Source organism: Thunnus thynnus, chromosome 1, assembly GCF_963924715.1.
Source record: "Thunnus thynnus chromosome 1, fThuThy2.1, whole genome shotgun sequence".
In the NCBI taxonomy this organism is placed as follows: domain Eukaryota; kingdom Metazoa; phylum Chordata; class Actinopteri; order Scombriformes; family Scombridae; genus Thunnus; species Thunnus thynnus.
This window is the reverse complement of record NC_089517.1, coordinates 31,249,424-31,382,029: the sequence shown is the minus strand read 5'-3', so window position 1 is coordinate 31,382,029 and position 132,606 is coordinate 31,249,424. Positions and strand designations below refer to the sequence as shown.

The following is a 132,606-nucleotide window of genomic DNA, read 5'->3' as shown; positions in this document are numbered from 1 at the left end:
AGGTCAAATGCCTGGGTATAAACAGCTGGAGGGATAATTGTAGGACCGCAGGCTGTAAGGGGGGGCCTGTCTGGGCTCGTACCCACCACCAAGGAGATGTGCTAAATCCAGAGTGTGTTCAGTCTGAGAAATAACACACAGTGTGTTTGATGTGCCGTGGTTGGGTTCACACTGTTCTTTTGCTGTGTTTGATGCTTTGATCCAGTTCTCAGTAAACTCTGCTGTGCTTTTGTGTTTGTGTGTGTGTGAGAGAGAAAGTGTGTGTATCACGGCTATGTGTGTGTCTTGTATAGATAAATTGATGTATAGTTTGGCACATTATATCGATCGCTTGTTGTGATTTTATGTCTGTGTGTGAGTGCATTATAGTGCATTATATATAATTTTTCCATATCTGTGTGTATCCCAAGACTTACATCTGTGTGTGTGCGTGCGTGTGTGTGTGTGTGTGTGTTTGTGTGTGTGTGTGTGTGTGTGTGTGTGTTACTTGACAGGCTTCTCACCTAACAGCTCCGCCCCCTGCCGTGTGGTCACTGCTCACAGTACAGTGGTTGCCAGGGCAACCAGGATCAGGAAAAACAACATGAAACAATTTAAGAACCATGTCAGTGAAAGAAAGGCAAGAGAGTGAAAGAGATTATCTCATTTCCTTCACCACTTGTCATGCAACTGGAGCCTTTCCTCTCAGCCTGTAGGGGACAGCAAAGATGAGGTCAACAGAGTGCACGTCGAAGCAAAAAGTTCACATACCACCAGCGACAATAGATCTGTCACCTCCAGCCTAATAAGATCTGCAGTAAGAGCAACAATCCTGTTTCCAGTAAGGCTGTCACTTATGCTTTGCTCTCCTCAAAGACAATTTTAATACCTTACATTTACAACTTATTTCATAATTAATACCATTTTATAAAAGTGTGTGATTAATTGAAATCATGCATTTTCTTAGTAATTACAAAACAAACAAATAAATCGTTGATATTGTTATTTGACAAATTAATAGTGACACGGTTATATATTTTGGCAACTAAGATAAGACTTTTCTAACATCAGGTTTTCTAAAAATATATATTGTATCTCTTTTTAACAAACCTCATACAATCTTATCTTGGAATATCTATGACATAACACATTTTACAAGTATTTTCATCCAGGCACTTGGGACACCAGACTCCACTGATGTTGTACTGTGAGGAGAGTTGTGTAACGATTTGCTGGCAACTTGAGATGAGAATACAGATACAACAGATAAAATTTGGCCAGATGTTTCCTAGTATGACAGGAATTTCCGTACTGGCACAGCGTGGCCATCCATAAATACACCTCATGCACGACAGGGCTGTCACTTCAAACAGTCTGGGTGTGTGTGTTGTTTATGTGTGTGGAGGAGGTTATGAGAGTGAGTGGGTGTGCCTGTGTGCATGTGTGTATAACAAAAGCATGTATGTATGTGTTTTCGGGATGCAAATGTGTGTAATTAAGAGCATAATTAGATAAATGAAGGCAGTTATTTTGTGCTCTTCTGTTGATCTGCATTTGGATTTTTTTTTTTTTTTTGGCCACCTTCACAGAAAGGTCAGAGGTCAGAGTCAGAAATGGTACATTACTCAGTGTCAAAGACAATGCAACACATTGGTAAGAGTCTCCAACTCACTTGGCACCACCTGCTATTAAAGGACCATACCAGTGTTTTTATATAGTTTAGATAATGTATTATGAATTATGTATACCAGTCTTTTTTTTTTTTATTAATTTCATACTTTCCAGGAAATAATTTACTTATGCTATTACAGTACAGTGTAAAAAACGACATCCAGGGGTCAGAAACTTGCGTAAAAGGTTACGATAGATAATCCATCATAGTAAAAGTTTCTAAAGTTAACTTTTCAAATCAGCCCAACTTTCAGCTTTATTATAACACAGTGATTACTTGTCTCAAGCTTCTGCAAGTTAATTTTCCTACCTTCCACTCCCAGCCTCAAAGGTAAGAAAAATGCATTTAAAAATGAGTGAGGTTGCCAACAACAAACCACAACGTCTCCGTGTCCTCAAGCCAGGAGCCTCTGTTGCACGTCATTCCCCAATTCTCTCTGTCCTCATTGGTTATCGAATAGAGGCATCAAAATGCCCTCCAAATGATTATGTATTTAAAAAAGGAATCTTAAAAATGTGATATGCTTTGTTAAATGTTAACGGCAATTTAAACTGTGTGTAATTTGTAGTAAGTGTGCTAAAAATTGCACACACTAATATATCTAAACTACACATTAAATAATTGTCAGCAGACAACCACACTTATGATGATAGTGATGACTAGTGAAGTTGCTAAAAAAAACCAGCACATTGGCATCTTTCTTGAAGCCTGCAGAGGCCGTGTATCACTAAGGGGATCAGAGGCCAAGGTGCAGCCGGAACCATCACCCACTGCAAACAACCAGAGTTTGTTTTCTTCATCAAGTTCATTTCAACTGGGACATATTGTTTAATATGTGACCTCTGAGTTTAAAAATCTAGCCATCTTTCCAGATGCTCCTAACTAATCCAAACACAAATTTCAGTTTGGTCCTCCATCTGCATCATCAGCCTCTTGCTGACCACAGCTCTTATTTCCACCAAGGAAATGTTAGAAATCTAAATCTTCACAATCAGGGACTTTCACGGTAATATTTGTACGCGGGCTTCCTGAAACCTCCTTGAACTTCTTGTTTTATTTTTGTCATGCAACAATATAGAAACTGACTTCATCCCATGAGAGGGAACCATTGAGCTACATTGTACTTTTACACCACAGTTTTTTGTTGTAGGGGAAATAGTACAGCTCATCCATCCTGAAAGCAGCACAAATATGTTTCCTTCACAAATATACAAAAATAGTTTTCAAAATGAAGGAAGTCTTCAGCGGCAGGATAACAAAGTTGCAAATTTATCACTCATCTCTTCTATGCAACCTGTAAAGACACCATGTAGTGACTGAAAGAAGAGTACTTAATGTGATAAGGAGAAACTGTTCTCATCTTTCTAAGAAACACACTTATGGGAATATTAGATTTTTTGCCTCTATCACTCTTCTAGAGCCCTCTGGTATAATGAGCATGGGATGCAAACCTTAAAGCTGAGTGATTAATATTTTTTTTATTAACAATGGATCAAATGACTGTGTAATGTGAGAGGGGTCACTCATAGTATCAAATCAACACAGAATAATCACCTCATTCTGCAGCACCCCACAGCACTACAGAGCATTTTAGCACCTTTCAGCTCATTGTTTTGCTTTGATTTAGTCTCACATGAAAGCCATAGTAGGCAGCTGTTATTTGGAAACTCCAAACAAATTTTATGATGTTTGCTATAAAAAACTTTATAAGGTGAGAATATGTTAATGTTGGGGTTACAGTTTGATCTGCTACCACAAGTGCCCACAAAAAATTCACTACTCCTGCTTTATTTCTCTGCTTGTAATCAACAAATTCAAAAAGTTGCTTTTGTTGTCACTTGAAGTTTCTGCTTGACAGCGGGTTGATTTTGAATGGAAAACATGAGAGAAAGTGTTCCTTACCTTCATGTCAGGGGTCACTTGTAGTTGTGACAGGCAGTTACCTACAGTTGTTACAGGATTGAGTTGTGCTTTTAATATGGATTATGTGATGTGAAATTTTTGACCTACAAAAATGTAATGTTGCTCAATCACAACACCGGTTGGAACAGCTTCAGTCAGAGCCCATGAATAAAACCTACAGGCACAGATAATTGGGATAGTTCAATGTGACACAGAAATCTTACAGTTTATATAACCAGATTTAATGTGTCAGCAAAAGAGCGAGGAAGCTGCATGGCCTGGCAGCTGAACCGCTGCACTTGTTGATAAATATTTAGGTGTTTCCAGGGATCCGTGGCCATTGCAGGCGTTGGGTAAATCACAGGTGTCCATCATCACAGGGGTATGCAGCTACGTGCAAGAAGAAGAGGGAGCACGCACGCATATAGACAGGTCTTACTATCTAACATGCAGCCAGACACGCACACACAATCTCCCGCACGAAACACAAGCATGCCACAGAACACCTGACAGGTGCAGGCGTGGTCTGCTGCGAGACACGCTATCTTGACACGCTAACTCATTCTTAAATCTGAGTTACGTGCCTGGGGCTGAGTACTAAGCACCCGAGTTTACTCTCTGAAGCCTGTTCCTCTTCCAGTTCTTGTGTCTGGGCACACCCTCTTCCGATTGTACGCCGACTAGAGCTGCTAAGAGGCCTGAGAATCGGAGCTTGTCTGATGAGTAATGGACTTATTAGTTGTGTCAAAAGCATGCCACCAATCCCATGATCAGTATGTATTATCTGTTGTCCTGCAGGTGTCTGTTTAAGAAGACACAGCAAGAGGCTCTTTCAGAAGCACTGATCCCTCAGTTAAAATCTGACATTACAGCAGTGGCTGATCTGACATTTTTTTGTCCACTGTAATTGGTTCTAGTGTGTTTGGAAATTTGTTTCCTTGCAGATCCCTAAGGCACGCATGCAAGCTCACTGAAGCGCAGTGTTGGCAACCAATGAATGCTTAGAACACACAGAATGGTTTAATTTAAAGTTTATATAACCATGACTGCAATAGCACCAGATTTCGATATTTTCTCACAGTTATAAAAGCATGATTTATTTACCATGTGAATTTGACATGCATGATTTGATTCTCCACAGTACTGCCTCTTGACAGACTTAACATAGATACAATATCACATCTGTCAAGAATGCATATCAAGGGGTTGCCAAACGCTTTTTCTTAGCTTCACAGGAAAGTTGCACTTGATTGGCATTGTTATGGAAGAATTGGATAGAAAAACCTGAGAGGGCGGATTAATAGCAACACGCTGTGTAAACTCCCCTGGCCCGAGGCACTTGGTCTCTATACACCTTGGCTTCCTCTGTCATTTACAAGCTGTTCGCATGCACACAGCAGAGCCAAGAGTGTGAAAAACCGGATGAGCAAGTCTACGGCTCTCTTGTCATTTGGGGAAAAAAAGAGTGTTGCCTCTGGTTGCAGCGTTGCCTTGCGTGAGGACAACAGCTTCATCTTCCTACAGACCTCCTGACCTGGTCTGTGGCACTGGCATTTTTAAAACTTGCTTTTTTTGTTTTTACATGCTTAGAGGCATACACATTCTCAATTAAAAGCATATACAGTATGTATGCCAATGACTCACTGTGTGGAGCATCCTACCATGAGAGACACAGTGGTTAGTAACCTAAGGAACAAAACATCCAACTCTGGCAGTGTTCATTGATGTAGCACCCCAACTTAGCCAATTGTCTCATTAAAACCAGTACATAACTTTAATCTATAGGCTCCGATGGCCTAACAGAGTGTGTTGAAATAAGTTATCTAGAAAGGCCCTGTGTTTACAAAGTGTTGCAGTAAATGATCCAAAAAGTAGGCTCCTTTACCAGAAAAAACTTTGAACTCATGTCAGTGTCCTTAAAGCTGCACTAATCAATATTTCTATATTAACAATGAAAAAAATGAAAAAAATGAAAGCATGTAATGTGAAAGGTTGTCACTAGTAGTGACAAACCCACCAAGAATTATCACCTGATTCTGGAGTTCCCTTCAGCTTTACAGAGCCTGTTTCAGCTTGTTGTTTTGGTTTTACGGCCCACAATTTTAGTGTTTTGATTTGCTCTCATTGCTCTAATTAACCTCGTTTCCAACAGCAGCAGGCAGCTGTTTTCACAGAGACAGCTCTGATAAATCCAATGCATGCTACCTGCTTAGCTCAGACAAACAGCAGACTAGTTAGCTGGTGAGCATACTGCAGTGAAGTGTTTAGCAGCTAAGAGTCAGTGGAGAGGAAAACAGAGCCACTGTTTGCTAATATGTAAGCCACATAAATGCTATAAGGTGATTTTACAGTATGTTGTATTAACAGTTCGTTATGCTGTCCCCTTGTGGACAAAAACCTCTGTTAATACAAGTTTAACTTTCAACTTAAGGTGACGTATATAAGGAGCCGTTAGTGGAAAAGTTAAAAAGTGGAAGATAAGATTAAGACCAATGCTGAATATAGAGCCAAATGAAATGCAGTTCCTGTTAAGATAAAGTGCAGGTGGTGCAAATCTTTCAATGGCCACAGGAAGAGAGTCTAAAGTGCCTTGTTTTATTTTGACAATCCTGTCGTGGCAGCCTGAAGGAAGGAGGTCAAACTACTTATGAAGTGGGTGGTAGGGACAGTCTAGAATCAGATGAGCCTTATTGATAAACCTTTTACAAAAAAATGTCTTGAAGTTGGGCTTGCTGCACCCCGATCACCATGCTGGCCACCTTGACCAGCTTAGCCGACCTATTTTTATTTACCAAGCTGAAGCACCCAAACCAAACAGTATGTAAGAAAAGATCCAATAAAACACTGATCAAATAAATCATAAGAACGCCGCACCCCTTCAAAGAATTCATTCAAATTCAAAGAAAAACCGCTGCTGGACCTTTTCACAGACAACATTGGTATTTGACTCAAAACAAAGCTTGCGTGTCAAAGTATTTGCACTCAGGAACAGTATCAATGTCTGTATCACGAATGGTTGTGTAACTAATACTGGGCTGTGTTCTTCTAAAATCAATGATTATGTCTTGGGTTTTTGGTACATTTAATGAGGTAATTATAACTGAGGTTCAGGAACAAGACCCCACTTTGCTCTCACTAATTCAATCACCCTTGCATACATATACAGGCATGTCTAACCCCTTTTTCTCTTGTTTGTCTCAGCTTTTATGCCCCCTCACCCCCCCTATCCCCATCCCATCATACAAGACCTTGACCAACCATCAGTTTCCGTTCATCCCCTGGCAATCGACCCCCTTCATCCCTCTCTTGACCCCCAATCATCCCACCATCCAAGACCCTAATCCAATTCTTCCCGAATCTTCTTGCCAATCCCAAATAAACTATTTTTTATACTGTACAAATGGTGTAGTCTTTGTTAATGAATCCTTGGAATGAACTTGTTATACCAAGACACAAAATCATCAACAAGTGGCCCATGTTCACAGTTTCACAATATCACCAGTGTTTATCTGCATATGATGAACACTGATTGACCCCCTTTACACCTTGCATTAAAATGCATTTTTGGTGATCAGATTGCAATTAGATAGTGCTTGACCACATGAAAGTACAGGTGTAAATGTAGCAAAGACACATTGAGGACAGACTGTGATCTGATCAGCCAAACTACCAGGTGGTCAGTTATGCACTGTGACCTCACTGAACAAAAGTGTAAATGCAATTGCCTTGTCAATCCACATACAACAACTATGTGGTACTTTTTCATGCATGACTTTTATGGAGGGAGTCAAAACAAGACCAAGTGTAGGCCCACTTCGAAAAACAGACAAAATTCCATACTATAGTGCAGCTTCACGGATGGCTACCATTATTTTTGTTGTTGTTGTTGTTGTTGTTGTTGTTGTTGTTTTGGACCCACGCAAACAAGAGGAGGAAATGATGTTAGGTTTTTTGAGCTGGATCTCAATCGGATCTCAGTGTAGACACTGGACTCACATATTAATACCAGGTGTAAATGTAATCAGGTTAAATCATATCTAAATACAATCTGGATATGAGACACATTTTTATGCAAGGTGTAAAGGGACTAATTCATGTCTGGGAATTGACTGTTCTCACAGCAGCCTTTCCAACCTTTTTGCAAAATGTCACACTGTAAATCATTTCCCCGTCAGTAACATAATAAGAGCATTTTACTTGTTTCATGATTAAAGAAAGTAATAATAATAAATCTCTAATGACGTGTGTGCCTCGTCCTCACATTCTTCAAAACAAATGCAAGTTGTAACATCTCCTGTCAACAGAGTTCGGATTTGCGATGGCAATTAATCTCTTACGTCCGCTTTCCAGTTGCTTGTTTTGTGAAACTGAGGACTTGTTGGTATTTTGGGGCCAAACCGCAGCGGTGATGGCACGCCGACTAACCACTAAATCATCAAATGGCACTCATGTGGTTAAAAGATCTGTTTAGGACACCTGGAGCGTTCAGGTTTAACCCTCATGTTTGTGTAATCTCAGAACACACATCATCACGTCACATACATCACTTTGATTGTCAGGGCTGGTACATGCACAGTCACTGATCCTGCTGACACTCGGGCAGAGAAATGGACACACACACATGCACACATACAGACACACATAGCTCAGCATCACAAACTGCTGTTTTTGGCCCAGGCGCAATGGGTTTTCTGGCATGATAATGGTATCTATAATAGTGGAATTTCCAAGTGGCCTGCTTTGGAAAACAGACTGATAATTCAATTAGAGCTTGGCAACCAATGTGCAGACATCAGTAGCATTACAAAATGACTCCCACCATAACAAAGGTCTTGCTTAGACAGCAGCTGCCTGGAACTGGTCGGGAGAGCGGCGTGGAGACTGGAGTCCAGTGTCCAGCGGCAGTCACAGTTTAACACGCAACTGCTGGCCTGGACACCAGGATTGTGTACACTGAATATTCTCTCTCTCAGTTGCTTTATCTCTTGTATTGTTATGTTTTTTCTTTTTCTCTCATCACCCCTGTCTCTCTTACATGCACTACATACCACTGAGCTTTTCTCAACGCATTAGTGTTATGAGTGTTAAATGTTTGTTTGGTCACCGGCACAATTATTAAAGAACACTACAAGAATTATGTGAAAAAGGATGATATCAATTTGACAGCTGCAAAATGGGGCTAGGCAGAGTGGACATGCAGTTTTAGTCAATTATTTTAACAGTGATCCATTTACTGCATCTACATACAGATACCACCTCCAGTTTTATCTGAATACAAATTAGTTTTCTGTCTCAACGTATATAATTCCCTTTTATACAGCCTGTTCAAGGCAGGAATGTTGCGCTGTTATTCTGCCTCACCATTCTGTATAAAAGGTACGAACATGTAATAGGGGGACATTGTTGTTCTGCCATTAAGCCGGCAGCAGAGGTAGTCACATTGCCGAATTGACATCTGTGTAAAAGGGGGAGCTGATGATGACACTGTATTTGGTGACCCATCAGATTCTGTGACCTGCAGTGTTGGTTAGGTTTAGGCATGAGGAGTGAGATGGTTGGGGTTAGGGTAAGAATATCAGGGGCACAGAATCTGATGGGTCACCAAATATGGTGTAACACCAGCATGGTGGGACAGTCAACACTAGACGCCGACACTGTTGTGTTACTCGTCATGCCTCTGATTCCAGGACGCCGGCATGCTATCTAAAATCACACACAGGGGTGGCATTATGCCGGCTTTGTTTGGTTCAGTGTAAAAAAGCAAAGCTGGTGTAATGAGGGGTCTTCTTTACAGCAATATGCGGGATCTCTGTTTAAAATGGGCTATAGAAAATATGTTACTTTGAACAACCCAACCTGCCACTGTCTTGCCTCAACACTGCCTCTAAAAATTCCCTAATGATATCCAGTTACATGTCAGGCACAGTGAAATGGTTATCAACACCACTACTTACTCTTTATATCTATAAATCTGTTTATTGTATTTATTTCACAATCCCTGACTTGGAAGAAAACCAAATATTTAAAAACCAACTCAGCTTTCCCCATGACCGGCTAATCAAACTGCAAAATGGATGTTTAGATTTGGTTCAGCGGCAGTCTATACAGATGTGGTTTTGACAGGAATATACAGGTGCAGAATGAGCATCCTGTTTTTTCAAGACTTTTTAAGTGATTTCTTATTGTTGTTGTTGTTGTCTTTCACAAATTTACGCACGTGACACATGATGTTAAACTGAAAGTTTTCACGGCACAAGGACTCAACACCTACCACAAACTGTTTAACACCTTAATATCTCTGAAACGGCAAGGACCCAAAAAGACTGAGAGAGCACTAGAAACACACCAGCAGCTGTCTGTGAACACCAGACTAAAACCAGTCACAGCATCCACTGGGGAAGGGGTCAAAGTCATCCAGCAGGAGTCGGTGGATGCCCAGAGAAAGAGCAAGGACGAACTATAACATCTGATACCAGAGATCATGCTTGAAAGGAGACAGGGGTAAAATATCATCCATATAAACACATCTTATTATGTGACTGAAGACCAAGATAGTTCTTAAAACTTCCTATGAGTTAATGTTTTTCATTATGTGTGTCTATAAAAGAAAACTTTCATAGACTTTTTATTCTTAAACATCAATCTTACTTTGAGTAACTCCTACTCCTACATTCGCTCAGGATAGCTTACATATTGGATTATTTAAAACATTATTTTGGCATATGTCCTCTGTTAGTTACCCCACATGAAAAGCAATGAATTACAGCCATATTTTATCTAACCATACAAATTTGTAATTTCTGTCAATTTTCATTTCCTTCAGTCATGCGAGAGGAAAACATCGCTGTCATTATGTTCAGATGAAAATGTCATAATCTTCTTTATGTGAGTGTAGCGTGTGTGTGCTGGTATGTACAGTATGCATGCGTGTTAATGTGTGCGTGTGTTCACCAGGTGTGTAAACTAAAGGTGGAACACGGCTTGTCTGGGTGGGGAATTAGGCAGAAAACTTTCCTGTTATAAAAATGTTTGACAGACAGTTGAAAGGAGTTTTGATTTACAGCCCATCTTGGAAATCAGGCAACATCAACTGGCTGTGGTTTGATCGTGTCTCTTTGATGTATTGCTCCTGGGGGCACAATGGCATTTCCACAGCAGTTTGATTTAGAAAACATCTGAATCATGAAACTAAATCAAGTGAATGAAAGAAAATCAATCCTGCCAGTCTGTTGGATGGTAATGGTTTTGCTAAAGCACCAACACAATCTTTCTTTGGATTTGCACACAAGCACGCAAAAGAACACAGATCATACAGTTCCTATCCTGTTGATAAAAACAACAACGCACTGCCTGCCGGGTCATGAAAGGTTGTTAATATAACAAGAGTGTGTAATTAAACCTGGCACTGCGTTCAGTGGTATTTATGTTTTGTGCTCAACCCTCAGTTACCGTAATATAGGTTACTTTTGTCATTGTGTACACATTTCTGTGTTGCATAACAATGAATCATACACTCTCATACACTCCTGTCGGCTCATACAGCTTTCTAAAGGGTGATGGCTATACTGACTTCTCTGGGAAGAAGCTATGGACGGCGGATATATTGTGCATATATTTGTGTAATCTGTATTTGTAAAATAAGGTCATTTTCACCATTGAAACATTCATGGGGGACCAAACATCTCAACTGAAAACCAGGATAATACGAATCTTAATATTGTTTCTAATATTAATACTGTTGTGGAGGTGTGTGTGTTCTTCAGCTTTCCTCAGACACTCTGGAGGCAGTGTTTTTGGGAAGTGAGTCTCATTGAAGGATCAACCAAGGCAAATAAGTCCCAAGTGAGCAACCAGACATGGTGTTTCACGAATCCTAGTCCTATGTAGTCCTATAAGAGCCCGCAATGACCGTTTTGCCTGCCTGATCTGAACAAAACTGGTGAGCTGTCACTGCATGATCGTGCCCATGGATTGTCCATAACAAACACCATCATCAAGGCTCGGTTCACCAAAGCATATTTTCATGCAAAGAGCTGTCATTAAAAAGTGGTTGGTGTTTTTTATGGTGCCAACCCAAAGAAACAGCTGGTGCACGCCAGCAGTGATGGAGGCTGTCAAACATAAGACGCAAATCCTCTGTTTTTGGTTGGCAGAGAACAGAGAAGTACTGACAAGTCAAAGGGGACTGATGGATTTGCATATTATTAGGCTGTCATGACTAACACACGCTGTAGATGTGATGGAACAGTGGCCTTGGCTTAGCAAAGATCGGTGGTTTTCCCCATTTTCATAAAAAGGTAGTTGAGGATGTTCTTAAACTATCATGGAAACATGGAAAACCTATGTCATGGTCCTGAGAAGAAGACTGCTAATTGTTGACACTCATATTCGGGGAGAACAAATTGTTTCTGGTGCACAAAAGTGGACCAGATTTACAGATAACTAAGGAGTCATGTGTTTCATGTGCATTTCCTGCACATTGTAACTTTAAGTTATGTTTACATTCTTGGCAATAAGTCAGGCATGTGGAAGATGGGCACTGGATTTTGACAAGCGTGTCACCTCTCCTGTTTGTGATATTCATGGAAAGGATATCAAGACACAGCAGAGGTATGGAGACTAACCTGTCCAGATCATGGACTGTATATAAAGATGGACGTAACAAGGTGTGACATCACCCATTGGTTTGCATTGGAGCCGGTTCTGAAGCCCAGAGTTGCCGCTTATAATCGTAGGCATCTTTTCTGGTTGGAGCAGGACCTTACAAAGAGGACAGGGTGTTGCCTTTCAGACTGAAGCAAATGCTAGCTTACTGGGAACACCAACTAGTGCACACCTGGGCTAAAGTTAGCTACTTTAACTAAATTGTGCTAACAGGCAGCCATCATAATCAAGTAACATTAAACTCATAGATTGCGTGACAGCATCCTGTGAGGGTCTTGTTAACCACAAACACAGTAGAACTGCCTGTGAAAAATCACAGTTTATTCTTTAAACAGAAGCTCTGAAAGTCCGAGACAGTCCACAGGGGGAGTGGAGCAGTGGGGAGAGCAGCAGAAGAGCAAACTGTCAATCAACACCCACACAGCAGACATCAAAGCTACTATAAGCTTTCAAGTCTTATTAACGGAGCAATCATTTCCAAAATGACCACCAGCACACTTATTTGATGATCTGAATTTAGAGATCGAGATCATAATGACTTGTGGAAAATCATTTGCTTTGACTCTAGTGTTTCTAGAGAGAAGTTGGCGCTTTTTGAATGGAAGTCAATTGGTGTCAGGGATTGGAGCCAGCATCTTGCAACTGTCAGTGGCATTGCACTTTAAAGTAATTCTGCACTGGCTTATACATAGACAAGCTGCATAGCAAAAACAGAGCAGCAGCAGTGTCACTCCTCCATCTACAGAGGATGCATTCAGGCACAGTATTGCGTGTAGGCCACCTGTCTTTTGGAAATTACGTGCAATTACGTGCAATTACATGAAATGCGAGTCATTATGCAGTCTGTGTTGACTGAACACAATAAAGGATCAAGTGACAAAAGCATGAAGAACAGTAACAGTAATAATATGGATAAGATAAGGTACTAAGCTGTGTGGTATGTTTGAATTAAGAGCACATGAGATGAATGAAAACTTGAAACTGTTGAACCTAATTTTTGTAAACCTGTATTTCTGACCAGTTATTCTGTCTGTAGATATTGTTCACTGCATCATTCCTAAGAAGATATTTATCACAGCAAAGAACTCAGACAAACTGAGGTATGATACACTACTGCTAAACAGCTCTCATGCTTGTACTGTCAGAGGCTGTTACTGCCAATGAGAACAGCCTGTTTTAAACAGCCTGTTTGAAACGTCTTGAATGACAGACAGAGATAACTCTTTGTCAAGCAGCTGTTGTCATTCACAAAAAGTTTTCATTCATTCTTCTGTGCCTGGGAGTGTCTCCAAGATTGTTAATGTGGAGCCCCGAGCTCAGTGACACTGATTTGGAGAAAAACAAGGATATCTTCAAAACTAACATTACACTGTGGATCCTTCTGTTCAATATCTTACATAACAATGACATCTTTAAATCAAGATGACGCACGGAGATAACGTCATGCGCGTTTCTCCAAGTCTATCTTTGGCATTTGTGTAAGTCAAATCAAATCATGCACATCATTGTGCTGTATTAAAATACTTTTTTGCATTAATGCACCCATCACTGCGTCTATTCACAGAAAATATCTCCCTAACATGAAAGCACTGCAAGTCTGGAGCATTTATGCTGATTGCTCGAAAGCATACGTATGAGTCATAGCCATAAACAGTCAGGCTGTGGGAACTGGAATGCAAAGTGGCATACCTGCACATTTACTCAGTGGCCTTTGTTAACAAACAAGAAACATAGGCGTATGCTTAGCAAAGACATTGTTGGTGCCACACCTATGCATGACCATCTTTCCTCTGTCCTGTCCTCCCTTTCTTTACTGCCCTCTTTATACACACTATGCATGGATTAACGTGCACACTGTGCCTTCTGTGTATTTTTGCACTGCAATCACAAATGTAATATGGGTTTAAGGATAACTCATTTACAGATGTCTAAGCCTATCTTTAAATACTATATTATATTAGAAGCTTACATTATTTATATTATTGTAATATGTTGTCAGGATTCAAACTTGACAGAGCACCCTAGCTGAATGGTTACTGTGCATGCCACATATTCACAACATCCCTGGTTCAGGGGAACTAGCTTTAACCCCAGTTTATCACAACTTGGGTTTTTTGCTTATGATAACACTGCTCAACAAAGTAATTGCTGACATCTGGAAACATGCGGAACTACAGTTATCTTTTAAAGAAATTGTTTGACATTTTGGGAAAGTTATTTGCTAGCCAACTGTTAGATGAGAAGATTGGTTATACTCTCATGTCTGCCCGTCAGCCGCTAGTTCTGCTCCCAAAATGTTGACTGGCTGGAAAATACAGAGTTGTGCCCTCATACTTTAAAGTAATCTCACAGTGCCTGGTGAAATAACCACTGTGGAATCAACAATACTATGAATCTTGCAACTTATGACACCTTTACTGTAATTCACACACTTTTGTATGATGCCTCAGTCTGTTGCATCAACCTATAGGCTAGTTTGACGTGGTGTACCATTGTAGGTTACACAACGGGCCAAGGGTTGTGTTACTGTGTACTGGTAGAGGGTGCAATCATCGTCCCTCACCCTCTAAGCATGTTAAGTCAAATTTAGAGGGTGGATCATGTGTGAAATAAAATGATAGTCGACTTGTGTTCGGTATGTTCCTGCGATCACACCCAGCTGAGATCCTGATCTAATGACTGAAGTGCAGTCACATCTTCCTCAGATGAAACTGCCCTCCAGTCAGCAGTGATGTCAGGGGTCCAATGTAAGTAGTTAATAAATATGCAGTCTGGTAGTGTAATATTGTACAAAACTTGGTGATGGCATGTCCCCAAAATAGTGACTTATCAAATGAAAATAGTGAGATACATAAAAGCAATACTCCTTCTATTGGCTGACTGTGCAAATTTTCAGTGGAGCAAAGACTTCAACTTAAGTAAACACAGTGACTAGTGCTAATGTCTTATCAACTTATCTTACTATCTACAACAGCTATAGTATCCACCTTTTCTGCTGACGTCAGTACTGGGTCAGCTGCTTACTTAACAACAAAAAGACAAGAGTTTATATGAGACATTACATGATATACGGCAGCTGATGCTTAAACCAATTGACTCATGAAATAAAATGATTGATATCACTGGGAAGCATCTGCTGATTGAACAGACAGTCTATTAATGATCTTTGGAACAAAATAAGTACCACTGTTAGTAACATGCTATGATTTCCAAACAATGTTAAGGCAACAGGGAAACTTTTGACACACTCGGAGTATTTGGACTGATCTCAGATAATCAATAAGCAGAACCCATAAACATCAAAGACACTCAGTCCGACAATAAAAAGCTGCAGTACAATCCCCTGAGGCCAAGCAGTTACGTATTAGGCCGTTTTTGTTTTTTTGGTTTTTTTTTTTATGTGGAACTGCTACTGTTATGATTGCTCATAAATTACATTTGAAAGCTAAGAACTGGCTTGAGATCAAATCAGAATAATTTCTCACCTGACAGGCAGGGTAATGGGCTGTTGGCAGATCTATTTGTAACTTCATTTGATGTGGCACTGGAGGGCAGACTGTGTGAACACTGGGTCCTGTCACTACATGTGACATGACATCAGTAGAATTTCGTTGTGAGATTTTTTTCTTCCCCAACGAAAACTATATTATCAAATGTAACAGTCTCCCGATTTCCATCTCAATCATCAGCTCTCAGTGTTTTTTATTAAGCATGCTCGATTGAACGCAGGCAGCTGGCAGAGTGTGGACGGACAATAGGAGCAGATAGTGCTGTGTTTCTGTAAAGGAGGAGTGGAAAAGGAGACAAAGAGAAGAGAGACAAATTTTTGTTGTGGTGTTTACGAGATGCTCAAATCCCAGAGATGGGTGGATGACAAACAGTGCTGCCCTGCAGGGATCAGAATTTATTTAAGTCAGGTTACCATTGTTTATTGCCATTGGCAATAAACAACCAGATTCTTCTCTCTGTCATTTTCACACACGCTCATGTCTCCATTTTACACGCATCCATACCTCCATGCATACCTGCAACAGGCACACACACCGACAAGCATTGCGACATATTGTATAAGCCAGGTGTGGCAATACTTCAGCGGTTTGTGTCGTGTCTCTTTAACATTCCTGTATCACGACCACCATCTTTAATCTCCTGCTGTGTGAGGGCCTGTGAGTTAACAAGCTGTTGGATTACTGCCTTTACTTATCACACATGCCAGCACGGCACACAGCAGCCGGCACTGTTAACTCGATTCTTCACTTTTTATCTGCCTCTGCCTGGATTATAATAGTATAACAGCACACAAATGCATGTTGTTTTTTTCACTTTTTCCTTCATGTTCTGTGCCAGTAAACTTCATATGTCATCACTGCAGGTAGCTAAAAATAAGCTGTGAAGCTGCACAAATACACATATGAATGTTACTGTTTGCCCTCTCTCTCACACACACACACACACACACACAAATCCACATACATGCACGCATAGGCATACATGCATACACACACACACACACACACACACACACACACACACACACACGCCTAGTGGCCAGATGTGTCAACCCTCATACATTTCTCTTTATCTGCCTCCTTGTCACTCACTGTGTTGCATAAAAGAACAGGTTGAGACACAGTGGGATCAGGTACTGGAGTGCTTCACAATGCACATGATTAAATCTATTCCCGCTGGTACAAAAGAAGGGCCAGTGGCTGTGTAATTTACACCACTGTCCAGCGGCTAAGTCAGCACCAACAGCCACGATGTCGTCATCCTGCCTCTGTTCTCCCACTGCGTGTAATGAATCCAATGTGTCTGAGCCTTGGCATGCACAAATGATTAACTGGTGGCAAAGAGAACTGATTAAGGAGATAAAGCTTGGCACACAACAGCCTCAGTGCTACACGTGTACCTGCATAACCAGAGCTTCCTCACGCGAGGGAACTATTCATTCTGTTTTGATTCTAACACCCGCTATACCTGAGTTTCTTGAATGCAGACAAGAGAAAAGGTGTATATGTCTGTAATCATTTCTAAATTTGCATGTTGAGTCCTTCAGTTTTGTTTGTTCAGCCACAACTTAATGACAGTACAGAAGAGCAGGACCATAATCTCTAGCAATTAAGGGAAATGATTCTGTTTTTGTTAGATGTTTGAAGGAAATTTTAAACAGTGAAAGAGACTGAAAGGTGAAGAAAGTTTTGTGAAGAAAGTAGTAAAAGCAAAACTATATATATTTATATGCTATAAAGCACAATATATGTGTGAGGACATACAGTATGTACAAAGACAAAAATAGTCTTGTGAATCAAGGGACAGAGCACAAGACAAGTGTGCTACGTGCAGTGTTTTGGCTGCATGGTGCACCTGTGGGCCACGTGGAAACGAGGTGAGCTGGGGAAGAATCCATTATCATACATTATTAGTAGATATCTCAGTGGTTTGTCCATGGCTGGTAATAATCATCCCTTTAAAAAGTTGCACTCTATGGAATAGTAGTAGTTTGATAAGAAAAAGAAAAACTCAGAGGAAATAATTTTTTTTATTATTGTCATGCAAAGCTGTAAGTGTCCATAATCAGCAGTGCAAACATGATAGTGGTAATAAAAGCTTGGTGGTGGTTGAGCAACATTTAATCAATGTAACCACAATAGATCTGCCGTTCATAATTACAAGGCTGTCAGTAGCGACTGCATTTGGAATGATGTGGCTCTACCAACTATAGTGACAAAAACAGAACACAGGTGTGCCATGTGCCGTGATATGCTCCGCAGATAGTGTAAGTGCAGAAGCTCTTGATACCAAAATAGTGGAAAGAAGGTGGCTAGATTGCCATTAACAGACCCCCTATACTACATTCTCCCAACGACATATGTTCAAACAACCAAATACCAAAAGGGTACAATGTAGAAAAAACATCCCTGCACCTCAAGAAAAACCACATGGCCTGCACAAATCTGCACCTTGTACAAATGAACAACCTTACCGGAGTGTTGCCACTGCTTTTGACTGTGTCTGTGACTGTCACCACCTGACCTGTTCAGCTTGATAAGATACCTTTCAGAAAAAGGACATGGAAGTGGACAAGAGGGTGTACAACACGGCCAAGCAGCTAGTGCTCTGCCCGTACAGCTCTGATACTAAAGGGACAAATGTCTTTGAGCTCTTAGTGTATACATTAAATGCAAGAGGTGCTGGTACTTGCACTTTTTCTTATTCAGGCCCCAATCTTGTTTACATGTGATTTTCCTCTCTCTCTCTGTCTCTCTCTCTCTCTCTCTCACACACACATCCAAAGCCAAGTAAGTAACTGAGTGGGACATCCTGTCTCAGGATGGTTATTGTTGCGCTTTAACCTCTTTAATTTGATTAGTCAACAGCACCCTGGGGAGCAGCCTGCCGCAGCTTCCTAAAGACATGCTGCTCACTGCCTATGGAACTAACTACAACACACACTTCAGCAGAAACTTCCCTCAAAACATGGAGATGGTCATTGAGCATTTTTATGTGGATTATAAGTAATCTGGTTATTCATCTCCCTGTAAAGGCTACATGATTCTAACAGTATGCAGGTTTCTCATCATCAATGTCAGTGTTTCTGACTCTGCCGCATCCGACCAGTCTCTGTCATTTCTGTCCTCAGCTTAGGTTCTGGCTGTCTGGACACTGCTGTGTGTACTGCACTGCAGGATTCCTTCTTCATTTGATTACCGGTAAAGAGCAACAAGTGATACGATCTGTCCTCTGCATTGTTGTGTGGGTTTCACTTTTTATTTCAGTGGAAGCAGAGTGGAGGTTCCTAGAACAACTTTACCTACTTCCAAGGTGCACAGAGAAGGGAGAAAAGTCTAAAGAGGTCAAAACTCCAGCAACACTTGTAGAATATAAAACAACTCAGTTTGACATGCTGAAATGTGTTGGTCTAACATTATAGTTGTTTTATACACTACAAGTGTTCCTGGACTTTTATTTCAGCCTACAGATCATCACTGTCGTTTATCACCATATTTTTGTTTTACTGACTGAACTGCTACGGCATGACAACGGCACACAGTGATCAGAGACCTGGATAAACATGCAGCAGTGTCCTGATTTCTATCAGAGTACTATAGCTAGCATATTTGGATTTCTCAAAATTTGTTAAAAATGTAGTCACAGTAGTTCTATTTTTATATTTTTAATCCATGACCCTGAAAGTCTGTGTGCACAACACTGTCCTTTAGTTTGGGTTCTGGCTAAATGTGAGTATAGACAAGCTTAGTGTGTGTCTTTCAGAACATTTCCTTTTACTTTTTTGACTGTCTTCATGTTTTTTTCTGTAGATCATTCTCACATAGAGTGAAAAGAGATGACCCTCTCTTGTCTAACTTGTCAGGGACAGATGCATTATGAGACACACTCAAACTGTCATGCTGTTAAAGTTCAAATATGGAGGTGGTCCATAAATGTATAACATTTTTTTTCTGCCTTTTTCTTTTCTTTTTTTTTTTTTTTTTTTACACAACCTAGCGTGCTGTCTAAAAAAACGGCTGATGATTGTTTTGATAGAAAAGGGTGACCGATACCTCCCTCAGCTCTTTCTGTACACAACCTCCCGACCCTTGGCTCTGTCCGAGCAAACACAGTCTGCACGCAATGCACAATGATTAACCCGTAGATCCTCTATTGAGGGAGAGATCACTCAGCAGCCAAAAAAGCTGGCACAGTTTCATGTCAACAAAATGCAACATGCACAGAGCTGCTATCTCACTTTTGTTCTTTTTTCTGCCATGTAAACATTTGCACTGAACTCTCAGCAGTCTTTCTGAGTCAATGTTACTGTGTATTTGTGCATATTGTTGTCTCTCTCAGTGGAAAATACCAGTTTAATGTTCTCTCACATGGAAACATAAGCATAGATTTTTCAGGGAAAATAGGATCGTAGGAATAGGATATATGTTGCCATTGCAGCTTTACATGACAATAGTACAACTTTGTTGATGGTAGAAACAATTTAAATGTTAATGTTACCCAACTATCAAACTTGTATTTCTGCATCTACTGTACAAACCAGAATGCAACTCTACAAAGGAAATCAGAGAGTTATGTGCTGACTTGAATGTTTTGCTTTATCAGTGTTGGGGAACAACTTGTTACATGTAACGACGTTACATAATTAAATGACAAAATAAATGTAACTGTAATCCGTTACAGTTACTGAAAAAAAATGTGTAATTAAATTAGAGTTTCTAATCAAACTGTTTGTGATTACAAAGGGGTCACATCCGAATAAATTTTTTTCTGTAAAAAGCTTATCTGTAGAATATAACATTCATTCTGTCGCTTATCTTTTCGCCGTGCAGGAATGCTTGCTTCTGGCAAATTTCCGGACAACAAGCAACCTGAGTCTGCAATGCTTGTGACCAGCCAACCACATCAAGGTGGGTGGCCGTGTCGTCACACAAGAACGCCTTTCAGTGCTGGAAACAAGGTTAACAGAGAGGTTTACACTGCCGGGTTTACATTTTTTAGGACTTTTCAGCTTTATTGCCCAATTTAAAATATTTGAAGTCATCAAAAAGTAATCAAATGTAATAAGTTTCTTCACACAGTTACCTCCACTACTTTACATTACTTTGATGAAGTAATAGTTACAATAATTAAAATAGTTACTTATTACATTTTTAACAGGGTAACTAGTAATCTGTAACCTATTACATTTCAAAAGTAACTGTTCCAACACTGTTTATTATATATATGCTCTTTTCATTTATGATCTCATTGGCCAAATTAAACACCCAAATCTAGTTTAAGATTTTTCTACTTTGTACAGAAAATGTGCATGTGAATGTTATGTTTTGGTTCTGTGTTCCAGCACCAGCAAAATTTTTGTCTAGAATATTTATGACTTCTTTTTTTTTTTTTTGTGATTTATGAAAATACAAATTATGAATACAATGAAAATGATGAATCTACCATCTGTGGATTTAAATTATTTTAGTTAGAGTATCTTTCACTTCATATTAGCTTGCCAACAGTTACAGTATTTGTCTTATTTGCTTTTCATTTAAGTTAAGATCACGCCACATGTTTGAGTGCAAATGAAGCACATTTGTAACTAGTGTACGTTGGTTGCACTGGTTAAAATGGAAACATCAAACCGTGGATGAAACACGTCAGGTGTACACAGGGTGTCACTCTGGATGTGAGGATCCTTAAATCATTGCTTTTACCAGAATGATTACGCCAATAGCTGAAATTGTAAATTTGAAAGTCTTCTGTCTGATACCACTTACAGTACATCTTCAAGTAATAAAAGCAAATTTGTTCCAACATAACATTACTCTAATGGAGATTATCTACAGCAGTTATTTGAGCTAAATGTCCCACTGATGCTAAGTCACTGTGAGCAATTACCCTGGTCCATTCCTTATGGTTCCTGGAAACTGAAGCAGAGTGAGACCTCTATGCTGAAGTCAGTCTCTGTGGATTAACCCATAGATGATAGGCTGGTTGACAGCCGTTGGTTTGCACTGCAGAGAGAATGAAGGTTGTGGTTGGGGCAATGTGTGTGTGTATGTGTGTGTGTGTGTGTTTAGGGGGCAGAAGAGGTTAATTTGTGTCATGCATGAATTGTTTTGCGTGCCAAGCTTATCCATATCTTATTTCCGCATAGAAAGAAAAAGGATTGGCTACTAAAACAAATTCCACAGCAAAACTATACACTAGTATTTATATATCCTATAGAAGATAGAGAATAGATGGGGCATTAATGAGGCAACAGGAGAGTGACTGAACTTCGCTCCACTCACCGCATTGCAAGAATATTATGGGAGTAGTAAATCTACATGGTACATATAGAGTACATATAGAGAGCTTGAGAACACATTTCAAACAATATTTTGAATATTATTAGTTTGCATATGCTGGTAATATTCATCAAGATCATTTTACAAGATACTAGATTATGTTTTAGATATGAATGCAACTAGCCTGTTGTCAACAAAAGGGACTAAACTTCCAGAGTACATATGAGTTTTTTGTTAACATCTGTGTAGAACTACTTAATCAAAATGTTTTCACATTTTGAATCATATTTTTAAAGTTGCATTAATCAATGTTTGGCCACTAGAGGGCAGAAGAATGAAATGTGCTGACAGAGGCCTGACGTATTTTCGCCTTTAAGTTGTTATGGCTAATGTTAGCGAACGCTTGCTGCTGAAACGTCCAGCAGACACAGACCATTCATTTGGAGCCACCTGATGAATGTAAGCCCAGTATTCATTCCCCTTTTACCTATTGTTTGGCGTGAAAAACCTCTGAAAAAAACGTTGGTTCTTTAGTTTGCTTGCAGTTCTACTTTTCTTCACCAGCTAACTTTGGTTGCCAACTTACAATAGATTTCCTAAAAACAGCTGTCTAAACAGCGGATGTATAAAACCAGAAGACTGAGCTAAAAGAAAATGTTGAGCTGCCGAGATGATGTTTGCCTGTTGGTTTGTCACTGTAGAGTAGAGCAACACTACAGTCATTTGATTCAATGATAATATAGAAATATTGATTAATGAAGCTTCAAACATTTTCCTTGGAGACAAGAGAAAAGGATTTTTTTTTTTTACCATGGCGCCAGCATGTGGCCTTGGCCAGACAGTTAATTAGGGTCATGACCCCAATTCACTCACTCACTCACTCACTGAGTAGTATAGCTGGATGCTGTGTGATGCTGCCTGCAAGCAGCATATGTCAAACTGCAAAACTTTCGCTACGCACAGACTCACTGTCAGAGGCCAGTGTTTCAATAAGATATAAGGGTCCAAAATTAGGAACACGTTTTCTCATTTGGTCAATAATACATCTTCCTGTAAGTCCCAGAGAACCTGTTTAAATCAGACCTTAACTTCTATTTTACAAAATGTTGTTTAAGCGTCTTTTGAGCTGTTTCACGAGCTTTTCAATGTTATCATCATCATGATTTTAACCTGTGAAAGTAAATAAACCTCAAACTATCACTAGAAAAGACTTTTACTTTATCCTAATCATATTATTGGAGATACAATTGGAGACATACAAATTACAGTGATTTTAAGGCTTTGTTTGCACATTTATTTTTACATGCAGATGACATAATGTAATGTAGAGAAGCAGAAAAACAACTTGTATATGGATATATATGGACATCCATGAAAAAATCCTAGCCTATATATTAACTAGTTATAGCCTGTATAGTTATAGACATTTACTTTGATCAAATATCACCTCATACAGTTAAATTAGTTTAGCAGAAATATTTGTTTGGTTCATATTTAATAATATCTATGTTATATATATATATATATATATATATATATATATATATATGTGTGTGTGTGTGTGTGTGTGTGTGTGTGTGTGTGTGTGTGTGTGTGTGTGTGTGAACTTGCAAGTTCATAGACGTTCATGTTCTGATTAATAACTTTTTTTATGATTTCTGTCATTTTTCATTTTGATTCCATTATGTCTCGAAAATGATTTAAATTCTTAATAATATTCAATGATTTACTGGCCTGTGTCATCGAGCATTTATTATTGATAAGAAAAATCTTTTTGTAAAACTATTTCCATCCATTGGGATGTTTTTTTCTTAACCATATCACTCATCTGCATTCTTCACACCGAGCTGAAAATGAGCCAAAGATTCACACACACACACACACACACACACACGCACACACGCACGCAGGTCTGACTGGGTTTCGTGCTTTTTTTTCCTTCAGTGTGGGTCATGACTCTCCTCAGACACGCATCTTAAGGGGTTTCCCTTTATGATCTCGCACTCCTTGGCCTTGCCTATTTACGCTCAGTCATGACACCTTCGTGCTCCGCTAGTGAGGGAGAGGTGACAGAAAGATGGATGACCGAGATATTTCCGCACGCAACTATTGTTACTGCCGCGGAGCGCAAATACTGGCTTGCAAAAGGACAGAGGGGGGGTTGTGGGGGCGCGAGGGAGTGAGGGAGGGAGGGAGGGGACGCCATTAGCTCAGTTACTAATCTGGTATTCACGCCTGCTCAGGAAGGGAAGGTGATCCAGTACCCCCCACCCTCCGACCCACACACACACACACACACACACACACACACACACACTCATACATATTATGTGAATAGTATTTTCCCTCTCGTGTTTGAGTTCATGGTTGCGTGTGAAAGACATATCAGCAGCGGCTGTTCAGCTGGTTTTGGTGCTTACGTGGTGACCCACACTGACCTTGTTATCTATCGACTGTCTCCTCTGTTTTGACCTGTAGTAAAGTGATGCGAGATCTGTTTGACTCTGTACTAAATAGTGCAATCACCTGTCACACCAGTGTGGGCCCTTTTGATAAACCGCCGTCTTTTTATGTCTTATTTATCACCAGATCAATGAAAAGGTGTTAAAAGTCGTAGAGGTAGATACTCAAGTTCCATTTTGAGGTACTTTTATATTTATTTTATACTTCTACTCCACAAGAATCCAGAGGAAAATTCTGTAATTTATAATCTACTATGTATCTGACAGCTAAAGTTACCGCTCTGCAAATTAAGATTTTAGATACAAAACACATGATGAGTTTATAAATTATGATTCATTGTTATAGATTAAACAGCTCAACAGTGTATGCATTGAGTACTTTTACTTTTGATACTTTAAGTAGGCTACATTTGGCTTATAATACTTGCATACTTTTACTGAAGTGACATTTTAAACACAGGACTCATATTGGATAATTTTTACATTGTAGTTTTTTTAGTTTTACATACATGATCTGCCTACAACATTCACCCCTGTTAAAAGGAAAGATCACTTCCATTTACATTTTGAATGTGTTCCTCTTTGTTTCTTAAAATCATAGAATCTTAATGTAAAATCCATATTAGCTTGATGCTGATGATGTGTACCTTCACTTTATATCTAATAAAGCTTTATTACGCGGGTAACCTTTACTCTAATATGAACTTGAAAATCTGCAAGCAGTATTAAGAGTATTGAGTGTATTCCAAAAAATTAAAAACAACAAAATCAGAACATTTAGGACACTGCTAGTGCACCTAACAGACAGCTACTGCATTAAAAATCAGCATTAGTAAAAGATGAACTGAATGAAAGCTTGATGCTGAGGTTGATTGGAATGTCCTACGTATTGCTGCGTTTTTGTACTGATAATATGAGGAAACCATTCATCATTCACTGTTATTATTCGTGTGCTCTGCAATGACTCTGTAAATTCAAACTGACGGTTGTTTCGCTGCCTGGGAATTTTTTTGGTCATGTTTCAGGAAATCATCATCAGATTTTACGTCTTTACTGATGACAGAAAAACCTCAGAGAAGCATCCAGTTGGCAGGAATGAGATGACTTTTCTGGTAAAGCGTCAACACGACTGCGGTCCATTCACAAGTTTCTTGATACAGTTCCCATTTAAACAGTGAAAAATCACCTTGGAATGTTTTATGGGGAATTAAACAATGGACAAAATTTGAACAAAAGAAAGAAAATAATACTGTTATTGCAATCTAGAAGGTAATAAATGATCTAAATGACTTTATATCACTTATCACCCTGTCTAGACATCAGACGTTCTCATCAGTAATAGTCAGTCGGTCAAATTGCCGCCACAATGTAATAAAACAAGTACTTTTACACCTTGGCAGCAGCCAGGAGTTGTATATTGTTTTACTGTCAGATTGAATACTTTAACTATGTCACACGCAACAGAAAATGTGATGATGTGATTTGGTAAATAAAAAAGCATTTTGCAGTAGTTTTGTGGAGCACACAATTATATGCAAAAAGCTTAACTGATGTGTATCGTTTAAGTTTCTGACACAATTGTACCAGTTTTAACTCCTTATTAATTCTTGCCCACGTTGCAGTGGAAGGGATATGCTGTAAGTTTGTATTAGGTCATAGGCAACATTCATGTGAGGTGTCATGACCTGCAGTCCAAAATAATCCTATTAAGGTTTGCCCGGTCAGGCACATGCAAGACCAGGAGCCTGTTCACTGATGTCCTACTGGTCAAGACATTGTTCTCTTTGATAGAAGACCAACTGTACTGTTTCATTTACGTTACAGTAAGGTTTACCTGTTGATTTTACAATGAATGCAACCTCAGAATATTTCCTTCATTGTCAATGTTCCATATAATAAACAGTAAAGACTCCAGTGGTCTGCCAACTTGTGATAAATGGTAAACTTTTGAGGTAACACCTGCAAATATGTAAGTGTATCGCGAGTTGGAAGAGCGACACGAAAACTTAATATTTTCATGACTGATCATTGAAAGGGAATTTCTGTTTTTGTTTTTCAACCTCTTCAAAGCTCATCTACAGAACAGCAGTCCTGGAGTTTAAGGAATACTGGTATTAATAGTGTCCAGGTCAGTGATTTTTATGATCTAGACATTTCAAAAGCAGCTCTGCAGAAGGTGAAGCCCATATAGAGCAGTTTTGAGAGTACATCTTTCTCAAAACAGTTCTTTATTTTTGATTTTCTACATTGAAAAGCAAACTAAAAAATAGTGATATATGTATGAAGAAGAAAGAAAGGCCATTGACTCCAAAAAAAAAATGCTATGAGCATCAATGCAAACAGTCTGCAATTTTTTTTATTTTTATCCACATGTTTTGAAAAGGTGTTATAGCTTCATGACAACCCATAGAGGTGCATTCAGTCTTCCGCTGATGCTAAATCACGAAAACCACCACAAAAGAAAAAAGGATCTCCTGACAGCGCCGGCATGTAAAAACACTCAAACAGAGGTACACACCTGCTCTGAAGGTGTGTGCGTGACAGCCTTTGCGTGAGTAGAAACTAACAACCTTCACAGTCATTACACCTGCTTTTATGTCCAAGAATTCTTTAAGAGGTATATAGCTGTGGGCAAAACATTTTTCCCATTTTTTTTCCTCATTTTCTTTCCTCTCAGTTCTGTGAAATGGACGCAGGCGAACTAACACCACACACCTCCAGGCCAGTGTCCAGCTCTGCATTCCAGCTCATCCTGTGCGTCCTGACACTACACACCAGTGCTCTCCCTCTGCTAACCTGGACAACTCTTCTCACGGCCTCAGATCTACACAGTAGAACCTCTCCTCACATCCTGTAATCTATTTAATCTTTTTAAGAAATTAGTAGACTTCCTCACCACAGAATGTCCCACACATCCTTCCTCCTCAGCTGTCCCACTTTTTCTCTCTTCAGAAAAACGAATCCCTTTCAGTTCATCTTTGATTTTTTTAAATGGCACCTTTTCTTATAGGACAACAGATGCCTCTCATACTTGATAACTACAAATTAAAGCCCGTCTGAAGTGTGATATGTCTGTAGCTCTGGTGGAGATGAAGTAATGTGTTCAGCCCCAGTTGTGTGACATTTACACTCGCTCTGTCTCCGGCTGTGAATGCTGCTCACCTGTTGTGATCTGACACACACACTCCTGCAGCCTGATCGCTCGCACAGAATGCAGTCTGCTCTCACCTCGGGCGGCGAGTCACATTCATCTTTAATCAGGCTGAATTTCATCCCTGAGGAGCACAATCGTACTTAAAACCTGAGATGATTGAAGTTTGAACGGTGTGAATGAGAATCACTTTGAGGGCTGAATACAATGTCAGAGGTTTATTTGGAGACATTGTTCTAGATTTGACATGTATCCAGGTTCATTCAGATTCTGTGCATGTACTGTACTTTTTTATCTGTGCTGCCAAGTTATCACCAGTTCATGTGTTTGTGTTTTGCACTGAGTTCTGCAACAGTGCTGAGAGATTAGATTCCTCTTTACCTACTGACCCACAGGAACAACAGGATGTCACCTAGAGTGCAAAGGGACAACCATTGTGTCCATCTGAACCTGCATTGACAGCATTTCATTGCTATTTATCAACAGCACAGTGTGGAATATATTTGCAGCTTTAATATGGCATATGCAGCACAAAAAGCATCATTTTCAGGGCACAGTGATCATAATCCTCAGGTTTTATCACCCTATAGTTCTCTGAGCTATATTATATCTGGTGTTATACACATTAGATTAGGAGCTGGGCTTTGTTCCTCTTAATAGGGTTCAAACAATCTTTATATTAATGTCTCTCAAGTCTCTGATATCATTATATTTTTTTACCACGGAAATGTGTAAGTGTTTTTTTCTGCAGTAAGAGAAAGCACAGAAAGTGAAGCTACTGCTCAAATTAAGGAATCATATTTAATTTTCTCACTGCCCTCCTAACAAGTTAATGAAGTTATTCCTATTTTTGCCAAATGACTCCCTGTACCCTGTCCAGCGATCCCAGGCTCCACTTTAGGACCCGCTGCGTGACAGAAAGAGTGACTGTTTTATAAGTCCAGTTTTCGTAACTTGTTTTGCCGTTTGGTGAATTCTCGCCTGTGTGGCTGCTCAGTCCGGCCCCACCGTGTTGCATGACTGCAATGAATGAAGCCTGACTGGCAGATTGCATGACTCCAAAGCCCCAAGATCCTCGCATTTACAGAAGCTATAGCGCGCAAATATGTGCACCTTCGTGCCCAAGCAGAGGGAAAAAAGAGAGTCTCGCGTCCTGCGCTCTTTGTTCTGCAAGTTTAAGACCCTTGTGTCTTTTCCAGAGGCTGCTGCCTTCGCGTGACTTGACCAAGCAGATTTAGGATTGTCCAGAAGACCGAGACCCTCCCCTCTAGACGGCAGCTCCGCTTCTCACGCAACCTGCAGCACCAGAGGCGCAGCGCCGAGGCGCACGGCAGAGTCCCCGGAGAGTCAGCACACAGTCCGAGAGGATCAGGACAGCGCCGAGCCCCGCGGATTACGCAAAATAAATGAACAACAAAAACTTTTACCTGACGGACTTTTTAAAAATTGCAAATATTTTCTTGACTTCATATATTTTGGGGTAGCAATGTTCAGTTGTTGGAAAAATATGGTTTCATTATAGATTGTAAGATCTTTATTAAACGCTACATGAAATTTCTAAAACACAAAGGAGCAACTTCAAGCATGAGCTCGAATACTAAACTTGTTCTAACACACTTCATACTTACAGGGAAAAGAAATAATTAAGATTTTACTCTGGAACCAAGTTTATAAATAACTTAATGTTATTAGTTTATCCTGGAAAACCAAGCAACATTTCCCCTTAAAAGACAAAGACAAATATTGGTGCACATCCTAAATGTATGATGAACTGAATATCTCGCACTTGTTGATGATGACCGTTTGGGTGAGGATGAGGCCGTTTTTTTGGTAATTTCTTTCTGATTTCAGGAGTTAACGGGATATCTCTGGGTCCTTCATGCCTCTTGTGTAATTGGAATGCATAATTCAAGAAATCAAGAATAAAAAGCAAAATCCTGTGGAAAATATTTGTTATTTTTTCATAGTTTAAATCAAAATTATAATTTACCTTTACATTTTGTCAGTAACAGAGAAGGGCTGAACCTTTTACATCACACCACCATTAAAGCTTTTGCCTAAGGAGAAAACTCCACACACTCTGCTTTTATGGGCCTTGGAGTCATTTTTTGTGGGTTTTACTCCAAAACTGAGCCCGCAAATCTTGGGGATATATAAATTCAGATTCAAACTACTTTATTGTCCATTAAATGTACATAAAATGGAAATTCGTCTTTGGCACTGGCGTATAAGACAACACACATCATACATAGCAATACACAATAACTATACATTAAAGATAGGATAAAATCTTAAAGTGACCAAGTGGCCAGTGGTAGTAATTAAAGTGATGAGTGGATTGTTCTTGCACTGGCATGTAAGTAATAATCCGTCATAACCATCACAGCAATGTGTGAAATGAAAGTTTGTTCTCACTGTAGCAGTCATATCTTACAGACTGGATAGTGAGTAGTAGAGTGAGTGTTTTTATGCTTCTTTCCACAAAACTAACTTTTGATGACATTGCTTAGTAGCCTACCATTTATACTTTCATTCATCTTAGTTTCATGTGACTGTGGACTGAATAAAATTTTATGTCCAAGTCCAGTAATTAAAAAACTTGAAGCCACCATGACAGATTTAGATTCAGAACCTTTAATGACATGGATTAACGCAGACATATTACCAGAGCATGATTTGAAATTATGATAAATGATCACTGCACAAAAAATGCAGCCTTCACACTTTACCTGAAGCGAATCACAGGAGACACTTAGTGTGATCAGTGCAGACCTGCATCATTCAACGGACAGAAATGGGACAAGAAGGAATCATTTCAGTCATTGCAAAAATAGATTGCCCTTATATAAAATTGGCTGTTGGTGATAAAGTAGGATTTGTCTTAAAACATGGATACATCTAAGAGGAACAAAGCAGATTAGAAAAGATAGGTCCTCTTATATGAATTCATAGGTACTCTACTCATTTAAAATAGGCAATATTCACACATGCACCATCATCAGTAATAGGTGACTCCATATTATTTACAGTGTCACACATCTTGATAGCTGTGATACCAACCTGATGGCAAGTACAGTGAATAAACCTGTCTGCAGAGCCACCAGTCTTTTATTTATCCGCTGACCGTCACAGAATGTAACAGGTCACAGATTTTGGTAACACACCTGTTGCACAAATCCCGGACCGACCGAGTGCGCAAGAGTTTGACTGCGCGTGAAACTGTGCAACTGTTTTTAAGGTATTAAAAATCAATAGCACAACCTTTAATGAAACATTTTAAAACGTAGGCCTATAAATTTATCTTTTTAACATTATATTTTATGCTGGTGTCAGCTACCGAAAAACTGACTTTTTTTCGTCATAAAATGCTTAATGACTGTGTTTTTATGCTTGCAGTGGGAAATGTGTTTAATTTTAAGTTCAAGAAGGAATATATCGAATAAAGTTATTGTTGTTAATAAGCCAGCGCATGCAAGTTATTATTAACCTATAAGAAATGATGCCTTCTTTAAGCCCAAAGAGCTTTGCTGTGAACGTGAAGCGGCGCTCTGCTGTAAATGCTACTTAAAAACTGTTCTCTGGGTATAAAAGGCTGAAAATGGGACAAGGAGGAACGGTATTGAACTCATCTACCCTTGCACTCCAGCAGTGCTGCCCCATTGCCCCCCCTCCCTCCCCCACAGCATCCTCTTCAAAGGGGAGGTGAGGGTTTTGATCACTGCGCTCTCACGCAACTGGTCAATCTTTAACTCCAGCGAAGAACTAACAGGTACAAGCACGCAATGGCATTTGACTGTTTTATCAGGACTTAAACCTGCCTAGTTGGTTGCTGTGGCAGTTGTCACAAACACCTTTTCTCACCCAAGACCTTGATTTCATTAGTCCACATGCAGGATAGACCAGAGAGCCGACCCCAAGAAAGATCATGGCACTTTTATAGCGCGTGTGGTTATACTTTTGCAGCACAGTATTCTCTTATTTCATGAAGATTTACAGATTATACTACAGGGGTTTTATTGCTTTAATTTGTCCTCACAAAGGACTGTTAATCAATTAGCCTAGATCAATTTTTGTGTTGATTGCACGCTTCGTGTATTTATTGATTCAAGACAACATATAATCACTATATGATCTCATAAAAGTAATAGCTGAACCATAACATTGCGTGATGGTCCGGAATTAGTGAGATGTGCCAACATGCTACTAACTGACCGCACTAATAAAAAGTCCTTTGCAATTACACACGTGATAATCAATAAAGGTCTTACTCAACGGGTATAGAAAACAAATGAGATATTGAGCCATAGCCATGCGATTAGGTCTGATCAGAAGTAAGTTAAATGAATATGGCCAATGTACCGGCACACACAACACGGATGTTTTATATAGGAAGCGCACTTGTAATTAGAAATATCATGTATATTATAGGCTACATTGTAGCACAAGAAACAAAAGCAAACGCAAGATTGCATCTACAAAACTTGTTTAAATAACCTGCAGAACAGTAGGTGACATGTAGTATTACACTGAACACGTTATCATGTTCAGTGTATCGTTATCACAGACTGGAATCCAAGAACTGTTCTTAATATGCAATATATAGTAATATATAGTAATATACAAATTCAATATTATAACGTAGTTTCAAACAATTTCAAAACTCTCACACGCACGCACGCGCGCGCGCGCGCGCGCACACACACACATACACAAGCACGCACGCACACACACGCACGCACGCACACACACACACACACACACACACACACCTTGTCTCTGCACTGAACTTCATTCATGACAGAGGGAGAGAGAGATGGGGGGGAGGGGGTGACGTCATGATCAGCAGCCAATGAAGCTGTGGAGCGCACTATAAAGCAAGAGCCCATTCTCTGTTTTGGGTACATTAAGAGAGTAAACTCGGACAATAACTCTACTAAACGATATTTTTACTATTTCGGGAGATCTTCTTGGATCACAGAATTGTTCTTCTTTGACGAAGGTAAGCTTAATATGACTGCTGATTACTAATTGATTTATAACTAGCAGGCAATGTCAGAGATAAGAGGAGAGTGGTGAATGGAGATTATTTTGCAATAACTGTTCATAAGTATGAATTTGGTTTTTGAAGTTGCAACTTTTCATATGTTTATTCTTTTAATCATTGAGTTTTATTCATTGGTTTTCTCTGAGTCTTAGCATGGTGGTAATAAAGTTGATATAGTTTAACACTTTGCATTGCCAACCACTTGTAAAAAGTGTTTTTGTGCAGCATGTGAACATGTAGACTCAAATTAATTACCAACACTTGCCAAGCAACAGTCTTCAGTTACTTTAAACTTTATGGTGCATGTAGTCAACATGTTGCACAACACCTCTCCTCCCTGCCTTCACTACTCTAATGCCCCTCCTATTTAATTTCCAGGTTGTGTAGTAACCAGAAAAAAGGAGCTGTCATCATGGTGCTAATGATACTGCCATTCATTGGATCAGTGTCGGTATCTGAGAGTTTGGTGGCCATGACAACAGTGTGTCTGGTCTACCTGATCCTCAAGTTTTTCCACACTGAGATTCCTGAGGGGCTTCGTCGGCTCCCTGGCCCAAAGCCCCTGCCTATCATTGGAAATGTGCTGGAGGTGGGCAGCAAACCTTACCTGAGTCTCACTGCCATGAGCAAGCGCTACGGCTCTGTGTTTCAGATCCAGATCGGCATGCGCCCTGTGGTCGTGCTGAGTGGCATTGAAACAGTCCGACAGGCTCTCATCAAGCAAGGGGAAGATTTTGCGGGCAGGCCTGACCTGTACAGCTTCAAGTTCATCAATGATGGCAAGAGTCTGGCCTTCAGTACAGACCAGGCCGGCATCTGGCGTGCCCGCAGAAAGCTAGCCTACAGTGCCCTTCGCTCTTTCTCAACCCTGGAGGGCACGACCCCAGAGTACTCCTGCGTGCTGGAGGAACACATCTGCAAAGAGGGAGAGTATCTGATCAAACAGCTGAACACTGTCATGAAGGCTGACGGCAGCTTCGACCCCTTCCGCCACATCGTTGTCTCCGTTGCTAATGTGATCTGTGGAATGTGCTTTGGCCGCCGCTACGACCACAACGACCAGGAGTTGCTCAGTTTGGTGAACCTCAGCGATGAGTTTGGCCAGGTGGTGGGCAGCGGAAATCCTGCAGACTTCATCCCTGTTCTTCGGTTCCTGCCCAGCGCAACAATGAAGAAGTTTGTGAGCATCAATGCGCGCTTCAGCAAGTTTGTGCAAAAGATCGTCAGCGAGCACTATTCCACTTTTGACAAGGTACAGCACTCACTAAATCATTGATGATGATCCTATTTAGTCCATTCTTCTTACACATTATCAATGAAAAAGATACATTGTTCACCCTTTTAGTCTCTGTGCACAGGATGTAAGTACAGCATTTATTGAGACTGTCCAATGATCTACTTTCAGGACAACATTCGTGACATCACAGACTCCCTTATTGATCACTGCGAGGACAGGAAGTTGGATGAGAACTCCAACGTCCAGATGTCAGATGAGAAGATTGTAGGGATTGTCAATGACCTGTTTGGAGCTGGTAGGTTGGAATTTATCTCCTGTTGAATCATCTGATCATAAGTGACCTCTGCATGAGTAGAAAATAAAGGTGATCACAATCACAAAGTTTATTTTTCTCTTCTAGGTTTTGACACCATCTCCACAGCTCTGTCTTGGTCGGTGATGTACTTAGTGGCTTACCCAGAGGTACAAGAAAGGCTTCATCAAGAACTGAGTAAGTACAGCTGACTGTAGCCATAATTCATGATAAGATACCTCCTTGTATATTACACACATATATATAGCAAGACATTAATGGACTAATGTATGCATGGTCTTTGATGAATACTGGATATAAAGGGGTCATTTTCATTCTTGCAAACACAGTAATGTTAAATGGGTGACTGTGAGTCTTCAGTCAAGTCAAAATGCGAGACAGGACTATATACTACAATAAACGTCCTCATCCTGAACTCATATTCAGTGGACTTTTTATTTTCCAGAGGAAAAAGTGGGACTGAACCGCACTCCTCTTCTCTCTGATAAACCCAACTTACCCTTACTGGAGGCCTTCATCCTGGAGCTCTTTCGCCACTCTTCATTCCTGCCCTTCACTATCCCACACTGGTGAGGTTCATCTCTTTTAAGTGCATGATAGTACCATAGATGCATATAAAAATGAGGTCTTGATGAAACGCTCCATCCAATGAGCATCACAAAACTACACAAAGAGAGAGATACAAACATGGCTATTGCAACCAGAGTGTATATGATTTATAAATACACACTATACTGAACTGTTGTCTTAATGTTTGTTTTTTAGCACCACAAAAGACACATCTCTGAATGGCTTCTTCATTCCTAAAGACACATGTGTCTTCATCAATCAGTGGCAGGTCAACCATGATCCGTAAGTATGATGTTTCAGATGTCTTTTTGTATGTTTTTGGGTTGGGTGACTTTAGATGCCCAGTACAACCAGCTAATTTGTCCTGTCTGAATCAGGGGATTAAACCTCTAATTGATCATGAGCCTCCTTTTTCAATGACAAGGTTATTTGTGCAGCTTATCTTACGTCTTCATTCTTTACGCTTTTCAGTGAGCTGTGGAAAGATCCGTCCTCCTTCAACCCAGACCGCTTCCTGAGCGCTGACGGCACTGAGCTCAACAAGCTGGAAGGGGAGAAGGTGTTGGTTTTTAGCCTGGGAAAGCGCCGTTGCATCGGCGAGGTCATTGCACGAAATGAAGTCTTCCTCTTCTTGGCAATCATTGTCCAGAAGCTGCACTTCCTCACCATGCCTGGAGAGCCACTGGACATGACCCCAGAATACGGTCTCACAATGAAGCACAAACGCTGCCAGCTGAGAGCCACAATGCGAGCGAGGAATGAGCAATGATGCTATTTATAATGTGCAATGTATAACTCAACACAGTCAGGTTAAGAATAAGTGAAAGATACATCTTTCTCAGAATGTAAGGCACCAGGATGCCGAATTTGATCACCAGAACTAATGGCTTTGATGTAAATAAGTGAAATTTGCTTGTTGCAGATCATCAGAGATGTCTAAGTTTGTGTGAACATATCTCTGTCATGTTCTTGATTCTCTATGAGATATTGCTGCACATGGTTGGTGCTTCTCAGTGAAGTATAAGGAGATACTTGGTTCTCCTGGTCTCTTCTCTGGTAAATCAAACTGCTTCCATTCAGAAGTTGTAAAACACATGGAGAATAAGTTGCCTTGTTGGGACATACAGTATGTTTTACTGGATAGGCATTACTATCTAGGCCACTGCAACCTACATTTTTCTTCTGTGACGTAAGACTCTGAACTGAACAGACATTACCTTATGATACCATCTACACTTGTAAGCTAAATATTTTAAATCCATTATAACGTGGATGTAAGACACTGAAGCTATATTTGTATCCCAAAATGTGATTGTGTGTGTGTATATCAAGTTCTTTGTATTTTATAAAAGTAATTTTTATGTGCCTAGCGTTTGTAATTTGAGGTGAAATAGTGTTGCTGTGCTATATGATTTATCAGGACGCCAAAAGAGTTCCAGGGATTTCTGGAATATATCAGTAGGCTATACAATTTTGTATTTCTTACTCTATTGTATCAATGGTGCATAATATGTATGAGCAAGTGAACGAAACATCCTTTAATCAGCCACACAAATAAAATAAGAAATACATTGAAATGATCATCTTGTTTGCTTGATTTCACACACACACACACACACACACACACACACACACATAACACACACATACACATATATAATTTTGACTATAATAATGGTGACCACCTCATAAAAGGATGTGTTCACTGATGTACAAAAAGGTGAATCCATGTCAGAATAAGTCAGAATAAATCAGACTACGATACTGAGCTCTGAAATGAACTGATTTCAACTTCAGAGAGAGAAAAAAAATCACAACAAACCCACGTGGCAGATAAGGGAAGTGACGTGACCTCACAACCCGGAAAAAGGCACAAATAACAGCCGGAGATTTGGCTTTCTTTGACGTCTTGCTTCATATTTAACGACAAGGTAAATGTACCGACTACCGACTGAATCTACTCAGGTTTAGTTTTATAAACTAGCTCACACGGGTCTCAGCTTTACAACAGTCCGTCTAGCTCAGCAAACAGACCAGCTGCAAAAGAGAAGCTAATGTTAGCTGACAAGCTAGCCAGCAGTGGTTGCATGTCTAAATGTTGTGATTTAATCATGTATTTACTACTAGTATGTCCATGTATTTACCCCACAATTCTCCGAGTACTACCGTCGTATGGATATTAAATTTAAGGTTATCTTGCCTCACGTTTTTAATACTGAACGATACTTCAAATAGTTTCAAACAACATATTCAAATTCACGTTAGCTTATATTTCCACGCAACTTTATTCATGGAGGAACAGATATTTGTGTCAGTTTTTTATTCACAAAGTGTTGAAAAAGCATCAAACTTAACAGTTAACTTTCTATCTCAATTAAATGTCAAACTTGTAATTGTTTCGCCAGTTTGTCTGTAGTGGTGGAAGTAACGTCGCTTGCAGCATTGTTGAGTTAAAAGAAAGTGCTGCTTGGTGGAAAAAGCAAACCAGAATCAACATGTAAAACGTCTTAAATTAGGAACTACAGGGTGAACACGTCGCACATAGGCTTAGCAACCATAAACTAACTAGCGGATAATTCAGCGCAGTTTGGTTTAGAAATATTGAACTAACTCCCCAACCCCTCTGACTATTTCCTATAACTATTTACTGGCCTAAATACGACCAAATTTCAAGATTTGGAACCTAAAAGTTCTTGAATCATGCTATAAAATACAGATCATGTATACATTTTTAAATGGTACATTTTAACTTCCCACATTGCTGAAACCCACAATCTTCAGTGCCTGTTGGCCTCGGCTGTACATGAAGTTATATCTGGAAATGTCAAAGACAAGTTGTAATTTTAACAATTCGTATATTTTGTTTATAATACAACTTATTTGTTTGGACCGTAGGATCAGAGTGAGCAGAATGGCCACAGACTGGTTGGGTAGTGTTGTGTCTATAAACTGTGGGCTGACGTTGGGAGTTTATCAGGGAGAGGTGTCATCTGTTGATCGGGCCAGCCAGACCATCTCACTGAGAGAGCCCTATCACAATGGGGTCAGGTGTCCTCTTCCTGAGGTCACATTCAGGTAAGAAAGCAGAGAGACGCTAACATGTTTTCTCCTCCAGCACATCCACTTACATCACAACATGCACAGATTTACATGATTCCCCTGGGCAATGTTGAAGGCTCCACAAGTAGTTAATTCTTCAAATGGGATTATATTTAAGATTCAAGATTCAAGATTAATTTATTATCATTTTGCAACACAAGATTGTATGACGAAATGTAGTTTGTAGTCCCTTACTGCTATTTGTATGAATGGATTAATAAATAAGAAGTCATAAAAATCAAACTATTTTTATATTGGAGTGCAGAGGATGTTGTTTGTATGTAATATTTATGTTTGGTATCAAAACATTTCAGTGACATTAGGTTACATTAAGTTAGGCCATTGATCCATGAACAAGTGATCAGTTTGGTTGCAAGTCTGAATCCAGGTGCAAATCCAGGAACAGGATCACATCATTACACGTCTGATCTACTGCACCTGTTTGAATAAAATATGAAATTTATAGGATTGTGCTGCCTTGGTGGAGGTATGTGCTCTGAGTGCTTCCTGGTTTTGACCAATTTTAGGAGTGAAACTCAGAAAGAATAGTTACAAAGTTGTAGACAGTAGAAAGAGGATGTGATTCATTGAATCTTTCACAAACCTAGAGCAGAAATGTTACCAAAGACAGTTCAATGCTTCCCGTTAAGGTTATTGTGGATGTGACTGGTGGTGGGAAATTTTGGTTGCCATGATCCATGTTTGTTACGTAATACATTCCAGAGTGGTTGCTCATGCTGTTTCCGTAAATGGCTCCTGTAAGATAATGTAATTCCTAATGGGATGAAACCTCTATTCCTTTAAGTGATAGTGACTTGCTCCACCCAAAGAGCTACCACAGGCCAAGTGATTGTTCTATACTGTAGCATGCAGACTGAAAATAAGTGTCTTAATATATAAGTCTAGAGACCTGTGAATATAAAAATGGGGGGAAAACATTTTACATTTTCCAGTACATCAGCATAGTAAAGTTTGAGCTCCAAATAAAGTCTTGATTTGTTTTTCTTGTAGTGCCATGGATATCAAGGAGTTGAAGTTCTTAGATATCCAGAATGCAGTCAGCAAGCCCGGTTCTGGTCTGGGAGCTGCAACAGAAGCCACCTTTGGACCCGCTGGGCGTCACTGTCAGACTAACAGGAGCACTCATCCTCATGTAACAAGCAGCAGCTCTCATGCCAGCACTGCTCCAATCACCATCCTGCGCAGAGGTAGGTACTGTATATGAGTGGGAAATGATAGTGAAAAAGTATTTACATCATTTACAGATTCACGATGCCCAATAATAATGAGCCTCGCATGTACACTCTGGACATAGTTTTTGTGACGTGTCATTTTGACATTAGTGTAAAGGTCAAAAATATTGAATTGTATCCCGTTAAACTTAAGCCAAGCATAATGGACATGTTTTGTGTAATTGATCTCTTGTGGTGTTCTAATTAGTAAGTAATATAGGAAGAAATAGCTGGACGCGAGCATCACATCAAAATGCTAATTCTCCACATATGATTTACGTCCAACAGCATCAGCATCAGAAAGCAGAATCAGGTTTTGTACTGAAGCCTGTGAGCTTTACTTTTAACAAAGCAGGTGCTGGCCAAGATACAACAATTGTTCACTGTTGGAAGAGATACCAGATACCAGAACATTGACGTGTTATTTTACAAATGTTGCAAGTTTAGAAAGGCCCTGTTTATTTGAGGCTTTTGTCTAGTCATTGTGAATCTGTATTTCCCAGAACAAGACAATTGTTGGACAGTACGTGTTAGGAGTCATGATGTACTACATGACAGGAACGTATTTTTACATCATACAGTACTGCTCTGTTGAATAACAGAAACTAGATATTATTGAACAGATTCACATATTATCCAACTCTTTTTCTAATTCCCAGCAAGTTGCCATGAAGATGAGTCAAACATGCAAAGTCCCCTCAGCATCACTGTATTTGACTGTCCTACACGATGACGTTGAGGCTGTCACTGCAGATCAAGTGAACATTTTATCTGCGTTTTTTTGGAGAAAAAGTTTGAGAAAGTTGTCAGATTATTATGCTGTCTGAAAAGTTCTGAAAGCATTTTCACACACTGCATGTGTGATCCGTGTAAGGGAAAGGAATTTAGTTTAATGTTATTTTTGTAATATGAGGTTATGTTGACTTTAATGTGTCCAACAGCTCGACTAGTCTAAACAAATAATGAAGAGAAGAGGAAGACAGATTAACAGGAAAACTTAACAATGTAATGCAGTCTGGCGCAGTAGCTCCAGCCAAAACATTCTGCCATTGTGAAGTGATATTTGTTGTTTAGATTACAGCTTGCAGTGTATTTATTGGGACGGTGGAGGAGAAGGTTGAGACACTTCTGTTGTCATTTTTTATGTTGTGGTTTGTAGTGTTGATGAGCAAATGTCCCGTCAAGTGTTTTCCAGTCATTGCTGTTTAGGCTCAACTTGTGACTGCTGTTCCTCTTTGACAGATGCAGAGACTCATTTGAGAATGTATTGTGACTCATTTGTTGCAACTGTGACTTACTAGCCTCAAAGTTGATATCCTTTATTATGTAACGCTTCTGTTATTTGCATCTACATTGCTTTCAACATCTGCCAAGATTGCTTTTTTGGGATGTATTTGTGCAGTTTTTAAACCTTTAAAATGTTAAGGACAGCTAATAAAACCTTCACTTTTACTGTAGTTTCACTTTTACATTTTCAGCACAGTTCTGTTGTCACATGTTCCAGTCATGCAGTGATTAGCTGTGAGATTCATTTTGATGCACGTTGAGACCGAGAAGCACATCTGCATTCTCCCAGTTCCAAGTTGTAGCTGTAAAAATGAGAATGTGTTACTCAACCTTCCTGATTAGATAAAGGTTAAAAACAGCATTTCCAGCAGTCAACATCCAGTCAGCAGGAAGCGTGCTTGGACAGCTCTGTGGCCTCTGCCGGAATTAGTTAAAGTCAGTTCACTTTCACACTCAGGATCACCATACAATGGAGGAGTCAGAGGTCAGTGGAATTGGCTAAAGGACACGGAGTAATATTCTTCAGCGTAGTTGTAAAAATGGCTTCTGCCTTGATGGTTTTCCTGTGTTGCAAGATGAAGCTTACATAATGGGAAACCTCTGTCCTTTTCATTTTCAAAAAAATCTCCTAGGAAAAGTGATAATGCTCATAATGTGGTGTGCATTTTTCATATTGTGTTAGCAAGGCCTGCAGCTCGCTTCACATGTTTAACCCAGTCTCTCTTCCTACTCTTTGTGTCACTATTAAGAAGCAGGAGCATGGGACCAAACACTGTCTCCCTATGACTCCCCCCTAAGATTCCCATAGCGTGCTAAAGGCTTGTACCAAAGTTCCTCTTTACAATATGTGTGTGACTAAGATCAATAAACATTCCCCCTCCCTCTCCGTGTCTGCTCCTAAAGAGAAGGTTATGCAAAGCCTGGCTTTCGTGCCTCGGTGCCCTCCTGTCCTCTCTCTCTCCCCCCATGTCCTCTCACTCCCTCCCTCCTGCTCAGCACAGGAAACCCCCCCCTCCCCCCTCCCCGACAGGAAGCCATGTTGTCCCAGTGTGCTCGGAAGGCCAAAGCGATATCAATTGTGGAGGCAATGTTTACCTTTTGAGTTTTTATTTTAATCTCGAGCTCTCAGGCTAGTGGCCAGGGAGCTAATGCCCAAATTGCATGGGGCCAAAGTGCTGAGTGGCTTGGGCAGGGCTGGTCCTTTCACACGCAATGCCATGCTCCCAAGAAGCCCCCCGGCCACAAAGAAGGGAAAGCAGGGTGGGCCGTTGCTTATACAAGATCGCGGATTCCAGAAATGGTTTCTGAATATCTGCCATTGATCTTTCTGGGAGAGTAGGATGGGAATTTAGAAACGGACTGCTTTTGTGAATGATGCATAGGCCTCCAAAAGCAGAGTCAAATTCCAGTAGACCCAAACAGATCCCATTAAAAGTGCATTTTGGAAGAGGAGCTGCAGACTCTGCCCTTGTGAAAACTGTTCCCATAACCACCATGTTAGTGTTTTTCCATGTGCCCCTCCTTCAGAAAATTGTAAAGCTTTATATTATCTTGGAAGGGGTTTTGCTGTGCATTTATTTATGCATTTTTGGTTTCACATTCACACAACTCCACGGACTGTATATCACACTGAAAGTTTTGCCAGTGTGACTACAGACTTACATCATCAACCACACAGCAAGACAGTGGAGTAAGGGGATTTTCAAGTGCTCTGCTCACACGCACATCAGCTGTAGGTATTGAGGCAATGATAAACATCACAGATTCATGCTCAGTTTCTCTTAGCTTGATCAGTCATTCAAACCAGCAACCTTCCTGTACTTTAGAAAAGTATAACTAAGCTGGGAGATCCCCCAAGAAGAATAATCAAATCTCTATATCTGGTTTCCTAGTTGAATGCCTTGTCACAGATTTAACACTGTGTTTTGATATTTATTTATTTATTTATTTAACGGTGCAAATTTACCATAACCCATCTATCAGTCTGAAACATTTATGGCTTGTGCGTTTGCAGTAATTTGTGGTGGTTTGTCTAAACTGAAATCAGTGAAGTTCACTGTCTGTCTGTGTACTTTGCTGCTCGCTATTCATTAGCTTGTTTTACTTGGAGCCTTGCCCAGCTGTTCAGATTTTTGATTCATAGCATGACAAAACACTTCCTTGTAAATAATGACATTGTTGGCTCACGGTAATAAAGACTCTAGCTTTTCTCCCCATTCACACAGGTAAGTACACCAACCCACCACCCTCGCCCTCTCCTCCACAACACGTCTCAGTAATGTTTTTCTTGCTATTTGTAAAAAACTATAGTTGATAAATCACTTAAAAAAAAAAAAAGACACATTAATATTGTGTAATTTTTTTGTCAGAGCAGTGATGGAAACACTGATTGTGTCACAACTCACTGCTGAATGTTTGCAAAAAAATCCAAAAATCACTCCTGTCTGACACTCGCAGGTGAGTCCATACTGTGATATTGAGTCAGGTCTCAAATTAGACGCTAGTTGATTAGTAGCTTTGTATAAACGTAGTGTGACTGAGCCTCCCAGTGTCTTGCGTGAGAGTCCAAAGTACGTTAGCTGTCACAGTGACAGTAGCGTGCGACTGTGCCTCTCTGTCTCCTGGTTAGCGTGAGAGCTCAGGATGGTTGGGGTTGAAGGCCAGGTTTTTCCAGTTTTTCTTTTCTTTTTTTTTTGTTCTAGGTTCATGTTGTTTTTTTGTTTGTGCTTACATGTATGTAAACTTTATTGAGCACCGCTCAGTCGGCCATTGTGTGGTTTCTGTCAGCGGTGTTTTGTTCTCAACGGGTTAAAGTAACTAACTGTGAGAGGATAAGGAGGTCGCCAGTCTGAGTTACACAAGATAAAAGGAGTTACGAGCACCTAGTCAAAATTTTAAACTGCTGAGTGCAGGAACTTATTGTGTATGGATTACACCATTTACAACCCTACAGCCCTATAGTGTCAGCTTATAGCTCCTTTCAGAGGTGATTTAGATTTGAGCAGAGCTGAGTGATGGGATATGCATTTGGCAAGTTTAAAGCAAATATAGTCTTATGGTAGCTCAGAGCAGAGCCTCCTCCTCTCTGTTGTGGACTCTCAGTTTTTAACATTTAGTCCCAGGGACACATACTGAAGTTGTATGTCATGAATTTAGTGTTTACATGTGCATCTGTCTGCACTGTATGTTAGAGATGATTCAGACTACAGTTCTCATACTCTAGTTGGGTTTAATTACTTGTGAATTAAATTTGGAGTAAGATGTGGATGTCCCATGATCTGAAAATACCTTATCCATATGATTACTTTGTGTCCTTGGATTTATTGTTGAATGCCAAATATATGTGATTGAATACATTATTGCTTATTGAAAATAGCACCCTTTTTCTGTACAATGACAGTATTTTCTCATTAACACATCTTGCACTCGGGTAAATTTTATTTTATTTCTTCAGATATTTTTGGGTACCAAATATATTAACCTCTCCCTTTATATAAAACCTGTAGTTTAATCTTAAACTTCACTAACAGTGGTTGGAATTTGGGGTATGAATCACTGGTTAACGTGGATTCAACTGAATTCATGATTCTGTGGTTGAATGCAAGAGCAATTGTAGTTTTCTTGTTTTGAAGTCTCTGCTCCATCCAATAACTATTAGCAAAATGTTATTTATATAAATAAATGTGAATTAATTTCAGCATGTTCTCCAGCCCCTGCAGGGTCATCTAACAGCAGGGGGGCAGCTCAGGCCACATCAAGGAAAAACTGCATGAGGAATGGAGGCGCTGGAGGCCCAATGAGACAAAAAGATGACGAGTGCTTCGGAGACGGGACTAATGAGGACCTGGACACCGACTTTGACTTTGAGGGAAACCTGGCTCTCTTCGACAAAGCCGCCGTCTTCTCCAAGATTGATGGGACCAACAGCCACAGCAGTAGGGCACAGCATCACAGCGCGCAGGCTGAACAGAAGCCCCTGTCCTACCGCCATGATGAGAATATTCTGGAGGGCAAGCCTGTCATATACCGGCAGATAACAGTGCCTCAACATGGGGGTAAAGAGTACTGTACTGGTGAGAACAAAATGCATGTGCATACTCGTGTACACACACACACACACACACACACACATGCACGCACAGACACATATGTTGGAGCGAGGGCATCATGTATGTGCATGTCCTCTTATGTTATAGAATTTCTTAAGATATGTTGTCTGTCAATATGGCAGGAAATCAATAAATATTGAAACTGTTAATTTGCAAAGACAGTTGTTTTATCACAGAGTGTTTTAGGTCAACTGGCTTTCAGCTGAAACACACATTCATAAATAGGAAGCGTTTACTGTGCAGAATTTAGTAGAATCCTTGAGGAACATAATTTTGTAGCTGCAGTTGAAAATAGTCCCCAAAAAATCCACTATTTACTTGTTTGAGTAACATTTGCTAAAAGCTACAGTGCCCAGCTAAGGCGAATTACTGGGTCTTAAAATAAAAGTATATACTGTATTTGTGACCTGTTTTTATAGATTAACGTTGCTGACGGTGCTGAGTGTCATGGACAGGATTAAGGAAGTCAATTAAGTATTTAGAGACACACTGACACACACGTTTGTTTGGTCAGTTGAAAATTCTATACCCTAAATGTATTTGGGGTACTTAACAATGATATATAGCACAAAGCAGCAAGTCCTCACATTTGAGAAGCTGGAAACAGGAAAATGGATTGTTTGGTTGAGGAATAGCTGGAACCATGAACTGAATGAAATGTTGTCCTGTCCATTAATGTCCATTAATCAGTTGACTTATATATAACTATACTCTATGTCAAAAGGGAACGTCTCCCTTAAACAAACTGTAAAATTAAGTTTATTCTTAATAAAAAACAGTGAAACTTGTTATTATTGGCATCAGGGAAAATAAGTCACTGTTGAGCCTCCTTGAGGATCTCATGAACGGCATGCTCTCACCCACCTGGTACCCTCTCTCATGCCCTACGAGATAAATGATTCTACATGCTCACCCTGATTTAATTTCACATGAGATAGTTAACATTGTCTCTATAGTATTGGGAAATACCTTTTTAGATAAAATGAAATCTCCCTCTGGGACATTTTTATCAGTAAACATGTCAATTGTGTGAACATAATGTTTGTTTTGGACAGTCATTTTTTTCAGTAGTTCAACTTTGACCAGGATTACCATCTGTTTATCTAATAACACTGTTTTTACCCAGTGATACTGACAAAAATAGTTTCCAACAGACATTTTTGAAATGTCATTGCTGCACTCTTGCCAAAATCTGAAGTATTTAAACCTTTTTTACACTTGATACTGATCACTATAGAGGCTCTCGGCACTGTCAGGAATGTGCTGCAGTGTCTCTTTCCTCTGAGCACAATGAGAAAAACAACATGCGCTATAAAGAGGGGCTCGAAGTGGACACAAGGCCTATTAACCCCATTGGCCAGAGAGAGGTCACCCTGGGGCATGCTGACTGGAATCATATCCTTCTGGTTACTGTTTAGCATGTGGGTGACTTTTGACCCCACACACACACACACACACACACACACACACACATCCCTACTGCAATGATGAGACCATTCTTTCTCACACTTCAGCTCACTCTAGGAACCTGTGTGTTACATAACTGGTTAATATAGACACAAGATAAGTAAATTGCACGCTAGCACAGGCCCTGGAGTCCAAGGTGTGAGAGAAATGCCTCAGTCTTTGTATCTTTTCAGTCTATAGGAGCTGGAGCCATAGAGGGTGGGTGGAACTTGAGTAAGGGTTGACTGGTGGGGTGTATCAGTATGTATAGGTGTTTTATTATAACCAGCAGGATCAACTCTGTCACAAGACAGAGTAGTTGGCATTATGGCACTATGTTGATATGTTTTTCTCAAAACTTCTCTTCAGAATTAACACTAAAATCTTTTCATCTCTTTTGTTTGTGATTCTGCTCAGGATTTAAGGTTTATATGCAGTATTTCTGCTTCCTTCCTGAAACATAATAGCAGTACAGCGACTGGAACAAGAATGATGAAAGATAAGAATTTTTGCTATGTATTCATCAGGCTGTGAAGGTGACACGGTGGCTGTAGTAGTGATGGTGTTTCGAGGATTTTTAGCCCAGACTGTCATCTGATTGGTGGTGACACAACGGAGTTGGGCACAGCTGCCAAGCAGAGCCTCCTTTTCTTACCGTGCAGGCAGGTCTGCTTCCCAGGGCTGTCATCATAATCCCCATCCTCTGCACTCTGTAATTAGCATGCCGCCGTACAGCCTTACATAAACAGCACCTCTCAAGCAGGAACAAACCACAGTGCTGTTGACCTGGAATCTTTGCCAGTAAATAGATAAATCAACAATGGCAAGAATAGAGAAAGAAAAACAAAGTGCCTGGCTTCATGTTGGGGTTGCCATAACGCACTGGTATGGGGATTTGACAAGCCTGTTTCTATAAACCATTGTTAATTGTAAAGGTTGCAGTCTGTAGGTTCAGTTCTGCCATTGTCTTGTTTTCCTGTGGTGTGATTGACTCCAGCTGTGCACTGAAACCTCTTCAGTTCAAACAAGCCATGCCTCAAAACACAAATTACAACAAAGCCAACTGTCAGCTGGTGTTTCTAGTTTTCTTTTATTTATTTATTTGTGCTCTGTCACATTGGAGAAAGCAGGATGCAGACTTCAAAATTTTTGTCATTACAAAATATTTTAACCCATCTGACCTAGTGACCCAGTGTGAAAGAGACATGGGATAGATAGCGAACTTAGTGCATGTGTCGTGATCTTGTCTTGTGATTGCATGCTGTCAGGTAAAGAGAAGGCCAGCAATGGGGATTGCAAGACACAGGAACCATAGTACTCGTGACACATATGAATTCTTGTTAACTTCACCTTTATAAAGGCCTCACACTCACACAAAGTTCTTGCTTTGGGGTGTTGGATAATAAACTGATTGTGAAATAATCCAAAAATCTGCACACTTTTTCCCAATGTTTTAGTCCCCAGGAATATATTATGTCCATTTAATTGTATATTAAAAATTCATATGACATGAATATTATCTGAAGAAGGTCTGAGGATGGAAAAGTTGCAAATAAAGTGAGTACAAATGATCAACAGTGTGCAGGATTCTTTGGTTTCTTCACAGTCAAGAGTTTTTGATCTGACTGTATGTACCAGTAAGTAAGACTTTATAGTTTTCAAGAACTTGTCATGGTTTAAAGTACTCAAAATTGATTTGAATAGTTGATATGAGCAGTAGTACTCACAATGGCAGACCAGACAAATTACAAAAAAACTTAATTAACAGAAAGTCTGATGAAATAAGTTACACGTTTTAGTGGATAAGTGATTTGTGACAAGCATTGTGCAGAAAGCCTCAAAAGTAGGCTGTTAGCACCAACATAAAACCAAAATGATAAAAAAAGGAATCTCACTGATTACTGCATTTATCATCTTTGCTGTGCCCCAAAAGACCCGCTCCCCCATCTTGCTACCTGCAAGAGTTGAGATCTTCAGCAGAGATGAATGGAACAGCCTTGTCTAACCCTCCCTATCCCAGCACAAGCCTTAGTCACACATGGCCCGCATCCAGCCAGCGTGTATTGCTTTCAGTCCTGTCGGTTCCCTTGTCATGCTTGAAGGATTGCTTCCACCTCAGTTTATTTTAGTGCTGCTGCATACTCATGGCTACCCGGTTTAGCTAGTTGACTGCTGAGTTTGTTTTTGTACCACATCGAGAGTGGGTGTGTGTGTGTGCATAAATCACTGCATATGTGTGAGAGTGTGAGGAAGGAGGAGATGGTGTGCGTGTGTGTGTGTGTGTGTGTGTGTGTGTGTGTGTGTGTGTGTGTGTGGACAGAGGGGGTAGTTTTGGTAGCGGCAGCTTCAGCAAGAGAGTTATTAAGAAGCTCACCTGGTGGGATGGTTGAAAAGCAATTAGTGCATACTAGTGCAACACCCACTTCCTCTGAGCTTGGCACTCAAGGCAGCGGTTTGCATGACAAGAAGCAGTTGACTTTCCTGTGCTTATCGCTCACATGAGGATTGGCATGCTCCAGATTTCTGTTGCCCACTGAAACATATTACCAGTCTTTGTGCGGTATCAATAAAAGAATAGTGGGAGGGGAGCAGGGCCAACCTAAAGATAAGCAAGAATTTTAGTCAGGCACGGCATCAGTCTCTGTGTTTATATGTAATTATCTTGTGTATGAGGGTGTGTGTGTGTTTGTGTGTGTGTATGTTGCGTGGTTGTACGTTTGTGTCACTCTGTTCGTGTTGCATGCCTGGATGAAAAGTTATGGGTGTATATGTTTGTACATCAACTTGTTGTGAGTGTGTTGTAGGTTGAGGTGTTTGTGCGTGCATGTGGTGTCACTGTGAATTTGTGCACTCCCATAAGGCCACCAAATTCTCAGCTACCAGGCCAGAGATCTGTAGGAGGCCATTAAGGACTTAACTGGCTCCCAGCAGCTTTATTTATCAAAGGGATCCTGAGCCGTGCTGTTCCCCTAGCTTGACTTTCATTACCCTTCTAATGTGCCACAGGCAATAGACAGCCAGGGATTAGCACGGGCTCTTTAAGGTTTCCACACACTTCAGTTTGTACAGTGATAAAAGGCTGAATTGGAGTTATGTAATACAGTAATTCAAAAAAATACTCAGAAGAGAACGATTATGACAAGGGTAGGTGACTTGACATGACAGAACACATAAAAACAAAGGGATTTAAGTCTTTTCCTCAAAAGAAAGATGACTACTAAAGAGGAGGTGAATTGTGTAACAGAATCTACCTTTGAAATGTAAAAGTTATTAAAGTCACATGTCAGTGGACTTTCCTGACCCGCATAGAGTTACAAGATTTCTGACCTACCTTCTCCTTTAACAAGCAAAACATCTGCATAATTCTAAGAAGTAGTCACTGACATCATGTGCTGCATGTTAAATTTACTACGATAAAATGAGTTAACCCTAAACCCAGTGGACTAGAATAGTACAAGCTAACGTAGGTCTACATTATGCGTTTGTTCTCTCACAAAATTCTCTGAAACCATCTGTTGTTATCCAAAGTAAATTTGTCCCAACATTTTACTACATGTGAGCAGTTTCTCACATAACCTTTCTTCCACCTTTTTCCAGTAATGAGTCAAGTGTTCTGCTCAGGGGTACTTGAGGACAGAGAGGGAAGATAGTTTCATCCCTAACTGTTTTGGCAGCTGGAGTGGGGATATACAGTAAAGCACTCATGAGCCTGCTGCTCTGACCCGAAAGCTGCTACTGTCTTGGTATTAATAACAAGTCTTATCTGGCTATTTGTGCTAGTGTAAGAAAAGGTGGTTTACTCAGTGTTGTAGGTGGCATCAAGTGTTGGATGTATTGTTTATTTGTCTGGCAAGCACAGGTTGAACTGCTGTAGTTTTTGATGTCTGAAGGACTGCGTGACCACAAAACAGTTCGGGGTGAATTAGCTTCATTGGCAACGTACTGTATTGGCCCAAATATAAGACGAGCCTGATTATAAGACAACCGTCCTTTCCAGCGCCAAACACACACATTCAAAGTCCTGTTGGGAAACTGTTTTCTGATATACTATCAATCCAAGAAGAAGGAGTCCTCATGCCTTTTCTCATGTAAAAATGAAATACTTCTATTAACGTAGAACATAAATCCCACATTTGCATAGCTTGTCTATCAGTCGTATACTCACACTGTCTCTTCTCAGGCTTTTGTAAGTGGTCAAAATGATCTCCTCTGACAGTTATCTTTCTTTTTGAGCTCCTTGTCATCTGTGACAGCAGTATTTCTTGGCTGCTTGACAGATCAATGGTCCATTTATGCATTAATGATTTTGTTTTCACTTGTCATTAATTTATTTCCTCCATGGCAGAAAACCACATTACACAAGCCTTAAACTCCTGCAGGGTAATCTGAGCAAATGAACCACTTTTAGTTCTGACCAACTGCAGAACTATAAACGGACTCGATGACAGCAACAATGAGGCTACAAACCAACCCACAATGCAACACTCTCCATTCAAAGTGGATCTCTGATCTTGTGTACACATAATTGTTTAGTGCTTGAATATAAGACGACCCCCACTTTTTCAAATTTAATTATCAGAATAAAATACCATCTTATATTTGGGCCATTACAGAACTGTAGAGAGCATTGACAGCTTATGCATTATGAAGTGATCATTACTACTGTCACTAAACACATGGAGATAAGTTTGAAGAAAGTGGTGTGGTCCTTTAAATAGTTTCATACAGTTCCTGATTCAACTGAGAACAGGTAAGGTGATACGTCTTCATTAAAAATGTAGTCTATGAATTACTTTGTTTTGAGTTGAATCCACTGTTCAGAGCCCTTGATGGTGGTCACCACCATGTATCCCCCATGTTTTATCCTTCCCAATCTCTCACCACAAGCCGTTGGCATACAGGTGCAGGTGTTCATATGCACATGATGTTTGTCCCCTTTCGTGTCACGCTAACCTGCTGTATGTTTTGACTGACACAGCAGTCAAGGTGGGGGGTCCAGCCCAGTAGAACCCCGTCCCAGAGCTAAGGGTTGAGGTTTGGTCAGAAGCCATGTGATGGTGCGTGTGAACCCAGGGCCTGCAGGGGATAGGCGTCTCACTCTGGTAGCCTCATGTTTGTCATGTTTTGTAAAGGCTGCCAATCTTCCCTTTGTTGCCGCAGACAGGGGTGACAAACAGGAGAGGAAATGGAGAATCTTCTGTGATGGGAACAAGATCGGGTCATGAGGAGGGGGCTTTTCCCTGGGGAATGGGTTCCTCGCATTAGGATTTGTGTTGCTTACATGTAACTACCACATCCTGAGAACCTAGAGGGTGGTAATCTGTAGACCAACGTTTGTCCTCATCTTAGTGGTCGGGTTACTGGGCTTGACTTGTACTCCAGCTGTTGTTTTTCAAGGCACTAATGAAGATAAATTGCTAAATGACATAGTACCTATGAAGATGTATTACAATTCAGGGCTAATTTACAAACATTATCCTTTTGTGTGGGTTTTCTGGAACTTGTCAGACCATATCACTGGATGCAAGAATGTGAAAGTACAAATATGTGTTTGTTTCAGGAATTGATTTCCTACCATTTTCACTACAATTTACACATGCTATATTTTCTGTCATAGAAATGACAAACTATAGAAAGCATTCATTTTTTTTTTTCTTCCTAACTTCCTTTCTGCTGTCCATCTCACCTCATGTTTTCTCTCTGCAGACTCGGGCCTGGTGGTTCCAAGCGTGCCCTATGAGCTTCATAAGCGTCTGCTAGCAGCTGCAGAGCGCTGGGGCCTTTCTATCGAGCGCAGGCTGGAGACGATAGGTGTTTGCTCCAGTCAGATGGCTCTCACTCTGCTGGGCGGACCAAACAGGTGAGAAATACCACTCTTAGTGGAGCAGACCGACAAGAGGACCTACCAATGTCTGGGAAGTCTGCAAAAGAATGAACTTAATCAGTTTCTGGGATGTTTGACTACTTATCTGATGTACTGTACAGTGCAGATAGAGTCATTTGTATAATAACCATAAAGAATGTGCAACACAATGCCAAACATACCTTTCTGAGTACTTAGACAATTATTAGAGCTGGTCTGTCCAACTTTCTGGTTTCATGTCATGTTTCCCAGTTTCCATGGCGATCATATTTACTACTATGTTTCTACATAAGCAAGACAGTGTTAACCTTGACCCCCCTCAGGGCTTATTTTCTTGTACTGCAGCGAGCAGTCACACAGCAGGTCACAAACATCCTAATAGATAATAGATACTGGCGGCAGACCTGTTTAGTATTGTTTACCTGCACCTTTATGAGCGGTGTACTCTCATGTAAGATCAAAGAGCCACAGCGCAGTAGCTCATACAACAAACAGGTTTGTTGTCTCAGATCCTTTATCAGTACGGCTGTGATACTTGCGTGTCTCAAATTTACACAGGAGCTACTGTGAGCCTCAGATCTTGTTTAATTTTGTATTGTATCATCAGGGTCACAGACGCTACAATGGTGTTCACTGTTTCATTCAGTTCATATTCATAATGTGAATATAGATACTCAAACCAATTAATATTCTGCTTGTATGCAGAGAAATGCAGCATTCATATATTTTTTATTTTTCATAGCCTGCAAAAAAAAACTAGTGGCACAATTGGAGGATTGATGGGTGCCAAGTTGAAACTGCAAATTCAGTGTTCTGAGCAATCTTTAACTCTACAGATAAGTTTTTATTATTAACAACAACAACAAACGTCTTATCTTCCTCTACTGTCTGATAAAACCAAATATTTTATTATTTTATTTATCATTGGAATTACATATCCTTTGTGTCTGTTTTGAATGGTGATGGTGCGTATATGTGGGGTTCAGGGTCTTGCTCAAGGACACGTCAACATGTGAGGAGCCAGGAATTAAACCACCAATCTTGGTGGACCTGCTCTACCAACTGAACTACATACAGACTATACTGGCAGGGTGGAGAAAAATCTGCAAAAGTCTTGGTTCTGGGTTTTGTTTGAATTTCAGCTAGTCAGCCCACCTATGACATAGTGAATATTTGTTTTATTACATAGATACTGTATAACTGATGAATACCACATTGATCATCTATCAGGGGAATTATTCTTTGTTTTTTTGGATTAACTTGAGTGGAATAACATATTTATTGAATGTTCCCAGGCTCACCCCAAAAAATGTCCACCAGAGGCCCACTGTGGTCCTTCTGTGTGGCCCCCACATCCAGGGGGCCCAGGGCATCAGCTGTGGTAGACACTTGGCCAACCATGAAGTGGAGGTCATCCTGTTCCTGCCCAACTTTGTCAAGATGCAGGAGTCAGTCACCAGGGAGGTCAACCTCTACAGCAGGACGAGCGTCAAGCAGGTGGCCAGTATCAAAGGTAGAACACACCAATAGGGAATATTTAGATGATTAAATTCCTGCCTACACTGATTTCAATGACACTGATGGGAAGGACCAAGCTATGTGTAAAGGCTGATCTGTGCTCGGACTGATGGCGGTAAAAGTTAACATGATCCTGAGACTGAGTATCTAAGGATCAGCTCATGTTGGAGCAGACCAGCACAGACAAATGTTGCCCTCTAGTGGAGCAGCCACATTGAAAACACTTCTGACTGAAAGCTCACACTGACTGATATTTTGGAAGCACAAGAGTGACTCAGAACACTTGGTGGTATCATCTCTGCAAAATATTTAATGACATTAAGTAAATGGGAGAGAAACTGGTTTTGATTTATGACTTTAAACTATTAATTCATTGGTATTACTGTACTTAAGGCCAGGACTGTAGTTCAGAAAACACAGGGCTAAGTAGTCTTATGAATGAAGATTTTTTATTTTTTTTTTAATGAGATGATTTCAGATTCCTGTGTATATACACTGAAAACCTTGTTTTCACTGTGTCTTCTTGCTTTAGTTTTTAGCAGGATCAGATGCACCAAAAATGTACAGTATTCACATTTTTTGAGGTAACTTTGAAACACCAATTGCATTTTTTTTCTTCTCCTTTACTTGTGTTCCAGATCTGCCTGCAAGCCCCGTTGATCTCGTTATCAACTGCCTGGATTGCCATGAGAACCCACTGCTGAGGGAACAGTCCTGGTACCAATCAGCCGCTGACTGGGCCAACCAGAACCGGGCTCCAGTCCTCAGTATCGATCCTCCAGTCGGTGAACAGCATCAGACTGTCGAGGCGAAGTGGACCCTGTCTTTGGGCCTTCCACTACCTTTACCGGAAAGAGAGAGCAGGGTCTACCTCTGTGATATTGGCATCCCTAAGATGGTTTTCCAGGAAGTTGGGATCAACTACCACTCACCCTTTGGATGTAAATTTGTCATCCCTCTGCACCCAGCATAACAGAGTACCAACTATATGACCAAATCAATGTTACAAAGTGTATACGCAGGTCTGGGGGCATCGTCTGAAAGACTGAGCTGCAGGTTTTTCTTCTTAGCTCCTGGAAACTCCCATGGGTTGCTGCATGTTGCGTGCGACACTTCTTGTTTTTGAGAGGAGAAGGTTTCCTGTTCTTTGGTGTGTTTTGATAAGGGCTCCATGACTATGTGAATATGTTTACAAAATGCTGACCACTGTGAGTCTATCTGTGACCTCTGACCCCAGGACCAGCACCAGAGACACAGTTCCTGTTTCCTCCTGTAGATTGCATGTGGAGTCTGGTCCTGACCCTGTGACCCGGCGCACAGCTCAGCCTAATGTTGTCTGCCAACCCAAACCCACCTCTCAACTGCCCCACAGTTGACGTCCATGTCCTCTGTCATTCAATTTATTACAGATTTTTACTTACCCGAATGGGTGTGTTTTGTCTAATTATGGTTGTAGTATGTCACACTGAAAAGGTGATATTACAAAGAATCTATATTTGTATTTATTTTTCAAACACATCTCAGGAATAATGCAGTTTTAAAATGTAAATACTTCATATTTGCATTTACATTACATCTGATTGCACTCTTTTTCTTGCATTGATAACCACTGACACTGAAAATGAGAACTGCTAGCATACACACATGAGGATTCATTTTTATGTATTCCTGTAGGCCTGCAGATTAGGCAGGAATTTGAAGCACACATTCCAAGGACCAAAAAACATCGTGGACCAGGTTAATCTCCAGGGATTATAGCTAGTTAGGTGTAGCAAAACCTAATTATTTAATCTTTTCTATTTTTACACATCAAATTCAGCAACCCTCAGTGAAATAGCCACCTTCCTTTCTTTTGGTCAGCATAGAGATCTTGAGTGAAAACCTCAGATCAGTAAAATGTTCAACTTTACAAGAACAAAGAAAACAGCCTTATTTATAGATTGGCAGCTATGCACTTTTGGAATAATGCAGGTGAGGTTTTTTAAGAGCTCTTAAATCCTTGTGTCATTAACTTCTTTTCAGACTGCTTTCCCTTATTTTCAGTCATATATATAATTTTACAATGTCTGATGGTCATATTAAACATTGCCAAAGTGTCAAATAATGAGTTAAATGCATGTAGAAATAATCCCTGTGAGGAAAGAGCACCGGCTTCAGACTGCTGTGAATGCTCGGTTTCCAACAGTTTTTTTCTTCTTTCAGCCCGAGCTGACGTCAGCTTGTGATGGATTATTTACATGGCCATCTGCTGCACGCATAGTGCACAAGTTCACTGCCCTGCTCCGCTAACATTATGGTGTTTTATGACTGGAGTCGAGCTGGTACGCTGTGAATGTTTTTCCGTTACACAGCAGGGCAAAGTAAAATAAGTAGTTCACCTGTTGGAGGTGTGCTAGTCGTCTGCAGCTCATCACTGTGGCTGTTCCTGCTTGTACTATTCCTCCCCGCATTATTTCTAACTGATCCATATATTGTGTCAACCGTTTTTTAGCGCTGCTCAGGAAGCTCCACTAATTCGGTGAGGAACATGTGTCATTTCCTTTAAATTCTTCACAATTAAAGTCTCCCGTTATTTAGTTATTTAAAATATTTTTAATATGAAGCGGTAATGCAAAGCTATTCTAGTGGAGTCCCAGAATAAAAGTATAGAGCTGGAAATGAGCATAATAGGTCCTCTTTAAAGTTAATAACCTGAGAGTCATACAACTATAGTCATGAGTTTCAAATAACAGCATTAATAAGCTTTAACTTCACACCTTAACTGTTACTTTGAGCTCAACAGCAGTAAACACATTTCTGTTTAAAGTACTTTAGCTGTGTGTGATGCAGTGGTGATCAGTTTTAGTTGAAGCAACAACAGTGGCTGCCAATAAGAAGCAATAGAGTTGATGTATTGATAGAAATCTGAGAATTGCATGTCTTTATTTCCTGAGAGATTTCCCAAACCAGAAACTACCCAATGCCAGGTGCATATCTGGTAGAGAGGGGAAGAATAGGTTACTGTATTATTGGCATTTCTACAAAGTTCAAAATTACAAATCAAAATATTTATGTAAATTGAATATTTTACATTTGCCTGAGAACCTCAACTCAGGGAAAAACATAGGGCAGTCCAGGAGACTGCAGCCTGTTTTATTGTGTTCTCAGAACTACTATTTGACTATGAAACACTAAAAATATGATTAAATCTGTAGTAAAAATTTCAGTAATGACTTTTTAACAAATTGTGTAAAAAAAAAAAAAGCCTTGCAAGTTGACACTGGGAGGTGTCACATCTTGAGGTCAAGTAGTGCAAGGGGGAAAAAGGAAAACATTTCAACACGAAATATGTTCATTTTCCTGCTGATAGGTTGGTATCTCTTCATTTTCAGAAGTGTAGTTAACTCTGGGAAGCAGGTAGACATAAGCTGGAAAATATGTTGTAGCTCAAGTTTTGTTAATGCATTTTGGTTATTGAGTACCTTTTGCAAGCCTGTTAAAGCTATCCTATGGAAAACACTATCTAAAATCATGTTTTTGTCAATAATCTGTTGTGGTGTCTGAAACATCTGGCAAAATGCAAAAAATATGTAATTGTTACACATTTGGACTGGATCCTTGCATCTGGACAAAATACAGATGTACAGGGTGACAGTGGGTGCTTCTTTTATATGCAAATGAAATAAAAGATATTATACAAACACTGTGTGTAAACTGTACAATATCTGCACCATGGAAAGACCACGATGTTAAGAAAACAACAAGTATCCAAGTAAAGTAACCACGTACATTTAATCCAGTACTGTATCCAAGTACAGTTTTTAAACACTTTTACATTACTTGAGTATTTCCATTTATTGCTATTTTAATTCAACTCCATCACATTTAAGAGAAAATTATTGTCGTTTTCATTGCACTGTATTTATTTGACAGTTATGGTTACTAGTAACTACATATATATAACTACATGTATATTAACATTTAAAATACAAATCAGTTTATTAAATATGATTCATTGTTGTAGACTGAACTACCCAACAGTATTTAAAGGGGGCAGAATTAGCTCCATCTCGACCAGCTGCAACATTCACATGGTTACACAATAATGAATCAGTAATAGCCATCAAGTAATTAAACATATAATAATATAACATTCGGAAAGGGTCCTTTCTGCATAGTGATTTAATTTACATTCAATACTCAACTATACTTTAAGAAAGAAAAAGTATTAAACTACTCGTGGTGGATTCTGTTTGTAGTAGTGCTGCTTTTATTTAAATGTGATCACTTCTTCCAGCACTGCAATAACAGCCATTATTTGAATAAGTAAATCACATGCTTTATTCCTGCACAGGTTATTGAACTGCCAAGACTAAGTGCCTGATGTAAGGAGTTTTTATGCCTCTGCGCCGGTGACAGCTGTGGCCAGAGGCATTATGTTTTCAGGCTGTACATCCATCTGTCCGTCCGTCCCATTCTCTCGTGAGCGCAGTATCTCAGGAATGCCTTGAGGGAATTTCTTCAAATTTGGCACAAACGTCCACTTGGACTCAAGAATTAACTGATTAGATTTTGGTGGTCAAAGGTCATGGTCACTGTGACCTCACATCCGTCCCATTCTTGTGAACGCGATATCTCTGGAACGCCTGAAGGGAACTTCTTTACATTTGGCACAAACGTCCATTTGGAATCAAGGATGAACTGATTAGAATTTGGTAGTCAAAGGTCACTGTGACCTCACAAAACAAATTTTTGGCCATAACTCAAGAATCAGATGCTAAGTATGACAAAGTTTCACACAAATGTCTAATAGGATAAAATGATGAAGTGATGGCATTTTATATCCAAAAGGTCAAAGGTCAACTTCACTGTGACATCATGATGTTCTGCAAAAACACTTTTCTGGCTGTTATTCAACTCCATAACTCAGGGGCAGAAGAGGAGATTGTGACCATATTTCTCATTTGATCGGATACTGAATTGGTGACACTAATTTTGGGTGCCCACCTTGAAACTGCGGTGATCTTATTAAATTCCTTCAAAGTCTTCACTACAAATATTAAATGAGTCTGGACAGACATGGATGTGAACTGTAACTTGACTTGTTCAGTGGAGGGAGGGGAGGCAGTACTTCTAGTTACTCCTGTTGTTAAAAGTGTGTGCAAACGTGTAAGTTTTGGAGGAACTCTGCTCATATCAGTGGCAGTAATACACCAGAGGTCTACTTCATGCACTTAAAGTTGGGCTGTTAAGGTATAGGCCTTTTTCACAACTTTTTGACATGTCATAGCATGATAAGCACACATGTAATTAATAACACTAATGAAGGCCACATTTCAGATGGGTGTTCCACTTCCAGGGCAATGGTATTGTACACTTATTGTTTACTTACTGGAATATGGAGTGGAGCAGTCAGCGCTGTTATTAATTACACCCATGACTTTCTTGCTATAACAAGTCTAAATGTCTGCTGTCAAAAGGGTCTATGACAAAACTATTGTGAAGGCACCATAATCAGATTAGGGGGGCCCTTCAGTGGGTTCATATTGGATTCTTTTTTGTGGTAAATTGTTAAACATATTTGTTTAAGAATGTATACCATGTACATTTTGACATGAGACAATACAGACCAGGCAGAGTAGACAGATAATAATGCCAACCTCTTTAGTAGTGCATATTATGTGTAGTTAATTAAATTACAAATAAACCAACTAATACATAATGAATACGGAGCCTTCAGGGCCCCTGGGGGTCTTCTGAAATATTTTACATCTGAGTTTGTATCACGTTTTATTTATTAAAGGCAATGTTTTTGTAAGAGTAGCTTATTCTGTAGCTACTACACAGCTGTTTTTAGGAGTAGTTTAACTACACTCCTCACACTGATTATCCTCAGGGAGATGTCAATCAGAAACGCCTGCATGGGAATCCAGTTTAAACATACTGCACTGATTTACCACTTGGCCTGGGTACAGTAGTACAGTGTGAACTAGTATACTGCAACATACATCCTGTACTAATACGTACCATGATATCACTCGTTGTGAGGCTGAGCAGGGTCTGCAGGCAGGCACCTCGGTCAGATCTTGAGTGAAGACCTCAGATAGGCAAAATGTCAACTTTATAAGAATAAAGAAAACATCATTTTTTAGAGAGAGCAGATGCCAGTGGATTAGCTGAGGAGTGCTACTTCATGAATCCAGGTATCAAAAAACAGGTGCTCTTTGAATCCAAGGACATGTCATGGAACCAAAAAAGAGAGAAAGGTTAGACATGTACTTTGCTTTGTGATCAATAAGTCATAACCAAAGAATACCAAAGCACACTGCTTTGCAAAAATGAAAAAGCCTTTGATAAATGGGCTTAGCACCTACACGTTTCAACTCACAGTCTTCTTCAGGCCATGTAAAAACAAGTGACAGCTCACAGATATACCAAGGCTGGTGTCAGCTGCCAGGCAATCAGAGTAGCACTGGAGAATTGACACAGGTATAATGGTACAGTATAGATGGAAGGTTCCAATACTTTTATTAATACTTTACTTAAATTGGTTACCTGCAATGAGAAGCAAGATAACTAGGGGGTGTAAAGGGATTTATATGGGGAGGGGGCAATTATTTTTAGATTTGCAGCTATGCACTTTTGAAATTATGCAGGTGAGGTATTTTTAAGAGCTCTTAAATACTTGCTTGTGTCATTAACTTCTTCCACTTAAAGTTAATAACCTGAGAATCATACAACTGTATTCACAAGTTTGTATAACAGCACCGATAAGCTAAAGCTTCTCACTTTAACTGTTGAACGACAGTGAATGCCAATAAGAAGCAAGTTGTTGAACTGATAGAAATCTGAGAATTGCACGTCTTTTTTTCCCTGAGAGATGAAAGCAGAAAGCAGTAACAAGTCTGCCATCAGCTGACAGTCTCACCTGTTGGCCACAGGGTTGTGCTCGCAGACTGCTCGCCCTGTGCTTGTGCTCTTCTCCTGCGCATGCGCGTTATCGTCGCCGGAGCGGAGACCATTTCCTCCAGCAGCAGGCCGCACAGAGCTCCGCCACACACACGGGAACACACACATACACACACACATATGCAGACAGAGCATACCGTCAAAGCAAAGCCACGTTTGGGATTGTCTAATCTTAACGCCGCTATACCTGGATGCCCCCCAGCCGCAGGAGTCATCCTCATGGGCCTTCATCGCTAATTTGCAGCAGCATCTGCTCGACACCTCAGCGGTATCTTTTGGGTGAGTTGCTCTCAGCGCAGTCACTGTTTTGTCTCGTTGTGTTGTTGCTGCTGCTGCAACGTTTTAGCTTCAGCATAGCGTACAAGGGGACTGTCATTGTTGGGCTGTATGTTCTGTTTTTAGTCCGGGTTTACTTTACATTCATTAATGTTTTTATGGTTGGACGTTATGACAAATGGTTTTCATTTTACACAGCGAACGTTAAACCTGTTTGCGAGCGTTTTAGCGTTAGCTGCTAGTCAACATACAATGTAACGTCACGAGATCCATTATCGGACACAATTTATGCTAGGTCTCAACAGATTTTCACCCTTTTCGTCTACTTCTCAGTACATTCCTCAATGTTGACAGGAGAGTAGCAAACACGTGGACAAAACAAGGCCACTTTTAAACGGTGTTTGTGTTGTTCGTTAATGTTAAGTACAATTATTTTCCTGTAACGGGCAATTTTGCGGCTGTGGCCAAAACCTGTGGTCACCCCCCCCCCCCTCCTTTCTCTCCCCTGGTTCCATAATCGGACGAGTCGCGGCTAACGCTTTGTGGTCCTGACCTTTTCCTTTGACTATTTCATGTCTTCCAGAAGTGATTGTTGACACGATGTGGTCCGGTGCTATGAGAAACACCAGGGACAAAGCTGGGAGTTAGCAAAACAAGTAACCACATAGCGTTTTGATACAGGCGGATGGATGAGCATTTTGGATTGTGTAAGATGTCGTGGAAGTGGCCGTGGAGGGACAATGAGCGTATCGTATAAATAGTGATCATATGCATATTACAACTGTGTAAAAACTGTAGCCTGGCCTTGTGGGAGTGTTATGTATTTTGCTGGGAAATGAGGAAAAAAAGCAGGACAGAATGGCTCTGTCCGATAATGGGCCCATTTATTTTAGCCACCTCCGCGCTGCACTAGAACACAGGGCTGGATCTGAGGTTCAGCCTCTCTCTCCTCTGACACTGATACTGTTTTAATGTAACGCGTCTTCCATTATTAAATTGTTCTGCGTTTTTCAATGGTTTAAGGGGGAACACATTTCCCTGTATGAAATTAAAACAGAACACTGCTACAACAGTTGTCCTGTAGAAAATGACTGGGGGAAAAACATAATTGGGGGGAAAACAGTGTTATAATGATGCTGTTACAATGTGTTTATCCCAGTGGGAATCTGTTTTTTTCTCTTTCGCCTTTCCACAGGGAGGTCAGTGGTCAGGTTAAGCTACAGAACAGCAGACTGGAGCTGGTAAAGATCCAGTGACTTATTGCTCAAGGGCACTTGAGAAGGATATTATCAGGTTAAGGAACATGAAATGCACTATACATGAACAATAGTTGTAATATTGTTAAATGTTGTTCATGGATCAGACCAGCACCAACCCTGCTGTGCTTGCAAGTTGCAGCTTTGGCCTTGTCGTGTTAATTCACACTCACTTTGTTCTTCAAGGTAACTGTCTGACTGAAATGTTGAAATGTACATACCTTTGCAAGCTGTGTCTTGACTGACAAAAGTAACGTAGTGTCGGCAGTGTATTGTTACTTCACATAGTGTTCCCATGTACTTACGTTAAAGATGCCTGCCTGCTCCGCTTTGTAACACGCCTAATCATTCACAATCTTATCCTGGGTTGTTTTGAGGGAGCAAATCTTATGATCAGTGTTTTACTTCGGTATCTGTGCTTTTTATCTGACATGTTACTGAGTTGTAGTTGCTTAAAATATCTGTCCAGATCTTGCTGCCTGTTTTTAGTGACTGATTACCACAGTGGGTTTGAGGCTGCTTTGCTATTAGATTGTACATTATAATCTGGATTGATTTTAACTTTGTACTTACACAGCAAAAATCTGATTTCAGAGGATTTTTATATATACTGATTTAAAAATGACTCCTTGATTGTAATTTAAAAGACAAATACCAACAATCAAGTTGTAAGAGTAGGTTGTTGTTGTCTTGACTATCCAGATCAGTGTCTCAACTGTAAGGCTGATTATGGTGAGTGCAGAGTGCTGATGAAGCAGCATGATAGCTTTGGGTTTTCTATTAGAGAAGTCTGTTACCAAGATTGGTTGGAGGGAGGTGGGGGTGCGAGGGCTTGGCACTCATTATCCCCCAAGGAATCTGGGGTACCAGACTGCAACATGTTAGGAATCCATCCATATGCTGCGTCTGTCAGGGATAACCTGCTGCCGGTATGCGAGGATGTCCAACACAGTGCCTGGAGAGTCTGTGTCAATTTATGCTTCTCTCTCATCATGTACGAATTTTGTACAAAATTTGAAGTACAAACAGTTTTATTTCAGCACACAGTGTAATTTACCAGTGTTCCAAACACAGCGTGACTCAGCCCTGGTCTGAGTAGTGAGACGCTACAGCTCTCCATCTGTGGAGTCAAGACTCATCTAGTAAGGTGGCAGAAGACTCCCAGATTACATCTTCGACCACACTGAGTTCTTTCCCTTTCCTATTCCCTCTTTGTCAATAGCTTGCTCCCCGTCTAACTGACTGACTGATGGTTAGATTGGTGTAGTCTAATGGAGGTGCAGCTTGACAAGGACTAGAGGTGACAGGACAAGTCTGGAAGACTAGCTACACATGGACTCTCTTCTGTTTTTAGCCATGAGTTGTGAGTAGAAAAAAAAAAAATCACTGTCTGGTCGATCCCTAAAGCTGTGAGGAGGTGAGCTGCGTTACTGTCTTATGTTAAGCTCTGGGCCTGGCTTATGTGCTCAGCAGGGAAGTAATGGCTCCTCTGTCTGTACTGTGACCATCTCATTGCACATTTGAAGCCTGTCCAAGGCCCTGCTGACCTCAACACAATGACCGCGTTTAGTTCGTTTTTTTCTCCCTCCAGCCTCTTCTCTCCAATGTCCACTGTCTCTTTAATCAGCAAGTGCAATAACAGAGGAGGGATTTATCATGGTGACTTTGGTGCAGAGCTTAACAGTATACTGACACTCATGAGCAACAGGACACCCCAGATGGTGCAAGACCTACTCTGCTCAGTAGGCTGTATCACTCTGCATGGATGCATTCAACATCGTTTACTTCATGGTCATCTGCATTTCAACAGTCTGGCAAAGTGTGTTAGTCTCTGTAAAATGAAGTGCACAGAGTTGTTAGTAGTGCATGAGTGTTTCTACTCCGGCACGCACAGTGTGACGTATTTTACTGTCTGATAAGGTATGTGCACATTCTGAGTTATGCAGGTTTATTGTAGACACTGCAAGATGCAAAGTGGCAAGCAGTGCCACGGTCCATTTATTTAGGAAGAGTTATAGAAAGTGAAACTGGCTGCAGACCTGCACCTGCAATACTTCCTCTTTTGAAGGGCAGGAATCATACAATAGTGCTATATACAGTTGTTTGTGAGGTGCACAACAGTTTTATTGTCTCTCGGCTGATGAGCGATCACAACATTTTTAGTGTTTTTTTGGATACCAGCTGTGACCGTTTGTCGTTTTGGCTGATTCCTTTAAAAGATACTGTTGTGTAGGCTGATCATCATTCTCCTATTCATATTATTGCTTGCATTATGAGGCAAATACAGTTTATACATAAGGTTTGCCATTAAGGCTGCAACTAACTATAGTTCTTGTTGTTGATTAATCTGCAGATTATTGTCTTGATTAATCAATTAATTGTTTGGTCTATAAAATTGCCTGTTTGGTTCAGATAACAGTCCCAAAACTTGTATATTCTTGGTACTTGTGATACTCAAAAATTACTTAACAGTTAATCAATTAGCCAAGTAGTTGTCAATAAAAAAATTTTGTTGATCAACTAATCAATTAATTGACTGATCCTCTCAGCTCTAGTTGCCATTTCAACACAACATGTAGATATGATATTATTCAAACTTTGCCTTTGCAGTCTTTTAGTCTTTCACAGTGTGTTATGAGCGTTGACTTGTAATGAATCATAGATAAAGCCAGTTATGATTGGTTTATTTCACTATTACCGTTGGTGTATGATGGCTTTAAGTCTTTTAAGTTTTTTTGAGAAACAAAGTTCACAATCATGATTGGTCATTTTTTTTCCCCACTACCATGTCTTCCTCTCTGTTCAGCACCTGCTGAGCTGTGATAGATTCAACCCTCCCTTATACCCTCCTCCCCGTCGTCATGCTGCCCAGTAGAATAGTGGCATTGTGGCTGCCATCTTGCGTGCAAACTCAGTGAGGCTGCTCCATCTGGGCAGCGGCTGGTCAGTCAGGCAGCTCCTTGAAGGCCGGGAGGCTTCTCCCGCCACGCCTGCTGGCTAGCTGCACAATGTAGGCAATCAGTAGAGCCGCAGGCCGGACACATGACTAGTCTTTCACTACACCCACAGGATCCAGATTTCCTACTGGGAACTGTTTCACAGCCACTAAACTAAAATCAACCAAAACTGCCAACCACCAGCTTTTAAAAGGACCTATGGATCCCTCCTCATCCTTCGCTAAGCAGTGTGTTAGCACCCACTGCGCCTCTAAACCCAGATCTACCCCATGGTGCAAACCAGCAGGATGCAGCGGTTTGTTATTTAAATGACAGATCAGCTGGATGACTTCAATCTGTGTTTTGGGGTTTGGTGGGAGCTGATTTGAATTAATTAGCAGAAGGAAATTTTTCAGTTGGGGGAAACAGTCGGACACTTCCTCCTTTGAGTGGATCCATGCTGAGAAACCAAGGCTTGGAGCATCTGTCTCGCTGCTGATGTAATACCCTTTTTCATTTGAGATGGTAGAGACTCGAGTGGGCGACTCGTATTTTCTTTTATTTTTTTGCGCTCTTTTTAGACCAGATAAAATATGTTATAATTGGACACCAAACTAATCGTATAACAATAGGATGTTGATGGTAAAGATATTTAAATTTGGCTTTGAAACCAGAAGTCACCTCTGTAAAATGTACACAACAAAGACAAACGGAAATATTTGCATTGCAGGACATTGTTCCTGTGTGTCCTACACATTCAAATCACGCCACAGTAGAATATAGAGTCCTGCACAGTCTACACAACTACAATATGATCGAAGTAAATAAGAAAAACGTAGAAAAAGAAATGAATTGTCAAGGCGTTGCTAGTGGATGTTTTTATACAACTAGTTTCAAGTTATATTATAGGTATGTGATCAGAGATTCCAGCCACATGATGTTTTGGAGGAACAGACCTGTGTTCTTGTAAAATATGCTATAATAAGTGGACTGGACCAAAGGCCTGTGCCAACATGTCGCTTACATGTGGGGCCTCCCCTGCTTACTTCTGCTGTCTGATCACTCTCTCCCCACACACAACCAGAGCCATGTCCTCCCGGTTTACCGAAAGTCCTTCATACTGAGGCCAGTACAGGAAGATAAAGAGGAACTAGTGCAGTCAGACCATCGGCTTCACACTGACTTATAGAGATATTAAACTCTTCTGCCATTATTGTGACTGTCCTGAAAAGAATACATGATGAATCACTGATGGTGACGGAGATAATGACAATGAATCCTGTCTCAGCAGGGAGGCGCCAGCGCTTCCTCTTTTATCTGCCGTTCGATGCACTCCAGAGTAGTTCTTGTACAATCGAGTCATCAGATGTACTTCAAAGGTACAGTAAATGCCTCTGCTTCCATGATGTCACAGATGCTGCTGAAAAGTAAAGTGACCTGAAGTAGGTCTGCTTTAATACAGAGTTTTTAAAGGAAAAGTTTACTTGATCATTTTTGTGTAGAAATCCCTTCAGGCTATCTTTTCAATAAAAGAAACATTTTTTTCTTGACATTTTTAAATAACAGATTAAGACCTACACAGGGTATAGATGTTTATTGTTGACCGTGACCTACATCTGAGCAAGTTTCTGATACACCAGCTGATGAGATTCATGTCTTACTGAGAGCTATATGGATAGATGATGCAAATAGAAAGATGGATTTAGAGGTGGAAAGATGGATAACTCTTTGTGTCTTATTTTCTACCATTATATCATACATGGAAATCCTTTGAGTCCAAGAATGTCATTATGGCACTTCACTCACCTCTTGAACTGTTGAAATGGTCATTATCTTCTTGTTTCACCCACCACTTTAGATAAGGGTGGTGTCTAAAATGTAAAATCCAAGAAACTGGAAATATATTTGTGGTTAGTCACTGAGCAAGTCAGGGACCAATACATTTTTATCCTTCAGCAAACATCATACTCTTAAGTGACATACTAAGAAAGAAACATAAGGAGGTAGGTGAGATCTTTGAGCAAAAGCACCTGATTGTTAGATATTGATAAATAAAGACTGGACAATAAGTAATCTAACTGCACATTGTAATTAAAAATACAAACAAGTGGGGGAGCAATAAATATAATGGGCAGTGCTGATTCTGTGGGAAGCCAGTGAGGGATTTTGTTGTTATTGTTGCTGCACTAGAAAGTCTTGCTGGCTGGTGCAACTAACAATTATTTTCATTATTGAATAATCTGAATTATCTACTTGATTAATCGATTGATTGTTTTGTCTATGAAATGTCAGAAAATAGTGAAAAATGTCATAATTTTCCAGAGTCAAAGTTGATCTCTTGTTTTGTCCAACCAACAGTCCAAAACCTAAAGATCAGTTGTATGATAAAGAAAATCATTAAATTGTCACATTTGAAAAGCTAACAACCAGCTAATGTTTGGCATTTTTTCTTAAAAAATGTTCAAAATGATTATTCAAGTATCAAAATAGTTACAATCCATTTTCTGTCGATTGACTAGTTGATTAATTGACTGATCGTTGCAGCTCTAAACTCGATTTCATAATTTTGGAATGTGTCTGCATGTCTGTGCTCCCTCCTAGGCCATCCTCACTCAGGCTGTAGTAGCCAAGTAACTGTCACATTATAATTATGATAAAGAAATAGTAACATGGTCTAGTGATTACCTTATACCCAGGGACATCTTTTGTTTTCAAAATTGCAACAGAGAAGTCATCAGTCTCTTACTGTTTGACAATCATTAATCAAAATGAAGCAGGGTAGTAAAACACATCAACTGTTTTGTGAGTTCTGCAGTGATTGTCAGTTCATCTCCTGTCTCTTCCCTTTTTAGCTTTATATTTTATTTTTCACCTCATCCTAACATTATTATTATTGTCAAATTCAGGATATTACAGTCTGTATGTGACTTGTTCCTTGTAGGGCTGGACGATATGGCCAAAAATGTTGTGATATGTTTTTTTTTAATATTGATCGATTTCTATAGTTATCACAATATCTATTTAATAATAATAATAATGTTCAATTTACAGAACCCTAAAGAGACCAGACCATTAATTATGATTAATAATATACAATCATTTATTATCAGACTGAATAGGTGAGAAACATTCAACAGAACCAACATGGCTTTACATTAAACACTGAATGATTAAATAAAATAATAAATATGTAAACAACTGCTATGATTCCCATCACATCAAATACCTTGTTTCAAACATCTCTCAAACATTTTAGAGGTAGTTTACTAATGAACATTGATAAAATAAAATAAAAACTAGAAATGTTGAGGATGATTATGTTGCTCATTTTTGACAACTTCACTACAAGTTTCTTGCAAGAAAGACTAATCTGTCGACTGTCTCAGGCTTGAGTTTTTTTCATAATAAATTGGGGAAAAAAACACAACTGGGACATTATTAGTGCAAGTAGCTAACCTTGTTTGGTAAACTGGGGTGCAGTCCTGCCCTCAGAAAAGTTTGCCGTGGTAAATTTTGCATAGGCCATCCGTTGTTGGTGCGAGCTAGCAGATTAGCATGCTAGCCACAGGCTTGCTGGCCCAGTGTTATAACTCACTCTCCACCGCATCCTCAGCCACGCATTGCTGGTGTTTAGTCAGGAACTCACCGGCCTCCCGAACCAATGATAGCCAACTGGGAGCAGTCTGGCTTGGTAGTGCCGAGTGAGTTGTAAGCCAAGGATGTAGAGGTCCCCCATTGACGTTGTCAACTACATGCGTTTGTTTCTCTGTTGTACAATTGGCTGTTCGTGTAGTGTTTTTATAGGTAGAGGAAAACAAACTCTAAAATAACTATTGAAAATAAATCTCATAAATTTATCACCGTTATTGTTGAAGATTTTATTGTGAAAATGCCCAGCCCTAGTTCCATGTACCAACTTGTCACTCAGTAACGGGGATTAACCAGTTATGTACTACAGTGATATACCAGCAAAGATACATGCATATTGACCAGTATGTTGTGGGCTGTAATCCAAATATCCTGTTTACTGTTGGGATTGGTGACCAGTGCAAGTGCTGTTTCCATGGTGTTGAGTATTGAAGTAACACGCGACCAATGAACACAGCAGGAAAACTCTGGAATATTGAGAACAATTGCCATCCAAACCTGGAATAAACGGTTCACTGTTTTGTTATGCAAATGCATCATTCCAGTAAAGACCTGAGTCAGTATAAAGCTCATTTTCAGAGTATGAATGTGTGTATGCAAACACACTGTTTCTCTCTGTCATCTCTTTAGTGCAGGTTGTGGAAAAATCAATATCGTTTTTCCACCTGATACAGGGTTTTCTCCTAGGAAATTGTTTAGCCAAGGTGGTAAGCCACCCGGATCCAAATACATCTTGTTTCATGATCAATTTTGTCAGAAGGTCACGGCCTCAACAATAGCAAATGGTGCCTCTGCTCTTTTCCCCTGAACTTTATTTCATTTAAGTGTTGGTGTATTAATACTTTAGGGTCTTTACAGATGGATCAGGAATATACATTTTGCCAGTGGTTTTAAGGATTATGTATCAGCACGTTTTCCTCCTGGCCCCAGGGTACTGCCATCCTTCACTGCTTATGTCAGGAAGTCATCACACCTTTCTCTGCCTTTCAACATGGAGTGTGCTTTTTCAATTCTTGGTTCCTAGAAATGGTGTCAGTCAATTGAGGAAATGGGATTACTGCAGTTGAGTGTTGGTAGTGATTTGTGTTTATAGTAGATGCTAGAGGTAGATGCCTTTCGCCCATTTCCCCTCAATCACTCATTCACACTTCACATTCACACACAGCGAATGTCGTCTTGCCAACTCTAACTTGTGCACACACATGTTCAGTCACTCACCCATTCAGACCTATATATCATTACTTGGATGCTCTCTATCAGTGTCACATACACAGATCATCTGCTATTCTTGCTGATGTCCAGACCTCTGAGTAGACCATGGGGTCAGCCCGTCTCACGTTTCTGCAAAGAGCCTTCTTGAGTCTCCTGGGAACGCAAGAATGTACCAACCATTTTGAATATGCGGACCCCTCCCTACATGTTCTTTGACTTGTTTTAGTGTTAACCTCATTGTGTCAAGTAAGAGGCAGAGTTTAGATAAACGTTAGGTTGTAGATTATTTTCATGGTTGTTGTCAGATGCTTCCTGCATTTAGCTTAGCCAGGCAACCAGAAGGCTGTGTATTGTTACTGGCATAGGAGGCGTCTCATGTTGTCACTATGCTGTTATTGCATTCATAAAGTACCATTCTGTTTATATAGGGGCCCAACCGATACTGGATTTTTAGGACCGATACCGATATTAGGGAGTAAAAAAATTCCGATATCAATATATCGGCCAATAATCTTATATAGAATATTTACATAAACACACGTTTTTTGTAATGATCCCACAAATTTGACTTTATTGTGTTGTTTATTATTGTATTGCAATTGTAAATAACTATACATAAAAAAACACATGGAATAAAAAAACATATGTACGTTTATATTAAACTTGAATTAAGATAAAGGATCAAATATACATAAAATGCTGCCTATATAATTTTAAAAAATATAAAAATATATCAGTCTACACTGGACAACATATAGGCCTACGCCGATACCGATATATCCATGATAGGCCAATATCTGGCCGATATATTGGTCAGGCTCTAGTTTATATGCACATGCAAAGTAATATTCCTCGACCAGTGTTGAGCACTGTTACATGTGCAGGACAAGACTTTGACACACAGTCTCTTGTCAGGATGTTTTCTCAGGTGTCCATATTGTGTCCTTTTCTGTCGTTTCTTGCTGTCTCTCGTGTCACCACAAATGTAATGTAGTGCTGAAACAACAGAAAATTAATTGGCAATGATTTTGAGAATCAGTTAATAACAAAGTAATTCATCAAGCTAAAATATTTGCTGCTTTTAGCATTGTAAATTGAATATCCTTTGGTTTTGAACTGTTGATCAGAAAGAACCAAGCAATGTGAACATGTCCCCTTAGGCTCTAGGAAATTGGGTTGTTGTTTTTTTTGCAAATGAAGATAACTGGTATTGTCATCCCTGCTTTAATATCTCATTTTGTCAGCAAAACGTCTGTTTAAGCCAGCAAGATGAGTGTGAAGCCAGCGGTGAGTCCGATTCTAGCATTTGAAAGGACCTGTCAGGCTCCCAGAGTAACATGAAGTATGTGTTCACACCTGTGGTTCAATTGGTCCAACAGTTTATTTTCCTTGGACTGAACCAGGGGAACTGAAATACAGCCTTAGTGCTACTCTGGGATGGCCCTTAATATTACGAACCTTTCAGGTGAACATGCATTTTTAGGCAGAGTGAATATGGAGAGGGTACATAGACAAACACCCATCTGTTTGTCTATAGAAATGATAAGGGACAAATGTATATATAATGATGATATTCATTGTTACTTCAGAATATTGAAAATATACTGCAATATAATTTTTAGGCCATTTAAACAGACTTATCTTGAAGGCTGTATGTGTGTCCCTGGGCTGTGAGAGTGAACAGGGTTATCACTATACACAGTGTGTGTGTGTGTGTGTGTGTGTGTGTGTGTGTGTGTGTGTGTGTGTGTGTGTGTGTGTGTGTGAGGCTTTTGTGAATTTACTGAAGAAATCCCTGAACCCTGCTCTCTGCAGGCAAGATTTGCAGTTGCTGCTTCTGCAAACACTGGCTCTGCATTAGCAGAAATTCTTCTCTGTGATGCCTCTCGTGTGTCTCACTGTCTACCAGGGTTTTCTCACCCACACCATTACCATCACCTTACCACCTAATGTTCTCTTCCACAGGTGAAAACAGTCTCTGGATGTGCAGCCCAAATGCAGTTTTTGTCAGCCTACACAACACTCTCTGTGGCGCACACACACATTCAAATGCTTTAAAGACAGCTGCATGTTATTTTAAATTGCATGAATTTGTTCATGGCTTTCAACTGATGTTCTGTATTCCTGCCTGACAGTGGAGACTGGTTGGCAGGTTGTGTTGGCTGACTGTGTGTGTGAAGAAGCAGAGTTGTTTTCTGCTTTGATCAAGAGAGGTGTGGAGTGCAAGGGGGGGAAAAAAAGTCCTCTCGGTGAGGTACTCCTTGCAACAGATGCAAAGTCAGTGATAAAAGTAGGAATTGTTTGTGTGCACATGATTGTGTTCACATGTGAATGTGGTTGTATGAGTGGTGTGATTTAATAAGGCCTAAACTGGGGCATATTGTTGACAGGGAGAAGTGACAATACATGCCTCAGTGTTTCAGTCTCTGACTCACACATATCCAGACAGAGGCACACACCCAGCCCTCAGACCTTCACTCACATCCACTACGCACACCGCTGAGCATACTATCGAAGCAGTGGTGCACTGATTTACATCTGTCAGGCAGTTCTCCTTTCAGCTAATTAGGCTACATTTCTTAACCTAGCCTATGAAAAGAAACTAATGACCTAGTTAGCTTCGTCTCTAGGGTTTGGACTATTGTAGCTGAAACAGTTATGATTATTAACTGGTTATTTTGCTGGATTTTGAGAGAACAGTTGTTCATTTATCACTTTCATATCGCAAAGATTTGGGGAACCAGATACTTGTTGTATATTTACATTTTTGGGAACAGTAATTCTAAATATAGCCACTATTCATCACTTACCCTGAAATGTGTGACATGATAGTGATATGATAGTAACAGCAGTGTTTATGTGAAATAAATCACATTCGTTGTTGCCCAAAATATAAAACGAAACAGTACATCTGTGGCAGAGAAGTTGTCTAATGGAAAAACCCGTTAGCCACATCATTGACTAGAATAATTTCACTTCCTTCCAATGTGTGAATATGCATGTAAACATGTTAACATCTGGTATTGTGGCTTTTTTGGACTCCTTTTTATAAATACTGAGTCTATTTTAAACATATCTGTGACATTTTATTCAACAGAAGTTGTTTCGATTTCTCTACATCCATCCTTCCTTACAGCCCAGACTCCCCTCTGTCCTCCAGCAGGCTGGTTCGGAAGCTATTTACATAAAATCTGCATTATTAATGAGCACCTACTCTGATTGGCTGGAGATGTGGCCCTTACCTTCACCCCCAGCCAATCGGAATACGATCTAATGAATAATGCAAGTTCCTGTACACCGCATCTTTACCTGGAGTAATGGCTGCAGCTGGAGACATAAGACAGTATATAGAGGTCTATGAACCGACTGACCCTGAATGAAGGGGAAGAAACTGCTGTTGCACAGTTGAGATTTCAAAAGGATGTTTCAGAACTATAAGATTGTGTCCAGGTTTCCTCACATGTTTCCAGGTTTCCTCTTTTTTTTTTTTTTGAAACATAGCTGAGGGTCGCTAGCTTAGCTTTAGCACAGATATATTATATTCCTTTAGCTGAGTGACAGAAAGAAACAATGTTTACATGTGCGCTTGTTTTAAAACTTCATTCCAAGATTGAGGATGAAAAAGTTGAAAATCCTGCGGCGTGCTGAGTCTCTGTTAAGCAGACAGTCGGCTATAAAATGCGCGGAACCCACACACAACCGCTTGCCGATAACGGAAGGAAGATTGCCTCCAAAAATGAATTTCAGCCATTTCAGGCATATATTTCCATCCTCTGGAAGGCTGTTAAGACTTTTTCGCTGCCGAACAACTAGCTAAGATGCAAACTCCGACTACAGAAGCTACAGCAGTGATGGGCTCATGCTAAAGCTTCCTAGCATATTTGATTTGACTTTCTGGTGTGATGTAGTAATGAGTTCCGCCTCACCACCGCTAACTCTTGAGCCGCGCATTTCAAAATTTCAAATAACTGAAAAAGACCGAGGAGATAGAATTGAGTAATTTTACAGCACAGGAGGGCCTCCACCATCACCATAATCCATCCCAAAGCTCATTTTTCATGTTTCCCACAATACCAGCCTTTTAAATATCTGTCTGCATACATGCGTATAAACACAATTTCCCTTCCCTGTGTGTGAGTGCACGCGTGTGGTTCCGTCAAAGCCTGGACCCCGCAGTGGAGAGCACCCCACACTGTGCACTAATGCAAGTCTGTGGTTGTGAATTAATAATTCAGAGTGCTGGCATAGCTGGGTGGAGCCTCCATTATTCATGGTTGGCATTGGAACCGACAGATGACTGCTGTTAATATTAAGGACCAGCAGATTATAGTCCTCTGCCAAGACACCAGGCAGTCCTCAGCACTTTCATGTCTGTCTCTATCCTCCATCCTCGTCGTCTACACCCACCACTCCTCTAGACTCTTCTGACTCCTCCTCTTTTGCTGTGTCCTTGCTCCCCTGATCTCTGTCCTCTCCATCTGTGAGCATCTCTCTCTCTCTCTCGCTATCTCACTCTGTCATCTGTATTTCCCTTTCTACAGCGCGCCATGTCTCTTTCTCACTGTGTCTCCATTTCTTTGTCTGTCTCCTTTTCACTTCCCTTGTTTCTTTGTGAACTCTGATCCAAATTAGAATATGCATCCGTAGAACACAATGTTCTTCATTTACAAAATGCTGAAATGTCGATTTGCAATTTGAAACATGTTACATAACAGAAAACAAAGAGATTCGGTTGGGCCTGAAATGTAGATGAAATGTAAAATGATGACATGTAGAGAGTAAAGGGATTAGATTTTCTATAGCTGCTACTTTCAGGTCTCTCTTATCTTCTGACCATTCATGTTCTCTGCCAAAACAGATTTAATGTCAGTTATGTCAGATTTAGGAGAAACGTCTTCACATATAACCAGCCAAAGCGGTGCTGATTTTTTTTTTTTTTTTAAAAGGAGAAGAGAGCTAGAAAAATGTTGACGTGACAGAGACGGCTACAGTAGGTTCACAATGGATAACACTGAATATGAACCAAGAAAATCTGCCCCTTGGAAAAACTTCTCAACGCTGTATTCTTAAATGCAAAGGAGCCTATCCAGCATTTAATTCATTATTTGCAGATCAAAACCAGCCTACAGCTGACATAACTGACAAAACCACAGATCAGAGCAGACTCAGAGGTCTGACCTGGTTGCCAGAGGAGCAGCCAGCACTAAAGCTCGGCCGCAGTACCTGATGAATATCTTTCAGAAGGAAGTGCTGCTCCTTTTTCTATTTGTCCTTGTATTCTCCTTCAAGCAACCAAATCTGCTTGTGTCTACCTTCTTTTTCGAGGCTGCACTCACTAAATCTGTACCTAGTCAATTTCTTTCTCAATATGGGATTACTCACCGCTCAGGTAATCTGTATAATCTCTATTTTGAGCCACACAGTATTCCAGCGTCCTCTGCAATTTGGATTTTGCCTTTAACCTCTCTCTTACTTACTGTCTCCGTTTTCTCCCTGTGTGCCTCTCTGCTTTTTAGTCTACTGAGTGTGATTTCTCTCCATGGTGTCAGTGCCGCTGCCACTGAATGCTTCTTTTATTAAAGAGATTTGGAGCTGCAGTCACCACTAATGCCGCTGCCATATTGTACCAGCACCCCGCTGTGGCTGCTGCTAATGACATTCTTTGTGTCTCCATCCTCATGCTTTGCCTCCTCGTCTCCTCCTCCTCCTCTGGTCTGAATGGAAGAGTTGTCATGTGTTGCCATCAAAGGAGGAGGAGAGGCAATGAAAGCAGCAGCAGGCAGCTCCCCCCTCCCTCTCTCCTTACCCATTCTCTCTCACCTCCTGGGATGCTTGAAGCCACTTCAGTGTGTGTGCGTGTGTGTGCATGCGTGCGTATTTGAGGGACAGCATACATTAGGCCCCGGTGGAAGAATATGTATGCATATGTATCTAAGTGGCAGCATATATTAGGCCAGAGGATAAAGCCTTTGTGAGCTTGTGTGCAAGGACGTGCACGTTTTGACAGTTCAGTAACATTCACAGGATAAGTAAGAGTGTGCGCACATACAATATGCACCTGCCGGGCAGATGTCCTGTCAGAAGAGCACAGAGCCTCCCAGATCACCACAAGCCTCTGGCTCTCAGCCCGCATCACCTCCACCTCCCAACCCTTCCATCACCACTCTGGGAGCTTCCTACTCTTATCTGCCTCCACATATCATTTTGCACTCAGGCCGGAGTAGTCGTCAGTCAGTCTATCCTTCTGTTCACTCTGCATTTTGACACACACACACACACACACACTTACACCACCGTGATTTACTTTGCATCTCACACTCAATAGTTAATGGAGCCAAATTCACACATACTCACTGCTGTTACTGTGCTTTTGAGCATGTTGCACTCAAGTTAATTCCTTAACTCTCTTCACTTTATGCTAAACACAAACCTGTTGTATGTGAAGAGCTGTGTATGTCATGTAGGCAGGACTGCAACTAGCAGTTCATTTCATTATTGATCAATCAGCCGATTATTTTCCGATCAATTGTTTTGGTCTGTAGAATGTTAGAAATAGGGAAAATCCAAGTTGACTTTAAATTGCTGTGTTAACTTTCAGTCCAAAATCATAGATATTTAATTTACTATCTTAATGAAAGTCTAAGAAAACCAGTAAACATTCACATTTCAGCTGTTTGAACCAGTGAATTGTTGTCTCTGTCGATCAGACTAATTGTTTCAGCTCTACATGTATTTCATTCTCTTGTTAACTATTGCTAAGCTAGCAAAGCTAGTATTGACTACCTGCTACTGTAAAAATTACAACCAAGTATTAAAGGATAAGACTAGCACTAGTTTATCTTTTTTTATTATTATCAGTTTTGCTCCTGAAGAGAATTGAACCAACAATACATTTCTCCCACTAACAAGTTGTGTCTTAGCAGCCACAGTCTAACATAGCTGTGAAAACTATTAAAAAGTATGAAAGTGCCATATTGTAGAATTGGAGGACATGTTCCTTCATCATGATCAAATCAGTTGGTGTTTAGTTTATACCGTCACAACGCTGCAGCTGCATTTTCAGTCTTTTAGAAAAGCTCCATGTTTTACTGTATTACTAGAGTTCAGAAGAATTCATTTAAATTAATTTGAATTAATTACATTTTCAACACAAATATATAACTTGACTGGGCATTCTGGTCCTTTAACTTGTGCAGACGTGTTTCTAAAAACAAAAAAACACAGCGTACAATCCTGGAAACGCCACCCAACCTCGTCTAAATATAAATGGGGAAATCCTGTGTGAAAATTAGCACAAGCAGTCACGCTCACAGCAGACAGACTCTTTTAATGCAGCGTCTCCATAATGTATGCAATGATGAAAACGACTGCAGCCTGCCTCCGCCTGCATGGATATTGCGAGGATATAAATAGCCAGGCCTGGATGAGTGTGCTCTGAGACTGGAACCGCAGCACACAGAGCTCAAACAATAAGCCGTCACCACTACCCTTCCTCCCCTCTGCTCTCTCCAGTCCAGCAGCCTCCCAGAGCTCGAGAGGGGGGATTCTCTCTCCCCTCTTCCTTTCTTTCTTCCACTTCCTGCCTCCCTGCTTTTGTAATCTGTCATCAGTGGCCAGCCCAAGCCTGTCACTTGTTACGTCAGAGAGGCAGGCAGGCAGGCAGGCAGGCAGGCAGGCAGGCAGGCAGGCAGGCAGGCAGGAGGGCTGCCTGTCTACCCACCTATCTTTCTGTCTGTCTGTCTGTGGTGGAAGAGGTTTCTCTGTCACGCTGCTCTATTTTTCATTCAGTTCGATAAAAATAGGGGATGACGGCTGTGGATTAGACACGCACATGACTCCTTTGCTCCGCTGCAAAGAAAGGATGTGAGTTTTTTTCCTGTTGTTCAGTTCAGAATTTCAATGTGATCTCTGGTCTTTGGACATTGTTTTTCTGGCACCAGTTTAAACCATTTTTTTCTTTTAGTACAATGCAGCCATCTGACTCGCAGAGGGTTGGTGTTCATAGCACAACCTTGCCTGTTTGCTTAAATTGGATTACTTCTAATGTTTTTTTTTAATACAGGACTACAACCTGTTATTTTTTTTTTATAACCGGTAGACCAACCCACTGTGCTTTGTTGGTTATCCAGATCACAAATGATGTATTTAACAGACTCAGACTGAGTCAAGCCATCAAGCCGTCTTACTGCAGTCTGTCAAGAGTTCAGGTTATTGAAAGGCACGTGTGTACTGAAGGTTGTAAGTTCAAATCTCTGAGCTGTCTGGTGACACTAAATGTTTTTAATCTTCCCCCCTCCCCCTTCATGATTAACAGTGAGATACCCCTGAGCCAGGCACTTAGATCTAATCCTTCTAGTAGTTGTGTTGGGCAGCATTTTTAAAGTTAAGGGGGGCATATTATGCTCATTTCCAGGTCTATATCTTCGGATGATTTACAATTCAAAAAAACTCCTTATTTAACTCATACTGGCCCTTTATGCAGCCCCTCAGTTAAGCCTCTGTCTGAAACAGGCCATTTTAGCTCCCATCTCTTCAAGACCGCCCTCTCGATGAGCTCACTCTGTCCTGATTGGCCAGCTCTTGGAAGCTGCCCCTCTCGGCAGACTTCTGCCGGCTCTGGATGCTACGTCAACAAACCATAGTAGCAACGAACTATAGTAGTAGGATTTCTCTACTTTTTCTTGTTCTTTACTCGAAATGTCAACTTCTCAAATACGTCTGTACATGTTAGAGACCGAATCCAATCTGAAATATGCGTGTGGAAAAGGCAAACAACACATGGAAACACCTTAGCAACCAAGGCTACAGAAGAGACGGACTTTTATGTGGGCATTCATGATGAGCTGACGTCAGCTCGTCAGCAAGGTAGGAAAAAAGAGCTTTTGACTTGCAGGGAATATTTCTACATAAATACAACATTGACATCAAGTTTTGGAACTTTGATTATGTTTAACATAGACATCCGACATCAGGATAACATCATAAATAAATAAGTATAAATAACAGAAAACCAGAAAGTGCGTAAGATGTCCCCTTTAAGTAAATGTTTAAAAGGATGCCACAATACAGAAGACTGCATCTCGGTCTCTTTCTGTTCTTGATGAGCCAGAAAGAACAGGAAAAACGCAGAGAGGCATTTCTGTGGGACAGTGAAATCAGCCCCAAATCTAAAAAAAGGTGACGCTGGCTAGAAATGTTTCATGTGGCAGATGGCAGAGGCAGCCACACAGTTGTAATGATTGAGTAAGCTACAGACTCTCTAAACTTCCCTTCGCTCCATGTTCTTCTCCTTTATTATTTACTGTCCATGGCAGCTCTCTGCTCTACTTGAAATTCCAGAGTCCCTTCCATGCACCTGTTTGTACCAAAATATTTACCTTCAGTTTGCTGCTTTGAATTCCCCCTGATACAGTCTCTCTGTTTCAGTGTCTGAGCTTTTTTTAAAAAAAAATGTTTCAAATGTACTCATTAATACATAATCTTTGTTGCTTTATTTCCTCATGCATCATGGAATCCTTCCTTTGCTTAAGACATTTTAGACCTCCTATTAGTATTTTTTTGATATAAACATTAAACCCAATGACTCTGTGATATTGAAGTGTTGCAGTTACCGCTGATCTCACTGAGAATCAACAGTTCTCAGCTCTTTGCAGTTTCAGGCACTTTCAGCTCTTTGTTTCGGTCCTGAGAGTTGAACAATAAATGAGACTGAAACCTTGATATTGTCCTCAGGACCTGACAGGCAAAAACAGGTCTAAAGCAAGCGTGAGTATTGAACTTGCAGTGGGCAAGTGCTGAGAAAGAGGTCTCCAGTGTTGTCCCCAAACAGTGTGATTTCTTTAGTGGATGATGATAAATGGGACCAGTAGCCAGGAAACAGAATTACTACATACATGTACAGTATATACTGTATGTACAATCTCTGCAGAATGAATATCTCCTTATTTATAAGAACCCAGTTTGCTGTTTTAGCATGGTGAGGAAACCTTGTTGTACAGTCATTTTCATCCCTGCACTGAACATTATCTGTCAGGTCCACGTAATCATTGGAGGCATGTGGAGGCCTAGTAGTGACTGCCTGCTGTGGTGGGAGACAGGTCATCCAGATGAAAAGGACATGAGGACACTGAGGCTTATACTGGAGATACTGCATCCATCTCTGGGCGCATCGTGGGTCTGCATTTGTACAAAATGAAGCCCACTTCCTCATTCCTTGTTGGGGGGGTGTCTCAGCATAGACACGCTCTCATATACACACATTGATCCACATACTGTAATTGCAATTGCAAACACACATACAGAGACAAAAACGAAGAAGTATGAAAAAATGTATAACATATGCATTGTTGCTACATGTTTGTCCAGCACATGCTGTATGCTGGACAAGTCTCTGTATCAGTGTATTGTTAGGTTTTGAAAAATAAGTTGTGTTTATTAAAATAGTTTTAGACACTTGGTCACATACATGATGGCCGTGTTGGCCTATCAGATCTGCTTCCTCCATTCAACTGTCAGTCTGTATGCTGTAATTTAATGATGAGTCCGGTAAGCAGCAAGTTCTCAAAGGTTATCTGTGGTGTCTGTGTGCTGCTTATCATTAGACTCGCACTTAAAATGACCTTTTGAGTTTCCTTTGATCGGGGATATATCAACTCATCAACATTTGCTACTGGAAGCCAAAGCTGAGTTTTGCTAGTAGTGTGGTTAAGCGGGGGTTTATCCTGTAATTTAAAAATGTGTCTGTTCTGTCAAAAATGACACCAGCACTCTCACATGCTCACTAATTGCAAATCTGTTCTCAGCCTCAGCTGCATGTGAAACTGTGACAGAGGTAAAATGCAAATTGTGTTGAATGTCACACATAGAGACAGACACTAAAAATGTATCACTTCACTATTGTACACATATCCGTATTTGCATATTTCCCAACCAGGGGTATCATGTTTGTTCATTGTGACATGCACGCCACCTGATATGCTTCATATGTGATCATCATTAGCTGTTGCAAACAGGCTGGCTGTCAAGAACTTTACATATGGGGAAATGTGATGCAGCCACGAATCATTTGTTGTTGACAGTTCCATGCTGTCCACTCCGCAGAGCCTCCAGCCCTCTGAGTGGTTTTTTTGTGAGCTTATACTGTATATTTGCATACCCAGTAGGTCACATTTCCATATTCCCCCCCACCTTCTTCTGCTGCCAGTACACTACAATACTACAATACAAACTTTGTACTGAGTATGAGTCAGGGTTCAATTGTCATAACTGTTCTTTCCTCTCCTCTTTTAAGAAATAAGTCATTGTTTGAATTATGTAATGGATAAAAATGGTAATCTATGTATACTATACCAAATGAAGTTATACAAAACTGTACAATTTTTAGCACTACATACTGAATCATACAGGATAATACAATACTCAGTGGAACGGCTGGATGATGTTTTAAGGCATGATTGTTTGTAGAGGGAAGTGTCACAGAGTCTGCAGGTCCGTTTGTGTCTGCCCAGCTGTCGGATCATACAGGAAGGCAATTAGTCACAGACAAGTCTGTACATAAGCAGATGTTTATCGTTGTGTCTGCATATGAAGAAGGCAAAACATACTATGCTTCTCATTTTCAAATCAGTTAGCCAGAGAAACTGACACTCGACTGACTTGATGTAACAACTGGTCAGATTGGGAAGGCGCCTCGTCCACAAACACACGTGGACATGGTTTTAATTAGCTGCCAGTACCATCACTTGCTACAAAAACAGTATAGTTTCAAAAAATAGGGACGTCCTGAGAAGGTATCGCCGCTGATCCAGGTATATTTTAATGGATCTTATCGGCTGAAATAAAGCCAATCAAATGCTGATTCTCTTCTTGCTGTACGGTGTAGCTACACATATGTTTCATCCTCCTCAGCCGGCTGCAAAGCTGCTCTAGTCCATCCTCTCTTCTCTCCTTAGTACTAGAAGGCTAAAAAAAACTTTTGGCAAAACATGACTATTAATTTGAGTCCTCTAAATTATTAGCTTTTCTACATCACTGAAATGCTAACCTCAGAGTGGCATAAGTTGAAAACTGTATTCCCAAAGAAGCAACACACAGCTGCTTTATACCAAATGTAAGATGTCCTGAACATGTTGTGTTTATAGTGCTCTCTTCATTCGGTGGAATTACTTGACTACCCAGTCGTGGAATTTGATGGGGATGTTGTTTACTGGTTAATGGTCATAATGCTGTCCTTTGTTGAGTGCAATGGGAGCTGTTGTCTAATGCAGTCTTAATATATTAAATTTCCCACAGAACATGATTTAAGCAGCCATGTATCTGGGGTGAAATTTTTGCTTGGCCCAAAGTAAAAGTAGACTTTTGTAACCCTGTGGACAGTGTTCTAGCAGGCCCGCCTTGGACCAGAGACTTCTGTTTACATAACCCGAGGCTTTGTCACAGTACTTTCAGAAACTGACAATAACAGTCTCAACACCTGCTCTCTCCACTGATTTCTGTTATAAGCTTTTCTTCATCCAGGGGAAACTAACAGAAACTGTGATAATGTTGTAATGTTAAGCTGATGGTTGCTCTAAGTTTTACATGGTAGGTGTCCAGTACAAACAGCACTTTATTCTTAGGTTGAGCGTCGGCTAATAAGATTTGGACAAAAGCGTAAGCTAAATGTCCAAAACAGTTACTCGCTTTCAAAGAAAAAATACAACTCTATACTTTAAGAGGACACATTTGATCTGCTCTATTAACAAGGAACTGGGAACCTGATTTGTGCAATTGTGAGTGAATGTTTCAAGCTTTCAAATCTAGATGAGATTAATGTCATGGCAGTGCCAACAATTATGAATTTAGAAAATGTGATATTACTCTATATTGCCATTTTCTGCACTGTTACTGGATTAAGTCAGTTTGTCATCCCCTGTCAGAGCAGCTGGTGTGAACTTGTTTTTAAAGTCAGTGTAGAGCAATAATATGTGTTCTGAGTTTGTCTCACCACAGAAAAATGTGTAATTAACCACCCAGTCGAATTTGAATGATTAAAAAAATGCCAAGTATATAAAGTGAGGTTTCAATAAAAAAATATAAGCAGTATTCTCTGCTCTGAAACGCTGGGAGAGTGTCCACTGACGACGCAGCCTCTGAGTTAACAACACTGATACCAAACTCCCATATAAAAATACACTATTTAAAATGGGCCTTGTTTTAGGTGTAAGGCAAGCAATATGGGTGACATTTTAAAAATAAAGTAACATTAGGAGCCACTGTTTAATTCAGCACATATTTTGTAGGTAAATGTGGACTGCAGTGAAAATGTAACTTAAATGATTAGTTAACAAGTGAACCATCACCAATCATCGCTATGTTAAATAGTATTTTTTCAGCGGAGTTCGGTGCACTAAACGTTACTCACTTCTCTGCTGAAAAGTGGCTTCATTGTAGCCGTCACCCGTGGAGCAATTGCCTCTCACGCTGTGCTTTTTGGTGAAGTGCCGCCCGGTAAATGCTCTCCCTCCAGCCTGGAACCTCCCAGCAGCTGTTGAAGCCAAAGCTGCGGGTGGCTGCCAGTGTCAGCCGTTGCCAAGCCGTTGGCAGCTCCACCAGTCAACGAACGCTTCAGCTGGGTTTAAAAGAACTTCTTGAGCGCTAACTTTGACCGAAAATGGCCTGGTTCTCTAGTAACAGCGGATTATGCGAAGTGAATCCCAGTTGTCTCCGACGAAAGTTTGTAAAACTACCTGGTGTAAAAATAGTTAATAGGTAATTACTTTCTAACATGTCATGGCCAACTTCTGGCTGCTTGGGAGGCTACATAAACAAACTGAAACAAACTATAACTGTAGGATTTCACTACTTTTTCTCGTTCTTTACTCGGAATGTCAACTTCTCAGATACATCCGTACATATTCAGCAGAATCCGATCCAAAATATGAGAGTGGAAAATGCAAATAACACAGAAAAACCTTAGCAACAACCTCAGCAACCAAGGCTACAGAACAGACAGCTGTTTATGAGCATGCACAACAATCTGACAACAATCAACTCGTCAGCAAGATAGAAAAAACTGTTGCAAACAAAGCATTCAGAGCAGGCTGAAGCCCTGGCTTTTGACTTTCAGGCAGAATTTCTACATATGTTTACCTCAAGTTTTGGAACATTGACCATGTTCAGCATAGATATCTGACATCATAACAGTATAGAAATAATAGAAAACCAGAAAAAGCATAATATGTCCCCTTTAAAAAAAAAAAAAAAAAAAAAAAAAAAAAAGATTTTAAAATTCTAACAAATTACAATAACATAATAATTATATGAGCAGATTACATCAAACTGTGCTGCAAAAGAAACAGAAGCAGATATGACGATCAGATGAAAATCATCATGACAATCACCTAAGTGAGAACCAACTTAAAAAGTTAAATAACTCTCTCTTTCAGGATTCTGGATGGTGGTGCAGTACATGCGGTAACAAGAGTTAACATCGCTTTATTCTCAGAGTATGATGAATATGCAGGAATTTGTCTCAGAGGCACAGAGAAGTGAAATATTAATGTAGTGAAACAAGATCATACAGTAGTTGGTAGAGGAGCAACAGGACCCCACATCTCTTTTTATGTAGATCCATCAAAGCAGCTTCAGTACAGGAGGTTGCTGCCGCAGATGCGGATCACAGACACTTGTGCAGACACCTTAAGAAGAATGTGATTTAGAACACAATACTAGTGATAATAAATGGGACACACAAGACACAAACATATTACTGTCATTCGGTACTGCACTTTAGGAAGTGCTTCATCAAAGGATGCTGTTACATCGCTGTGTGTTGCCATGACACTGTCATCAGGAGCTCATGAAGCTCAGAGAGAGAAAATTAGAAGGAGGGGAGTGGAGCAGGAAGTGATTTCCACTTGTGTGTGGCACATCTGGTAGCCGGAGTGAAGCAGGATGTAAAATGTACACTTTGATGTGTGACCTTGATATATAAGGAGCCATACAGTTCAGACTAACAAAACAAAGCACAGCATCAAAATAAAAACATGCAAGGCCCCTTGTTCCTTTCATTAAGAACCACTGCATCCACACAGCGGGGGTGCCACTGCAGAGAACAGTGCCATTGTCTGCCTGAAAATAACCTTAGGCTTCTACATATATATTCAGTAAGGGTAATTTTGCGCTATACAGTGACAACACCCTGTGGTGTAGTACTATCCACGCCTATTTTTCTCAGTAGCGAACATGTTCATTTTCAGTCTGGGTGTTGGAATATCGTATATGGTATTCTGCTCCGTGAGAAACTCTGTGAACGGCCAAAGCATACAGAGTCAGTGGCATTGCTCTACAGTCTACTGCTATGGAAAATTGAATTGAAGAAGCCTCTTGCAGCCTTTGCTGAGTACCACTTGACTAACTTAAGGAGAGTGATGTGAGCAGTGTGATGCTGAAGCTCTTGAATAGCTCGCAGGCATTCCTCAGCACTGGAGAGAGAGATAAGAATAGCCCTCACTTGTCTCTCCTCCATTGGCTAGCAGTGTGGCTGTGGGTTGGTGAGCCGCGCCGCTCTAGACGTAAAGAATGGCAAAGGGAAAGGAGCGGGTGCCCTCTCTGTGCACCAGAGCAGCCTGGCCTTGGATATATTTGGCTCTTTCAGTTTGCATACAGATCTGCAATGGTCTGCAATTAGGCTGTTTCCTGTATCAACACAGGATATGGCAGCGCTGTGAAGCTTGCGGTGGTCATAGATGTTCTCACAGAGCGTGCTAGCCAGTAGCCAGGCTCTCTGAAGGGGATGCATCATTTTCATGGCTCTAAAATTACACTGAGCATTGAGTTACTTAGTAAATGCAAGTGGAAAAGAACTGGGCTATGCTCAGTGGACATAATGTTCCTCTTTCCTTGAAATAGACTGAATCAAAGTGAAAGCTATGAGCTGCAGGGTAGATCAAGGAGAGGGGGGAGGTTAAATCATTTTTTTAGTGAGGACAGTTAATCTCTGGATTATATACAGGTTGTTTTGTAGTGCTTTGTTCATTGTGTTTAGTAACCTATTGTGACGTGACTCCGTTAAGAGTGGCAGCAGTCGGTCTAGAGGGAGTTAGTGACCAGAGCACTCATGCTCACATTGGTCTCCAACTACAGCCCTTCCCTACTTTGTACGTAGCACTGGAAAATATGCGTCAGCTACTTCCTCCTTCTCACCCACCCTCCTCCCCATTTCAGCTTCCTGTTCTCCAGGCGGGTCGGAAGTGAGATGCTTTAGATGGGTACTACTGCAGGAGGCCTTATTCAGTCACTGTTACACCTTCAGGCTGTTGTACTACTGTAGTGTGCCACCACTGATTTACTTCTGTTTCTTTGTTTCTTTTTAAATAAAGAATCTCAGTGGAAATTGAATTAACTATTAACATCTGTGTGGTGGTTAAGAGACACACAAAAAACATACATATTCACTTTTCAGGCCCCAGAAAGACTTCCTGAAGAAAGTACAGAGATAAGGGTCTATGTAGGCACACATGAAGATGCACTCACCAGCAGCTGTACACTTTTTAGCCACACACATGCTCTTGTAGGCATACACACCCAACCACACTCTTTTTAACTTACAGTTTGTCTTCACGTTTTTCTCTCACTCTGTCTCCCCCTCCTCTCTCTCTCTGTCACTGTATCAAGGTCACCTTTTTAAAAGACTAGTTATTGGCTGCAGAAGCAAGATGCTTGACAGTCTTGGCCTATACCAGAGAACTGCCTTCTGCCCATTCACTTTTATTACTTCAGATTCATCAGTTTACAACCTTTCTACAGTTCAACTTTTTAAATAAACCTTTCTAGGGCTGTCCGACATTACCAAAATCTCCTATCCTAGTACGGCAACCTCGAAGAATAAATAGTTTCTGGTCCGTGTCCCCCACCCCCACCTCCCCCATCAGATTGAATTAAATTACTCTGATTGGCTTTTTACTCACAAAGATTTTATTGCATTTAAAGTAACAAGTATAGTTGTCATCAACTCGACTACTTCACCTAGTTCACCGTCTCTCCTGTGTGTGCGGCACACACAAGGAGGGCTCGGCTCCACCCGTGGTGAACCACAGAGATTAGAGGAAACTAGCACAACTGTAAATGACAGTAAAACACAGAGAGACTCTCACACTGACCTGAAATGAAACAAGGGCACATAAACTGGATGAACAACATAAATAAAGATCATCTCTACTGTGTTTTTGCTGTCATTTATGGTTACGCTAGTTTCCTCTGCTCTCTGTGGTTCACCACGGGCGGGGCTGAGCAAAGGACAGACAGACAGAATTGATGACAACTGAACTCGTTACATTACTGTAAGTACAATAAAAGCTTCGCTAGTAAAAAGCCAACAACAGTAATTTATCATTGTAATCCACGCAAAAGATGGACACACTCTAAATGATAAAAAATATTGCCATGAAGAGTGATTTGTAACACAACTAAATAATCAATAGAGCAGAATATTGAATGATTGACCTTTTTATCATCACACGATCTATATCGTCATATCACACAGCCCTTTATCTTTCTGTCTGTTACCAGTCTTTTACCAGCAGATATCTTCATTTGATGCAGGAATTACAAATGAGAAATAGGAAGAGTGGCTTAGTGAAATAAGATTTGTTGTACCTTCATTATCATAAATAATGAGTTACATTTGCAATAAATGTATTATTTTTGTCTGAATAGTGCTGCATAAAAGTTAAGAAACCCCTCACGTTTTGTACAAGTTGCTGTGCTATAGAATTAAAAACTTGGTAACCCTGCCAAAACTTGTGTGTGTGTGATATTTACTGCACTTTCCTTTGATAGCTACAGTCTATCTTTTTCATTTTTGGGTGATTTTTTTTTTTTTCTTTGTTACTTACTGTGATTCCATTTTTGTCACCATTGTGTTAACGTCCCCTTTGACAGTTCGGATTGACAGTATGTCTATTTACAGGCATGTTTAATGTATTTCCACCACTGACCTTTCAAATCTAGAGCACAACGACTCTACTACACTGAGCACATTTTTAACCATTCCATATATTCATGAACACATGTCCTCATCTTTTCGTCCTTGCTTCGTATGACTATCTAGATTTCTCCTGCCGTCTTTTGCTTGAATGCAAAAGTGTCTTTGTTTAAGTGTAAAAGTGAAGCACACACTCAGAGGTTCAGCGTTCTTTACTGTGTCTTGCTTTCAAATAAACAGATTGTTGGTCATATGTCTAATGTCTTGCTCTCTTGTGTTACAGCTCTGATGGTACTAGCTGATCAGTGACCACCACCTGCCTGAGGACACCTGCTGCCCAATTCCCCCTCATCATGTCTGGGATCCACGTAAGTAAAGTACACATTGCATTTTTTTCACCTTTACTTACCCAGTGTACAGGTTTACATGTGCACAGGTGGGCCAACACTTTTTCAGCTCTACTCCTTTCCCTTTTTGTACGACTACACACACCTAAAGCTGCTCAGGACAACCCCTATCTCCCTACTGTGGGCTTCTTAGTAGCCAAACCAGCTCAAGATTTTTGTTTGAGTTCTTAAAATAAAGTCTAACTAAAATTGACATTAAACACAAGTAATACAAAAAAAAAAAGCTCCTCTTTCTCTATCTGTAGTTCTAGTTCTCATTTAGTAGACAAGAATGCAATTGCCTGTAGTGTTGGTGGTGGAAGGAATTAATGGATTTTCTTCTGCCATGTACATCTCAAGTTGTTCGGGTTAAGAGTGCCAACTATACCAAAGTAGTTCAGGATCCCTGATCATGATCTTAAAAAGTTTGTATATCTAAACTCTCCTCCCTGTCCAAAAGTCTCAGATCTTCAGTTATATCATAACTTGCGCCATCGTGGAGCTTTATAAATGTTGTTTACTTGATGACAAAGTTCACTATCTGGATAAAAACAACAGTCTTCCGTGATATGACTCAGTGTTGATGATAACGTTTTGTCAGACTACTGTTTCAGAGGTCAAGAATGAACTTATACGCATAATAATTTCTTTGTTGTTTGGTCCTGTTTCAGTAGCATCATCTGTGACCCATTTCCAAACCAAAGCTCCCCAATTAGCACTTAACTACACTCTTCTCCACTCACATGAAATCAGACTCGCAACTACTGCAATATCAACAAGGAAGGTAAAAGTTAAAAGGTGAATTGTGGAAGTGGCAGCAACTAACAGTTATGTCATTTTTTTTCATTAATCGCTAGATCAGTGATATGTGTGTGTCAATTTTAATGAGACTACTTTACTGAATAAGGATGAACACACACACACACTCTCGACTATTTATACACACACAAGGGAACATGTGCCAAACACATAGGTGCTGAAATAAACTCATATCTGTAGCATGGTGTTAATGTACATAGCTGGTGTGCACACATCCATCAAAGTACCCAGCTGAGTTTTCCTGGTTTCAAATTACCTGTGGTGTCTCAGTGGTTTAACTAATGCTTCTCAAGCACCAGCTTCAGAGCGGGATTACTTTCCCTCCTACATCCTCTGCCTTCAAATGTCCTTATTGATCCAAGTTGTTTTCATCTGTCACACCACAGTGCTCCACTACAGGCAGGTGAAAAACATCACCTTTTTAGGAATTTAGAAAGACCAAAGCTGGAATCTGATCAAACACTTTAAATCTTTTATCATCTTTCAAATGAGAGAATTCAGTATTTTCATGCATATCATACAGGTCGTGTAACATGCCTTGACTTAATTCTTCTTATGCGTTGTTTCTTATTATCTTTCCATTTTTCCATTTTTGCCTGTGAATGTAAATTGCATATAATTAATCATGTTGTAGTGTTGCAATCAATAACCACGTCTAATTACTCAGGATGTTTGATCCTGGAGACACTGACAAAACCCTGCAGTTTATAGGAACATAAATGCACTAAAGATTTAGTGTTGACAGTGTTTCTAAAATTAGACAGTGGGTTTCCTCTAGATTTCATCAGGCCTTCTTTATCACTGTCTCTTGACCTGTTGGTAATGTTACCAACCTGTGACCAAAACTAGATTTGATAACGATTAAGCATCCATCAACAGCCAGCTGTCCTGTAAAAAGAACCCTTAAGCTACCAAATAAACCACCAAACTGGTCATACTAGAGTTGCATGATGGCATATGTCCTCCTGTCAAGCAATGATGACATGTTGTGATGTATTTGACTCTGCTTGTGGAAGGCCTTTATGCAAATACACTATTAAAAAAAAATGTCATCAGAACCCATTTTTGACTAATAGATCAATAGACTCATCTTTTCAGCTTTTAAAATAAATAAAGAGATGTCTTTTTGGTTCATTGGAAGCCATTGAAATGAATAAAACTAGAGAAGCAAGGTTTTTCCCTCTTCCTCTGTGACCCTGAGTAGCCGTCATCACCAGCGCTCCAAACTCATTATGCAGTATTGACTGAGACCGCATCAGACACATTGAGCTGTACCGCGTGTTGTCAGGAGAAAAGCAGCTTGTACAAGGACCTTACTCGCACACCTGCTGCTTTGTAGTCATTTCATCTCATTCTCTGTATTGTGGCATGTTTTTGATCACGCCGGCGTGCTGATCTAACAATACAAACCGAATACACTCAGCATCCTTATCCTTGCTGTCATACATATTTGTATTTTAGGCGTTTAGCTGCCAGTCCTACAGTGTTCAGAGTGACTGACAATGAGAGAAACTACAGTATTTATGAGCTTTACATTTCTAAGCCTAACAAGAAAGCAATAGTAAGGACTCCTATACAGAAGGTGTAGTTTTATGATGGGGGGTGGGGAGGGGGATGGTGACATTCAGTCTTTCAAGAAATCTTCAGTAAAGTAAAATTATGAGGCAGCGACTGTGGTTTAGTGACTTTTTGAATATGTGCCAGGAAACCAGTAGTATCTAATAGACTGAACACAGATTATTTTTATTTTAGGCTCTGCGCACCCACAACGGTGTTCTGATTTTTTTTTTTTTTTTTTCCTAGCTGATAAGACCTCTGCTCAGGTTAAAGTTAAATGGAGTTATCCAGGGAATTACCTGAGGTCAGCAACCTTAACATTCAGGACTGTGACTTTAACTAATGAGACTGATGGAGCTAAAAGTTATCCCACTTGTGTGCATAGCATTGAGAGATATTTTTCCAGTTATTCATTTCACAAAACTGTACATATATTTCAAGGGTACACAGAGAGTCTGGAGCTTGTCCCAGCAGGTATATGACAGAGGGCAGTCAATTACCTCAGAGAGGTCGCCTGCAGGGACAAGTCCATACAGACGAGTGCCAGCGTGTATATGCTGGCTATATGGCATTTATGAGGGGGAAAACCTAACAAAACACCTCACTTTTACGCAGTGTTTTTATTTAGTATGGAGGGCTAGATTATGTTATTAAAAGCATTTTTATTAAGATATTTGTTTTATTATTATTGTTTTATTTGTTATTTTGTTTTAGCCTGTGCCTTGTACCCTACAGGCTTCTCAACCTTCTGCCAATATTCACATTATCACCTTGGGGTGCGCTAATCTCTGACTATGAAGTGGTGTAACTTAAACACTCTTGTACAACTGCAGAGTGATAAATTTGCAGAAAGTCTGTGTTGCACCACTATGCGTGCACCCCAGTTCATCACAAGTGTTTTGAAAATACAGGCTGAAGTTTTTAGCGGTAATAATGCTATCTGGCTATTGTCTTTTTTTTCCACCAATTAAAAATATGTATGTGTAAAAATGATAAAAGGTCACGTGAATATGCATTTGGATGCTGATCTTAAGGTGTGTCATTTCTGACTTAAATTCTTGAGGTTTTACTGGGTTTTATGTTGCTGACCATACACGTCCTCTTGCTTGATTGGCTGTGTGGACGGTTTTTTAATCTATTGTTGGGGATTCTTCAGTTACACACTGTTCATCACCCCACTGGGATGTGCTATTGCTCATTCAGTGTTACCTATCTGCACTGTTTCTGTGTCATTCCTAATTTTCTCACTAATTGTTTTTAGTTACTTCCATTAACTTTCCCCCTTGTGCCTGTTTTACTCTGATTTTGGCTCCATAGCTGTGTGTGGTAACTGGCAGATCAAAAACAACTAGCCCAAACTCAGCTCCTCATGCTAAACTGTGTTACAGTATTGTGATTAATATTGGTTCCTCTCTGTCCTTTCTGATGTAGGCACCATGGTCGACTGGCACAGAGTGTGTAGCCAAGTATAACTTCCAGACGGCCAATGAACAGGACCTGCCCTTCTGTAAAGGAGATGTACTTACCATTATCGGGGTAACCAGGGTAAGGAAGCACGTTGTACCAAATCTGCAATCCTGACCAGATGATTACTATTCAAGGAATGAGTAACGAGTTAATTGTTTAACGGCTTTTTAATTTATGTGTTTGTGAGGTTGCACTGTTAATTATATATAATTATATGTTTCAGTTTTAGTTTCCCCAGTGACTGATCATGCACTGAATACTGGAACTTTGCAATCAACAAAGTGTACAGTCAACAGTTCAGTTGTTTTTTTGTTTGTTTTTTTTTTAAAAAAGGGCAGTGGGAATACAGGATATAACAATGTCACCTTAAATCTACAAGACTGTCACACAAGCAGCACCTTTCCTCCAAACCACTTCATCTAAATTAAATAAGACCATGACACCTCCAGAAGGCTCAATTCTATTTCTGCCATCCCAAAACCCACCTCAACACTCACTGTCAACACCAAACACAGCTAAATTTGTCTCTACTATGTTATTGATATTTAACATTTTTGTCGATGTCTCAAAAACAACTTATATTAATGACTATAGGCTGAAATGGCCAATGCAGCAATTTCATACACCAAATTGTTTCAGCAACAACACTAATAACAGAAAGCAATGCATCATGTTTTATTTGGATTACAGTATCTATATTAATATATGACTCCTGTCTTAAGTATAAGATTGATATTTTTAGTTTTTGTATTTAATTTCAAGCTAAACTATGAGCCAAAACTAGTTCATAGTTCAAGTGGAATACTAATGCTGACATGCTAATAAATTAATATATCAACAGACATTAGGGATGCACAATATTGAATTTTTTGTCAATATCCAGTATGTTGATATTTTTCAACTTATTTTGGCCGATTGCTGATGCTGATACTGATTTATGCACTCATTTTTTTCTACCTGGCTGAGGAGACTATTATGCATGCAATCATAGATTGTACTAAGCACAATCAAGAAAGACAATATATGAAGGAAGAATTTAGGAAGAGTTCAGAAGCTCAACATTAAAACTTTAATAAACCTGCCATGTGGGTGGAGCAGTAGAGTTTTCTTTGAGTTTATTAGACAGACAGGATTAATGTGTAGGATTTAATCTCTGGTCCACACTCTGGTGCAGAGGGTGGTGGTAATGCACCTAATCCACTGGTTGCCAACCGCCGTTATAAACCAAAAAGAAGACGTTTTATAAACAGAATGGTACATCCTGTCAGCCGAGGCGTTTCCTGTCTGTGCAGCCCAGCATAGCAGCTCCTCCTTGGACTGTTTCACCCTTTTGACCCCGTTGCTTCCTCAGCAGGCTCCACTTCACTCAGCTGCCCGACAGACCCGCTGCTTCTTCCCACTTCCCACTGATGCTGATATTTTTATCGGCTGATACAGATAATGTGTGGATATTTGTGTGTATCCCTAACAGACATGCTAATATCAGTCAAAGCAGCTATGGTACTAGCATTTATACTAAATGTTGGCACAAAACAAACAAGAGAACAACGTACATGAGCTGCTGGTGAACATGATTCCATCAAACAGCTTTGTAGCCTCAGTCAGTGAGTTTCCTTTATAGCAGCTTCAGACATACAGCAGCCCTCACAGCCTGCAACAACTTATTCCAACAAATAGCTGATTAAACCAATGGTGTTCAAGTGGATTTCCAGTATGTGCAGAGTATTTTCACTAGGTTTCTGCTGCACCGCATCACCACTGCCACCAACTCAGTGAATTCAGAGTGATACATGAGGGACAGGAATGCTCCTCACTTAAAAAAAATGACTTCAATGTTTGTGAAAATGGTAGCACGCTTCAATTATTGACACCATTGTGAAGGTTTTGTTGTCATGTGTTGGGCTGTTTCAGGATCCCAACTGGTACAGAGCGAGGAACACAGTGGGCAGAGAGGGCACCATCCCAGCAAACTATGTCCAGAAAAGGGAAGGAGTCAAGTCAGGAGGGAAACTCAGTCTTATGCCGTAAGTACCAGAGGGGAATATGTTTGTGCTTCAACATCATCATCGTCACAAATGCTCCCCTTCTTTCATAGGTCTGTGAACAAGTCGTTGAACCCCACCACCACCCCACCACCCCCCTCACTTCTGTTCCCTGCAGTGAGGGAAAATGTAGTGTTTACTTCAAAAGTCAGGCGAAGCATCAAAAGATGGAAATTCCAACCCGAACAGTCTTTTGGTTTTTTACTGCGTCTTCTCTTGTCGCTGTCTGGCTGCCACAGAGGCCAGCACCAGCTGCGCACTACATTTGAATCAGGCTCTTTGAAACAGCCGCTGTTTCAAAAAGAGGAAAACATAACGAGAGGCATATGCAAATGAAACAAGACAGGAAAGCCGAGAGCATACAGGCTGCTTCAGTATCATCATCTGAAAGCCGCCAAAGCTTTTGTGTTTACACTGCAAATGATAATTAACGAGTATTTGAACTTGAGGATTATAAGAAGACTCGCCCTCTAAAATCTAGGAAATCTGTATGCGATAAAGGGGGTGTACTCTCACTCTAAATACAGAGATCAGCCCATTGATCAAACCTTTAGGCGGTCATAAGCATGGCAGTCTTTTGTTCACCAGTGCATATGGAACTCACAACAGTCGTTGGTATGACACTGTTTGTTGGCAGGAAGCATTTAAATGGACTTTTGACCCTCTGTGTTTCACTTCATCAACTGCTGCTGAAAGCTTTGACCCTCTCCCTTTGCCTCCACTCATACTGCCTGTCCACACCATTCTGAACTTGGGTCATCCAGCTCTGGCATGTTGTTGTATGTGTGTGTGTGTGTGTGTGTGTGTGTGTGTGTTCCCAATGGGAACCTCAAATTAGTCTTAATGCAACTGTGAGGGCTTTGCAAACACACCATGAACAGCATGAATTACTGAACTTCAACACTAGCAGCAACTTTTGCTGTAGCTCTGATTAGATTTAACTAGAGATGGTAAATTCTCACATTGGCTGTTCATTGTTCATTGTACTTATTCTTGTAGTCCATTCAAAAGTCTTTTTTTTTTTTTTTTTTTTTTTTTTTTTTCCAAATTTCTCAGTGTTTTTTCTTTGGTGAAAGCAACCTGAAGCTTAACACTTTTGATCATTTTACTTTGATTTCAGTGTGAAGACTGTGTAGACTTCCAGTGACTAGTGACCAGTTTGAAACTGATCAAAATTTGATCACTGCATAGATAAATATGTTTTTCAAAATACTCAAGTCATCAGGAGCCGGTCCTCTAGAGCCATTAGTTGTAACCCGGAGGGACTTGTTGATTTCATTATAAATGACTAACAGATGTCTCAGAGAAGACCTCTCCCTCCCTGGGTTACATAAGGGCTCAGCTGTGTTCTTCTGTCCCCACACTCATGCTGACCGATTGATACTCAGGAGTAAATACAGTCCTCTCCTCCCTCACTGCCATATATCAGCTCACTCTCTCTCTGCTGCCCCCATGTGGCAGATATCTGCTCCACACAACAGCACCACCACAAAGAAACCCAGGGTGTTCAACCCTGCTGCCTAACTTCCTCCCTCCCTGTTGTCCCACCAAGTTGTTTACCACAGTTTTTGGACTTTTTGTCAGTATGATGTAATGTATGAGACAGCACAGCAGTTAATTTCTGTGGACAGAACAGCTAGTGTGCGTCCAGCAAGGCTCTCTGTGTTTCTCTGGACCGTCCACGCTTGGCGCCTGCTCTCGGATTAGTGGGAGTTAAGGAGCTGCTGTCCATCGGAGAAGCTGCCTGCACTGATCTAATCAACTCAACCCGTATTAAGCTGCTTTGCCACAAGGGCCTCTGCTGTCTGAGGAGGCGGAGGACGAAGAGGAGGAGGAGGAGGAGGAGGAGGAGGAGGAGGGAGTGACGGAGGCAGCCACGGGAAACAGGCTAAATCAATTATAGCCGTTGATTGCCACCAGTTCACCGGCCAAGGCTGATGGAGAGACCCTGTGGGGCGCAACTGTGGCTAATACGACCTTTCACACTAGGAGTGACATAAATCAATGGGATACAGTCCGCTGTTTTGTGGTTGAGGTTGCTGGGATAGTGGTGTGTTAGAGCTCAAGACCGCAGATCCATAGATTGAAGCGATATCAGAATTCTGCAACCTTGAGACGGGGGCTCAGCTTTTGTCCTAGTCCAGCTGTTTTCATTGAGAAAACTAAGATACATTACAGTTTGACATGTGCAGATTATAGGTAGCAATCTGTTTTTTGCTGTCTAAGAAACATGTCAGTGAGAAATTACTGTATATGTGTAAGGATAGAGGAGATTTGAAATGATCAGTAGATGTAGATGACAGCGTAATGCAGCTGTCTAATCCATCCATTAGTAGCCTATAGATATAGTCACCAGGCCATATGGTGAGGGTAAAGCAGGGTTATACAGCTAGCTTCTAAATCAGGAAGCAAGAGCTTTATTTATTCCCTGAGCACGTTAAAACCAGTAGAACTCTAAACAGCTTTTTAGCTAAGTAGAAGCCTGTTGATTTTTTTTTTCTTCTTCTTGTTTTACTCCAGTGTGTGTTGAGCAGACAGTCCATCCTCGGGTGACTTGGCTCTGTCCTACTAACCACCTCATCTGAGCAGTTTTTGCATTTTCCTGTTATTGCCGTGCCTGTGTGTCAGTTTCCGACTCTGCCCCAGGCTTCTTGTGTGTGCTTGCATGTGTGTGTTTGCGAGGACCATGTTTCCTGTTGTTTGGGTTCAGGTACTTTCTCACTGACTTCTTGAGGCTAGACGGACACGCCCCTGCACCGCTCAGGCTGAACAAACTGGAAGTGCTGCTCCCGGCTTCCCATTACCGCCCCACTCATGTTTTTCAGTTCTCATTTCAGAGGAGGGCTGCAGGCCGTGTTTTGTGGAAGTGCATCCTTCTTTCTGATTAATGTTGCAAATGAGCAAAATGAGTATAGTGAAAATAAAAAGCTGTGTGATCTGTTGAGGGATTTAGGCCTATCTGATTCTGTTAGCAATGACAAAGAGATGAGGATGTGAACTGGCAAGAACTGGCACGAGTTGTATTATTGTTATAATATTATTATTTCTCCCACATCTTGGCTTTTTCTCACCATTTCTCTATTTTTTATTCCTCCCTTTTGCTTCCATTTCCCCCTCTCGTCCTTCTTTCCCTTCCCTCCCTCCAGCTGGTTTCATGGGAAGATAACTCGGGAGCAGGCCGAGCGGCTCCTCTACCCTCCGGAGACGGGTTTGTTCCTGGTGAGGGAGAGCACCAACTACCCCGGCGACTACACTTTGTGCGTCAGCTGCGACGGCAAGGTGGAGCACTACCGCATCATCTACCACAACGGCAAGCTCACCATCGACGAGGAGGAGTACTTTGAGAACCTCATGCAGCTGGTGGAGGTGAGGAACCATGTAGAACATAGCTGTCATTTTGGCTCCTGCATTTTTTTTTTTTTTTTACACAATACCCTTGATACCCATAATACCCTTGGCTTTCAGTCTGGCAGCTGAAAAGGATAATTGGTCACTCATTATCTGTGCCAATTGGTCGGCATCTCTTAAAACTTAATAACAGTGAGAACTGTAAGGCACAAAGTGTTGAGCTGCACCACAGAGAGACTCTGTAAAGAGAGTTGTTTGTAAGAAAATGAAACCTTTGATTCTGTCCATAGATGTCACTCATGTTGTTCCAGTAGGTACAGTACTTCCTCCCTCCTGTCAGTCAGTGATGCAGGGCAGTGATTTCATGTGGCTGCCAATATGGTTTCCACACAGTTTATTTCACATTGAAGTTTCTTCAGGAAGGGTATATTGAGGGTGTAGTTCTTGTCTTCAATCTACACTTACAAACAGTCGACTTCATTACTTGTAGATTTCTGTGCTAAAAAGTTAATTGTAAAAGATTATGTGGGAATTATCTCATTTTAATCTTATGAGAATGTGTTGTTTCTCACTCTGTTTCAGGTCATATTTAGTCAAAATTCCCTCTTGTATCACTACTGTTTTAATTTCTTACATCCAAATCTTGTTGCTGTTTGTCCATCAGACAGCAGAATAATGCCATTAGAGTCTGTTTTGTTTTATTCTTTAGTGATTAAATAGTTACTTAGCATTGAGACTAACATGGCATTTCAGATTATTTAGCTGTATGCCTGTAAACTTTAGTAATCATTATGATTTTTTTGAGAAAAAATATATGTAGGTCTAAGTGAAGTTAAGAATAAAAGTTTAAATCATATTCCCATATTCCTATATTTAAGAAATTAGGAATATAAAATTGAATTTATCTTATAAACCTCATGCCACTATTAACAATTAGTAAAAATTGAGTATTGTGATTCATCATGCAGAAGTATGATTACATAACTCCATAAACACAAAGACCCCCTCCCCCCCCCCCCCCCCCCCCACACACACACACACACAAACACATTCAGTGTCTCTGTGGAGTTTCCCTAAAAATCTCCTTCAAGTACACTTTCTTCAAAAAGCTGTCTGATCCTCTCACTCCCTGACTGTTATCAGAAAGCTGGTTCAGAGGAAGGACAGTGTGTGGGGAGGGGAAGACAGGAGACATGATGGCAGAGAGAGAGAGAGAAAGAGAGAAAGGGAGAGAGAGAGAGAGGCCTTTCATCCTCTTAGATAAAGAGAAGCGCTGGATTGGCGGCTATCACACTTTTAATTGGACCTCATCTCTTTGCCTCGCGGGGCGTTGGAAGTGGACGACAGGAATGTGCCAGCTGGCACCGAGACCATCTAGATTCCCTGTGCATTCATGTTATCAGCCACCCACAATCTCTATCTCTCTATCCTTCTCTCTCTCTCTCTCTCTCTCTCTCTCTCTCTCTCTCTCTCTCTCTCTCTCTCTCTCGTTCACACCCTCCAGGCTTGGTGGTTCTGCCTCCACTTCCTCTCTCCACCTCCCTCCCTCCCTCCCCCCTCCCTCTCTTTTCTCTCTTGTTGTGCTCCCTCGTGTATACCTGGCATATTGCTTTCACTCCTCCTCTCTTTGTTATCCATCTCAACCTCTTCCTTCCACCCTCCGCTGTCTCCCATTCTCCGCTTCCCCTCCCTGCCTTTCTGTCTTTCAATTTCTCTGCATCTTTATCCTCTCCCCTGTCTGCATTCCCCTGTGTCTTCTCTCTCTCTTTCCCTCTCACTAATAGCCTATGAGAGGATTCCTCACATTCTTGTGTGTTTTTCACTGTTCCCTTGCTCCCATTAGCCTGTCACAGCAGGCTTCACATAGGCTGTATATATATATCAGCGCACATAAACAAACACATCATATACCTGTACACACTATATATATAAATACATACAGACTCGAGCCTGTTCAGACGCACTGTGGTGCAAATGCCACTCCTTTCTTTCAATCACTACATCCACCGTGATGTTATACATGTCAGTCACATGTTTGCAGTGATACAGGTCAACAAAGATAGCTGCTTATAGTATTTACAAGGGTGTAACAGCACAATGAAAGTATTGTCAGCCCATTTTTACCCAGTGATTAGACCCTTCAGCATTAATTATATATGGCAAGATTGTGATTCATGCACTACCATTGTGTACTTAAAATACACTTTGCTGCATTCAGTCCATTGTAATGTGTTACACAATTCATCGTTAGCAGAGCAGGACCAATTTTGCAGCATTCAGATTTTTCTATATCTTACAAGATTCTCGAGAGCTTTTATTGTCACGTGCACAGCAAAATAGGTACGCAGCCAAATTTGGCTTCTTCAAGCTTAAGTTCCAATTACAATATGTTTATAATTTTAAAAAAGGAGAGAGAGAAGAGAAAGATAAGACAGATGAATTAGAATATATACAAATATACATTATCATATCAAGAGATGATATAGAAAACACTGCAGGTTTAACAGCAAATGATACAACCACATCACTGATTGATGCCGAAGCAAATGTGTGTTTGTATACATGTGTTTACTATGTGGTGTGGTTGTGATTGTGCTACTGTGTGGCTTCATTTGTCAGTGTCAGTGCTGAATGAAAAAGGCGCTGGCCCTTCCTTCACCGTGCTGCCCCCTGGTGGTTCTCACAGTAACATACAGCCTGTGGTCAATTCGTCATGCTGCAGTTTCATAACATTGGTTTTGTTGGTAGATGAGCTTCCTCTTTTGCTGTTTTATTAATCTAGCGGTTAAACAGATGTTTGATGTCTTATGTGACTGTAAGTGTCTGTCAGGAAATCACCGAACCTGTTTGTCTCACATGTTTCTATTTCTGTCTATCAAACTAAGCAGCAAAAAGACTCATTTCCATCCTCACTTTAGAATATCACCAAACATGGTTATTGCTAATGTCTAACCTGATTTCATGATGATGAGCATTTATTGATGAGTTTGGGGTGTGTGTTTCTTGGGGTGTGGGGTCTAATAATGCATTGACCTCTCTCACACCCACACACTCCTCCTCTGCCGCTGGTTCCCACAATATATTATTCCCATCTTCCACTTCTCCCAGCAGGGAAGCTACTTCACAGCTGTTAGCAGATGCCCTACACATACTGTCAGTCTCTCCGGCTCCCTAATCCCATATGCATGATCTTGTCACCACTGCTGCTGTGCGATTTCTTTGCAGAAGCATTGGCTTACTTGTGTTTGTTCTACTCATGGTTGTGGTAAAGCAGAAGTTGTTTTTCTCACCATCCATATCAGATCAGATCATTGTCAGACTCTGCATATAATCTTGAAAGAAGATCTTTCTCTCAAGTTTTGACCTTGAAGAAACTCTGTGCAATTTGAATGATCTCAATGCTGTCTCTTTAGATATATAGATACAGATATCGGAAACAGTTGGGCTTGTGCACTGATGCTGCGGACATGTTTGTTTTTTTTAAATCATAAGAATGCTGTATCATTTTAACAATTTACAAAAAAGCTTAACTTGATTTTAACTTATATTTCCCCCTTGGCATGGAGCTGATTTTAAAAAAAAAAAAAAAAAAAAAAAAAAAAAAAAAAAGGAGCACATGGCTCAGATAAGTTGATGTAATGTATGCCAGTAAGATGTTTGGTGGAGACAAACACTGCTTAATGCGCCTTCATGTTGTATCAGGTTCTTCTCTAGAGTGTTGCTGCAAACATCACCCACACTTTTGTAGGGCTGTAACTAATGATTATTTTCATTATCAAGTAATCTGCCAATTATTTTCTCTGTTGATAATATTGTCTGTAAAAATGTCTGAAAATAGAGAAAAATATCTGTTATAAATTCTTGTAGCACAAGTTGACGTCTTCAGATGTCTTGTTTTGTTCAATCAACAGTCCACAATCCAAAGATATTTAGTCGACTCCTAACTCGTTACAAAACATGAGGACCAGGATAATCATCATTTTTCCAACTTTAAAACAAAACTGACTTTTCTCCTCATGTATTGAAATGTGTGTGTTTAATTCTCTGCCCCCAGCATTACACCAAAGATGCCGATGGCCTTTGCACCAGGCTGATTAAACCCAAGTTGATGGAGGGAACAGTGGCAGCACAAGACGAGTTCTCCAGGAGTAAGGACACCGAGCTCATTACACTGCTCTACAGGGACACTGGCACCACTGCACACAGGGACATTATTGAGCATTTGTGTGTGTCCTGTCACGCTAAGCTCACAAACATAAAGTCTACAACACACACACACACACACAAACACACACATTAATCAGACAAAGCCTGCATCTCCTGCAACGCTCTGCCATCATCCCGGTCCTAATAGCATTAATCAACAGAGGGTAATTAATCTTTCTGTGTCTGGGGACGACTGCCGGGCTTCACCGGCTCGTAAGGTCAATCTGAATCTTCCTCCACTTTTGTCTCTCTTCATTCCTCTCCTTGTACCCATCTGACACGGCTAATTCTTCCGCCTGAAAAATGAGAAAAGATAAAATTTAGAATAAATCAACACTTTTCCTCCAAAATGAAAGATTGATCATTCTCCGTGACAAGATGATCACTGCTATGAATGTCAAACTCTAATGAATATTTTAATACATTTGCTGAATAGTTCAGTAGTTCTTTGATGTTTTCTGCCTTTTACTTACTACTTACACATTTGTTATCATAATAACACTAAATGTCAGTTATTTGTCGCCATTTCTAATGCATGTTTTCCCCTGTGTGTTGTACAGTATTATTACGGTTTGATTCCACCGGATGCGTCTGTGTCGCGTTCTGGCTCAGACGCGGCACTTTTCAGAAACGGCTGTCCACTCCACTCCGCTAAACATATGCACCTAGTCTATTTTTGACTAAAGCTGCGTCAAGCTGCACACATCAACATTACGTTATAACCAGTGGCACTTGGCCAGAAGTCAGCTGGTCAGAGGATATATGTCACCATGGATGATGAGAGGTTCATCTTAGAAGTGGAAAATCACAAGATTTTATATGACAGCATTGGTGCCATGGCTGCTCCAGTCCCTGGCTTCCTCTCCAGTTAGAGAGGTGGCTCTCTGCTCTCTGGCGCTACTGGAGCAAAACACTCCACTTCTGAAATGCTCCTGGTGGGGTATGACGCCATGCGGAGGACGGAACAAAACCACGTCGCAGCCGGAGCACGACGCAGAAGTGCCTGATGGAATCAAGGCGTTAGATTCATATAATGATAGTCAGATGATTTTATACTTTTGGCTGTGAAGACCGCTAAGTATCATCTGTCCTCTCCTGACAGGCGGCTGGGCCTTGAACAGAAAGGAGCTGAAACTCCTGCAGACCATTGGCAAGGGGGAGTTTGGAGGTGAGGAACTGATTAATGATCTCTGCATCATTTAATTTCATTCATCAGAGAATCTCAGTTGACCAGAGTTTGTCTTGGATATCGCACTAAAACTTCACGCTGTCCGTGTCCTTATCAGATGTGATGGTAGGAGACTACAGAGGGACCAAGGTGGCAGTCAAGTGTATCAAAAATGACGCCACAGCACAGGCTTTCATCGCCGAGGCCTCCGTCATGACGTAAGATACAACAACAAATGTTATTTCATTGAGGACACAAGGGAGAAGTTGTCTTTTATACCTCAATATGTCATCACACCTTGAGATGTTCTAATTAACCTTGATGTTCTCCCGTATGACACACTGGATTTGTCTCTTTGTGCAGGCAACTGAGGCACAACAACCTGGTACAGTTGTTAGGGGTAATTGTGGAGGAGAGGGGCAGTCTCTACATTGTCACAGAGTACATGGCTAAGGTGAGTCATACTGTTGATTCTAATGGAAAACTCCTAAGACAAACAAATGTCATAGAAAAGACATAATATTTCAATGACAAAGCCGTTTGCCGCCCTTTCCTGTTTGCAGCTGCCTCACCGTTTGAAACTGAACATGCTGTAAAAAGTTTTACATATGTGTAACAAAAGGTGGTCCCGTGCGGTTCACCAACTCTCAGGGTTAAGGATTTGTTCTTTGCTGGAGCCTTCGCTGGAGGGTGCTGTAAGGTGCTTTTGAAGTAAAAGTTTGCTCCAGATATTGTATTAATAACCTCAACTATCTCACAGGGCAGCTTAGTGGACTACCTGCGCTCTCGAGGACGGACCGTGCTCGGTGGGGACTGCTTACTCAAGTTCTCACTGTGAGTCCTCTTCATGTCTGTTCAAGTACTAATTAGATTTGTAGAAATGACAGATGTTTAATCAGCAACAACTCGGGGTCTAGAGCTAAAAGCCGCTCTCTAGCTGTCAGGATCTGAATTGTATTTCAAAAGAACAGTCACGGCACTTGAATAGGAACATAAAAGAACCGTTTGTTTACACAAGCAACATCACGGGGTTGTTTTCCTTGATAAAAGGCTGCTTTATCTGCAAGTCAAGTGCCTCTAAATTTTTCATTTACTTTTAATTTAACAGTCATTTGCCTGATGCTGTAATCCAACACAAATAAATAATTAATACAATTATTAAATAAGTATAAACACTTGGATCAGTGGTCATAAACACATGCTTCATAAGTATATTCTGATAAATTCTTAGCGTGACCCTGCAACAAACTTGTCAGAGAAGTGTGAGGGAATAGATTTCAGCTGCATAAACATAAAACAAATAAATACTAAACTTGAAAATACTTGTTTGTCTTGCAAGATTTTAAAGCAGTGTCTGGGTTAGTTTTTCCCTCACCATCTTTTTACTTTAATTATAGCTGCACTGTAGCCGTCGCTTGATGCATTCTGGCAAGAGTGGATGATGAACGTTGTGACCACGGCCACAGATATGTCCACACAGATTAGGGCGTAGCTGCACACCTGTAGGCTGTTATCAGATTCTGACAGTTCAATTATCTCAGTCATCCAGTCGTCACTCATCATGTCTGCTGTCTCACTGTGTCACTCAGTGATGTGTGCGAAGCCATGGAGTACCTGGAGGCCAACAACTTCGTCCACAGAGACCTGGCAGCTCGTAACGTGCTGGTGTCCGACGATAACATCGCCAAGGTCAGCGACTTCGGTCTCACCAAGGAGGCCTCCTCCATACAGGACACTGCCAAGCTGCCTGTCAAATGGACCTCTCCCGAAGCACTAAGAGAGAAGGTGAGAGGAGGAGAGATGGACAGGTAGCAAACCTGGGTTGATGTGTTGTTGCTTTCTTGTCATTTGTTGTCACTTAAACTTGAGTAACGGTAAGGTGTGGTTTAAAGTATGTAGTAGGGATGATTTTTCATTAAAAGCTTACTGCAGTGTTCTTAAAGTTTGACACTGCTGTGACATCCCAATAGCAAAGAAAAAGCAAAGTGTGTGTCATATAGAAAAGTTTCAACAACTTTTAGCTAATAGCTTTGTGGGCCTGTTTTGTTAAAGCAACAGTTTGACATTTTGGGAAATGTGATTATTCTCTCTCTTGCAGAGAAGATCAATACCACTCTGAACTCTGTGTGTTAACGAGGGAGCGAGAGCTGCGATTTGAATGGCTTAGCTTAGCATAAGGTTTTGAAAAGGGGAGTAAACGGCTAGCTTAATAATGATGACATGACTCCAGGAAGTCACTGTGATCAGACATGGTCAAGGCATGTAAACTCATGTTTGTGTAACAAACGAAATACATCATTTTATTTTTGAACATTAGAGAGAGTCATGCTTGCCGTTTCCCTCTTGTTTCCAGTCTTTATGCTAAGCTAAGCTAAGCTAACCGACTGCTTGCTGCAGCTTCATATTTAGCGCACAGACGAGAATGGTATCACTTTTCTCATCAAACTCTTAGTAAGAAAGCCAATGAGCATAGTTCCCAAACTTTTGCTTCAACCATCTCATGTGAAGTGACTGGAATCCATCTGTAGCCTCTGCTGAAATTCAGTTTTAACCGGCTTTACATTTCACATCTCAGGCAACAATATTATTACTGACAAAATTTTGGTTATTGTGTCAAACAGTATTCACATGTTTGGTTACTTGAGCCTCTAATCTTGCACTAGACAAACAACCAAGACCCAATTTTGATTCAAGTTGGGATAAACCCCTTGAGACGTACCATCTCGCTTTCGAGGGGGTCCCCAAATATATCACACTGACTATACAACAACAGAGAATGGCTGACAAAATAAATACAATCATAATTATCAATACAGCAACGTACAAACAGGTAACAGACAAAAAAAAAAGACAAATCACATACATTAATTAATGAAAACATAGAAAACGTTGCAACCACAAGGTGGCCAAATGACCAATAATAGATATACAGTAGAGTGTGAGTAGACAATACAATCAGGTATAAACTTCAGGTATAAAGAGTAGGTATAAAGGTATAAATGGTGACAGCTTCATTGAACAAGAGCAGTCCATCACGTAGTAAGAAGACAGGGCTTGCTGTGGATAGATAAAGGCTGCCCAAAAAAACTGATCTGCTCTCTGAATGCTTTTTGTTGAATTTGTTTAAATTTAGGATCATCTTCTTCTTTTTTGTCCAACAGAGGTTTTCCACTAAGTCGGACGTCTGGAGTTATGGCATCCTACTTTGGGAGATCTACTCCTTTGGCCGCGTGCCTTACCCTAGAATTGTAAGTACCTGAACACCACAGGTTTCTGTGGCTCACTAAAGGTCCAGGGAGCACCAGCAGATGGCAGGCTTCATTGCTGGGACAAGGATCAATTTACTTATTTATTTCTTGTACAAGATCAGTGAAATGTCTCGCACCTTCAGTGTTGACTTCAAGATAATGAGATTTATGCCATGAGACTGCTGAGACATTATGTACTGTGAATTGTAAAGTTAATTACCTCTGCATGCTTGTTACATTTTCCTCTACATATTTAGACATTTGTTGTATTTGAAGAATAGAAAACGCTCACATCTTGATGCTGATGCTTTGTGTCTCTCCTCCTCCTCCTCAGCCATTGAAAGAGGTGGTGCCCCGGGTAGAGAAGGGGTACAAGATGGACGCCCCAGACGGCTGCCCGCCCGTGGTGTACGACCTGATGAAGCAGTGCTGGACCCTGGACCCTGTGGTGCGGCCCTCCTTCCGCATGCTGAGGGAGAAGCTGCAGCATATCAGAGCCAAGGAGCTCTACCTGTGAAGAGGATGTGCAAAAGGGGGGGGCGGGGAGGTGTACGGGGAAGAGGAGGAGATGAGACGCAGCCCAGCACAGCTGTAAAGTGGGAGGAGAAGGAGGAGGAGGAGGAGGAGAAGAGGGACCACAGCACCTTCCTCCTGCCTGCAGCCTGTTGACCTGTGGGACTGCCATTTTGTGCCCCCCCCCCCCCCTCCCCGGACCTCAGACGCCCGCCAGCCTTCCTCTGGTTCCATACAAGGACTGTTTTCCTGTTTGTGTTGTATAGCTTTTGCCAGACAGTTTCCTCTTCTCTCGATGGGCCACTGCTCTTTCCTCCTTCTACACCTGCCGCTGCTCACCCGCTCTCTCTGTCTTTTCTTTCTCCTGGTCCAAGATCCTTTCTTTCTTTTTTATTTTCCTCCCCTCCTCCTCCTCCTCCTCCTCCTCTCCTGAACACGGCATTAACTAGAGGGGAGGCTGGCCTTTTCCTCCACGTTTGTCAGGTGCTCTTTCTTCCTCCCCCGCCCCTCATCATTCCTGGATCTCTGTATCACCTTGTGGCTCTGCATGCCTTTCAGCCCAGCTCTCTGTCATTCCATCCTTCCCTCTATCCCTCCTTTCCTTCTCTCCCTCCCCTCGACGTGGTGTCAGGTGTGGGGCCTTCGCTCTGTGCCAAAGTGCCTCCAGTCTACAGAGCTCCAGACTTCCCTCCAGCACTTCTTTCAAATGGACTGTTGTGGTTTGATTTTTTTTTTTAATTACTTTTTTTAAAGAAATGTTTTTTATTGCTTTCTTTTTTTTCAGGGAATTTATCAAACCGTTTTGTTTTTTTTGTTGTTTTTTTTTTTTAGTGCTGTCTCCCCCACCTCCCCATCAGACTGGGTTTTTCTTTCACGAATCCATAAAGAGAGCGCGAACAGGAAGAGGGAGGATTTGGGGGCCAGTATCATGTTCGTCCTCCTAACAAGACAGCTCGGAGGAGCGGTGGGGGGGCAGGACAATAACACAAGGGGGAGAGGCAGTTCACAAACATGGTTGATTCATCATACGTGGGCTTGTTTTTATATCAAAATATATTTAAAGGATTAAAAAAAAAAAAAAGAACAAGGAAAAACTGACTGGGGCAGAGAATTAAAAAAAAAAAGGACGACTTTCAGAAGCCAGGAGTCTCTGGCGTTAGGAATGTTCACTGTCTCTGTGAACGCTGGGGTCGGGGTGGTGCATGCTGTGTGTGAGAGGCCTTGGGTTCAACTGTCAGTGCTTTCAATGTTCATTGTTTTATTATGCTATCATGATTATGAATAAATCATTCCATCTGAATAGTGTGGACACACCTGCATCATTATATCTGTATGTGTGTGTGTGTGTGAAAGAGAGAAGAGAGTGAGTGTGTGTTAGTGTTAGTCATAAAAGCACCTCCCCCTGCATGCATGCATGCATCTATCTATGCGTGTGAGAGGGAGTCTGACACACACTGGTTAACATAAAGGTCTTCTGACATCATGCGTGCATGTGGACGAGAGACGGATTTATTTATGGCTGAAACAGCTAGTGAATTAATCAGTTAGTCGATCAACAAAAAATGAATGATGAATAATAATGATTTAATAACTTTTTCATTTTCAAGTCATTTTTCAAGCAAATATTCCAAACATGTTGCTTGGTCCAGCTTCTCAAATGTGTGAGGATTTGCAGCTTTTGTTTTGGATACTTGGTTTCTTGGATTCGAGCTTTAGGCTGTTAGTGTGACAGAAATTGCAATATGAAGACTTCGCTGTGGGAAAATATATGATCCATTTTTCACTATTTTCTAACATTTCCTAGACTAAATTCATTGAAAAAAATCATTAAAATAATAAATAATTAGATACATTATTAATTGATAATAAACACAATTGTTAGTTGCAGCCCTAGACAGATTTAACAATTTATACCTTTTCATAATGGAATTACAAATTTTCAGTTAATTTAACAGCTCGTTTTCATTCCCCAGCTGGTTTATATTCAGGTTACTGAGCTCTCTATTCGAGCAGGTAAAGGTTAAAGGATTATTTCAGATGTTTTTTGAAGTCTGTCTTGATAAAATACTCATATTGTATAAGTTGAGTTATAGGTCAGTGTAGTAATTCCTCCTCTCCATACTTTCTGCCAGCTTCATAGAGTGAAGGGACAGAGTTCACAGTCTTTGTTCTGTGCAAAGATGTGTTTTAAAGTTCAACCAAAGCTAATAAAAGACTTCAGCAGAGTTATTCAGTCTTTTCTTTTTGTCCAAAATTTGCTTTACTATCCCTCCACTGCAGCTCTGCAAAAAAACACTGTCCATTGAAACAGATGGAATTCGTACTACTTACTTTGGATAATACCATTTTCATTTGGCTAGCTCAGACTGCAGGAGTCCCATATTGGCTTCAGCTTTATTTGTACTGAATAAGGACTGGATTTGTTCCCCATGTCTTACAGTGGAGTCATGCAAGGAAGGTAGTCTGTCCCTTCACGGCCAAATAATCACTACAGGGACCTACAACTCAATGTACATATGGGCATGTGAGTATTGTATTAAGAAAGACTTGAACAGTCTGAACCTATTTGTTTGAGGACACCTGGTAGTAGGTGAGAAAGAGGGTGAGGGTTTGTTAACTATTCTCTGACTAGATTTTCCCGGTAATTCAAACTACAACATAGTATGTAGTCTTATTCTGTGATAGAACCTTTTACTTTTCACTTTTTTTCTATTAGCTTACTAATCATGTCACTAAGTACAGTTTGTTTAATCTTTATGGATAAGCACTTCTTGTCAAGTGCCTGTGGGTGTCTGCCTCCAAGAGTGCAAGATTTGTTTAAGAACATCTCACAGGATAGAAAATGAGTTTACTAAATTTGGTTTCATTCATATTTTCTCTGCAAATTTTTGCCGTCCTATCTTTAAAATGCTAATACGTGTTTAGCCTCTCTGGCCCCTTGAATCACATCAAACAGAAAACCTGAAAAGAGAAATGTGCTCTTTAAATTCAACTTTTCACAAGTTCACAGGCAGCCTGCGACGAGGATCACAAGACAAAATGGCTGTGAACTGATACTTTAAAGAAGTGTGTCTGTCTCTTCACAGATGTAACAGCTATAAATAATCCTCCTGTGATCACCTATTGATAGCACAAGTGCTATGAACAGGTGCTGAAGCGCCAGCGGAGCCTTTAAAGGTGTGAAGAGGTGTTTGTGTTAGGTCAGCCGAGCAGTTCCAAGCGGTTAACAGAGAGCTGCCTTCATTGTGCTTTTTGGAAAGCAGTCTGCTCTCCAACAGTGCAGTGACTTACAAGCTGGGATGAGACCCAACAATCCACTGGTCTCGCTGTGTTCGTCTAACCATGTGTCTCATTGAAATATCATCTTTCCTGACTTTGACCAATCCTCCCTGCATCTCCTGCTGCTGCAGCAGCAAACACTTGTTTTGGGGCACGATTTCATGTGATTCCTATGAATGTTAATGGCAGTAACAGGGCGGTAACAATGGGCTGGTTACGTAAGCGAGCCAGTTTGTGCTCATGGCCAAGACTGTGCTGCTGTCAGGACCTATCACGCCAGCTCCTATTTACCATCCTGCCACAGCCGCACGAGACCAGGCCTACTGCAGAGGTTTGTATGCCTTCTCAGTTTGTCTACTTGGCTCATGCAGTGGCAAAAAGTACAGCTCGTTAGCCGATGGTGGGAACATTTTTGGATGTCGCCTGACTGCCAAAAAACACCACCGGGAGGCATTGTTCAGTCTGAGTTCCCTAGGGAGCTGAAAAGAAGCAACACATGACTGAGTGCTTTAGATTAAACTTCAAATGGAAACAAGTTACTCTGGAGATATCAGATTTGGACACATTTCACTGGAGGGGTCAAAGGTCAGAGCCAACTGCATCCTTTGATGACATCCAGTTCACACAGAAGTCGCTGTCGAGGCAGAATCTCAGACCATCTACCTCGATATCCTGTTCTTCATGTTTACATCCATAGTACAACATACTGTTTTAATTGTATTAAATACGATGAATTATTATGTGAAGGCAAAAAATCTATTTTAAAAAGTAAAGCTAGTGACAGGAGTGAGAGTTAATGCAAGGCTCTGGCGTCTGGATGCCTCAGTCCTCCGCTCACACTTAAGTAATCCTGACAACCACCCAGCTCTGCGTTCTTAGCAGGAGGATTGATGTGTTAATCAGCTTTCGATAAGTTATGGATCTGTGTGTGCTACTGACGGCAGCCAGGCACACTTGACAGCAACAAATTAGCTCCTGAATTAATCTGATTACGCCAACATATATCATCATAATGACTTTCTTTGGGTGAGTCCAAGGAAGACGCTGAGGGCTGCACGTTTTTGTGGAGTTGGCATGTGCATTGTCCTCCTGCAGGACGTGTGTCAAGCTGGACCTGACAAATTTACATGCGTGATGGATGAGGAGGGGGTTTCAGTTCATTTTTATTCCCTTCTTTCTAGTAAGACTTGGCTTCATGTGCCGTTGCTGGGTTACATGATGGCAGATTATTTGAAGCCACATGACTCACCAGGAAGATACACAAATCTGTGTGCCGTGCCTGGCCCGGATCACTCAGCATTAATGGGGTTTTTTTTTTTACCATCAAGTGTTTTCAGGGAGCAGTTTGAGGAATCATCCTGTTTTATATTAACACAGGTTGGACTCCTTGAAACTACCCAGTAAAACCAGTCATTCTTTTTGCCTACATAGCTGCTCTGGAGGAGTTGAAGGTTACTAACGTTGATTAAGGGTACCTCAGTAGCTGATGACACAACCACAACAGGTTTTCACACCTACTGTATTGTGGGTTTGAATTATAAAATTTTAATGTTTTTTCTCAAGGACACCACAAAAGTGATTATCAAATAAAACGGTTGATTTTCTATTCCTGGAAGCAAAAAAAAGTTCCTACCTGATCTCCAGTCACCCAGACTACCTGTTCAGACCAACGTTAAAAAAAAAGAGCAGTGTGGATTAAAGCAAGTTTAGCAGATTTAGCAGCAGATTGCAGGGGAGAAACTCTGGATACCCCTGAATTACTGACTCCGAGGGGTTTGTTTATACAGCTCCAGCGCTGTCACAGAGAGTGTGGGAGTTCTCCATTTCCAGCCTGTTTCTGTGACAAGGAGCGGGCGTCGAGCTGACAGGAGATGAAGGAAATTATATTGACATTATCAGGCCAGCGTGCGACGTTGTGTCAAATGTGCACATGGCCCTGGTGACAGAAACGTTTTCACATGGATATATCACTTGGTCGCATCACATGTCTTTTTCTGTCCGGGCTCACCACTTTGCTAAAAAAAAAAAAAAAAATGCTGTTTCCTGTTGCAATTAGCTTCTATTTGGGGACATTTACGCCGATGGGATGGGATGTTAGCCTGTCAGACATGGTTGCCACTTTTTTGTCCTTCTGTGTTGGACACTGCATCCAGGCTCTTTGCTGTGTCACAGCAGTCTGTAACAGCCTGACTCACTGCCCTGTTGGCCATATGCAACATATTCATAAGGAGTTTATTCTACAGCATGCTCTATTTACTCTGATCAGAGCATCAGTTGTGGCCGCTGTGTAGATTTTGACATCTTGAAGTTCATCTCAGTCATAGTTTTGTTCTTTGCAGCTTTCTGTTAATGGTATTAAGTGCTGCTTCTGAGTCAGTCGAGTAGATTCTCAGTTGTGCCGACAGCTTGGTGTATTTTTCATGTCTGATTGCAGGAGGCATGACCTTGTAACAGAGTTACTCATCAGCGCAGCCAGGAATACTTCAAACACTCCAAGACAGAAGAGTGCACGACCTCAGACGTCACACAGACGGAAAGCGTGATCAGGACATTCTGTACTGAAGGAACAGAAAATAGATATATGCAAATTAAATACAGGCATGATGAAATCATGGCTTATTCAAACATGTTTTATAAAAAAAAAACACTATTTTACATGTATTATGTACACCACACAGTGGACATATTGTTTGAATGAGTGTTTGCGTTCCTCTAGTTTTTGAGGTCCTAGTTGAATTGAAGTCCTTAACTTGGCAGTGTCAGTGCTGTGTTTTACTTGTCTAGCAACACAGGCCCCTTTACATTACAATAACATGATATACTGTGTAAGTTATTGCAGAATGTACTATACTCTCAAGGCAGAGGTTGTTTCCTGCATTTAGCAGTTTGATGGCGATGCAAGAGGCAAGAGGTGCAGCTGACGATCAGTCATCACAGTAGCAGGTGTGTTTACACAGTAGTAATCAGTGAATGTGTGTAAGTAGATTTGGATGGCAGATAGCCGTGCATTACCTAAATCCTCACATGACCATCTCCATTTTAACAAAGTAGCTAGAATACAGCCTGGATGAATCAGTTTTGAGGTTGGGTCTGGTTCTTCAGTCTTGATGATGTCCTGCTGCAAATCAAAGCTCGAGCTGTGAGCCACATTTCCTTAAGGCGCTCAGTGGTGGAGACAGATAACACACGGGCACTGGGTCTGACAGCGGACCTGGCAGATGACAGAGCAGAAGTCATGTAATGATGGACTAATGTGAACCAGTATGTCTCCTCTATCAGCCCACCCTCATTGTGTCTCACTCTGCGAGTCGGTGATGGCTCACAGACAGAGGGAGACTGGAGAAGGAGGATAACAACCACAACAAAGAAGAGCCTTGTCCGCTGAGCTGCACGTAAACAGTCCCTGCTGCCTGTGATGTAACACCGGCCTGCTTTCTGAACCTCCTCTTTAAATAACCCAATAGTTGCCCTGCAGTGTTGGCTGACATGTTCATTTGACTTTGTGAAATATCAAGGTTCCCCGAGTCGCAGAGAACATGTTTTCTGCACCACTTGTCAGCATGAATTTGCATTTTGTTCTTGACATTTCACCTCCCCTCTGCCCCGGGCTCCCAGCCTGCTGGTTGCCAGCGGGGGGGAACTGTGCCAACACATATCCCAATAAGGAGAGGGTGAAGGGCCCCACGGCCCCTGGGAGCCACCATTCTGATCCCACCCCACCCCACATAGAAACTTTCCTACCCACAGTATATTATCTTCCTGTCTTTCTTAATTTTGCAGAGATAACAGACAACATAAGGGAGAAACAAACACTTAAGCTGCACCGAGAAGGATTTTTACATAAAAACACAAAATTACCTATAAAGCTGCATTAGAGAATAGTGTAAAATCATCTAATTTAAATAGTCTTTAATGCTGTTCTAATCAATATTTTTATATTAATAATGGATCAAATGACTACATGTAATGTGGAAGCGGTCACGTAATAGTGACAAATCCACAGAGAATTATTACTCGACTGTAGTTCCCTTGGCTCTATGGATCTTTTTAGCATCTTTCAGCTTATTGTTTTGGTTTTAAAGCCCACAACTTCACTGTTTTGGATCAGTCTGACCTCTCGTCAACCTGCTTATCCAGCTGGCACCTGTTTTCAGTGAAAAAGCCATGACAGACCCATTGTTCACTTGTTTCCCAGCACTAAACAGCAGAGGAAGTTAGCAACTAGTGAAGCATTTAGCAGCTAAAGAGCCAGATAACGAACAGGGTTGAAAAAAGGGTGAATATTGGACTTACATTAAAGCAGCTTTGAAGACTACCTGTGGCCAAAAATAATCAACTAATGCAGGTTTAGGCAAATACTTCATGTCAGGTATAAACACAGAAAAACACAGAAAAGATAAAGTTATGACCAAAGCTGAAACCATATCTGAGACAGCTTGGTACAAACTTGGTATAAAGCAGCACAGACTGGCATGGGTTGGTAAACATGAACAAACAGTTTACTGACATCACCTGACAGGATTTCTGGGTTTTTGAAGTTCAAATAGTTTTCAGGGATGCTTTGCTGCTGTTTGGAGACGCCAGTATGCAAAGTTTGTTGGTTCAGCTTGAAAGAGTCTTCTTTCCTGACAGGCCGGGGCCTGACGGATGATGTGAGGATTGACGATGAATCCTCACTGTATGATTTGTGATGGAAATCTTGGAGCTGGGTAATTCAGAAATACCAGGAGACCTTGGATGTCTTGAGCAAAAGAATTTATTGACATTTAATCGATTAAGGAGATATTTGGGATACAGTCTTAGCACATGGAGTTGACACTGTGAAATGTCACCCAAAGTCTGAAGGAAGAGCCGTAAACAACACCTACTTAATAGTCATGATAAGGATCTGTTTACCAGACGGCCTTGGCTTGAGTCATATCATAATCAGGGATCTTGCTATAAGATTGTTTATTTTAGCACCCGTTCTCATGAGAACGACCACAAGGAGAAGTCGGCCTGACCCAGAGAAGGACCGGTTGTTCTCTATCTGCTATATGGAAAATTTCTTCATATGAGTCAGAGTCGCAGCCTGACACTGAAGACTCGTCATGCTTGCTTTCATTCAGAGCTTGTTATCAATTTTTATAGACGTGATGGTTGCAGCCTGGCTGAGCAGACAGCGTCTTTGTGTAACATTTATAGTGGGAGAGCTAAAGTTGACAACACCTTATGAGACTAGAACCTCGTAAAAATATACATGACCTACTAGAAACTAGCAAACACACACAGTGTTGTTGGTACTCACAAGCAGAAGTATGAATTTGAACTAAAATATTCACAATTACCCTCCAAAAGGAAACTTACAAGAATTTACTGAAGCCACAAACAGTCCATAGTGACATCCATGGTGTGACAGTTGTAGAAACGTAATGATAAACTGAAGAAGAGAAGACGTCTGAACATTTCCTGTCTCACAAACGAAAATGAAAATGGTTGGTCTTTCGGGGTTTCCTCCCTTACTAACGACCCAGGCTTTGTTTCGGCGACTTCGCGAGCATCCACAGAGGACAGACTATAAACTGTTGTGACACATGAAGAAATGCAGCCAACCGTGAGTAATGTCAAGGTTCACGAAATGCCTTGGAGACTGCAAATAAAACTGTGCAGTCAAAGGCTTGTCACAACTGTACGTTCACAGCTACATTCTCTGATTTATTTTTTTGGGGGGGTGGGGGGGGGGCTATTTAATTCAAGCACTGCCTTGGGGTCACAGAGCACATCATGTCTTTTCCAGGCCAAATTATTTCAACGGATGAAACAAAAGATAATCATTAAAGCTTTCAGGAAAAAAAAAAACTTTGGCACCCAGATTGTATTCCCTTTCAGTGTTTCTGTTATATACATTGTGTTGCCGCTACTGCTTCAGAATTGTATGAAATGTCATAAAATCGCAATTACATGACTCTGCGGAGCCACAATATATTGTGAAATAAAGTTCTAGCTAACGTTAGCTAGGTAACATTAACATTAGCGAACTCAGCGAATCATAATACCGGTAACGTTACTTCAATAAACATTGGTAAAATAATTGCCAACGATGTTTATATAAGCTATGTATTAAAATATTCCTTTTCAGGTGAGTTTGTTTCACCAAGAAGAGAAAGATGTCTGATGTTGATGAGGAAGCTAACGTTACTTTAGCTAGGGAGGGGCTAATGTTCTTAGCTATCCTGTGAAATTTTGAAGTGAAAGAAATACCCTCTGCTTCTAAAATATGTAACGTTAGTGGTGGCAACTACAATATTTTAATGTTCTTACTGGTTGCTTGATCAAACATTTGTGATGTGAGAGAATTATCTAATGTTACTCATTCTCAAATGTAACCTTATTAGACAAGTAGACGGGCTGCAGTAGCGGAGGTGAGAGCAGAGTGAATCAGGAGAGAGTGCAAAAAGAGATGAGAGTGGAGGAGAAAGGAGAGAAAACGAAGACCCAGGTACAACAAAACTCTTTCCCCCTGCTGCTGAAAAAAAATCCTAGAGGAAACACTGCTTTTGTTTGGGAGGACACATTTGTGCATAACAACATTTTAAAGAAGGGGCCACTGAGCACCCAGAATCTTCCCCCCTCCTTCTGCCCACCCAGTGCCCTTGTGCCCCCAAGGGGAGGAGGAGGGGGGGGGACCACACACACCGTCTGAGCTCTACTCCTGCAGCCTGGCACGGAGGCAGGGGGAGGAGAGACACAGATGAGGGCTGAAAGCCTGCACAGGGTTGTTATCCAGACCCTCCTAGAAACACAGGAGCTAATGAATGCAGCCAGAAGTCAGTGTGTGGCTCAGCAGCTGCAGCTCCACAGCACAGAGCGCCCCGATGAAACAGCTCTGAAAAAGAAAATAAAGGAGGGGGAAAAAAGGGCAGGAATGGCTCACCAAGTACAATAAATGAAGATGGATTTATCTTGGATATTCCAAGGAGAACATTATTCCATAAAGGCACGAAAATGTCTCTAAATAGCTGTGTGTTTTTCTGTGTGTGAGTGATGTAACAGCCTCTCTACCGTGGGCAGGAATGACTGCAGGCTGCTCCGAGCACATTCGCATTAATTAAGTTGATGCACTGTGGCAACTCACATGTGAACAGACATGTATAATCACATAGCTGCAGCAAGGCAAGCTGTTAGTGAGCACACATGTTCTCCATGATCGCCAAACAGGAGGCAACATACAGTCGCTTTCTGTTGAGGAGCGTATGAACACTTATGTTCATGTGGATGACTCCGCTGCTGCCTCGTCCTGTATAGGTCTAACATGAACTGCACTCTGGGCAGTGCTTGACCCTTTCACTTCAACCCTTTGTGTCCTCAATTAAATGGATCACTGCCTCAGTGGCTTATAGTGGCTGATGTATTCCTGCACTGATTTGTGGTTCTTACAGCTCTTTGCTGCTTTATTAGAGGATGTTTTGTGTGAAAACAGTGATAATGTGATAATTAAAAGCTATTCAAAACATGTTGTTGATCATCACAGCGGGCTACCACCACTGTATTTTTTTTTTCAAATGATCATCCTCAGTACTGTGAAATCTAATGGATGTTATTACCCAGTGCGATGTTGTGAATCTTGTATCCACATCTGATTATTTTCAACCCAAACAGACATTACAAAAAACATGAAATACTTCTGTGTTACAAATGTGCCTGTATTCTAGGGCTATAACTAACGATTATTTTCATTATCAATCTGCTGATTATTTTCTCAACTGTTTGCTCTATGAAATATCTGAAAATAATGAACAATGTCCATCACAATTTCCCAGAACACAAGTTAAAGTCTATATTGCTTACTTTGTCCGACCATCAGTCTAAAACCCCAAAATATTCAGTTTACTGTCATAGAAAATTACATTCTAGAAGCTGGATTGAGTACATATTTTTCCATTTTCACTTAAATGACGAATTGATTATAATCATAAAACAGTTGCAGATTTATCATTTTCTGCCGATCAACTAATCGAATAATCAACTAATCACTTCAACTTTACAGTATAAAAATTGCAATAAACTGAACATGCAGCTTTTGGGAAGAAGAAGAAGAAGAAGCATGCTTTTCATGGATGATCGGTGACTGTCAAACGTGTGGTTTAGACTGGTTGACATATGACCCATGGTCCACCTAATAGTAGTGACCTCAGCCCGCTGATACACTTTACGTAATGATTACACGCAACCTTTGTTGTTGATGCAGCCCGAGGCCACTTTTACATCACAGCTTCCTCGTTTTCACAGCTGTTCCATTGTGGTTTATTCCTGTCACAACCCTTACATTTTGGTCATCTGAGTCAAGAGTTTATTCCTGCTCAGATGGCTGTAATAATGAACTATTTTCCCATTATTACATTATTTCACTGAAACAGTGAGATGTTAAAATCCCAAATGGGATCAAATCTCAGTTGTGTAGTCGTCTGTGTCGTCACTGGCATTAGATTTGCATTAGTGCTGTGTTTAGCCTGGTCTGTGCTTCAATATTTCCCTACTCCACAGAGACTTGGCTTCAAAGCCTCGCCTGCTGCCTCAGTCCAAGCTGGATTACTCATCAGCCCCCACACACAGACGTGGGCAGCGACGTTGTGCATGACTCACGTGGCTCCCAAGAATGTTCATTTTAACTCTGCACTGGCTAGAAGAGATGGAAATATTAGCAGTGACCAAGGTGAAAATGTGGAAGAAGATGTATGTTTGTGGCTCTTGGAGAAATTTCAGGGTGACACAACTTCTCTGGCCTCGCACATTGACTTTTATTGGTGAATGGTCTTGCTGGGGACCACATACTGATGATAGTAACATCACACAGCTACACACATTCACACTGAAAGCTGCCCACTACAGTCAGTTTCAAGTCTTCATCTCCACTGTAGCATGCAGGGGTTGTAGCCTTGCTCATGAGAGGTAGTTGAGGGGTTGAAAATGTTTCTCATTCATGTGTCCTGTACAGGTTTGCAACAGGACCAGGGATTTAAGCTGACAACCTCAAAAAGTCAAAAGTCAAATGTATGCTTTCCAAGCCTGCACACGGTTGGTTCTTTTCATTGCAAAGAAATGTTTCCTTTTATTGCAAAATGCCTCTTTTACAGAGCAGCATGTCTTCCTCATGGTCCACGGGGCATTTCCCTAGAAAGAACTGACACTGCTACAAATGTAAAAGCTTATATTCAATGGCTACAGGTTGAATAAATATTATGGTACATCAGTAGAAATGTATTCACATGAAACTGTTGCAGAATGTTACTTTAGCTATCAAACTGTGTTGTCCTTTGTGCCTTTTGAAATAAGAACAATTTGTATCCTGAAGGAGGATGATGGGAGACGGGTCAGATGTTCAGCTTTAGACCTGAGGAAGAGTTGAGAGAAAAATGCCGCGAGAGAGACAAACAGAGAGAGAGCTTCCATCTTGTGATGAGATAGGCTATGAAAGCGCTGCTGTCAATCACATCAGACACTCAGCTCAGTGGCACATGGGCTTGCATGTCTGGGATTTGTTTTTTTTGTTGTTGTTGTTTTTGCGTGAAACATTAAAATGTACATCATAAAAATATGAAAAAAAACAATAAACACACAACATAGCACAGACGACATAACTACCACATTTATGTGAATGAACTTAAACAGAAAAAAGAATGATGTGAATTACATACAGAACACTGCAGTACACATCACTTAGAGTGGAGGTTATGAACCATACGTATACTGATGATTTACTGGAAGTAGCCCTCTAAAGGATAAAGCTGGTAATTTTCTATATTTTGTCTTATTGTCAACTAAACTCATGTGCAGAGCCAAACCAACGATGATTTGATCCTACTTACAAGTATTATGTGTGTATTCAAAGCTTGATAAATTGTATTGTTGTCCAAAAACCATTAGAAACATGTCAAGGAGCCACACCGCTGCACTGGATGACATATTCCTTCATCACAAAGATTACGGTCACAAAGGTTCCAGAGTCTAATAACAGCCATCATGTTTTCAGTCTGCAGAGAGTAGTTCTGTGTACAGCAGATGTCATGTGTTCCAGTGCATGAGCAGTGGCCTCTACCCTAAAAATGTTATTTCTGTTATTAGTCTTTGGAGCCGTTTCTAACCAAACTACTGTGCCCACATTCTTGGGTTAGTGGGGACAAATTCTTGAGTACGGCAATTTGGCAAAGAAACGTGAGGTGTACGGCACAGAGGAATACAAAACATTGTACTTTGGATACATGCACAATACTTGTAAGTAGGATGAGTTCATTGTTGGTTTGGCTCTGTATTTGCTAACGATAAGAAAAATATAAAAAATCACCAGCCTTATCCTTCGAGGGAGGTTTTACTTGTACCCATCCTTCCTCTCATGCTGCCTTGCACCAATCTGATCCACGCGGGTCAGAGGGGCAGCATATTAAAGTTCCTGAAAGAGGACACTGGAGAATCCATGGCCATGTAATGAAAGGCAGGGAGAGGATATATGTCTGTTACTGTTTGTGCTGCTGTGAAGCCTGTGACTGTGTGTACATACAGCAGATGTGAGATGTTTTATTGCTCCTTGGAATGTCATACAGAGTTTAATACATCAATGATACAGAGGTGAGAGACACACGGTGCAAAACTACTCCACTGCCCTTTAGTTCTCATCTGTAACATCTACTCTAGACTCCTACACTCATCCAGAAGCAATGCTGAAATGTTGGACTGTGCTGTGACCAAAGTGACCAAATAATCAGTGGCTGATTAGGTGAAAATCAGTCAATCACCTAGTATTGTCTAGGTTTGAATAAAGTAGAACCTATTGGATCAGTGAGTGGGTGCAGCGAGACATTGTTTTTGATTCGCCGATATGATTCATATCATCATTTCATATGATTCATGATGTTTTTAAAAATTATTTCTAGAGTTAGACTCAACTAAAGTGTTTGGCTTTGTTCTGATGTTTATATAACTGCTGTGTTTCCTGTGATGTGTCAGCCAGGTGTGTAGTGTTGGACTGTGACAGGTCTCATGGTTAGGGGGGACAAGCTGTGACGGACACTCTCTCCTGGCTGGGAGGGAAACATCTATGCAGCCTATGTGCAGTGGTTTATATCACGTGGCAAGGAGGCCATCGCCTCAGTGAGGTCCATGACGCCCAGCAATGCTAACGTCTTCAGGCAGCCTGTCACATAAATCCCACATCCTGTCCAGCCTCCGGAAGTTTGATGGCTTCAGCATTCGGCCCTGACTTCACAGACATCAACGGCCTACTTTGAGAGCCCACCTTACCTTCACCTTTGGCTGTGACGCGTGGAGAGACGCTCTGATTGAGCCAGAGTTAATTGAATTCGGTGAGCAAAGGTTTGACAGAGGGGGAGCGGGAGGAGAGGACGGAACGTTAGTGCTCCAGCAGGGATGAAGATGATGAGTTTGCCTTTGGGGAAAGGCTTGATTCAGTAGAGCATATGAGCCATTTTCAGTGGGTTTCATCAGAGCTGGCCTCATGTTGTTTGGCTTGGATCAGGGGCACAAGAGGTTGGGCAGAGACATTTACCAATACACAGGATCTTATGTAACTACTTCTTGTGCTTGTACTGAGCGAGTGGCTGTGTAGAAACCTGGCTTGAATGTCATAGAAGAAGAGTCATGTTTTTTTTCAGTATTTTAAAGGGTCAGTTAACTCAAGTTATAGAGAAACATATTTTCTTACTCACTTCTAGTAGTTTCTATCCATGCAGATAGTTTTGGTTTTATTTGTCCAGGATATCATCTTTTAGTTTTGCTCCATCCCCCCGCCTGCAATGGAGCTGAATAGAATTTAGTTTGCTCACAATATTGGAGCATTATCTTCAAAAATTCATTTCAGAAACAGTTTTCCCATTACTCTGTACAGACCACAAAATCAGAGCCAGATTTACCTTGTAGGCGACATTCCCCCAACCTATTTTTCCAACCAAGCAGTGTTCCTAAACTGAAATACTACCTGCCGCAGGTTTTCTGTGTGTTATTTGGTTTGTGATAACTGCAATATCGGGCCTCAAGATTATAAAGTCAAAAAAATATTCTGAAGTTCAGCAAATGCTAATATGATGCTAATATGCTAATATGAGGTTTTAGCAATCTCATGGCCAAGTTTAGTGGCTATCTTACAAAGTTATGGTCTTTTAAATATGAAATTCCCTGTTTACATTTTCCTGGACAGTGTGTTCTGGTTGAGGAAAGGATACATACTGGTAGTTGACACAAAACCATCAATAAATTTGCACACGATTACTAAGAGAAAGGCAATGTGTTAATATGGCTTCTCAGATTAACTTTGGGTAAATATAAGAACGTTCTATGAAGAACTTGTTTCACAACCAGTATGGGCAGGAAAAATTATTACAGCAACCAATAACTGTCTCAAGTATGACATGCGAGTATTGTATGAAGATGGACTTGAAAAAAAGACCCTATCCATTAATGCCCTCATCATTCCATTTTCTATCATGATTTAATGGTGTGTACTAGCAAACAAACTTGCAGTGAAACAAATTACCCCAAAGCAATTCATACATATACGGCTCCAGGGGGAGTGGCAGCAGAAAAATCAGAGTCAAATCTACCAAAATCATTGCTAAATACCACGAGAGTCAAGTGAAAAGTTGTGTTTCTATTCTAATTTTGGTGAACAAACCCTTTAATGAATTAAACCAACAACACCTGTAGAAGTCTTAATAAAGGGGGCGCTGCATTTTTTTTCTTTTTTTTCAGAAATATTTTATTGGAAGGAACATTAAGTGTACAAAAACATACAAATACAACACAAATGGAAATGATTGTCCCTGCATATTTTGGTATTTTTCCCCCTGGCCCCCTCCCACCTAACCCTCACCCATGTGTATTTCTAACCTCTGCACTTCGGTTGTTAATCATGTTGGTCATTAGAGAAATGAAACCTGCTCTACAGCTCTCTCTCTTGTAAGTCTGGTGTTTTGACACATCTAACGAATGTACTTTTTTGGACAAGCAATGACTTTTTGTGACCATCAGTGTAAGGAGAAGGAGAAGCTGATACATTCATCAGTAGGTCTGTAACCCGTTCTGTGTTTGTGGGTTTATCTGTACACTCATCCCAGAACCTGAGCAGACAGAGGAACAGAAGAAGTGACAGGATGAGGACGATTAGCCCCACCTCCACCCACCCTACTGCACATGTACATAGACACACACTGACTCATACCCCCTCCTCACATGCGGAACAACACAGCCTCTCACTAAATCACTGTGTGTGTATGTGGTGTTTACAGATATGAGGCCTCAAAGGATAACTGGGATTCAGAGGCAGTGTGAGGCCTGAGATCAGATGAGGTCATCAGGGATGGCGAGCTTAGAGGAGTTTGTCCTGAGCAGCAGCTCTGTGGAAAAGTCAGCTGTGTGTGTTCATGAGAGAGGTACAACGAGAGAGGGAAAGCTCTTAGTTGCAGCTCTTAAAATGTCAAGATGTTGACATTTTACTGTAGAGACAGTCATGTTTGTCTTAATTTAGCAACTCAAGCCACACAATCTAGATGTTTATATTGAATACAGAAATCATCCCAATAGTTTCCATGACATCTTGCCTGTCACTAATTTGAACGTGTACATGCTTCACTAATAAGCGTCCAGACCATAGCGAGATAACGTCATGCTGTTGTTAATATGCTCATAGAGCACCATTTGCATGAGTGGATACAAATGTCGGACACCTATTTATAGCACATAAGAGCACATACGAGAGTGTTGTCACTGAATTGTTGCTGCGTGAACACACGTGTCGGCACGTATAGGCATCATCCGCCCCCATTCCGATCTGTCCAGACTCAACAAGGCCTCATGTTTGCGGCAGTTCAGCTGTTCTCACATTGGTCATATCCACTGGGACCATGTAAGCATCAGCACTCACAAGCTTCCATTGAACGGCAGAAAGGCTGCACGCAAAGGCAAATAAACACACACACACATGTTCTGTGAGGATATTTTAGTGGGAGTTGGGTCAGTGTGGCAGACAGTGAGGGCTGCAGGCGCCAAATCTTCGCCATAAGGGTCTCAAAAATCCAGAAAATTGCTCTCATTCCCGAGGCAGACGCCCTCGCTTCTGCCCTCTAGAATTCACTATATTCAAACTGTTTTGGGGGGAGTAGGCCAGGGCAAAGATGGGCCAGAGTGCAGGTTTTCTGAGGTCACACTGTGGGAGTTGGTGCTCATAGTGTAAACACGCCATGGCTGTGTTTATTTGAACCTAAGAACAAGCTGGGCTCTGCTGTGACTCAACCGCATGTGACTCTTCACTGAGAAACAAAATCGTTTCAGTGACAGCAAAGCCTGCGTGTACGTGTTTGAGTTTATGTGTGTGTGTTTGCAGGAGCGAGAGGAGTGAGGAGTGTCTTAACAGACTTGGGGTCATAACTTCTGTTATAACTTCTCGTTGTGCTGGTGGGGGAGGGGGGGTTATGTAACGAGGAGAAAAGGATGCATGTTGCTGGCATGGCTGCGCATGTGGGGAGATGGGGAAAATCTGCGTATGTGTGTGTGTTATGGCAGCAGATGAAGACGTGCATATCCTCTGAACACCAACACCCCCATCGTAGCTGCCGTTGCTAAAGTAGCTAGATGCCAGAAGATGTTTTTGAGACTTGTTTGTGTTTCACAGTCTGTCTGTCACAGCGTGTGTGTGTGTGTGTGAAAGAGAGAGAGAAACGAAGCTGTAACTGTAACACATAAGAAACAGATGGAGTGTGAGGTTTCAGGCGCACCTTAGGGTCATGACAAGATGACAAGATGTATAGAAGAGATATGAGATGATGCATCATGGGAAATATGAAGTATATAGTGAATATGGCGTGTAATGAGTCAACTGAGAACTGCAGTGTACTGAAGGTTTGCAAAACCTAATTAGAAATGAAATCCACTTTTATTAAAATAAGTGACAGAATGACAATGACAGTTTGACATCAAGACATGATAACGTTTCTGTGATTATTTCAGGGTAATTCCTGGTAAGAGATGCAAAACATGCATGTTTCAGGACTCCATTTGATCAGTTTAGTCTAGGTGTAGACAAAATAATCATAAAACAAAAAATTGAATTCTGATGAAGGTTAATGACACTGCTACAAAGTTGAGTCATATTACACTAAATGTCAATTGGAAGTATTTGCCACCCATAAAAGTAACCAAATGGTTTGTTACACAGAACCATCTGAGAAATCGTCCTTGGAAACTGTTTGTAAAAGGGCAGGTACTTTCAAAAAATCCTTGGCAGATGGTTGGATGAACCATCTGTTTATCACCGTCTATCACCATCTTACCTTGCAAAGCAGCTGGATTCTCAAAATCATTCAAGAATCCTCATAAGATGCTGAATGGTCTGAAACACCGGACACAAACACATAACTTGAAGCCTCACAAGATGGATTCTCATGTGATGTCGTGATCTTGTGAATCAAGCTGCCTCGTAAGGTAACCATGAAAGAGCTCTGGAAAAGAACTGTTGTCAAATCAGCACAAGACAGAGCCCTAAAGACGTCAAATCATCTGTGCCCAAACTTCAGGAGCCCTAGTTAAAGCAAGCTTTTATAACGTTTGCATTACCACAGTGGCCATACTGGCCACTAGTGAAAGTTACTAAATGACACATTAAATGCTAAAATGCATAGGCTAATGGTAGAATAAGCGGAGAAAAGTCATAAAGTCAGAAAACTAGCTCAAAGAGGTCCATTAAACAACAATATCTAACAGAGGCTTGCTAACATTAGCCGCCATAAGCTAGCAGTTATACCAAACCAAATAAAGCTGTAGCAGCAAAACCGCTGTGTAGTGAATTGAGAAAAGGTGTGTTTTGCTTCTTATGAATTCAACTTACATTTGTAAGAGGGAAATTGTATTATTTCCTCTGTCAAAAGTTGCATAGTGTCACTTTAAAGGTATAATCTTTAGGCGACCTGACTGTGAGTGAGTGGAACAGAAAGCAATAAACATATCCACTGGTGACATGTCCACTTTGACAGCATACGTCGTATGGACAAACTGAATTGACAAAGATAACTGTCACAGGTTGATTCAAGGAGGATTTGATGGACATTTACTGGCGATGGCTAACAATGTGACCATGTCTTTGCAATGTAATTTAGTTAGTTTTAATAGATAGATAGATTCTTTATTGTCATTGTATCAATACACAACAAAATACAATTTGGCAGCAATCCTCAGTGCAGCAGCTTGGATAAAACTGAATAAAGTTTAAGTTTAAGTCCTTACTTGTTAAGTTAATGTATTTTGTATTTTGTAAAATGCATCCATGTGAACACTATTAAATTGGAAACAGAGCGTAGAGAAATTAGGGAGATACTGTGGCCTCTGAACTTAGAAAATTCTTGTAACCCGAAGATGAAACTCAAAGCAGAGTGTTATTGAAAGTATTTGCAAATTGAGGACTTTTTCACAAAAACTCCACACACACACAAGCATGGGATTATCTACAGTATATTATTAAGTCACAAATGTCAGGAAACAATTTGTTGTCAAAGCCTGTGAAATTAAAAACCTTCATCATTCTCTTGTCAGTCCTCGCCACCTCCTCTCCACTGACCTTCACCCCATGTCCAGTAGCCATTTTTCACTGTCCTTGTCTCACTCCTCTTACTTCCCAGTCTGCCTTAACTCATCCTCCTCTCCTCTGTTCACCCTCAGACTGCCGATTGTTTGCATCTACTCATGAAAGAGAATTTTCCGGTTTTCTCATTCCATTTAAGCTCAGCCAGCACTAACCCATTGTGCTCTGATGTTTCTCTCAGGCAAGAGGTCTAAATCAGGCAGGGAAGATGGGGGAGGGATGGAAGGATGGAGGGGCTGGGGGGGAGGTTGGGATTTGAGGGAGAGAGAAGGAAGGAAGGACGGGAGGGAGGGTGAGACGGAAGGGTTAGAAGGGGGGAGATGCAGAGAGCAGTGAGGGAGAGGTGTAGAAGAAGTATGCAGGGAAGGAAAGCTTAATTACAGCGCCTGAGCAGGCTCAGCAGCCAGCCATATGCTCATTATGTATCTGACCCATGACCTTTGCTGCTTGCCATTTTCTATCTGTCTTTACCCTGCCTGTCTTTTCTGTCTCAAGAAACTATAAATGTCTCTTTTAAAATAACAATTTTCATTATATATCACACTAACATCTCACATTTCCCCCTTACATCTTCATCACAGGTCTCCATCTTGTATACTTATATTATCATTTGTTGCCACTAGATTCTTCTGCTGGATAAGAGCTGCAGCTAAGGGTCATTTTCACCACTTAATTAAATGTGGATAAAAATCCCCTCCTTTTTATCGTTTGACGTCCAGCACACAGATGATATCACAGACTGTCTCACTGCGTAGCGACTTAGCCCACTTTGTAGCCCCGTGGGTAGAGCACGGCAATAAAGCTGCAATGCTTATAAGGTTTAAACCCACCAGAGCTACTTACACTAATACAAGTTCATGCATTTGAATGCACAGAAGTAGAACATGCTAATATTAATACTAGTCCGTGCATATGTGGAGATATGAGCTGCATTTGATGTAGGCCGGCTTCTTTTAAGTGGTTTTAACAGGTTGGCAACAGTTTTACAGAAAATAAAGAACGCACACTGCATAGTATATGGATTAGACAACGCTTGTTAAAGCATAAAGTAATATTACAGACTCCATGAGTCAGAGACAGATGTGTGTATGTAAATGAGAATATTATAGCAACACTGGAGTTTGCAAGAAATTTAGAAATTAAGGATTGCAGGCAAGTATATGAATGAAATAAATGGCTGGCAGTGTGACACACGGGGTAAGAAGTTTGAAGAATACCATTCAATACATTCAATACATGAGCTTTAATATGATGATATTAGAGGTGTGCTATATCGTATCATTCATGATAATATCAGCATAATTACACACACACATGTTCTGCCCCCTCTTTGGGAATTAGTCCCAAAGAGGGGGGTGACTTCAGTAGTGTGGAGGTGGTTTGGTTATAAAAGATCAGATGTACAACAAACTGCCCAGTTGAGTATGAGGAGAGCCAAAAACCCCATGAGGAGTATTTTATCATATTGTCAAAAATATCATTATCGTATTAGAAATACCCTGAAATATCATGATATTATTTTAGATCCATATGGCCCACCCCTAGCTGCTATAGTAGCCTGCACTCTTCTGGGAAGGCTTTCCACGAGATCATGGAGGTTGGCTGCTGAGATTTGCTCCCATTCAGCCACAGGAGCCTCAGAGAGGTCGGGCACTGATGTAAAGCGATTAGTCCAGGCCTGCAGTTGTCTTCTCAGCTCATCCCAGAGGTTTTTCAATAGGTTCCAGGTCAGATCTTTGAGACACATGTCATTGTTAACCTCTCTTTGTCCATTAAGGCATTGTCATGTTGGAACAGGAAAGCTTTTAAAACAGGATGTATCATGCACATTTCCATGTCTAAATTTATATTCTGGGCCTTGTTTATCTTATACAACCCCTTTATGCAACCCCTGAGTTCAGCCTCTGTCTGAAACAGGTCATTTCAGCTCCTGTCTCTTTGAGGCCCCCCTAATGATGGCCACTGATTGGCCAGCTCTCAGAAGCTGTCTCTCGGCAGACTTCCAGCACCTCAGGAGGCTACGTCAACAAACTATAGTACTAGGATTTCTCTTTATCTCATTCTTTACTTGAAATGCAAACTTCTCAAATACATCAGAATATGTTCAAGCCAAAATCAAATCCGAAATATTTCAGTTGACAACGCAAACAACACATGGAACAACCTTAGCAACAATGGCTACAGAACAAACGGCGGTTTGTGGGCATGTGTAAACAATCTGATGTCATCATGAGGAAGAAGTAGAGTTAACTTTGCAAATCATTAAGAGTAAGTTGAAGCCCTGGCTTTTGACTTGCAGGGAGCATTTTTACACATGTTCACCTCATGTTTTAGAACTTTGACCATGTTTGACACAGACATTCAATATCATAACAATATAAAAATAACAGGAAATCACAAAAAGCAAGTTATGTCCCCTTTAATAAAACCCGGATGTGTGAGTGTGAAAACAACACACTGCTGTCTTAGATGTTGTGGCTCTGTGCATAGTGCCAGTGTCCCTCAGCAGTTCACACATTCCATTTACTTCACTGTTGATTTTCTCTGAGATTTCTGCATGACGAGACCTATCTGCAATTGCAATGGAGAGATGAATTTTTGAGGCAGTGTTCTGCAATGTTCCCGTCCATTTTGGGCCTTTTTCTACTCACACTCAACTTATTTCAGCCAATTCTCTGAACATTTGAGTTTCATCATTCTCACTTTTGATCTGTGCACTTTTCTGTTGTGAATTTCACCACTCTTGTGTTAGAGGCTTCTTTTCACACTTTCAAACATGCCAGTTTATAACTGAATCACACTCTGGGTTCCTGTTTCCAGTTACCAGATTTTTCCGGTATTTTCTTTCACCTGAAAAAAACCCACTACCTCTCTGTGAAACTATACAGGTCAAATCTGTTGAAAATCACAAACACATACTATCTTCATCTTCTCTGCACATTAGCAGGAGATGTTGTTACAGCATTCAATTTTACACTCATTCTACATTGGGTTTGGCTAAACACTACATGCAATAGTGAATCATTTCAGACTATTTAGTACTTAATTCCTGCAGATAATGGAGTATTCTTGTACCAGAAGCTTTTGGGTAAACGGTTGAGTAGATACTATAAATCAAATCCTGTAATCAAAAACCTACTTCATATAAGAAAAAGTGAAAATATCCAACTCTGTTCACTAATCCTTTGAGGTTCAGTTATGCATTGATTTGGTCGAACTGAGGAAGTATCACACCACGTGTGCCTTTAAAGTTTCCATCCATATCAACCCACTGTGAAATCACAACAATAAGATACCATCAAGATATCTTTAGAGTGTCCTAAAGGTACCATTCCTGCTTCAAGGAAACTCACAATTGCACACTGACTGTAATGTTTAGATATCCTAATCAATCTTTAACCAAATTAACAAGAAAGGAGACATAGAAAGGCTATTCCAAAAACACTCTTACAGGCATGTAACCTACGTCTAGCAAGTATTCTTAAAGGTTTACTCACCCAGGCTACTATTCATATTGGTATTCTGTTATTGATGCCTTGATTGTTTAGGAATAGTAGTTTTAGTCAGTAGTTTTGCAGGTATTTGGTCATAAACCAAAGTATTTGACAATTAAGAAATCTGAGTTGATGATAACACCAGATTAAAAATGAAGCATCACCAAAGTCAGTAGGATTCATCCTTGAGGAGAATGTCTGGAACCAAATTTCATGGCGATCCTTCCAACAGTTGTTGAGATATTTCTAAAAAACAAAAATAAGAACCTCATGGTGGCGCTACAGAAAGGTCAAGGGATCAACAAAGGCATTCAGAGTCGTCCTTCAAGAATCATGAATGTCTGTACAAAATTTCGCAGCAATCCATCAAATAGTTGTTGGGATATTTCAGTCTGGACCAAAGTGGTGGGCCGAACGAGTGATAGTTTTGGTTTTATTTGTCCAGATTTTGAGATATCAATCTCTCACATTTCTGCTGCCTCAGTAATAAAATGTGGGTGAATGTAATTTTGTTTGTCACTCAAAACTTTGAAAAATGACATCTCTCTGTCCAGAAACAGTGTCCCCATTTGTCCGGATAATCTACAGATGTTGCTGTCAACATTTTTCATCTGACTACTTTTTACCACAGAAATAGTCCCTGTTCAAAAGTGGAAATGTCTTCTTTTGCTCTGTGACAGGCCCATAATATTCAGTTCATGTGGGAGTAGTTGATGTTAACTGGGGGGACAGTTGCTGTGCTGACATGTGGTGTAGTTCAACACCTCCTAGACAGCCTGCGGGGCATCAAACCACTTCTGCTGGGGTGACTCGCTTGCCACCATATGGTGCCATGCTGCTGTGACCCCACCTGTCTGTTTGATCTTTGGTCACGATCTGATGGAGGAAGAGGTACGACCTCAGTAAATCATTAGTCTCTCCAAAAGACACCAGATGCTTTCTTGATATACAAACTAGTTTTGTCATCAAGCACATACAGTTTTCTCTTCTCAAGGGATTAGCGTGATATTTTGTCATCACACAAGGGGGGCGCCACACACACACACACTGCTTTCCTTAAGACAGGCATCCCAATGACTTGCTAATGGCGTCATCTCCGCCTGTGTGAATTTCAAAATTCCCTGGATGTGCATATTGTTTGCTGCCGGGCACATTTCGTTTGATGAGTCTAATCCCTTGTCTACAGAAACAAAGGTGTAACACTCAGCTGCTGAGGATCAGTGAGTGTGAGTGATGGTGTACATAAACCCATCTCTCCCAATCCCACACAGGCTCCTAATCCAAGAAGATCAAGTAACCAGGCTGGAAGTGTGACTGGGCGGGAGCCAGCACGATGCTTTGGGTTGTGTTGACTCACACCGTGATCACTCCTGCCTCACAACAATCATTAATCACTGTCTAACCTTTGGTTGATGTTGCCTCAAAATGTCCTCTTATTCTTATTCAAAGGGCCAAATGTTTCCTATCTCACATGCACAAGCTGCATTTTTCAATTTCTCTTTTCTTTTATTCATTTTACATCTGCATTCTTTTTCTACATTCAGAGAGCTATTTGACTTTGTATAAGAAAGAAAAATACACGATTATGCAATAAGGAAGGGAACCGTGTCAGGTTTGTGTGCAACCATGCACAGCTTTTACAGTAAACATCTGTGTGATGGCTTCACATGCACTTATGCTTCAATTATTATGCCTTACATAGACCTTTACTGTTAATTTTCACAGTACAGTGAGACATCAGTCAAAGTTGAGTAGGCAGTAAAATTAACTGAGCCAAAGCAGGAGGCAAGGAGCATTAACATGAGCCTATTTTTAAATCAGGAACTGTGAGTAATGTTGTTTTTTTCTGTATTTCACCGTGAGGGTTTCATGCCAATGCCTCATACCCAGATTTAACAAAACAGCTGATTGCGTCCTCTTTCATGTTAATATTCTGAAAGGATTCAAAAATATCCTGTAATGTGGAACCATTTTACTGAACAAACACTGAATATTACATATTGGTGCATATGTTCACACTTTTGGTTACAATTTGGTAAATGTACAATTTGATGGAACCGGATTTTGTAATGATCTGCTATAACTTTCATTTGGCACTAATGTAATGCAGAAAATTCACTTTTATTCACTTGACTTGTAAAACATACAGTATGATAAAAGTGTCAAGGATGTTTCCTTTATATCAGTAAGAATGGGAAATACAGTTTTAAAATGCACTGGAATCTTGCAGGTTTACAATACACACAGTAAACTGGGCCAATATTTGGGTGGGTGTTCCTATAGAAGCCCTGTATCAATGCCAAACAATCAACTACTTGTTAGGCCCTCCAGTGGGTATCAGGCTATATAACTCCACTGTGCCTTCTGACAGGTGACACCGTTCTCTAACCCTGACCTAACATACCTTTAAACTGCCTTTGAATCCTACTCTCACCCAAGCAAAGAGCAGATACTCAGCGGCTTGACCAGGTCTTACGTCAGCATTATATCTGCTTAAGCTAACCCACATTGGTTTGATAGGCAGTTTCATCTGAATGCCATGAGCCTGCTTATCCATCAATGCTTACATAGTTCCAATAGTCTTACGAGTAACCACTAATAAGCAACCCCTGTGTTATCAGAAACTTTTCCACACATGGATCACAACCCCTGACCTGTCTAAGAAAAGGGAAAAAAGGATTTCACTATGAAGTTGAGTACGAGTGTTAAAGTGCAGGCACCCTCTCTATAATTGGTGTTTCGTTGAGACGGTCCAATGATGTGGAGAAGGCTCAACAGTGTGTCCCAGTGTCCCTCTTTACCTGTGCCCACACACTCAACACAGCCCTCTGAAGCAAGCTACCACTGTTTGGCTAACGAAAGTCTCTGAGCCACACAAAAATAATGT

General features: G+C 40.7%; 3 protein-coding genes across 4 annotated transcripts; all 3 read left to right on the top strand.

The window, feature by feature from the left end:
- The first annotated feature begins 32,502 nt into the window (after nt 1-32,502).
- cyp1a (cytochrome P450, family 1, subfamily A) lies at nt 32,503-36,356 on the top strand. The gene is made up of 7 exons (XM_067595584.1): nt 32,503-32,614; nt 33,038-33,911; nt 34,065-34,191; nt 34,297-34,386; nt 34,655-34,778; nt 34,975-35,061; nt 35,251-36,356. The coding sequence occupies exons 2-7, from the start codon at nt 33,072-33,074 to the stop codon at nt 35,546-35,548; spliced, it is 1,566 nt and encodes a 521-aa protein (XP_067451685.1). The 5' UTR covers nt 32,503-32,614; nt 33,038-33,071; the 3' UTR covers nt 35,549-36,356.
- A 257-nt stretch (nt 36,357-36,613) lies between these two features.
- LOC137186565 (enhancer of mRNA-decapping protein 3-like) lies at nt 36,614-57,015 on the top strand. The gene is made up of 7 exons (XM_067595597.1): nt 36,614-36,710; nt 37,675-37,854; nt 38,890-39,086; nt 44,108-44,470; nt 51,659-51,812; nt 53,111-53,328; nt 53,972-57,015. The coding sequence occupies exons 2-7, from the start codon at nt 37,691-37,693 to the stop codon at nt 54,304-54,306; spliced, it is 1,431 nt and encodes a 476-aa protein (XP_067451698.1). The 5' UTR covers nt 36,614-36,710; nt 37,675-37,690; the 3' UTR covers nt 54,307-57,015.
- Nucleotides 57,016-60,313: 3,298 nt separating this feature from the next.
- LOC137186548 (tyrosine-protein kinase CSK) lies at nt 60,314-107,628 on the top strand. Of its 2 annotated transcripts, none has more exons than XM_067595561.1 (13): nt 60,314-60,560; nt 87,858-87,942; nt 91,768-91,881; nt 93,715-93,827; nt 96,992-97,211; nt 101,248-101,341; nt 102,502-102,567; nt 102,686-102,785; nt 102,931-103,021; nt 103,328-103,401; nt 104,157-104,352; nt 105,729-105,815; nt 106,150-107,628. In XM_067595561.1, the coding sequence occupies exons 2-13, from the start codon at nt 87,928-87,930 to the stop codon at nt 106,330-106,332; spliced, it is 1,353 nt and encodes a 450-aa protein (XP_067451662.1). In that variant the 5' UTR covers nt 60,314-60,560; nt 87,858-87,927; the 3' UTR covers nt 106,333-107,628. The 2 variants fall into 2 exon arrangements, with proteins under 2 accessions (XP_067451662.1, XP_067451671.1); XM_067595570.1 differs by lacking the exon at nt 60,314-60,560 and adding an exon at nt 77,360-77,472.
- The last annotated feature ends 24,978 nt before the right edge of the window (nt 107,629-132,606 follow it).

Excerpts from the sequence above, each read along its gene's own strand:
- cyp1a (XM_067595584.1), top strand. The coding sequence starts at position 33,072 with ATGGTGCTAATGATACTGCCATTCATTGGATCAGTGTCGGTATCTGAG. Across the intron at positions 33,912-34,064 it reads ACTATTCCACTTTTGACAAG|GACAACATTCGTGACATCAC; the intron begins GTACAGCACTCA and ends ATCTACTTTCAG. Across the intron at positions 35,062-35,250 it reads TGGCAGGTCAACCATGATCC|TGAGCTGTGGAAAGATCCGT; the intron begins GTAAGTATGATG and ends TACGCTTTTCAG.
- LOC137186565 (XM_067595597.1), top strand. The coding sequence starts at position 37,691 with ATGGCCACAGACTGGTTGGGTAGTGTTGTGTCTATAAACTGTGGGCTG. Across the intron at positions 37,855-38,889 it reads CTTCCTGAGGTCACATTCAG|TGCCATGGATATCAAGGAGT; the intron begins GTAAGAAAGCAG and ends TTTTTCTTGTAG. Across the intron at positions 51,813-53,110 it reads CTGCTGGGCGGACCAAACAG|GCTCACCCCAAAAAATGTCC; the intron begins GTGAGAAATACC and ends GAATGTTCCCAG.
- LOC137186548 (XM_067595561.1), top strand. Across the intron at positions 102,568-102,685 it reads TGGCAAGGGGGAGTTTGGAG|ATGTGATGGTAGGAGACTAC; the intron begins GTGAGGAACTGA and ends TGTCCTTATCAG. Across the intron at positions 103,402-104,156 it reads TGCTTACTCAAGTTCTCACT|TGATGTGTGCGAAGCCATGG; the intron begins GTGAGTCCTCTT and ends TGTGTCACTCAG.